The sequence below is a fragment of the Notolepis coatsorum genome (assembly GCF_963971535.1).
Source record: "Notolepis coatsorum genome assembly, chromosome: 7".
Lineage (NCBI taxonomy): Eukaryota > Metazoa > Chordata > Actinopteri > Aulopiformes > Paralepididae > Notolepis > Notolepis coatsorum.
In genome coordinates, this window is record NC_140171.1 from 164,130,881 (window position 1) to 164,275,059 (window position 144,179).

The 144,179-nt window shown below is 44.4% G+C and overlaps 1 long non-coding RNA gene across 1 annotated transcript; it reads left to right on the plus strand.

Moving 5' to 3' along the window:
• Nucleotides 1-63,472: 63,472 nt before the first annotated feature.
• LOC311231282 lies at nt 63,473-106,702 on the plus strand. The gene is made up of 3 exons (XR_014619858.1): nt 63,473-63,584; nt 85,237-85,347; nt 106,502-106,702. It is a non-coding gene; the product is annotated as an uncharacterized lncRNA (long non-coding RNA).
• Nucleotides 106,703-144,179: the final 37,477 nt, after the last annotated feature.

The following is a 144,179-nucleotide window of genomic DNA, read 5'->3' on the forward strand; positions in this document are numbered from 1 at the left end:
TAATCTAAATCGCTATTTGGAATGATGCAATTATCAAATCGCCATGCCTGCAATTAAAAAAAAAAAAAAAAAAGACGTTTTTTTTTTGCCAGGAAGTCCCATTGAAGTCCCATACAAGATCTCCTTTGCAAGGGATACCTGGCCAAGAACACAGCAATAAAATGTGCGATACATCACACAAGAACATAATAACTGTGCATGTATATACAATATACAATACATCACATGTAAACACAAAAACACAAAGCAAAATAGTCTACATGATAGTAAAAGTGTATAATACAGGGTAATACAGTAATTTTGCAGTTGGGACCCGACTACAGAAAGCAGCAACATTCTTCTTGTAGGAAGTTATGTAATACAGATTTAAATTCACCAAGAGAGACCGGGGTGTCTAAGTGGATAATGGTCCTGTAGCCCATTCCATGCCCAAGGTGCGAAGCTTGAGAAAGCTGTTCCTAGCTAACCCTGCTAAAGACAGATAAAACATCTGAGCTGAGTAAGGAAAGGGTGGGGGGGAGCGGGGCATCTCTCTACTGGTTCAATTAATGTAGAAAAGTAGAAAAACGTTGCACTATAAAAACGAACTGGATAGTTGATGATAATAAACATTTAACTTCATTAGCTGAAGTATTCTAAAATCATTTAAGCCATTCTCCTTTTCTGTGTGTGTGTGCACACGTCTCATATCTGGTCTGACATCAGGAGTTTGATAGTATTTACTGAGGATTGCCAGATAATGTTGATATTTAAACACAAAAAAAATACAAAATAAATATACATGATCATGCAACATAAAAAAATTGTTGTAGGAACAGTTTGGGAGAGGGAGGTAAGGGGTTTTAGATTGTGTGTTGTGAAGTTTACTTCAGAGAGGGAGAGTGAAGTACAGAAAAAAAGGTACCGTTGGGTACCGTACCGGTATCGATTCCCAGGTAAAAAGAAACATTTTCAGACTCGGTGTCCCGAACAGACCCACCGCGTAGGCCAGATGCAAGCCACATTTGACAATAAACCTCTGTGGGGCTGCTTCAAAAAAATTATAATCGCAAATGTAATCGCAATATCTGTCCGAAAAATCGCAATTAGATTATTTCCCAAAATCATGCAGCCCTACCCCGGACCCCGGTTCTAAATGGGAACCGGTACAAAATTAGAAAAAAAACTGAGTATTGATAAGCTCCGACGTTATCGGTACTGCTATCGATACTCTAGAAATTATTATGAGGTTTTTTTCGAGGAATTTAAACGTTGCAAACTATCTCTCCTCTCTCTGTCTCTGCACGAGAAGCGAGGCGCAGCAAGCCATTATTACACACACTCGTCGCGAGCCGCTCACACTCACACATACACATACGGGTACTTAAGGGAGGTGCCTGTCCGTGGCTCCGTGCTGCTGAAGCGCGCTGCACACAGACAGATCTGCATGCGCTCGTCATGGCGGAGAGAGCGAAGCGCTTGAAAGTATGGGTATACTTTACGAGAGTCGATGCCGACAACGCACGTTGCCACAAGTGCAACAAAACATTTGGCAGTAAGGGTGGCAATACGAGCAATTTATCAAAACATCTGTTGGCAAAACATAATATTAGTGTGCAGAAATGCACCGTTTTTGACTGCTTTGCTCACAGTGTTCCATCTGCATCCACATCCACTGCAGGTAAGCCAAGATACGGAGTTAGCTAGGCTAATAACGAATTATTACGAATAGGCTAATAAATAAAATATAATTGCTTAGCTAATTGTTTAGCTACAAATATATTTGAAAGATGACAACTTTTTATAGATCGTCAGGCTGAGGCTGCAGCCACCATGTCCCAGCCCACCCCTCCTCCCTCTACCACCACCGGTCTCAGCCAAGCCCAAAGTCCCTTCACCCTAGCAGCTAGAGCAGGGGTGGCCAACCCGCGGCTCGCGAGCTGCATGCGGCTCTTTGCCCGTCAATGTGCGGCTCTGCCATCAAAAGAAAAAACTCATTCCATAAGGACGTAGAATAAACATTCACAATTTTTTTTTAAATGGTCCATTTGCATGTTCTTGGTATCTGAATCTAGGGACATATATGGATCAGTGTCAGAAATAGTGTGTCTGTTACTAGGCTTGAGTAAATTGTAATGAACCAAAGGAGAATATCAATTCTATTTCAATCAATCAATCAAATCCTTTATTTAACCAGATAAGCATCATTGAGATTAAAATCTCTTTTTCAAGAGCGATCTGGCCAAGCAAGGCAGCAGAAAGTTTCAACATAAAAAAGAACATCACAATAAAATACAGATAAAACATTTACATCAAGCTCCAATTTCAGGCAAGTTATCAAACAGGCAAATGATCAAACACAGTTGCACTGACCAAGGGAACTGAGTTCGTAGGATTTTAAAATGGCTTTGAATTCTCCGAGGGTGACCAGTCCTGGTAATTTTAGGTCCTCCTGTATCTTGTTCCAAGATGAAGGAGCAGCATATTTAAAAGCCCTTTTTCCCAATTCAGTTCTCATATGGGGAACTTCCAGTGTTAGAACAGCTTGAGAACGAAGGGCATACTTATATTGCTTTGTGCACAGAAGCACACTTAGGTACGAGGGAACCAGTTTAAGCAGAGCTTTGTGCACCAGAGAGAGCCATCGAGAAAATCGTCGTATTTGTAGAGATGGATAACTTGCAATGGTATATAGGGTGCAATGGTGCACTCGATTTCCACATCCCGTGACAAAGCGTAAGGCAGAATGGTACACAGTATCAAGCTTTCTAAGGTACTGATCAGGTGCATACATATAGAGTAAGTCACCATAATCGAGTAGTGGTAAGAAGGTGGTCGAGATCAGGTGACTTCTCACTTTAAGTGAAAAACAGGACCTGTTTCTGAAAAAGAAGCAGAGTTTAAGCTTCAGCTTTGACACAAGTTTGTCTATGTGAGATTTAAACGTAAGGTTCTCGTCCACTGTAATGCCTAGATATTTGTAGGAAGCAACCCTTTCGATGTCAGTCCCTCCAGCAGTAACCAGTGTGGGAAGATCAGCTGGGAGTCTCTTCCCATTTGAGAAGAGCATAAACTTTGATTTGCCAGCATTTAACACTAGCTTAAGCTGGGTAAGATGTGACTGAACAATGTCAAAGGCAGATTGCAAGAACTCCATCGTTTGCACAACACTGGGAGATGAGCAATAAATTACTGTGTCATCAGCATAGAAATGGTAAGCAGCATTAGACAGGTTGATACAAAGATCATTTACATATATGGAGAAGAGTAGAGGTCCCAGTACAGTTTTTTTTATTTAAAAAAAATTATCTTTGACTGTGAATAACACCATGCTAAAATTGACCAGACCTGAAAAATCTAAGCAAATGAATAAAGGGAAGATGATTAAACAGAAGGTTTTGTAGATACAGTACTGAATTCTGCCATCTTTTTATAATGTAAATTTCTCCACCATTTTTCATCATATTGCAACACTGTTTTTTGCAAGACATTCACAGAAAGGTAGAGAAACTAACTGTGTTCTGTTTTATGGCAATAACGTTCAGGTTTGTGGGAGATAATCCCAAAAAATAAGAGAAATAAAAAAGTAAATCCAGAAGTCAGATGATTGACAGGGGCTGGTGTGAGCTGGGTAGGGTCGTTTTTCGAAATTTGAAAGCCCTGAGTCTCTTCCTTCAAAAGACTACACTCACTTTTGGATGTGCCACTTCCTCCTGTCAATATGCGCCGGTTTCTGACTCAATGCCCTGAGATTTCTATAATCTTATATTTCACTTATAACAGTTAAAATAATTGGTAAACAAACGTAATGCTGAAAATATACACTTTTACTGTATATCTCGGGTTTAAGAGGTTAACCCTGTGAGGCCCAAATTAAAAAGACATTAGCAACTTCAGAGGCCAGAGGGTGGGACATATAAACACATTTACTATCAAATAGCATTGTGAGGCTGAACAACAGGACCAATTGACTATACATGTGCTTAAAGGGGAACTATCTTATAAATGGCCTTTTTCAGTGTTTACCATTGTTTCTTAGCTATGTGGACTTATATTAATAGGATCTATGTCTCTAATTCTCATATTGGCGCATTCTTCCAATTCTCCTCTCACAATATTGGGTTGATGTCGGTTTTGTTTCATCAATAAATGAGGCAGAATACACAGTGAATCCATCCTTTTTTGTTTATTGGAGTTGGTGCTGTCGCAAACAAATCCTGAATGAAATACATCCTTAGCGAGGGAGTAAAGATGGCGGCTTTCTGTTTTTGTTCAGAGACCCCAACGTGTGACGTGTCTCTCTTCTGACCAATCGGTGGTCTGCAATGTTTCACATGACTTTTCTGGTACCACTTCTACCCAATAGGGTCGCTTGGAACCAAGTAGGGTATATCTGCAGAGCCGCAAGCCCAACGTCTGGGCGCTACTTTATTATTTTTATAAAAAATAGTGGTGATGCGGTATTCAGCCCAACTCTGCGGTGGGCATGATGCAACAGCGATACCGCGGTAATGCGGTTATCGCGGCAGCTCTAATCACAACACTCTTCAACACAGACGATATGTTTCGAACAACAGCTTGTTACAATCATTTTCATATAACGCTACATGGGACAGCTCTGCTGTAAACACTGGTGTAGCTGGCTCTGCTCTCTCTACCCCGCGGTCTGCCATGAACATGGGAGATAATTGCGACAGCGCTGCTGTAAACACTGGGAATAACCTCGGTTGCTATGCCCACACGCAACCGCAAAACCGCAAAACTTCACCCTGGCCACCGGTTTTCAAGACCGCGGTTGTAGTGTAGCAAATCCCCGGTTGTGTGTGGCCGAACAGTGCAACTGCGCACATACAATCATGGTTATATTAAATCCAGCGCTCGTGTAGACAGCCCCTGAGTCATCTGAAAATGTGCATATCTGTGATGTCAGAGATTTCTCAGCTGCATAATAATGTGGCAGTTGATGTGGCAGTTGGCACCAGGCCACACAGTGGTTGGAGCCCAGCCTCAAAACGGCTTAAGATCTTGAGGTAGAAAAATGCGGTTTTTGAGTACTTGATTAGAAATACAAAACAATGCATTTTTTTTTGAAAAAAACCTATGTGTTCCATAGACTCACAGGAATTGTGTATAAGTGCCCAAATAGTGAAAGAAATAGTAAAATAGTTCCCCTTTAACATTTTTTAAATAAACATTATTTTTTTAAATGGCTAAAAGTGATTTTGTAATTTTGCAACCGTGGGTCTCACAGGGTACTTTTAACCCTGTGAGGCCCAAATAAAAAAGACATTAGCAACTTCAGAGGCCAGAGGGTGAGACCTATAAACACATGAAGGGTGCCGTGACTGAAAAAAAAGTTGAGAAACGCTGGTATATGGTGTGGCTCTTTGTGGTAGCACAGTAATTTTTGTGGCTCTTAGGGGCCTTTCTCACTCACGTATTGGGATCGAATCAGTGCTCCCGGGAAAGGGGGGGAGTGTTCTCACTCAGACGGACACACCCCTTTTGGGATCGAACCGGCGCTGATTCGTTTTACCCCCGCTGAACCTGGGACACCTGGATTAGGTGGTTTCGGTTGCCGGCCAGTGGGAGCGGGGGGCGTGACACACACAACGTCGTTACTGTCATGCGTGCTTGAAAAACTATATTTATGGGCAATTTGAGAGTTCAGACCTCAACCAAAAACAAGCATTGTGGAGCCTCACAGCTCAGTGGATGAAAACATGAAGCCACGTAACAAAGCACAGCACTTCTGGCTTGTATTAGGCCTGGCTATTTTTGTTTGCCATGCTATTTCTATACATTGGTTTCTTGTTTGAATGCATTTATTTCTATTAGACCAGTGGTGCCCAACCAGTCGGCCGTGGTCGACCAGTAGATCAATGACATGTAATATAATTGCCACGAGCGATGGGATAATGTTAGCTGCTGGACAGGCTAAGCTAACTAGCGTTAGCCGTTAGCTTAGCGTTAGCCATTTGTTGTGAAGGGCCAGATTAAACCAAATATATATATTTATTTATATATATATATTTAATTGTATTTGTATATTCTCTAATATTCCCTGATATCCCTTGTATATTCCTTGTACAATATGCATTGAATATCCATTCTAGCCTACTGAACATCCCATAATAGTCTTGTTTGTGTTGGATCCGTTTCATCTACGTGACAGTGTTCATCATAATATATTTATGCCGTGTACTGGGTGGCCGAATATTAAGTACAAAGGTAGTGGTAGTAAGTATCATATCTAGTAATACAGTCAGGGAATTGTACCCCTCAGTTAAAATTGGTCCTTCGAGCCGGAGGGAACCAGACATGACTTCACACCCCGCCAGTACTGAAGAAGTAGTCCCCGATGAGTCCCGGGAGGAATACAACGCTACCGAGAGAGAACTCGGCACGGAAGAAGACGGGGAGAGCACCGTGGAGATAGAGCTCCAAGGCTCCGCAAGGAGTACCCCGAGGGAAGGCTCCCCTATACAACCGCCTTCTCCCAGCGAGGCAGAGAGGACCCTACAGCAGGCCTTCCTCATCAGCCTGAACGCCGCTGCTGAACGCGACCGACTGCAGATCCAGCAGCGGAGCGAAGAAGAGCATATACGTCTAGAACTAAGACGCATTCAGAGAGAAGAGAATGTGGCCCGAGACCGAGCAGACAGCCAGCGAGCAGCTGCTGGTGCTCTACGGGACGCAGAGCGCGACAGACAGCAAGCGCAACTAATAGAACAGCTGATCAGACGGACAACACCCTCTCCCTCCGCAGAGGCTCCAGGAACTCGTCTAGACACACCTCCAGGGCGGCATCCCCTAGCCGAGTAAACAACCCTGAACTTGACCAACAGACGAGGTCTATACCCCCCACAGACCACCTCCCCCCACCGGTCCAAGCGAGACCTAGCAACCGGGAAGGAGCAGCATATCCTGTGGAGAGGCTAAACCAGAGACTACAAGCACTGGATGACCTAACTGAAGACGAAGAGGAAGAGGAGGAGAACCACGCCCAACGACAGCACAGTACTCTACCGGACCAGGAGGTCCGGTACAGCCCAGGCTATACTCCCGCGGAGCTGCGCTACAGAACCCCGACTCTATACACGGGTGAGCACGACGCACGACCCGCACCGAGGAACAGCACCTGGACAAGCGGGCCATGGTACACTGCCGGTACCAGCCCATACCAAGGAGCGGGAGGAGACTCGCCTAGGAGGCCTCTCCCCCAACGCTCGCCGATGTATCCACAGTCAGCGTCATACATTGGCACGCCTATGGTACCCGACTTCACCCAAGAGAACCGGGCCCAGTATACAGAACTCCGCATGTGTCTGGAGACCATGTTGGTGGATGTATTGGATGAACGCCATAAATACGCCATCCTACTGAAGCACTTAAAGGTACCCCGCGCACATAATATAGCGCTCGCCTACGCGACTTCCACCACCCCATACACAGCAGCGCTGGTAGCATTGGACCAGAGGTATGGGCGCATATGGGATTACGTGATCCAGGAGATCCGACACATCGACCGCTTACCCCCAGCAATAGACAATCGAGCACTGGACGACCTGTCCATCAGAGTGCAGTCCCTGGTAGGGATGTTGGGAGCGCAGAGAGAGAAGGGGAGGCATGAACTTTACGCCAACTCAAATGTGGAAAGGATCTTGGAGAAGCTGCCGCCCGCTCGACAGGAGCGTTTTAGGCGACAGAGGGACCACCGAGACCCGAATGGCCCCGAACCGAACCTCCTCGATCTAGCAGACTTCCTGGCGAGAGAAGTCAGCAGCCTACGGCTAGATACATTCGGACGGAGCACCCCTGGCTCCAGAGAAGGAACCAGACGACTAAATGATGGAAGAAGATCGGTGACTGTGATGCACCAATCGGAGTCAGTACCGAGCAGCAGGAGCCACAGTACCCCCTCCAGAACGGAGAAGTGGAAGATAGTGTGCCCCTACTGTGAGAAAGAACACTGGCTAGCGCAATGTGACTCCTTCCCCAAGCTGAACGCGGAGGAAGCAAGTCAATGGATAAAGTCCAACAAGCGCTGTTTTCGCTGTGCGCGCTCACACATGGCAGCCGAATGCCGCTTAAAGAAAAGGTGCACCAAGTGCGATGGAGCCCATCTGGACATACTTCACGACAGTAACAGACGGCGCCCTTCACCCGCACCATCCAGCAGCAAAGCGAGCGTCATGTACATCGATCCCGCCAGCAGCAGTGGAGCCCGAGTACTCCTAAAAGTAGTGCGTGTGACACTAAGCTACCAGAATAAAGTCCTGGACACTTACGCCGTCCTCGATGACGGGTCAGAGAAGACCCTTCTGCTCGCCTCCGCTGCGGCCCAGCTAGGGCTGCGGGGAAGCGAAACCCAAATGACAATTCGGACAATAAGACGAGATTTGAAGACGATAAAGGGCGAGAATGTCTCATTCTCTATCGCAGCAAGCGGCCAGCCTGAGCGACGGTACCAGATTACAGACGCTTTCACCAGCCAAGAAATAGGACTGTCGCGGTACACATACCCCGTCGCCAAGCTGATGGAGAAATATGCACATCTGCGCAAGTTACCGATCCCGCTCATAGACAATGCTATGCCGACCCTGTTGATAGGCTCCGACCATGCAGACCTCATTGTCCCGATAGACCGGGTTCATACCGGACCCCGAGGCTGTCCTGCAGCAGTGGAGACCCGTTTGGGATGGACTCTCCAAGGCCCGCTCGCCAAATCTCTCAACCGAAGTACAGCCACTAGATGTCTCCACTCCCGAGTCACGGAGGGAGAAACCGCACTCCTGCAACACGTAGAGTGGCACTGGCTATGGACCTTGGAACAAATGCCCTTTAAGAACGGAAAGAAAGACATTCGCTCTAAAGATGACATTTACGCCATTCACCTCCTCGAGACAGGGACCAAGAGAGTCCCGGTCAACGGCGTGTTGAGATACGCCACGCCACTCCTGCGGCGAGAAGGAATGCCTACTTTCCACGCCAAGACAGACGCCACAGAACGGTACCTGCTGAACACGGAGCGGCGCTTAGCCAAGAACCCCGCCCAAGAGAGTGTATACCGCGCTGAGATTGAGAAGCTCATCACAGCGGGACACGTCACAAAGATGGACATTAAAGAGGCTGACCAGACCACTGAATCGTGGTACGTGCCTCACCACAAGGTCCATCACAACGGTAAAGACCGCATAGTATTTAACTGCAGCTACCAGATCGGATCCCAAAATCTGAATAAAGAGTTACTGCCCGGTCCCACACTCGGCCCCTCCCTACTCGGCGTTCTACTCCGCTTCCGCCAGGAAAAGGTGGCCATCAGCGGGGACATTAAAGGAATGTTCCTGCAGGTGAGACTAGTAGAGGCGGACAAGCCCCTGTTACGGTTCCTATGGAGAGGGAAGCCAGGAGATGAGCACCCAGCCATCTACCAATGGGAAGTCCTCCCCTTCGGAACGACGTGCAGCCCCTGCTGTGCTACATTTGCACTACAGAAACATGTAGCAGAGGACCCAGCAGCGGACGAAGAGGTCCGACACAGCGTAAAGAACAGCTTCTACGTAGACAACTGTCTACAAAGCCTTTCAACCCAGGAAGAAGCCGAGGCTCTCCTGATTAAACTCCGCGCCTCATTGATCAAAGGCGGCTTTGATCTCAGGCAGTGGGCCAGCAGCGATCCGCAAGTACTGCGCAGCCTCTCCTCCGAGGACAAGGCAGCCAGCAGCGAGACCTGGATGGCTACAATCCCGGGAGAAGCCCAGGAGATGACCCTGGGATTGGTGTGGCGATTCAAAACAGATTCGCTTCACTACAGACACAAGCCCCTGACTACGGAGCAGGGAAGGCCGGCGGCGGCGCCGACCACCAGACGGAGTGTGTACACAACACTCGCCCGACAATATGACCCGCTAGGATGTATTCTACCGTACACCACCAGGGCAAAAATTATTGTACGAGCATTGTGGGACAAGGACCAGGGCTGGGACGACCCCATTCCCGCACACCTTGCATCCACCTGGAGAGAGTGGGAGATGGAGCTCCACTCACTCCCAGGCGTTAATATGCGCCGAAGCTACTTCCCACCCACGGTGAGGCCAGAGACATGTAAAATGGACTTACACGTCTTCAGTGACGCCTCAGAGGTCGCATACGGATCAGTAGCCTACTTGCGGGCCCAAGAGAAGGGGGGAGAGATCTACACAGCATTTGTCCTCGCCCGCTCGAGAATAGCCCCACGCAAGCAACAATCTATCCCACGTCTAGAGCTCTGCGCAGCCCTAGCCGGAGCGCACCTAGCCACGCTCATCCAACGTGAGCTCACCATACCGGTGTCTAGAACAATCCTGTGGTCAGATTCCACGACGGTACTCGCCTGGATCAAATCGGACTCATGCAAGTACAAAGTCTTCGTGGGAGTCAGAGTCACCGAGATTCAAGACTTAACCGAAGAGTTAACCGGAGAAACCGAGTGGCGCTACGTTGATACAAAACAGAACCCAGCTGAAGCCTGACGTCATCACCCGGGGGATGCCCCTGGATGACCTCACCCGTCGCAATGTCTACAGTGACGGCCCCGCATTCCTAAGACTCCCGGAAGGACAGTGGCCCATGCCTATCCCGAGGGAAGCAAGTCCAGAGGAGGTGGAAAATAAGAAGTCTGTGTTCTGTGGATTGAGCACCGTAGCCTCCACCGACCCTAACATAGACGATTGCACGTCCATAGAGAGTGCACAACAAAGAACATTCCTGCGGTACCACCCGGAGTGCAAGTCCCCCGCTGATATGTCAGCAGCTAACTACGAGGAAGCAGAATTGCTTCTACTGCAGCGAGCCCAGAGAGACAATTTGACAGAAGGAACAGTCGTCATGATTATTGATCAATCACTGCCCAGAGCTATGTGGCCGGCCGGCCGCGTAAGCAAAGTGATCACCGGTGCCGACGGCAAGGTCCGAGCAGCTGAAGTGCTCGTCCAGGGTCGCACTTACACCCGTCCCGTGGCGAGGCTCATAGAACTGCCCCGACTCCCAGACACAATCGATGATGACCATGACCCTATAACCCTATGACTTTGTGAAGTTGACTGACCCCTACAGCAAACCCTTATGTGTAAATAGACAACGCGATTAATCTGTCTCCGTTTAACTGATTAGGTCTGGGACCAATCAGGGGGTGGCTGTTGTGAAGGGCCAGATTAAACCGAATATATATATTTATTTATATATATATATTTAATTGTATTTGTATATTCTCTAATATTCCCTGATATCCCTTGTATATTCCTTGTACAATATGCATTGAATATCCATTCTAGCCTACTGAACATCCCATAATAGTCTCCATTCTACTATTGGTCGAGACCTTGGTGCCAGGCTGCCATACCCCTCAGACCCAGTTCAAACGTACCGCTCCCCATGTACGAACAAGTCCTAGTTCCGCGTAGGAATCTGGCTACCGCACCACTAATGGGACTATTTGTTCATAGTGCGTATATATACTGCGCTACTAAAGTAGGACTTCCTTTTCAGTCTAGTTTCTTACCCTCCAATAGAGTCACAGACGTAAAGCCTCCCCGCGACGCCACGTGTGGGAGTAAGGCCAAATTCGCCTACCATCGGTATTGAGACATCGTGTATATTAATATTTGAATAGTCATATTTGGCACTATATCGTCGAGTTGGACGTAGTCTATTAAGCTAATAATAGTCTGTTAATATATAGTGCTTCGTGCGGTGAGAATACTACCGTAGTCAGTACCCCATCGTTTCGGGCAGAGAACTGGCTGTTTATCCAGGGTGGTTGACCCCACGTGAAGCTGCACCCAAGGAGCCCCAGAGCCGACGAGCGAGTGGACCTGTATACCGGATTATTCTACCGACGACAGCCCGCCTTCCCAGGCACGGATTATGCTTTGTATACTTTGATTATTCCATGGATAAAGACCCCCGACACTGCCGTGTGTTGGAACCCCCCCCCCTGGAGAGGACGCAAGGTGAGGAGACGCTCTGCAAGACGAGGTCGCTTCACGTCTCTCCTCCGTGGACCGGATGACGCCGGCCCACAAAGAGTCCACCTGCTTTCATCTGTGGTCCAAGGATCGCCGGCGCATTGAACGGCACTACAGTGGGTTCACCTGGGATACCCTTGGCCGGATGAGGCAGCCGGATTCTACCCCCCCCCCCTTCCTACTCCTGTCGGCTTACAAGCGACCGGATTAACCCCCCCTAGCGTATCCAGTATATAATCATTAAAGTATCATTGCTGTTATTCCTTAAACTATTCCAGGTCGTATATGTACCACCTGCGCCTTCAGAGATTGGACATTCTCTATTGATATACCGACGAATACTCTTGCCATAAAAGTGCATACTAATTTCCATTCATAAATGTGATTGATTTGATTAAGTGCTTGCTCTACACACCATCGCTGTGTAGAAATAAAGACCTATTTCTAATTCGTACATTTGTGTTGGATCCGTTTCATCTACGTGACAGTGTTCATCATAATATATTTATGCCGTGTACTGGGTGGCCGAATATTAAGTACAAAGGTAGTGGTAGTAAGTATCATATCTAGTAATACAGTCAGGGAATTGTACCCCTCAGTTACACCATTGCTGTATACTATACTTTCTTGTTCGAATGCATTTATTTCTATTAGACCAGTGGTGCCCAACCAGTCGGCCGTGGTCGACCAGTAGATCAATGACATTCAATATAATCGATGCAGCAATGTTACTAGTAAAAGGCTAAGATAACTAGCGTTAGCCGTTAGCTTAGCGTTATAGTTAACCCTGCAAAACGCTCAAAAGCGGACTCTACAACACCATCCATTCGTGATAAAATGGGGTGGGTTACATTGACAAGGCTTGACAACAGAGGTTCAAATATAACTTCATATTTATTGGTTATTTGTTCATTTTATATCAGCATCTCCGCCGTCGTGTTAAGACACTTCCTGTTTACATTTTCGAACGTGACATCATCGCCTACGGCAAGCGTAAACGCTCAAAAGGCAAACCGTAAACAGAACCCGGAGCGAACCAAGACTGCAGTGTGTACAACACAAACTAGAGGGGGGAGAGGGAGGTGGGAAGTTCGCATTAAATCTCGGAACGCGCTAGAACGGAATGGAAACGAATAAAGTGAATGAGAAAGGCCCCTTCTGACTGGTTGGCCACCCCTGAGCTAGAGGAAGGATGACAGAGGATAGGGTGAAATAGTGTCACAGCCTCTACTAATAAAATAGAGTATTGAACTGTTTTTAACAGCTGGGTATTGGGTGGGACATTCTGATTCAAGTACTTTGTAAATAAAATAGAAAGTCCCAAAATAGTTAATTTATCTGACTGCTTGTATTAATTGATCAAAAAGTAGCCATGTGCAGTAATATCTAATATGGTTATATTAAAGAATAATAAAGCAATGTCGATTATGTTCTTAATAATATTTTTGTGTGTGCAAAATACTCAAAAAGAACCGATAAGAGTATCGATAAATTCCCGAACCGTTAAGCAGTATCGATAAGAGTAGTAGTATCGATAAAATCCTAAAGATACCCATCCCTACCACTGTAACAGATAAGACATTGGCCTTGCTGAGTTTGCAATTTGATCCAAAGAGAATGGATTCCGTTTTACCCAGGTGCAATGGAAGTTTGTTATCAGCGACTATGTGTACATGTCAAAATACTTCCCAAAGGTCAGTGAATACCACAAACACAACACAAGAGGTAGCTCCACAAATCATGTTAAACCCAGATTCGGCTCAAACAAGGCACTAAACACGTTTCACAACTATGCAACAACAATGTGGAACGCCCTACCCACAGCTGTGAAGGAATGTGAATCTACCCACCTTCAAAACCTCAACCCCCTCCAATGTACAGTCCCCCCCCCCCCCCCCACCTACCCAACCTCCTCCAATGTACAGTTTCTTCCCCCTCAAATGTATATACTCTTTCTTACTCTTTTTGTATCACAAACAGTACTGTATTTGTAAATCTGGTGTGTCATAATAAATGTATAGATGTAGCAGTACTGTCTATCTGTATGTCATAATATGAATTGAAAATGGGGGACCCTGATGTAAACAAGACGAAAGTCTTTCTCTGGTCTGCATCCCCTTAACAATTGTGTGTATTGAGCCGTACTGTACCCATTCTGCAATCTGTTAATAAAATGTTCAATCAATCAATCAATATATGCTGACATTGATTGATTGATTGATTGAAAACTTTATTAACAGATTGCAGAATGGGTACAATACAGTACAGCTCAATACACACAATTGTTAAGGGGATGCAGACCAGAGAAAGACTTTCGTCTTGTTTCCACCAGGGTCCCCCATTTTCAATTCATCAGGACATATATGACATACATGACATACAGATAGTCAGTACTGCTACATCTATACATTTATGACATACCAGATTTGCAAATACAGTACTGTTTGTGATACAGAAGGAGTCAAGAAAAGGGAGTATATACATTTGACGTAGAAACTGTACATTGGAGGAGGTTGGGTGGGGGGGGTTGGGTACACTGGGATATTGACAACCATACTGGGTAATTTACATTGGAGGTGGTTGGGGGGGGGGGGGGCACACTGTATAAACAAGCAAAACTGTACATTGAGGGGGGGGAGACTCTGTACAAACAAACAAAATTGTACATTGGACTATTGACAAAACCATTCTAGGTAAATGACTGTACATTGGAGGGGGTTGGGTTAGGATATTTACAGGGGCCAGTGTTGAATTGCAGTCTCCCGTAGGTGTCTCTTGAGAGAGGTTTTGAAAGTGGGTAGTGATCCACATTCCTTTACAGCTTTGGGTAGGGCGTTCCACATTGATGTGGCATAATTGCGAAACGTGTTTAGTCCCTTATTTGAGCCGAATCTGGGTTTAACATGATTTGTGGAGCTCCCTCTGGTGTTGTGATCGTGGTATTCACTGACCTTTGGGAAGTATTTTGCCATGTACATGGGTACCTTGGTCGTGTAGTGTATCTTGTAGACCAGGCCCATTGCAAGTTGCTGTACTCTGTCATCTACTCTAAGCCATCCTAGGTTGTCAAAGTGGGCAGGGGTGAGGTGGGTTCTAGGAGTAAGGTCAAGCAGTAGTCTGACCAGTTTGTTTTGAGATGTTTGTAATTTTGTTTTTAGCGCCTTTGAGGTGCTTTGGTACCATGAGGTGCAAGCATAGTCGTAGTACCCCTGAATGAGTGCTCCTGCCAGAGTCTTCAGGGTATTCTTGTTTACCAGAGAGGAGATCCGGTACAAGAATCGAGTTCGTTGGTTGACTTTTTTTATTACATTGGATGCCATTTTGTCACAGGAGAGATTAGCCTCTAGGATGGAACCCAGGTAGGTAATTTCATCTTTCCTTGTGACAATATTGTCACCCACTGTAACTGAGAAGCCGTCGGTCTTGCTGAGTTTGTTATTTGAACCGAAGAGAATGGACTCTGTTTTGCCCATGTGTAATGATAGTTTGTTATCAGCGAGCCATATGCAGATTCTGCCTAGTTCCGAGCTGAGGGTTTTTTCAACCTGTAACTTGTTCTTGTCAGAGACCAGCAGGGCTGAGTCGTCCGCAAACAGGAACAAGTTGCAGTCACAAGCTGACGACATGTCATTTGCATAAATTAGGAACAGTAGCGGTCCTAGTATGCTTCCTTGTGGAACACCACAGCTCACTGTGAGAGGGGGGGATAGGGTACCGTTTACCTCCACCATCTGTTCCCTCCCCTCAAGGTAGGATTGCATCCAGCTCACTGATAGACTATCAAAACCAATTGCTTTTAGCTTGTCAATCAGATTGTCATCTACCTTGTCTGCCTTTTTTACCCATATACCTGTACTAACAGTCAGTAAAAAAAAGTATAATGTTACTGACAACAATTAAAACCGATGTATTGATTCCTGCAGTTATTTTGTTACTATGTCTAAACCCTTACTCCTTAGGCTCTTGTTGATAGGATCAGCCGTTATTGGCTACGGCTCGAGGGTCAGTAATTTATCTCATAAGAGACAGGGTCGCAGGGCAGATGCCCTGATATAAAAAGCCTTGTATCTTTACCCTGGGCACTAACCCTGAGGGTTTATCAAAGCCAGCTGCAGATTCTGCCGAGTTCAAAGCCGAGGGCTTTTACTAGCAAGCTAGTAATATCCAACAGCTAGTAGCAAGCTATACAGGAGCTATGTAAGCTAGCAAGGAGCTAGCAAACAGGAGCTAGCAAACAGGCGGTCTCGTTAGCATTAGCCTACTTTCTCCGAGACTAAACTAATACAAAGGTGGGTTAGTGATCTTGGATCCGAACAGAATGTACACAGGATGAGTGGACTATTTTACGGAACATGTAGCAACAAGTAGATAACGTTTAAAACACGAATTACAACTTTTATAAGCGTTTATCAGACGGAGAGTAACACAACGCAGCTCACCTGGCTCGTAGGCGTCCGGAAATACTGTGCAGCAGCCGCGCGCAAACTCGGTTTCACTGTGCTGGGCGGCGTCTATACTTTTACCAACCGATTTCAAGTTCCGTCTATACTTTCCGTAGCCGCATTTCTGGCAGATTGGCCGACGCCAGTTTCTACACTGGTTAAGCTTAGGCAATCTTCGAAGTTGGTTAAGGTTAGAGTTTGTCTTAGAGCATGGCGATAGAACGCCAGGTAGTTTGCAGGCTGTTTGACGTGGAAATGGGACAAAGACACAGCTCGAGTCGTCACGCTATTGGGCGCACATGTCACATGACCAGAAACGTCTGCCAGAAATGCGGCTACCTTTGGTAATCACGCTGCTGGGCGATTACCGATTTCCAGTTCCGCGTTCGCGACGCTGCTGGGCGTCGGGGCGTGTACCTTGTTTTGCACTACTGCGCATGCGGATGAGGGGGGGGGGGGGCTCTCTCTGAATGAATGAAGAATGTCAACTTTATTTAACAGATTGCAGAATGGGTACAATACAGTACGGCTCAATACACACAATTGTTAAGGGGATGCAGACCAGAGAAAGACGTTTGTCTTGTTTACATCAGGGTCCCCCATTTTCAATTCATATTGACATTTATGACATACACAACATACATGCCATTTATGGCATAGGGACATACAGGTATTTAGTACTGATACATTTGTGGCATAAACGGTATTCAAATATACAGTACTGTTACTCATAGATCCTGACAGAGTATATACATATGATGGGGAGGGGACTGTACATTAGGAGGGGGTGGGTGGGTGGGAGAGAAATATACATACTGTGGGGAGGAGACTGTACATTTGGAGGGGGTGGGTGGGTGGGAGAGAAATATACATACGGCGGGGAGAGTATATATACATGCGGTGGGGAGGAGACTGTCTATTAGGAGGGGGTGGGGGGTTTGGACATTTACGGTGGCCAGTTTCGAATTGCAGCCTCCCGTAGGTGCTCTTTAAGAGCGGTTTTGAATGTGGGTAGGGATTCACATTCCTTTACAGCTTTGGGTAGGGCGTTCCACATTGATGTGGCATAATTGTGAAACATGTTTAGTCCCTTGTTTGAGCCGAATCTGGGTTTAACATGATTTGTGTAGCTCCCTCTGGTGTTGTGGTATTCGTGGTATTCACTGACCTTTGGGAAGTATTTTGACATGTACATGGGTACCTTGGTCGTGTAGTGTATCTTGTAGACCAGGCCCATTGCAAGTTGCTGTACTCTGTCGTCTACTCTAAGCCATCCTAGGTTGTCAAAGTGGGCAGGGGTGAGGTGGGTTCTAGGAGTAAGGTCAAGCAGTAGTCTGACCAGTTTATTTTGAGATGTTTGTAATTTAGTTTTTAGCGCCTTTGAGGTGCTTTGGTACAATGAGGTGCAAGCATAGTCGTAGTACCCTTGTGTGAGTGCTCCTGGACGCGTGTATGCTTTACCCAACGCAGTTGTGTTTCCGGGTTCCTCTGATTGGCCACTGACCTATGCTATTACGCCCCCCTTTACACTCTTGCCTGAGACGCGCTGTGAAGCGCCAGCGGGGCGAGGCGGTGGTTTCTCCCCGGCTCCGTGCGCCGCGCTGCTGCCGGCTTGTCTCACATGACTCGGTCCAGCTCCAGCAGCAGCGGCCGTCTTCCGCCTGCGGTATCCTCCCTCCGAGCGTAGCGTAGGAGAGTGACACCGTTCCTATTGTATTTCGCCTGCATAGAAACTGATGGCAAGAACACTCAGGGTTGCCACCTTTCATGCAGGACAATAAAGGATCCAAGGGGTGGGGTGTTCTGCCAGTGGTAGTAAATCAAGAAAACATTTTGAAGTGCTTTATTAAAGCAGGGTCCACACTTCAGAAATGGTCCTTTCAATTTAAGGTGTTCTATGCAGTTTTAGAAGAGACATATATATATATATATATTCATAACTGGAAAATTGGGTCCCTGCAGCAGGTTTGAAACTAGAATACAATGTCATACAATATCAACCTTGATAGTCTCATTACTTGTGGAGTGTGTTATAAGTCTTGTCCACTAGATGTCGTCCTTTACACATCAAACAATTTATCTGCAGACCATTCCACCTTCGTTCAACTCTCTTCCACAAATACTCATCAGTTAATCAAAGTCTTCTTTCATTTCTGTGTGGAACAGGACTTAATCACTGAGCCTCAATCCAAAGTGCCGGTGGGCAAATCATCCTCAAAAGGGCCCACATGTGCAGGTTAAGTACAAACTCTTGACTGCCTGTCTCTTGAGAGAAGCGCCGCCTCATTGAAATGCATTGAGGATGGATGTGTGTCTTAAGATTTGAATCAATTAAGGCTGGCAGTGAGGTCACACATAAATGAGCCTCTTACACTTTCACTGGGAAAAACACACACACACACAAATAACTGTTTGTCGTAGAGACTTATGGGAGGTGTCAATCAACTCAGTATATAGTTCTACATTAATGGGTCTATATTAACCTCTTAAGCCTTATTTCACATTGCACAAATACATCAATACAGTCCGTATTAAGTGATGTTGTGTTTCTTTTTCAATTGTAGTCAAGAGTAAAGACCCTAACCCTATCAAAACAGCAGTCAAAGTGTATATTTTCAAAAACCAATTCTTTAAAAAAAAATTATTGTTTCAAGTTTCTTTAATAGTTGTCATACAGAAGTACAGAATACTTTCATACAAAATGCTTCTTACTGTTACGCTCCAGAGACTGTGCTAGACAAGATAGTATCAAATAACATAGTATAGCATGTAATTTAGAAGAAGAAAATGAGGTCACAGTGTTCGGTATAGACATATGTACAATGTTCTGAGTTACCATATAATATACAATATACAATACTATGCAGTGTACTAATGTACAGTACTATATAGTGCAAAGCAGAAATGGGATGAGGTACAATTTAGGTACAATTTACAGTAAGGTGTACGAGTTGTAGTGCAATCCTTCATCAATAAATATAAAGTGTGGGGAGTGGGTGCTACAGTGTGTTTGTTTAAAGTGGGTGTGTGCTATAAAGTGTGTGGAGTGGGTGCTACAGTGTGTTTGTTTAAAGTGAGTGTGTGCGTGTGGATGTGTGTGCTATGTGCGTTTGGTGGTTGTTGTTGTGTAGTGTTCATTGTTCGTTTAGCAGCCTGATGGCCTGGGGATAGAAGCTTCTTCTGAGTCTTTCTGTGCTCGCCTTGAGACTCCGGTATCGCTTGCCTGACCGCAGCAGTTCAAAGAGGCAGTTGTTCGGGTGACTGGAGTCTTTAATGATTCTCTTAGCCTTGCCCTTGCAACGCTTGTTGTAAATGTTCTGGAGGGTGGGGAGCCCCCCTCCAATTGTGCGTTCGGCTGAACGTGTCACTCTTTGTAGTCTGCTTCGGTCTTGTGCAGTGCTATTCCCAAACCAGGAGGTGATGTTGCCAGTCAAGATGCTCTCTATTGTACATGAGTAGAAGTTCTTAAGGATCTTCTGACTGACTTGGAACTTCCTTAGGCGCCTGAGGAAGTAGAGGCGTTGTCGTGCCTTCTTCACAACACTGTCAATGTGTGTGGTCCATGTCAAGTCCTCGGATATGTAGGCTCCGAGGTACTTAAATCTGTTGACTCTCTCAACCGGTGCCCCGTCGATGCTGAGGGGGCTGTAGTCCTTGACCCCCGACCTCCTGAAGTCCACAATCATCTCCTTTGTTTTGCTGACGTTCAGGGAGAGGCTGTTTTCCTGGCACCATCCCGCCAGGACCTTGACCTCTTCCAGGTAGGCCCTCTCGTCGTTGGCAGAGATCAGGCCCACCACCACTGTGTCGTCAGCAAATTTGATGATTGTATTGCTACTCCGCTGAGCCACACAGTCGTGTGTGTACAGGGAGTAGAGGAGGGGACTCAGAACACAGCCCTGTGGGGCCCCTATGTTGAGGGTGATGGATGAGGAGGTGCAGTTGCCTGCTCTCACCACCTGGGGTCTGCCAGTCAGGAAGTCCAAGACCCACTGGCAGAGGTCATAGTTCAAGCCCAGGTCCCTGAGCTTGGCTATGAGTATGGAGGGGACTATGGTATTGAATGCCGAGCTGTAGTCCATGAATAGCATTCTCACATAGTTCCCCTGCCTCTTGTCCAGGTGTGATGCTGCTGTGTGCAGCACATGGGCTATGGCGTCCTCCGTGGACCTGTTGGGGCGGTATGCAAATTGCAGGGGGTCCATGTTGATGGGGAGGGAGGAGCAGATGTAGCCCTTTACTAGCTTCTCAAAGCACTTCATGGCTATGGAGGTGAGAGCTACAGGGCGGTAGTCGTTGAGGCAAGCAGGCTTGGATTTTTTGGGTACAGGGATAATAGTGGACTTCTTCAGGCAGGTGGGGATGACAGCCTGTTCTAAGGACAGGTTAAATATGTCAGTGAATACTGGGGCCAGTTGGTCGGCACAGACTTTTAGGACGCGGCTGGGGATGCCATCCGGACCTGCTGCCTTCCTGATATTCACTTTTTTAAAGGTCCGCCTCACCTCATGCTCTGTTACCCTGAACACTGCGTCTCCATCAGCAGCCGACCCCCCCCCCCCCCCCCCATTGCCGTGGCTTGTGGGCTGGTGTTGTTATTACCAGCATCAAACCTTGCATAGAAGGTATTGAGGTCATTTGCTAAGGAGATGTCACTGTTCAGTTTGAGGGAGGCGCCTTTGTAGTCTGTCATCGTTTTGAGCCCCTGCCACATAGCTCTAGAGTCAGCCTGTTCAAACTGGAGTTCAATTTTATCCTTGTAGCGTCGTTTGGCCTCTGTCACTGTCCTCCTTACGTTGTATCGCGCCACCTTGTGGTCATTCATGTTGCCTGCCACTAGGCCGTCGTTGTATGCTTTGGTGCACGCTCTCAGAGCTTCACGGACGGATTTGTCTACCCAGGGTTTTTGATTTGGGTAAACTCTCATTTTGGTAGTGGGGATTGTTTCTTCCACCATAGTACGAACATAGTCCAGCACTGTCTCCGTGTAGACATGAATGTTATCTGTGTCGCGGAACACGCTCCAGTCTGTGCAGTCAAACGCAGCCTGTAGCGTCTCCTCTGACGTCAAATCCCATTTCTGCACCTCTCGCGAGACTACGGGAGTGCTTTTGATTCTTTGTTTGTACTTTGGTGAAAGGAAAATGGACGCGTGATCTGATTTACCAAAGCCACTAGCAGAATGAGCCTTGTATCCACCTTTGAATTGCGTGTAACAGTGATCTAGGATGTTACCGCCTCTGGTGTTACAAGTCACATGCTGATAGAAGTCAGGTAATACCTTTCTCAGATTGGCGCTATTGAAATCACCCACAACTATGATGGCGGCATTAACGTTCGCTGCCTGGAGTTTGTTTACCTCGTCGTGAAGCCTGGAGAGCGCGGCACTATTGCTGGCTTGCGGTGGAATATACACTCCTACAAGGATGATCGCTGTTAACTCCCTCGGGAGGAAGAAAGGACGACACTTGATGGTTATATATTCCAGGTCTGGGCAACAGTGGTTCGATAATTCCTTCACGTTAGCTGGATCGCTCCAATTGTTGTTAAACATGAAGGCAATACCTTCTCCACGTTGTTTGCCGGACAATGCTGATCTGTCCTTGCGGTGGATGAAGAAGTGTTCGGCCGGTTGGATAGCGTGGTCTGGGACGTCCGGCGTCAGCCACGTCTCGGTGAAGCAGAGAACGTTACAGTCTCTGACGTCTCTTTGGTATTGAATCCTTGCTCGGATGTCATCCAGTTTATTGTCAATTGATTGTACATTGGCTAGCAATATACTGGGTAATGGTGTTTGGTGTCGTCTGGATCTCAGCCTGTTACGGATCCCAGCTCTCTTCCCTCGCCGCCTGGTGATTCCTTTGTTCCTGGGATCAGGATCTGGTCCCATTGTTCTGAGAATTTCCACAGGCCATTGCTGCGGTTCGGAAAGCTGATTCAGGGAGTAATCCAATCGGTAAGTTTCCCGTAATCCGATGTCTATAAGTGACTGACGGTCATACACATTAAATGCACCTACTGTTGGTACAGACAAAACTCTTAAAACTATAAATATTAACAAAAGTAAGCACAATCTCGACGGAGCGAACAGACAGGCGACCGGGCATATCGGCGCCATCTTGTGAAAATTGATTGGATACTTTATTGACACAACAGTAAAAAAAAAAACATTTGAAACAACAATGTCAAGTGCTGGTCAAATGGATAGGACAGATCAATTCCGTGCAGATCAGATAATCCAACGCAGTTTTCAAAGCGGTTTATTAGAATGCTATGATCGAGTGTGTCGAATGCAGCGCTCAAGTCCAAAAGAAGAGACTCTGCCGGCATCAGTATTAACCCTGTCACTACCACACTACAGAATGTTAACCCTTTGTCGTGTGGCAGTGAAAGGGTTAACCTTCTGTATTGTCGCAGTGAAAGGGTTAACCCTTTGGTAGTGTGGTAGTGAAAGGGTTAATCCTGAGATAATTTGTTATTTTAACCAGAGCTGTCTCCGTCCTATCTAAAACCAGACTGGAATTTCTCTAATATACCATTTTCATTAAAAAAAAGTATTCAATTGATTAAAAACATTTTTCTCTAGTAATTTACTCATAAAAGGTCATTTGGAAATAGGCCTATAGTTGCTTAGGACATTTGATTTATTCAGTAATGGTTTTACAACAGCAGTTTTGTAAGCATTGGGAAAAACTCCAGTCTCAAGAGATGTATTCATTATTTTTCGAAATTATTCAGAGAGACATCGAAGACATTCTTAAAAAAGGTTGAGGGAACGTTGTCGAGATTGCAGGTTGAAGATTTATTCTGCATTACAATTTTATGAAGTTCCGCCTCAGAGGTGTTGCAAAATGTCTTCAGAGTTGGCGGTTTGTTACCAGGTAAACTGTGTATATCATTGGTGGTATGTCTGCCAATGCCAGCCCTAGTAGTTACTTTATTGGTAAAAAACTGAGCAAAGTCCTCACATCAAAAGACACATGACACAGGTTCAAATTATATAAATTTTAATAGGCATCATATTGATTACTCTTGAAGCAGGTACTGCACAGCACCCTCTCTCACCTTGACCGTCAGAAGGGGGGCTATGTGAGACTGTTGTTCATTGACTACAGCTCAGCGTTCAACACCATAGTCCCCACCAGACTGGTGGACAAGCTGATCGAGCTGGGTCTGAGCTCCGCCCTGAGCGCCTGGGTACTGGACTTTCTGAGTGAAAGACCCCAGGCGGTCAGGGTGGGGGGTCAGACCTCCAACACCATCACCCTGAGCATCGGGTCCCCTCAGGGCTGTGTTCTGAGCCCCCTGCTGTACTCACTCTACACACACGATTGTGTGGCCAAGTTCAGCTCCAACTCCATAGTGAAGTTTGTGATGGGTCTTGTGGCTGACTCCCGGTGCACCCTGTTCACTCTGGGGGCCACTGGCACCTACCTGCACATGTTTTGGGAATGTCCCCCGTGGTTCGATTTTGGAAAACCATAACCACTAAGCTTTTGGATATACTGTATGTGACCTGACAATTCCACTATCCGCAACAACACTACTCCCGAATGATATCTCCCAGCTGCCGGCTCCCATACAACAAAAAATACAAATATTAGCGGGAGCTAACCATAGATAGGCAGTACCGTATCTATGGAGATAATCCTGTTGACCTATCTCAACCGCGCCCTCTTTTCGTGATCCTCCAATCACAACTGTCACTTCCGTTGTCCAAGGGAAAATAAGTCTCCAAGCTCTGATGCTCAAGAGGGCAGGTTTGAGATAGGTCAATAGGTTATCTCCGTAGATACAGTACTGCCCTCTCTATGGTTGGTCATGGGACGGGGTTGCATGCTGTTCCACCAGGTCTGTGAGCAGGAGCACACAGGAGCACGGGCACACAAGAACGCGCTGCACTCGACTCGTGCGCCAACTCGCCAAGTACCCACCTGGCTACTTTGCATAACAATAGGTAAGGTCGTCAGGTATGTTCAAATACGTCCTCAAGAATACATTCACACAAAACTTGTGAATTAAATGTGTTCCATTCCATTCCTAGAGGCAATTAGGCATCGACTTTATTCTGTGCGCATGTGAGGGAACATTTATGTGCATGTGTGGGAGCTTGCGTGCACGTGATGTCATTAAAACATGTCATTGGAGACATCATTTTCTTTAAATGTTCAAATTGATTGACAAGGATTATAATGAAATTGTAAATCTTTCTAAATTGGCATTTGTTTTGAATATTTTGAGTGAAACAGATCTGCATTTTAAGTGGGATAAGAAAGTTGTGAAAAGCACACCATATATTTCAGTGTTTTGTTCAAGAATTTAACATCTGCAAGTAACTTTTTCAGTGTATATATTCTTACATTGACAAAAGGTCATAGTAAAGGGATAGGTAACTCAAGTTTCATTAATATAGAGAATGAAAGTTTTAACAATATCTGGCCACTGAACCCAGTAATATGTACAATAGGCCTATTCAGATGTAAAAACTAAAAGAACAAGATCCTTACATTTTGATGATGTGCAAAACAAATTATTCCCCAGAATTATTAGTCATTCCTTACAGTAGTTTTAAATATATATATACTTGACCATCTCCAGATATTCTGGTGTAACAACATTTCTAGTTTAATTAATTAATCTAATGTACACCAAGTACTCTATTCAGACAAAAGGAAATTCCAGACATTTTAAAGCATAACATTAATCTAAAGTGATAAGAAATATTTATGTAAATTTACAAATAATATCTATTTGGGCCAAATTGCCACTGGTTTCCTTTCAGAAGTATGAAGGAGGCAATTTGTTTTTATAGCCACTGGGTATATTTATATAGTATATAGTATATAGTAGTATATATGCAGGTATGATAGAATGTAGAGTCTTAGCCACTGGGTATATATGCAGGTATGATAGAATAGTCTAGAAAAACAGCCACCATAACTTTTCTTGAAATTTGAATCCAATATTGCCTTTTTCCAAGAACAAATAGTAATGTAATTATTGACTGAAATTACCTCATGGAGTCCCAATACAATATCTTGCTTGCAGGTAGAGTCAAACAGTCATCTTGTTTACGTACAATCACATAGGTAAGTATAGGGTTGTGCTGTTCCAGCAAAGATCTGGTTATGTCCCCGTATTTCTCTGACTAATCATGAAGTACCTGTAGGGAGAACAGAAGTTGAAATGATGACTATTTGACTTGGGGGGGGAGGGGTCGGCCTGGAAGTTAGAGGAACAGACGAGTAACGGGAAGGTTACAGGTTTGATCTCCAGGACAGAGCAGTGCATCGGCCTGTAGAGTCCCGCTGACGATGTCTAGAGACTCTGGACGGATCACTGGAGACACCAGATGACATGGCAGTGTCCGTGTGTAAACTGTTTTCACCCATAAAGATATTACCGGGTTCCCAGACATTGCCAAATGAAATTCAAGGACTTGTAAGTCGTTTTCCAAGCACTATTTTTTTCATTTTCAAGGATGTCACTCGAAGGATACAAGTCACTTTTAAATGCTGTTTTTTAAGCATCTTCTTAGCCTGCTTGCCAGCTAGATCAAGCTAGAGCAGCGGTTCCCAAACTTTTTTTGCCATGCATCCCCCGTCACCTCCCAACCTAGCTGACGCACCCCCCAATGCCCAACATAAAAAAGACAACACAGTCTATTCATAGGCGCACTAAAGGCATCAGGTTTAATCCAATAAGAACACATACCAAAGTGCAGTAGGCCTATGACAAACAAATAAAATACTTCACCACACGAAAGAACAAAATGAGAATTACATGCGTAGACTCAGAAACAGATTGGCCAAAAAACAAAACGCATTTTCATGGATTTATTTTTTTTAAACGATTTCTTGTTTCAGAACAATTTGATCATGGATGAACTAAACGTTCAATGCGAATGGTTGATTTGAATTGCAAGGACTTTTTAAGCACCTTGTAAAAAAAATTGCTGTTTTCAAGGAATTCCAGGCCTTGACTTTTTTTCTCCAAAAAATCAAGCACTTCAAGGACCTTGTGCGAACCCTGATATTACACTATCACCGTGTGCCCATGATTAAGGAATTTAATCCCATGAGCATCAACGTGAGCAGTAGCTGCTGTGTTGTACGCAGACCGTGACAGTGGCTCGGTAGGTAGAGCAGTCATCTGGTTACCCAGAGGTTCCTCGTTCGATTCCCGTGTCGAACCGTTTATACCACAGATGTCATGGTTCCTAATTTCTAGCCTGAAACAAACAATGGTGTGGTGAGTTAACAGGAACCTGATGACCCTGATCTGTCTCTCAACATGCAGACCACTCACAGGGTCATCCATCAGCCAATCAACATGCAGACCACCCACGGGGTCATCCATCAGCCAATCAACATGCAGACCACCCACGGGGTCATCCATCAGCCAATCAACATGCAGACCACTCACGGGGTCATCCATCAGCCAATCAACATGCAGACCACCCACGGGGTCATCCATCAGCCAATCAACATGCAGACCACTCACAGGGTCATCCATCAGCCAATCAACATGCAGACCACCCACGGGGTCATCCATCAGCCAATCAACATGCAGACCACTCACAGGGTCATCCATCAGCCAATCAACATGCAGACCACCCACGGGGTCATCCATCAGCCAATCAACATGCAGACCACCCACGGGGTCATCCATCAGCCAATCAACATGCAGACCACCCACGGGGTCATCCATCAGCCAATCAACATGCAGACCACTCACAGGGTCATCCATCAGCCAATCAACATGCAGACCACCCACGGGGTCATCCATCAGCCAATCAACATGCAGACCACCCACGGGGTCATCCATCAGCCAATCAACATGCAGACCACCCACGGGGTCATCCATCAGCCAATCAACATGCAGACCACTCACAGGGTCATCCATCAGCCAATCAACATGCAGACCACCCACGGGGTCATCCATCAGCCAATCAACATGCAGACCACCCACGGGGTCATCCATCAGCCAATCAACATGCAGACCACCCACGGGGTCATCCATCAGCCAAGTTGTCAACTGGGGAGGTAAATGATTCTTAACTAGGGATGTTCGATATTGGCTTTTTTACCGATATCCGATATACCGATATTGTCCAACTCTTAATTTCCCGATACCGATATCAACCGATACCGATATATGCGGGGTCCCCCCCCCCCCCCCCAAAAAACGGAATAATTTCAGGTAATTAACATTACATATCTCTTGTTGTGGAATTAACACAACATTATGCATACTTTTGACAATAAATAAAATAAGAATTTGTTCTTACTTGCTTGCCTGGGTAAATAAAGGTAAAATAAATGTAAAAAATAAAATAAAAAAATGATTATTATTATTTATTTATTTTAAACGATACCGATATTTTCCGATATTACATTTTAATGCCAATATCGGCCGATAATATCGGTAGACCGATAATATGGGACATCCCTATTTTTGAACCCTTTCACTACCACACAATAGGAGGTTAACCTTTCACTACCACACTACAGACGGTTAACCCTTTGGTAGTGTGGTAGTGATAGGGTTAACTAGGACAGTTTGGCATGGCCACATTCATGTTTTCCCACTGTCTAGCGTCTAAAGCCATAATATGTGTGGTTCCAAAAGAGATTGTTCTTTTCTTTTTCTCTTGGTGGTGAACTAGGCTATCATGTTCAAGAAAATGGGCATGTAGTAGAAAAAGTGGCCAGTCACCAAACACAAAACGTGTTACCAGGGAGGAAGGCAAACAAGTGAGAAAAGAGGTTTGTATGCAACACATTGTGAAAATTACATCCAGAACCGTCCACATGTTCAGCAGATGTTTTCCCCCCTAAAAGGAACCACTTATTTTGCAGCCATGAGGCAATATGTTGACCGAATCTCGTCGTTAAAGAACCCAGGACGCCTATCGTAAAGAGTAGGGGGTTCCCCGACGTTCCTGGCCAAATTCCCAATCAGGTCTCAGACATCAAGGCCACCTAATCATCCCTCCCCCTTAATTGGCTGATATCAATCCCTGTCTCCTGAGCCGTTCAGCCATTGTGTATAGTGTGATGTGTGCCTGGTGCCAGTGTATGGTAGTCATTGTGTAGTGTGATGTGTGTCTGGTGCCAGTGTATGGTAGTCATTGTGTAGTGTGATGTGTGTCTGGTGCCAGTGTATGGCAGCCATTCAGCCTGCGTGGCCCAAGGTTGGGTGCTACCAGTGGTGGTGAAGGAGGCAATTCACACCCTACATTGTGGGGGGAGCTTTGAGTGTCTAGAAAAGCGCTATATAAATGTAATGAATTATTATTATTATGTTGTCCATCAGTGTAATTGCATCGTTGGTCTGCAATCACGATACACAAATTTTTTTCTTCTTCAAATGTATTAATAGAAAAACAAATTAGTGACTCAATGCTGAAAATTGTGAATCACATGTTCTTCCAGCACGTGCACAAGGACGAGGACGCACAAACCAGGGTTCCCACAGACATTGCAAAAGGAAATTCAAGGACTTTCACATACTTTCCCAATCACTGTTTTTCATTTTAAAAGAGCATTTAAAATGATACAATTCACTTTTTTTTTATTGCAAGAAAATCGGATCCAATATTTATGGCTTAAAACCAATTTCCGACAATTAGTTAAATTTTTTCTTTTTAATGTAGTCTCACACCTTACACTTTACACCTACCCTCAGCCACCTGTACAAAATATTATAAATACAAAAAGTGTGAGACATGAACTGAATTGTATTATATTATAATTGCATGTTCTATTCTATATTCTATTCTAAATAGCTTAATCTTCACTAATGATGAATTTATCTTAATATTTAGGTAATGGGTAAGTATATTAAAAACAACACGATGAGTGAAGTCTGGTGTCCTCTTTACTAATTTTAAACCATGCATTCGGAGCGTGCTCTGCTGGACAAACTGATGACAACATTTATAAATGTCCCCAAGCATTTTACTCTGCATCATGTTCTGTAAAAGAAAGTTGTAATATTGGCACCTATCAGCGAACATATTGGCCGATACCGATATGTCTGATTAATCGGTCTTGCTCTACTGTCTGTATAGGTTTCCAATGTAATCAAGCCTGCTTCTTATTTTAAATACACAACTCACATTCATGCACATTATGATGGCACACTAAACACAGAAAACATAATATTATTGATTACGTAAAAGCACCACACAGTCGCCGCATAATGGTTAACACAAGGTCTCTCTACATGTGCCCACTCAGTACTGTTATGGTTTGTAACCGACCCCAATCGCACAACACAAGACAGGTATGAGAGTAAGCCAAGAACTGGGCATTTATTGAAAACAACAGAAAAGCGGTACTGTCCCTTTAAGGGAGAACACAAAATACTGGAAAACAAGAACTAGGGAAAATAGGCACTGTGCCTTTAAGAGGCGAGCAGGCTAAGGGGCTAAGGCTAAAGGACAGGGCCAGGGCAAGGACAGGGCAGGAACAGGGGAAAAACGGAGAGGGGAACAGGGACAGAGGCCCGCGGAGGCGGGCTGGAGACAGGGACAGAGAAAACAGGGTTAAGGCCTAGGACAGGGCGAGGGCTAGAGCTGCTTACAGGGATGGAGTAGGAGCGCGCAGGCTAGACGTCTGGAGTGGGGCGCGTCGGCTTGGAGAACGCGCCGGTTCGGAGAGCGCATCTGGCGCGGGGTCTGGAGTGGTGCGCGTCTGCTTGGAGAACGCGCCGGTTCGGAGAGCGCACCTGGCGCGGGGTCTGGAGTGGTGCGCGTCTGCTTGGAGAACGCGCCGGTTCGGAGAGCGCATCTGGCGCGGGGTCTGGAGTGGTGCGCGTGTGCTTGGAGAACGCGCCGGTTCGGAGAGCGCATCTGGCGCGGGGTCTGGAGTGGTGCGCGTCTGCTTGGAGAACGCGCCGGTTCGGAGAGCGCATCTGGCGCGGGATCTGGAGTGGTGCGCGTCTGCTTGGAGAACGCGCCGGTTCGGAGAGCGCATCTGGCGCGGGGTCTGGAGTGGTGCGCGTCTGCTTGGAGAACGCGCCGGTTCGGAGAGCGCATCTGGCGCGGGGTCAGGAGTGGTGCGCGTCTGCTTGGAGAACGCGCCGGTTCGGAGAGCGCATCTGGCGCGGGGTCTGGAGTGGAACACTGGAATACCTCCCGTAGAGAATTAGAGAGCGCAGTACTGTGTCCCACTCCAGGCAAACGGCGACAGGTGGTGAAGGCTTGCACCTCGTCTCACGCCGGAGATGAAACAGCATACAGACAGATAGGGAATCTCCCGTAGGAGTTTGCAGATAGAGATATGATACGGAACGACCCGACAAGGACTGGGGGGGAGATCGAGGTATTTAAAGCCCACTGGGGCGCTAATTAGAACACACATCAGGTGCGTGATGGTAATTGATACTTGACTAGAAGTGTGTGTTCGGCACGGACCAATCAAACACATAATGACAGGTAGTCCAAGGGTGTGGGCTGCTGAAGAGCAGACGAGAGTAAATGAACGCGAGGGTGGGGGCTGGAGAGGTGAGGAGACAGGGAATTAAAGGTCCAGGGAACAGGAATTAAAGGTCCAGGGAAGAGGCGAACCTCACAAGTACAACGAATTGGATTCACGTTTTCCCGAAAATGATCCTGTTTTTATTCAAATCTACATCTAACAATCGCAGTCAACACTTTTCAAAACGGTGCTCAAAGCGATGGGACAAATCCCTACAAACGGCTTCCAACGCGTGCTCTAAAGAGAAGCACCTCACGCAGATATTCCAGCTGAGAGAGAGAGAGGGGGGTGTGAAAAGACAAAAGGCTAAAAACTGTTTAGACGTGGAGCGAGGAGAGAGAAAAACAGACACGGCAGCTGTGTTCCCGCTGACATACAGACCTGGGCCCTATTCCCCATACCTGGTTCAACTAAGTCGATCAAGAGTCCCATTATCCAGATTCAATTAACCCGATGTTTGAAGCCGGGATTTTCCTGTTCCTCGAAGGTGGATTCAGTCTCGTTAACTCGAACCAGACTTGAGACTCTGGATAATTGCTCGCGGCCGCTTCAGTTGAAAAGACAGCAGGTGTCGATCACAGAAATCCTGATCTTCTAACGGCATTGATTGATTGTTTTAAAACTTTATTAACAGATTGCAGGCGGCTCAATAGCCTCGCCGACAAGTTAAATGCATAATCTATAGGCTAATTTTAAATCCCTCATTACCCCAATCAATCAGATTATATTTCTTTAAACGTTCCTGCTGGCAGTAGGTTTATGGATTGAATAAACCAAATGAGATCTTGCTAGCGAAAATAATTAGTTCAACTGTTTCAGAATAAGGATACGGCTCTCTTATCCATTGATTGATGTATGGTGGATGTTTTACTTATCTGCACTGTGGTGTCCTTTTGCCTTTCACGCAGACAACCCGCGTTCGAATCCCCCTCCTTCTAGTCTTTTTCTTCTTTTTGCAATGTAAATACTTTGGTGCACGTTTAGAGCTATATAAATAATGACATCCTCAATGCATGTAGATTTATAATATTTTAACTTAAAACTAGGCTACTTTTGCGTATAATCATTAATATTATATTAATATATATATATTCATTGTGTATCCATCAATGGACAAGAAACCCGTGTTTCGAATATTTTTCTTTTGAATGAAGTTTTATCTCTTTATTCTCAAATGCATTAATGTGACGTCAACGGCTCATTCAATTTCTCAAATCCGTCAAACAGCGCATCTCATCAGACATTTTAATCCCAGTTACAATATAACACAAAAACCACAATCCATGCATAGACACTTCAATTTTATGCTTGAATGAAACACAATCCGGGCGCTCCGTTAAGCAAATCTACAGCAGAGAATATATGAAACTAATCAGAGCCAAACGGCCGATAGGTTTCATCCATTAAAAAAAATATCCCCGCGGGATTCACATTTGCAATGCGCCGTTATTAAAATAACCACATGCAGTGTGTATCGCGACTCCGAGCGCCGTATATGACGTGCATTATTTTATTTAGGACAAAGTAAATCTATAGGCTCAATATGATTTATTATCAGCATTTAGTTCTATTATTATACATTTCAAAAGCCCCCTCTAGGAAAACGAAGCACAAAAACATAATTCAGAATGGTATAATGGGATCTAGACTGTGAGAAATATTTCAGGAAGCGAGCTGGCATTTCTTTGCGGGGGCGTGGCCATAGTTCATCCAGCTAACTGAACTTAAGCCTGCTCCCGACCAGGCTCAAACTCTTTGATCTGTTGTCATGGTGATTTAGACAATCGAGCATCGGGGAATGGAAAGGTCTGGCTTAAGTCAGGCTATGCTGGAAATTATCCGGCTAACTCAGTTAGCCAGGTACGGGGAACGGGGCCCTGCTGCACTGCCCTGGAAGGTCAGAGTCACATTGAGGCTGTGAGCCACGGCCCCTGTGGGCTGTGGCTAATCTCAAGTTCACCTCCTCAACCATAGCCTTATGTTAGTTATCAAGCTCATGTTTTTTACTTTTCTTCTGTACTATAAATGTATTGCCTATATTTATGTCTTCTACTATTACCCTGCCCATACTTGTACCTGTGCACCCCCCCCATGCTGCTTTGATGCCTGCATTTCCCCTAAGGGGATCAATAAAGGAATATCCTATCATCTCCACACATGACTAGAGTGTGAGTTGTGTGTGTGTGTGTGTGTGTGTGTGTGTGAGTGTGTGTGTGTGTGTGTGTGTGTGTGTGTGTGTGTGTGTGTGTGTGTGTGTGTGTGTGTGTGTGTGTGTGTGTGTGTGTGTGTGTGTGTGTGTGTGTGTGTGTGTGTGTGTGTGTGTGTGTGTGTGTGTGTGTGTGTGTGTGTGTGTGTGTGAGAGTAAACCTTACAAACCTAGAGCCTATAGAAAATGGCATTTCTTCCAGAGATGTTCAGTTCAGAGTTTAGTTCAGTTCAGAGTTTTTATTTGCCACATGGAATCATACAGTCAGAGTTTCTTCATTACACAATCATAAATATCATTCCATGGACAAAAGGAGCAGGAAGAAGAATAAATCTTATAGTTACCTGCCCCTTATTCCTAAACTAAACAAGTATTTACTTAATGGTCGGCGTACAACCTAATTTACACAAATAATAATTTATACCATTATACAAGAAACACATAATCCACAGTTAAACAAGAAAAAATTAAATAATAACAATAAAGAATAAAGAAGAAAAGAAAGAAAAGAAAAAAAAAAAAGATCTCACTATCCAGATCACATTTGATTTTCATACTGACTAAAAAAAAAATTTTTATCATTTTTTTTTATTGATACACACTATTACATCCCTTAAGCTAGCTATGGAGAGAATTCCTCATCATCATGCAGTTCTTCATCTGTGGACCTGTTGGGAGAACAGGTTCTGAAAAGTCATGTGTTATTAAAATACATATTTGTTTTCAGACATATATGGCTGAATAATGGATCAACATGTAAACCTGAACGTCATGCGAGATCAACTGTTAATTAATTCCATACCTTTGTCTGAGATTCCGTGATACACCTGTGGGGACAAAAGCGTTTCAGTGTCTGTAATATCAAAACAGTTTAACAAAGGAGTTTAATGGATGTTATTGGATTGTTTGATTGAAATGAACACGTGAAAAAAAAAAAAAAAAAACTAACAAACAGTAAACTCTAAGAGATACTTACGTACCAACAACGTTATTATGTCAATAAAGAAAAAAATAAATCAAGAAATTGGTTCAGAGGACAAAAGGTGGCAACGTGCCCATCACAAAAGAAACAACAACAACTAAGGATTGTAATGGTCTGTGTTTTATAGACACAATGTATTTGATGGAGTGCTGAGCGCTCACGTCCGTAGACCTCTGTGGAGCACGTGCCTCAGGAAGCAGAGGACGACGCTCAGACACATTTCATTTATTTTTTCATTTCAACCTTTATTTAAAATCGTAAGCATCTGAGGTTTCCCTCATTTACAGAAACGACGATTGTACAGTACATAATAAAAACAATATTCACAGAAATGTAAACACCAGAGTAAAAAAATATAATTTAAAACGTTTCAAAATAATTAAAAAATATCAACTAAAACAGTTACAGGTATAGTCACACAATGGTCTGAAATCATTTAAACATTCCAAGGGAAGGGAGAACCTCCAATTTCAGCGTGAGTTGAAGGACATTCCATGAGTTAGAGGCATCAAAGGAAAAGGCTGATTTCCCTGGCTCAGAACAAATTTGAGGAACCCTATAAGAGCTGTAAACCGCATGTCCATCCGCATGCGCACTAGCCCAAAACGGTGGGAACCGGTTGGAACCGGTTGGAACCAGCGGTGGGTGGGGTTCTCCGGCACTGCAGATACACCCTACCAGAGCCTTATAATGATTATTATAATAATATAATCTTTTAGAAGGCTCTGCACCCTCCTCCTGGGGTTTGGTGTCTGAACGAGTAGGGTATATCTGCAGAGCCGCAAGCCCAACGTCTGGGCGGGGCTTCGGGGCTTGTACTTGGTTTTGTTAGGCGGGGCTTCATAGTGCGCATGCCAAATGTACCTTAATGGTTGACTATAGAAACTGCGCAACTCTCTGTTAAGGGGAGAGACCCTCATTCATTGTTACACATTTATGTTCTGAGTTCCCAGACCACACAGGGGTTCTAATAAAAGAACAGGCGTACAACAGAGGTTTTTGTATTCCCAAGATTTGACACTTTATTAAATAAAAACACTAAAAAGGGATCATACCCAACTGGACCAATCTAGACACTGGCGTAACTCTCTCTCAATGTGTGCGGGGGACAGATTTGGGGGCGTGGCGAGTGACGGCGATGGGGGGGGGTTAGGGGGGGGGGGCCGTCTACCTAGTTTTTTTTTCTTTTAAATACCAGGGGTGCAATACCGCATTTTCCCAAGCGGTGGCGCCATTTCTCCATGTAAACGACACACTGAGTGAATGAATGAATGAAAACTTTATTTAACAGATTGCAGAATGGGTACAATACAGTACGGCTCAATACATACAATTGTTAAGGGGATGCAGACCTGAGAAAGACGTTTGTCTTGTTTCCATCAGGATCCCCCATTTTCAATTCATATAGACATTTATGAAATACACAACATACATGACATTTATGGCATAGGGACATATAGGTATTTAGTACTGATACATTTGTGACATAAACGTTTTAAGCGCCTTTGAGGTGCTTTGGTACCATGAGGTGCAAGCATAGTCATAGTACCCTTGAATGAGTGCTCCTGCCAGAGTCTTCAGGGTATTCTTGTTTACCAGAGAGGAGATCCGGTACAAGAATCTAGTTCGTTGGTTGACTTTTTTTGAGCTCATACAGAAACAAGTATTGTTGTGACAAATAATAAACAAATTTGAAAGGTTTATGGTGAAAGAACATTTATTATATGGTGCTTCAATTAGCAATTATGAACACAGTAATACAAGATATGCATGATAAAAAAAAAATACATGCTAGGTTCCTGAGAAACACTACTATACAATATACAATTTTAGCTCTTAATGTATCTATCACCTTTATCTATCACCAATAACTTTTAATCAAATTTAATTACAGGTACAAAACATTAACATAAATCACTCTTATGCACTGGTACATAAGTTATATAACAAACCTGTTTCTATGTAGACTACTATACAATTTTAACTTTGTCATTATTATACTTAATGTATCTAAACTATATTATACAAGAGCCACATCTGTTCTTTCCTTAAAGTGACTTTATATACCTCATTCCTTTAAAGTGACTTCTCCATTATTTAAATTGACATTTTCACATTTAAACTCATCCAATGCTTCCAAAGACATGTTGTCTCCGATCATGGGCAGAGATGAATTCCTCACAGAGTTCTCTAATGTCAAAGGCATCAACTCTTTCTTGATGTATATGACAAACTGCCACACTGTTCAACCTTTTCTGCTTCATGGAGTTGCGAAGCCAGGTCTTCAACCTCCGGAGTCCGCTGAAACTCCTCTCAGCTTCAGCAGAGGATGAGGGAACAACCAGCAACAGCCTCACAAGGACCTCCACCTGATCAAAAAGACCTCTGACTTCAGGCAACATGCCTCTCAGGATGTCTGCAGCTTCTGTGCTTGATGCATAGGTGTTAGTTGCTTTGAACATGGCTAGCTGAACATCCAGCATCCTCCTGTTCATCTCTGGATACTTGTCCACAATGTCATCACTTTCTCCCCTAATAAGCACACCCTCCAACTTCTGAAGCACTTCAAAGCTTCTTTGATTAAACCGCTCTCGGAATTGCAGATCTGCTGTGTCCAGTATTTTGAAGAACTCCCCTCTGAAGAAGTCCACAGAAGTTGCTGGGACATGTGCTGCAGCGTCACCAGTTAGACGTTTTGGAGGGTTGCGGATACGAGGCATTTCCATCGGATCGATGTTTAGTGAGGTGACCAGCTTTGCGGTGTTGTCAAATATCTGTGAATGAATGAAAACTTTATTTAACAGATTGCAGAATGGGTACAATACAGTACAGCTCAATACACACAATTGTTAAGGGGATGCAGACCAGAGAAATAATTTAGTCTTGTTTACATTAGGGTCCCCCATTTTCAATTCATCATTATTAGTCAGGATTTTCAATTCTTAATGACATTTATGACATAGGATAGGGACATACATATATAGTACTGTTACATTTGTGACATATACATGTTGGAATCTTTCCTCTGTTCGTTTCTTGTGGAGAGCTGTCTTGACACACTCTACTGCAGCCTGCATCCCTGTGATTGTGGTGGTTCGCCTTTGCAAGGATTTGTTGAGGCATTCCATTGCCTCAAGAACCTCCAAAGCAAGATGGAGTCCCAGAACTGTGTTTCCTTTCTGGAATCTGTCAAGCAGACCATTTGCCTTTGTAGCTGATTCAGAGCCAGTTGAAGCCATCTCTTCCAAGCTGAGTAACACTGCCAAACACAAAAAGAGAGAAACCATTAGAACACGGGTATAGGTTTACTAACTTTATTTATTTGAACCATGGGGACAGCGTACATTAATAAAACATTAATGCACCAGTGTTCCATTCCCATTATTGATTGATTGGAAATTGTATTAACAGATTGCAGAATGGGTACAATACAGTACGGCTCAATACACACAATTGTTAAGGGGATGCAGACCAGAGAAAGAATTTAGTCTTGTTTACATCAGGGTCCCCCATTTTCAATTCATCATTATTAGTCAGGATGATTACAATGGGGTTGTATCCTACCCAACCCCCCCCCCCCCCCACCTCCAATGTACAGCCCCACCCCACCTACCCAACCTCCTCCAATGCACAGTTTCTATGTCAAATGTATACTCTTTTTCTGGATTTTTTTAGTATCACAAACAGTACTGTATTTGAAAATCTGGTATGTCATAAATGTATAGATGTAGCAGTACTGTCTATCTGTATGTCGTGTGTGTCATATGATGAATTGAAAATGGGGGACCCTGATGGAAACAAGACGAAAGTCTCTCAGGTCTGCATCCTCTTAACAATTTATGTATTGAGCTGTACTGTACTGTACCCATTCTGCAATCTGTTAATAAACTTTTCAATCAATCAATCAATCATGGACTTATGAACCACGATTATTTTCAAGAGAAACAAACAGGCAAATAGCTATAGCTATATAGTCAATCTGGACAAATACATTAGGCCTATATTAAAAAAAGAAAATCTGCTAAAATGCTGTTACTTGCCTTCCTGTTTCGTGGTGGTGTCGTCACTGCTGCTGGTTTAGCTCCGGGCGACAGCGTAGCAAAACTTAGTTTGCTTTGAAGAAGTAGTGTTATGGTTTGACACCGACCCCAAACGCAACGACACAAGAGAGTAGGATTCAGAGTTGCCAAATACGAGGGCTTGTTTATTTGGTACTAAGAATAAGAGAAACAGGGAAAGCAGGTCAAACAAGACAGGTACAATGATCAAGGGGCAAAGTTCTGCTGCTCTGCAGCTTCTCCCGTGAGGGTAGTCTTGGGAAGCAGGTGTTGACTTCTGAACCGCTCTGCAGAATTCTCTCGGTGGATTCTCAGATGTTGTTGCGAGACCGAGAGAGGGAGAGAGGGAACGAGTCAGTGACAGAGCAGTCTTAAAACGAGCAGGAGAACAGGGTGTACAATTCTTCGTGTTAACAACACAGTGAGCACAGTTCCAAACACAGCCCAAGTGAATCTCTTCGTGTTAACAACACAGAGAGCACAATTCCAAAAACAGCCCAAGTGAAACTCTTCGTGTTAACAACACAGTGAGCTAAATCCTAACACAGTCCCAGTGAATATCTTCATGTAAACACACAGTGAGCAAAATCCAAACACAGTCCAATTGTGAAATAATATCTTCGGTGTGAGCAAACACACAGAGGGAGATGGAAGATCCCAAAAATATTATTCCATAAAGGAATAAGCAAAAATAGATAATGGCTGGGTGAGTGACTGTTTGACAAAAAGGTGGTAGTCTTCAGTGTAAAAGTTACACACGAAAAACGGAATAGGTCAAGACAGTCAAATAGATAACTCACCCAGACGAGATGCGTAAATGGAACTGGAACAACAGTGGAGGCGAGCGCGCGCCACGGGAGCAGGTATCCAAGCGAAGGCTTCTAGGAATTCCTGGAGAACAGCACAGAGAAAAAGGCAGCAGCAGCAGCAACGGGGAAAAACAACCAGAGACAAATCAAGACGATCCAACAACTTAGGGTGGGGAAAAACGGGGTATAAATAATGAGGGATCGATTGATTGAAAAGCAGTGACAGCTGGGGAATGTGATTGAAAAGCGTGGGGAAGTGAGAGAACCAATCAGCGACGTCTCTGATGACGTCAACGGGGAGAAACGTGTGAACGAGGGAATAGAACCAATTGACAGAAAATGAATGAAAACAAAGCGAGGGTGGTTAAAGGAACAGAACGAGTGAGAGAGCAAGGACAGAAACCTCACAGTACCCCCCCCTCCACGGGAGCCACCCGGCGACCAGGCCGACCCGGCTCGTCAGGATGGGCTCGATGGAAGTCGGTGATCAAGCCGGGATCCACGATGAGCTGCCGGGAGACCCAGCTACGCTCCTCAGGGCCGTAACCCTCCCAGTCCACCAGGTATTGGAACCCCCGGCCCCGCCGACGAACGCCCATCAACCGGCGGACCTGCCACTGGGGGTGACCATCCACTAGCACAGGAGGCGGCGGATCAGGAGCTGGAGGCATAAGGGGACTGAGGGAGACGGGCTTAACCCGGGAGACATGGAACACGGGGTGGATGTGCATGGATGCAGGAAGCTTCAGGCGCAGGGCCGCCGGACTGAGTACCTTCAGGACCTCAAAAGGCCCGACGAAGCGGGGGTTGAGCTTCTTGGCCGAGGACCGTAGCGGGAGGTCCTTCGCGGAGAGCCACACCCTCTGCCCAGGGCGGTAAGTCGGCGCGGGAACCCGGCGCCGGTCGGCACCACGACAGGCGCGCTCAGATGTCCGGAGCAGCGCGGTCCTGGTGATCTCCCAAACTCGACGGCAGCGGTCGAGGTGGACCTGCACGGAGGGAACTGCCACTTCCGTCTCCTGTGCGGGAAAAAGAGGGGGCTGGTAGCCCAGGGAGACCTCAAAAGGGGAGAGGCCGGTGGCGGAACTGACCATTGAGTTGATGGAGTATTCAACCCAGGGAAGGAAACGGCTCCAGGATGCCGGCCTCTCGGCTGCCACACACCGAAGAGCAGACTCCACGCTCTGGTTCATCCTCTCCGTCTGCCCGTTTGTCTGGGGATGATAGCCAGAGGAGAGACTGACCGTTGCCCCCAATCCTTTGCAGAAAGCCCGCCATACCTGGGAGGTGAACTGGGGCCCCCGGTCAGAGACGATGTCCTGGGGAAAGCCGTGAAGGCGGAACACGTGGTGCGTCAGGAGGTCCGCCGTCTCGGCTGCTGAGGGAAGCTTGGAGAGGGCCACGAGGTGGACCCCCTTGCTGAATCGATCCACCACGGTCAGAAGGCAGGTGTTCCCCTGGGAGGAGGGTAGACCAGTGACGAAGTCGAGCGCCACATGTGACCACGGACGGCTTGGAACGGGAAGTGGCTGCAAGAGCCCGGAGGGTGCCTGGTGAGAGGCCTTGCTGCGGGCACAGACCGCGCAGGCCAATACGAACTCCTTGACGTCGTTCCGCATGGTGGGCCACCAGAAACGACGAGCCAGGAAGGAGAACGTGCGATGGATGCCTGGGTGGCAGGCGAACCGGCTGGTATGGCCCCACAGCAGTACCTGGGACCGGACAGAGTCGGGGACGAAGAGACGGCTCCTAGGGACGTTGCTTGGAGCACGTTGGAAGCGTAGGGCACGCCTCACCACACCCTCGATGCCCAAGGTGATGGCTCCAACCACTCGGGCCTCCGGGACGATGGGAGATGGGTCCTCAGAGGGTGGAGCCCCCTTGGAGTGCATCCGGGACAGGGAGTCGGCCTTCGTGTTGCGGGAACCGGGGCGGAAGGTCAGCGAGAAGTCGAACCGACTGAGGAAACTGGCCCATCTCGCCTGCCGACCGTTGAGGCGCCTGGAAGCGCGGATGAACGTTAGGTTCTTGTGGTCCGTCCAGATGGTAAAAGGCTCCTCGGCACCCTCTAGCCAATGACGCCACTCCTCCAGCGCAGCCACGACCGCCAGTAGCTCCCGATTGCCGGTGTCGTAGTTCCTCTCGGCGGGGAGGAAGCGACGCGAGTAGAAGGCGCAAGGATGTACCTTCTGGTCGGAAGGAGAACGTTGGGATAGGACAGCGCCCAGGCCAGAATCCGAGGCGTCCACCTCCATGATGAACTGTCTCTTGGGGTCAGGGTGGAGCAGGATAGGGGCGGAAGTGAACCTTCTCTTGAGGGAGCGGAACGCAGCGCATGCTGCTGGGGACCAGTCGAACGGCAGAGCGGGGGAGGTCAGCTTGGTAAGAGGCTCCGCCACTTGACTGTAGTTCCGGATGAACCTTCGGTAGAAGTTGGCGAACCCGAGGAAACTCTGTAACTCCTTCCGAGTGATGGGTTCCGGCCAATCCTCCACAGCCTGGATCTTGCGAGGATCCGCTCGGGTCAAGCCCTTCTCAACGATGAAGCCCAGGTAGTCGACGGAGTTGGAGTGGAAACGGCACTTCTCCGCCTTGACGAAGAGCCGATTGTGGAGGAGGCGCTCCAGCACCCGGCGGACATGCAGGATGTGTTCCTCGAGGGTCCTGGAAAAGATAAGAATGTCGTCCAGGTACACCACCACGAACACCTCCAGCATGTCACGGAGGACATCGTTCATGAGTGCCTGGAATACCGCCGGGGCGTTGGTGAGGCCGAACGGCATCACAAGGTACTCATAGTGGCCCCTGGGGGTCTTGAAGGCGGTCTTCCATTCATCGCCCTCACGGATACGGACAAGATGGTAGGCACTTCGGAGATCCAGCTTGGTGAAGAACGAGGCCTGGGTCAGTGGCTCGAAGGTGGAGCTCATGAGAGGTAGGGGGTATTTGTTCTTGATGGTGATCTCGTTGAGCTGACGATAGTCGATGCAGGGTCGCAGGTCCCCATCATTCTTACCAACAAAGAAGAACCCGGCCGCCACCGGGGAGGAGGAAGGCCGAATGAGTCCTGCTTCCAATGACTCAGAGATGTAGAGATCCATCGCCTTCTTCTCCGGGACAGTCAGACTGTAGAGGCGGCTGCCGGGAAGGGGAGCCCCTTGGCGGAGGTCGATGGCGCAGTCATAGGGGCGGTGAGGTGGAAGGGCCTGAGCCCTGGTCTTACTGAATACCTCCATGAGGTCGTGGTACTCGGGAGGAATGGACGAGGGATCCGGGGGCAACTCACCAGCCGGTCTCCGGGGCGGGGGACAGGACGCCGCCTGCAGACAGCGGGCGTGACAGGAGGAGCTCCAGCCCCTGATGGTACCGGAGGACCAGGCGATGTGGGGCTCGTGCAGCGCGAGCCAGGGCCTACCCAGGACCACCGGGACAAGGGGGGATTGGGTAATGAGGAACTGGATTCTCTCGACGTGGTTCCCAGCGATGGTCAGCACGACTGGGCCGGTGCGTTGAGAGATGTCGGCCAGGCGGTGTTGGTCCAACGAAAAGATCTCCAAGGGCCTCACAAGGGCCTCAAGAGGTATGTTGGCTTGGGTGGCAAACTCGAAGTCGAGGAAGTTCTCGTCTGCCCCAGAGTCGATGAGGGCCTCCACCGTGGCACGTTGGTCCCCCCAGGCCAGGGTGACGCTCATCAGATGGTCAGGTGGTGCGCGGCGCTGGGAATGGGAAAAACGGCTCACCAGGATCTCCCGGGGTCTTGGTGAGCCCGATCTTTTGGCCGGGTAGGGCAGTCGGCGATACGGTGTCCCGCACCTCCGCAGTAGAGGCAGAGACCGGACCTGAGCCTTGCCTGACGCTCCGCCTGGCTCAGATGAGAGCGTCCCAGCTGCATGGGTTCCTCCTCGCGCACCGGACGGGGAAGCCTGTTACCATCAGTAGTGTTGGGGACGGGGCGTCCAGGAGTCCGGGGTGCTTCAGGAGGTGACAGTCGGGTCCTCTCGCGCCTTCTCTCCAGGAGGCGTCCGTCAATACGGATGACAAGGCTAAACAGCTCCTCGAGGGAGTCGGGCACCTCCCTGGTAGCGAGCTGGTCCCGGACTGCGTCACTGAGCCCCCTTATGAAGGTTAGGCGAAGAGCAGGTTCGTTCCATCCACTCTCCACCGCCGCCAGTCGAAACTCCATGACATAGTCCGTCACCCTGCTGCTCCCTTGTCGGAAGGTCCCCAACCGGGTTCCAGGGTCCAGACCTCGGGCTGGATGGTGGAACACTCTGCGGAGCTCCGCCACGAAGTCTGGGTAGGAGAACAAAAAATCTGCTTCCATTGCCCAGGAGGAAGTGACCCACTGGGCAGCATGGCCTGAAAGTAGGTTGGTTATATAAGCCACTCGGGACCCATGAGCAGAAAAACGGCTTGGTTGATGACGGAAAACCAACTCACATTGCATGATGAATGTGGCACACTCCTCGGGATTACCGTCGAACAGCCGTGGGACGGAGAGATGGGGTTCCCGAGGTGCGAGATCTGCTGGGGCTGCGGGGAATGTTCCTGAAGGGTGTGAGAGATGAAAAGTATTAACGGCGTCGCCCAGCGAGTTAAGCTGAGCGAGAATCTCGGACTGTTGTCCCGCCATAGCGGCCATTGAACCCTGCATAGGCAGGACCTGGTCCCTGAGGTCTTGCACCGCAGCCGCAGCCCGCTCTAATTGGAGACCGTGATCCCTGGTCAACTCGACTTGAATAGCAAGTGCGGTTCTGACCCTCTCTGTGTCGGCTGGGGTCGTCATATTGGTTGGATCGTAATGTTATGGTTTGACACCGACCCCAAATGCAACGACACAAGAGAGTAGGATTCAGAGTTGCCAAATACGAGGGCTTGTTTATTTGGTACTAAGAATAAGAGAAACAGGGAAAGCAGGTCAAACAAGACAGGTACAATGATCAAGGGGCAAAGTTCTGCTGCTCTGCAGCTTCTCCCGTGAGGGTAGTCTTGGGAAGCAGGTGTTGACTTCTGAACCGCTCTGCAGAATTCTCTCGGTGGATTCTCAGATGTTGTTGCGAGACCGAGAGAGGGAGAGAGGGAACGAGTCAGTGACAGAGCAGTCTTAAAACGAGCAGGAGAACAGGGTGTACAATTCTTCGTGTTAACAACACAGTGAGCACAGTTCCAAACACAGCCCAAGTGAATCTCTTCGTGTTAACAACACAGAGAGCACAATTCCAAAAACAGCCCAAGTGAAACTCTTCGTGTTAACAACACAGTGAGCTAAATCCTAACACAGTCCCAGTGAATATCTTCATGTAAACACACAGTGAGCAAAATCCAAACACAGTCCAATTGTGAAATAATATCTTCGGTGTGAGCAAACACACAGAGGGAGATGGAAGATCCCAAAAATATTATTCCATAAAGGAATAAGCAAAAATAGATAATGGCTGGGTGAGTGACTGTTTGACAAAAAGGTGGTAGTCTTCAGTGTAAAAGTTACACACGAAAAACGGAATAGGTCAAGACAGTCAAATAGATAACTCACCCAGACGAGATGCGTAAATGGAACTGGAACAACAGTGGAGGCGAGCGCGCGCCACGGGAGCAGGTATCCAAGCGAAGGCTTCTAGGAATTCCTGGAGAACAGCACAGAGAAAAAGGCAGCAGCAGCAGCAACGGGGAAAAACAACCAGAGACAAATCAAGACGATCCAACAACTTAGGGTGGGGAAAAACGGGGTATAAATAATGAGGGATCGATTGATTGAAAAGCAGTGACAGCTGGGGAATGTGATTGAAAAGCGTGGGGAAGTGAGAGAACCAATCAGCGACGTCTCTGATGACGTCAACGGGGAGAAACGTGTGAACGAGGGAATAGAACCAATTGACAGAAAATGAATGAAAACAAAGCGAGGGTGGTTAAAGGAACAGAACGAGTGAGAGAGCAAGGACAGAAACCTCACAAGTAGATTTCTCCTCTTGGGCGACGGTGCCATCTCGTTGTTGCATGCACGCAGGTAGGAGTCGGACATAGCACTGAATGTCTTATCTTATCTCTCTTTATACCGTATGTGATGACGTATTTTAACACACACCTCGGCTGAGGGGACGACCCGAGCTATTATTATGCAAAGACGAGGACTTTAGCAAGTGGGTACTTGGCCCGTGCAAATGCGACCCCCATCTACTACTCTTTGCATACAGGTAGTCAGACGGGGGGGGGACATAACTGCATTCTGGAAAAAATGGGGGGGACCCATTCCAATGTCCCCCGTGCCAAATACGCCCCTGAATCTAGACCACCATTACTAGTAATTAAAAAGAATATTGCAGACAAAATCAGCACTGCACCTCTATAGAGCACACACACAGCACTTCTAATAAATAGGAAACATCACTGCACTGCTGGATAGAATAAACAATAAAATAAAGCGGTCAGATGGCACAGAGGTAAAAAATGGAAACTAATTAAAACTCTAAAAAGGAAATTACTTGACGTACAGAGAAGTTAAAAAGAGGAAAAACACACACAAACGCACCACAGGTCACTTTTCTGTGGTAAAACCACAGAAGAGGTTGCAACAAAATTGTCTAATGTCATGGTGAATGTCACATCCTGGCTTAAGAACAGCTGTTTACAATTGAATGTCTCTAAGACTGTCTGTATGTTCTTCTCCAAGGGCCACAGAGAAGTTGCAGAGCAGGATATCTTCATCTCCAGTCAGAAATTACAGGTAGTATCAGAATATAAGTATTTAGGATTACACATAGACCCAAACCTTAGCTTCAAAAATCACATAAAAAAATTCTGCAATAAGGTAAAGTTCAGCCTATCAAACTTCAGGTACATAAGAAACTTCCTTTCAACAGAGGCAGCAAAGCTATATTTTCATTCAATGGTTCTTTCCCACATCACATACTGTTTGATAACCTGGTCCAATTCACATTCCACCATTCTGAAACCACTTCAATCACTTTACAAACAAGCAATAAAAATTCTAGACAAGAAACCATTCAGGTACCATCATTGTCACATTCTAAATAAATATAATCTACTCAGTTGGGAAAACCTGACCCTATATCAAAACGTCTGTCTAGTTTTTAAAATAAAGTGTGGATTGGCTCCTCCTCCTTTGTCCGGTTTCATCAACCTCAAGTCTGCCTCAACCAGGAACACTAGAGGTGCGGCAAGGGGGGACTGTACAATCCCTTTTAAAAAAAGTGTATTTGGCCAGGCCGTCTTCTCATACAGAGCATCCCACCAATGGAACTCAATTCCTCAAACAATTAGAGTGTCCACATCATACCATTCATTCAAGTGCAGGGTTAGGGAATGGCTCATTGATAACCAGAACTGTCAACACTGAGGTGTCTGTATGTGTATATGTGTGTGTGGATATGGATATGGTGCGTCTGTCTATGTCTGGGTCTCTTAATATGTCATGATGTGCTCTGTCCTTGTGTCCATGACTGTATTGTGACCTGTATCCCTACTATGTCTATGTGCTTTTGTTGTGTTTTTATTCTAATGTATTTATCTTGATTTTATTCTGTTTTTATTGCTAACCCTTTTTTTACACAGGATTTTAGCCTGTACCTTCTGGCAGGGGGACTACCAATGGAAATTAGCCTTTTGGCTAAAATTGGGTGCATTTACATTGTAAAATGTTTTATTAATGTACACTGTCCCCCTTGAACAAATAAAGTAAACCTAACCTAACCTAAACACACAAGAAAAGGACACTTTAAAAGAAGGAAAAGGACAATGGCAATGGTATGACAAGGTTTGGCACATGTTTCCACGAAAGCAGGATTTAATTTTTTTTATAAATCAACTCTGTAGATCATCCTCCATGTGTGTGTGGTTTTACAAAGTAAACAATGGGAAATAGCGGTGTAATGGTATAAAACCACGGTTCGGTACGTACCTCGGTTTTGAAGTTCGGTACGGGTTTTCGGTACAGTGGGGGAAAGTTTGGCTTTCCATGTTCCACTCAGGGGTGATGTAGTGTGCAATAACTAATTGTACTTGTATAGGGCTGTCAACGAATATTCTATATCGAAATGAATAATCGACTTGTAAAAGAGAAAGCATTAAACAGATCATCTGTCTAAACCTCGTAACTCTATTCGCCCTCAAATCTGTGTTCATTTTTTATTTTGCATACTCGTGTTCTGTGTCTTGAGTCGTACTGTATTGTATTCTGCATCTGTTAATAAAGTTTCAATCTGTAAGAGCCTCAAATTTCCATGTACATTTAATAAGTTGTCAGCCAGTTTCTAACCTGTAACATTCCTAAAGTAAAGGCCAAAGGTAGATCAATGTCGTTGAAGTTATGTAGACAATCTTTCCATTCCTGGTAACTGTAATGCATTCTATATTGTTGGCAGTATTTATAGTATGTGGAATCTAGAGATGGAAATATGCAGCATTGCACTTGATATACAGTCATTTCTCACATGGTTGATTATCAAAACAATCGCTTATCAACAGAAGGTAAACATTACTTTGAACTGTACAGTAATCCAGAACTATTTCATTGCACTGTAAATAGACTGATTTTATAGTACTGTATGTCACATCATTCATGTCTTTCACATTCTACTAAAACTGAATCAAACCATAAACAAGGTGGCCTGTTGGGATGTTAGATCCTAATGTGAAAAACTGATTGTATATGTCAGGACAGTGGCGGCCGCTGGCGCTGGTGCCTTGTAGGTCGCAGTTCTCGTTAATAGGTCGAGTTGAAAATGTAATGCTCTGTGTAACTGAGGGGTACAATTCCCTGACTGTATTACTAGATATGATACTTACTACCACTACCTTTGTACTTAATATTCGGCCACCCAGTACTCGGCATAAATATATTATGATAAACACTCTCACGTAGATGAAACGGATCCAACACAAATGTACGAAGTCGAAGTATGCATTTATTACTACACAGCAATGGTGTGTAGAGCAAGCACTTAATCACTTAATTACATTCATGAATTGAAATAGTATGCACTTTTATGGCAAAGAGTATTCGTTGGTATATCAATAGAGAATGTCCAATCTCTGGTGGCGCAGGCGGTAAATATACGACCTGGAATAGTTAAGGAATAATAGCAATGATACTTTAATGATTATAAGACTGGATACACTAAGGGGGGTAATCCGGTCGCTTGTAAGACAACAGGAGTAGGAGGGGGGGGGGGGGGTAGAGTCTGGCTGCCTCGTCCGGCCAAGGGTATCCTGGGTGAACCCACAGTTGTGCAGTTCGGTGCGCCAGCGATCCTTGGACCACAGATGAAAGCAGTTGGACTCTCTGTGAGCCGGCTCTCTCCGGTCCACGGGGGAGAGACGTGAAGCGACCTCGTCTTGCAGAGCGTCTCCTCACCTTGCGTCCTCTCCAGGGGGGGGGGTTCCAACACACGGCAGTGTCGGGGGTCTTTATCCATGGAATAATCACTGTACACAAAGCATAATCCGTGCCTGGGAAGGCGGGCTGTCGTCGGTAGAATAATCCGGTATACAGGTCCACTCGCTCGTCGGCTCTGGGGCTCCTCGGATGCAGTCTCACATGGGGTCGACCATCCTGGATAAGCAGCCAGTTCTCTGCCCGAAACGATGGGGTACTGACTACGGTAGTATTCTCACCGCACGAAGCACTATATATTAACAGACTATTATTAGCTTAATAGACTACGTCCAACTCGACGATATAGTGCCAAATATGACTATTCAAATATTAATATACACGATGTCTCAATACCGATGGTAGGCCGAACTTGGCCTTACTCCCACACGTGGCGTCGCGGGGAGGCTTTACGTCTGTGACTCTATTGGAGGGTAAGAAACTGGACTGAAAAGGAAGTCCTACTTTAGTAGCGCAGTATATATACGCACTATGAACAAATAGTACCGTTAGTGGTGCGGTAGCCAGATTCCTACGCGGAACTAGGACTTGTTCGTACATGTTGAGCGGTACGTTTGAACTGGGTCTGGGGGGTATGGCAGCCTGGCACCAAGGTCTCGACCAATAGTAGAATGGAGACTATTATGGGATGTTCAGTAGGCTAGAATGGATATTCAATGCATATTGTACAAGGAATATACAAGGGATATCAGGGAATATTAGAGAATATACAAATACAATTAAATATATATATATAAATAAATATATATATTCGGTTTAATCTGGCCCTTCACAACAGCCACCCCCTGATTGGTCCCAGACCTAATCAGTTAAGCAGAGACAGATTAATCGCGTTGTCTATTTACACATAAGGGTTTGCTGTAGGGGTCAGTCAACTTCACAAAGTCATAGGGTTATAGGGTCATGGTCATCATCGATTGTGTCTGGGAGTCGGGGCAGTTCTATGAGCCTCGCCACGGGACGGGTGTAAGTGCGACCCTGGACAAGCACTTCAGCTGCTCGGACCTTGCCGTCGGCACCGGTGATCACTTTGCTTACACGGCCGGCCGGCCACATAGCTCTGGGCAGTGATTGATCAATAATCATGACGACTGTTCCTTCTGTCAAATTGTCTCTCTCCTTTACCCACTTCTGGCGGGTCTGTAGAGACGGTAGGTAGTGCAGTAGGAAACTGCTCCAAAACTTGTCGGCTAATACTTGGCTGTACCTCCACATTCGTCGGCCGTTCGCTTCTTCAGGCCGGTACATTGTCTGGGGTAACGCGGGATCTAGCCGCCCCATCAGGAGTGTGTTGGGGTCTGCGGAGATAACAGTGCTCAATCCACAGAAAAAGGCTTCTTGTTCTCAGCCTCCTCCTGACTGGCTTCCCTCGGGATAGGCGTGGGCCACTCTCCTTCCGGGAGCTTTAGGAATGCTGGGCCGTCACTGTAGACATTGCGACGGGTGAGGTCATCTAGGGGCATTCCCCGGGTGATGACGTCAGCTGGGTTCTGTTTTGTATCAATGTAGCGCCACTCTGTTTCTCCGGTTAACTCTTCGGTTAAGTCTTGAATCTCGGTGACTCTGACTCCCACGAAGACTTTGTACTTGCATGAGTCCGATTTGATCCAGGCGAGTACTGTCGTGGAATCTGACCACAGGATTGTTCTAGACACCGGTATGGTGAGCTCACGTTGGATGAGCGTGGCTAGGTGCGCTCCGGCTAGGGCTGCGCAGAGCTCTAGGCGTGGGATAGATTGTTGCTTGCGTGGGGCTATTCTCGAGCGGGCGAGGACAAATGCTGTGTAGATCTCTCCCCCCTCTTCTTGGGCCCGCAAGTAGGCTACTGATCCGTATGCGACCTCTGAGGCGTCACTGAAGACGTGTAAGTCCATTTTACATGTCTCTGGCCTCACCGTGGGTGGGAAGTAGCTTCGGCGCATATTAACGCCTGGGAGTGAGTGGAGCTCTATCTCCCACTCTCTCCAGGTGGATGCAAGGTGTGCGGGAATGGGGTCGTCCCAGCCCTGGTCCTTGTCCCACAATGCTCGTACAATCATTTTTGCCCTGGTGGTGTACGGTAGAATACATCCTAGCGGGTCATATTGTCGGGCGAGTGTTGTGTACACACTCCGTCTGGTGGTCGGCGCCGCCGCCGGCCTTCCCTGCTCCGTAGTCAGGGGCTTGTGTCTGTAGTGAAGCGAATCTGTTTTGAATCGCCACACCAATCCCAGGGTCATCTCCTGGGCTTCTCCCGGGATTGTAGCCATCCAGGTCTCGCTGCTGGCTGCCTTGTCCTCGGAGGAGAGGCTGCGCAGTACTTGCGGATCGCTGCTGGCCCACTGCCTGAGATCAAAGCCGCCTTTGATCAATGAGGCGCGGAGTTTAATCAGGAGAGCCTCGGCTTCTTCCTGGGTTGAAAGGCTTTGTAGACAGTTGTCTACGTAGAAGCTGTTCTTTACGCTGTGTCGGACCTCTTCGTCCGCTGCTGGGTCCTCTGCTACATGTTTCTGTAGTGCAAATGTAGCACAGCAGGGGCTGCACGTCGTTCCGAAGGGGAGGACTTCCCATTGGTAGATGGCTGGGTGCTCATCTCCTGGCTTCTCTCTCCATAGGAACCGTAACAGGGGCTTGTCCTCCTCTACTAATCTCACCTGCAGGAACATTCCTTTAATGTCCCCGCTGATGGCCACCTTTTCCTGGCGGAAGCGGAGTAGAACGCCGAGTAGGGAGGGGCCGAGTGTGGGACCGGGCAGTAACTCTTTATTCAGATTTTGGGATCCGATCTGGTAGCTGCAGTTAAATACTATGCGGTCTTTACCGTTGTGATGGACCTTGTGGTGAGGCACGTACCACGATTCAGTGGTCTGGTCAGCCTCTTTAATGTCCATCTTTGTGACGTGTCCCGCTGTGATGAGCTTCTCAATCTCAGCGCGGTATACACTCTCTTGGGCGGGGTTCTTGGCTAAGCGCCGCTCCGTGTTCAGCAGGTACCGTTCTGTGGCGTCTGTCTTGGCGTGGAAAGTAGGCATTCCTTCTCGCCGCAGGAGTGGCGTGGCGTATCTCAACACGCCGTTGACCGGGACTCTCTTGGTCCCTGTCTCGAGGAGGTGAATGGCGTAAATGTCATCTTTAGAGCGAATGTCTTTCTTTCCGTTCTTAAAGGGCATTTGTTCCAAGGTCCATAGCCGCTCTACGTGTTGCAGGAGTGCGGTTTCTCCCTCTGTGACTCGGGAGTGGAGACATCTAGTGGCTGTACTTCGGTTGAGAGATTTGGCGAGCGGGCCTTGGAGAGTCCATCCCAAACGGGTCTCGACTGCTGCAGGACAGCCTCGGGGTCCGGTATGAACCCGGTCTATCGGGACAATGAGGTCTGCATGGTCGGAGCCTATCAACAGGGTCGGCATAGCATTGTCTATGAGCGGGATCGGTAACTTGCGCAGATGTGCATATTTCTCCATCAGCTTGGCGACGGGGTATGTGTACCGCGACAGTCCTATTTCTTGGCTGGTGAAAGCGTCTGTAATCTGGTACCGTCGCTCAGGCTGGCCGCTTGCTGCGATAGAGAATGAGACCTTCTCGCCCTTTATCGTCTTCAAATCTCGTCTTATTGTCCGAATTGTCATTTGGGTTTCGCTTCCCCGCAGCCCTAGCTGGGCCGCAGCGGAGGCGAGCAGAAGGGTCTTCTCTGACCCGTCATCGAGGACGGCGTAAGTGTCCAGGACTTTATTCTGGTAGCTTAGTGTCACACGCACTACTTTTAGGAGTACTCGGGCTCCACTGCTGCTGGCGGGATCGATGTACATGACGCTCGCTTTGCTGCTGGATGGTGCGGGTGAAGGGCGCCGTCTGTTACTGTCGTGAAGTATGTCCAGATGGGCTCCATCGCACTTGGTGCACCTTTTCTTTAAGCGGCATTCGGCTGCCATGTGTGAGCGCGCACAGCGAAAACAGCGCTTGTTGGACTTTATCCATTGACTTGCTTCCTCCGCGTTCAGTTTGGGGAAGGAGTCACATTGCGCTAGCCAGTGTTCTTTCTCACAGTAGGGGCACACTATCTTCCACTTCTCCGTTCTGGAGGGGGTACTGTGGCTCCTGCTGCTCGGTACTGACTCCGATTGGTGCATCACAGTCACCGATCTTCTTCCATCATTTAGTCGTCTGGTTCCTTCTCTGGAGCCAGGGGTGCTCCGTCCGAATGTATCTAGCCATAGGCTGCTGACTTCTCTCGCCAGGAAGTCTGCTAGATCGAGGAGGTTCGGTTCGGGGCCATTCGGGTCTCGGTGGTCTCTCTGCCGCCTAAAACGCTCCTGTCGAGCGGGCGGCAGCTTCTCCAAGATCCTTTCCACATTTGAGTTGGCGTAAAGTTCATGCCTCCCCTTCTCTCTCTGCGCTCCCAACATCCCTACCAGGGACTGCACTCTGATGGACAGGTCGTCCAGTGCTCGATTGTCTATTGCTGGGGGTAAGCGGTCGATGTGTCGGATCTCCTGGATCACGTAATCCCATATGCGCCCATACCTCTGGTCCAATGCTACCAGCGCTGCTGTGTACGGGGTGGTGGAAACTACCTGGCGTTCTATCGCCATGCTCTAAGACAAACTCTAACCTTAACCAACTTTGAAAGAGTGCCTAAGCTTAACCATCTAAAGAACTTGCAGTCACGGCACGCTCTGCTGCCTGCATTTCACAACAACACAACAACACAACTATCTCTCACCAACGGACCGGAATAAGCAAGAATTGGAACATTAGAAATTGGATTCGGCCAATCAGAGATCGTCTCTGTGAAATTCTGCTACGGAAAAAAATACTGGCGTCGGCCAATCAGAGAGCGTCTCCGCGAAATGCGGCTACAGAAATTCTTGACGCTACTGGCTAGACCGCTTCAAATCGCACTGATTGGCTTCGACAGATACAGCGATCAAACCGTGACGCGCACTCAGAGCGCTATTGCGTCTAGCCCGGACCGAGAAAAAAAAAAAAAAAAAAGTGATGTCACTTCCTGTTCAAGAAAACTAGTATTTTTTTATTTTATATAATAACGTTATATTGTGCATTGGAAACACAAACATACTTAAAATGAGTAAATGTTATTAATTTTAAACATGTTTATATTATTTATAGGGCTATAAAACTAAAAACTAAAAAGTTTTATTTTCTTCTTCTCTCTGATTTAACAGCAGTCAGCAGGTGGGTCTGCGCCCTTGCGCCCCTAGTGGCAGAGCCGCCACTGTGTCAGGAGAAGACTGGTACTCATCAGCAGGTCCACAGACGGGCCTCGCATCTTCGTCTCCACAAAGTACTGGGGGGCAGCGTTGCGTTGTTATTATGGGCTGAGCCGCCACGCAGGATAATGACGCCGCGCGCACACGCACGCGCGGCCCCGCGCGCATGCGCATATGTTCCCTCGCGCACAATAATACACTTTGTTTGTATAGCCTTTCATACAGAAACTGCAGCTCAAAGTGCTTCACAACAGAATTAAGACAGGCATAAAATGAGCACATAAAGTGCAGACATATAAAATCAGTTTTTCACATTAGGATCTAACATCCCAACAGGCAACCTTGTTTATGGTTTGATTCAGTTTTAATATAAATAATAAAAATAAAGAGAAGATTAATTAATTATCTACTCAGTCCCGAAGTTTGTGATGTAGATATGGAATGTCCCGGGTTGCTGCTGTTTGCAGAGTGTGTTGTTGTCCGGGGGTGAGTGGTGGTGGGTGGGGGGGTTGAATCAAAACAGTTGTCAATTCGGAATTGACGGCTGTTTTGATTTGGCCCTTCGTTCGCCGTCGTTCACCTTTGGACGGCGGTGCACTCTGTGGGCAGCGGCAACTTGGGACGTTCCATATTTACATCACAAAGAGTCCCAGACTGGTTGAAGACACCAGCCTATAGCGGCTATTGTTATGATAATGCGAGGTAGCGCCGCAGGTAAACACAACGATCCGAGCCGAGCGCAGCGCGTTCTCGCGAGCGCGTGCATGTGCGTGCACGCGCTTCTGCTCAAATCTTTAATACTCAGTGAGGTACCACTGAGTGGTACCCCGTGCCATGAACAACGCATGCCTGCTGGGGGGGTCTACTGTATGTGAGACATATTTCCTTAGAGTGAAAGAAAAATGATATATGTGAACAAGTATGTTGTGTGCCAGGTTTATGTGCAGTCATGGTAAAGTGAGAGGTGACGGGTGGACCACCACTTATTCTGATGTAACTCTAACCAGTTAACAGTCTCTCCATCTATGTAACTCTAACCATATTTGCATATCTTGTATGTTTGATTTGATTTGATTTTTATTTGTCTCGAACATAGAAACATAAAACAAGTTTAAAAAACCAAAAGGTAAATAGTCAAAGACTATTTCCATACAATAAGTGTTCGAGAAGGAACGTATCGTAAATCAACGTAAATCAACGTATCAAGCCCTGCCCCTTCCTTACAATATTTGACATTATAATTTAATAAAAATAAAAATAATATAACAAATAAAAAATTAAATAAAAGTACAGTTTTTTTATATATCCAAATATCCAAATGAGAAGAAAAAAAATAGGCAGTCACATTACAGCTCAAGCTCCTCTCTCTTATGTGTCCATAAGTGCTTGTTTATAGCTACCTTTAAATGTATTGATATTTTTGCTTAATTTTATATTCGCATCCCGACCATTCCAGAGTGATACCCCACAAACTGCAAAGTACAGTTTTTTTTATATATCCAAATATCCAAATAAGAAAAAAATAATAGGCAGTCACATTACAGCTCAAGCTCCTCTCTCTTATATGTGTCCATAAGTGCTTGTTTATAGCTACCTTTAAATGTATTGATACTTTTGCTTAATTGTATATTCGCATCCCGACCATTCCAGAGTGATACCCCACAAACTGCAATGCACATACTTTTAAGAGTTGTACGTACCGTAGGTTGCTTTAAAGCTAATGTCCCTCTAAAATTATAAACACTCTCTCTAGCCGTGAAATTATTTTTAATGTTGCTTGGTAATTTGTTTTTTATTGCCAGAAACATAATTTGTGCAGATTCGAATTTGATTAAGTCCATGAATTTTAATGTTTGACTCCTTACAAACAGACTATTTGTGTGATCTAAATATCTACCATGATGTACTATCCGTATGGCTCTTTTTTGCAGTTTGCATATCTTTTGTAAGTTGCTTTTATAAGTATTTCCCCAGATTTCAACACAATATGATAGATATGGTACAATGAGTGTGCAATATAATGTATATAGAGTTTTCTGATTCAGGATATATCTAGTCTTGCCCAGTATACCAATACTTCTCGCTAACTTTGAACACAAATATTTTATATGGGGTTTCCAGCAGAGTTTGTGGTCTATTAAGACCCCTAGAAACTTGTTTGTATATACTCTCTCAATTTTTACATTATCAATTTTCAGTTGAGGATCAGTGATTATTTTACAATTTCCAAATATCATGAAGTAGGTTTTTTTCAAATTGAGTGATAACTTATTTGTGTTGAACCAACCTTTTAATTTGTCCATTTCTATGTTTGCCACTTCTAAAAGCTGCTGAAGGTCATCCCCCGAACATAAAATGTTTGTGTCATCCACAAAGACAACAAGTTTCAGTATGTCAGATACTTTACATAATCATTTATGTATAAAATGAACAATTTGGGTCCCAATACTGACCCCTGTGGAACACCACAGGTAATGTTTAAGCATTGTGACTTGTGCTGACCCATCAGAACAAATTGCTGCCTGTTACTAATATAGCTTTTGAGCCAGTCTAGAGCAACCCCTCTGACACCAAACCTGTCCATCTTTTTCAGTAAAATCTCATGATCTATTGTATCAAAAGCTTTTTTTAGGTCAATGAATATTCCTAATACATATTTCTTTCTCTGTATACCGTCCGTTATTTCCTCTACAAGCTCCATTAATGCCATGGAGGTAGATCTAGCTGTTCTAAAACCATGTCTGGCTGTCCATTAGGAGATTATGTTTTTCAATCAAAGTGTCTAATCTTGCAACATATAGTTTTTCGAGTATCTTTGAGAACTGTGATAGCAGGGATACCGGTCTATAATTGGTAAACAAATGCTTGTCTCCAGCTTTAAATAATGGTATAACCTTTGCAATTTTCATTTTTTGAGGGAATGCTCCCATTTTCAACGACAAATTGAATATATGAGATAGTGGCTCCACAACTCCTTGAATAATATATATATATTTTTTACCATTTTATGTCACAAACTTAAATGTCCAAACCCAACCCCCTCCAATGCACAGTCCCCCCCACCCAATCACCTCCAATGTACAGTTTTCCCCACCTACCCCACCTCTTCCAATGTAGGGGGGTAGGAGGGGTGGGTGGGGGACATTGTACAAGCAAAACTGTACATTGGGATATTGACAAGACCATACTTGGTAATTTACTGTACATTGGAGGTGGTTGTGTTAGGACATTTACAGGGGCCAGTTTCGAATTGCAGTCTCCCGTAGGTGTTTTTTGAGAGTGTTTTTGAAAGTGGGTAGTGATTCACATTCCTTTACAGCTTTGGGTAGGGCGTTCCACATTGATGTGGCATAATTGCAAAACGTGTTTAGTCCCTTGTTTGAGCCGAATCTGGGTTTAACATGATTTGTGGAGCTCCCTCTGGTGTTGTGATCGTGGTATTCACTGACCTTTGGGAAGTATTTTGGTCTGCATCCCCTTAACAATTGTGTGTATTGAGCTGTACTGTATTGTACCCATTCTGCAATCTGTTAATAAAATGTCAAATCAATCAATCAGCTAACACGTGTCTGTTGCACTAGTAACACGTAGGGAGAGATAGAGAGAGCGAGAGAGCCTCCCCCCCGGGCCGCGTGTAACTGTTCCGCAACAGTAAGTGACTTCCGGGGTAGGCCTGATTGGCCCCGACAGGCACGTGACGCGGCAAACTCAGGACGCGCAACGAGGCTGCTGAGAGCTGTCGCGCGGAAATAGGCTGTCTATTGCCATTCTCTAACACAAACTCTAACCTTAACCAGCTCCTTAACAGCGCCTAAACTTAACCGTTCTAACCTTAACCAACTCCGAAACAATGCCTAACCTTAACCTTAACCTTAACCATGCCTAACCTTAACCATAGAAAGAATATTGCCATTCTCTAAGACAAACTCTAACCTTAACCAGCTCCTTAACAGCGCCTAAACTTAACCGTTCTAACCTTAACCAACTCCGAAACAATGCCTAACCTTAACCTTAACCTTAACCATGCCTAACCTTAACCATAGAAAGAATATTGCCATTCTCTAAGACAAACTCTAACCTTAACCAGCTCCTTAACAGCGCCTAAACTTAACCGTTCTAACCTTAACCAACTCCGAAACAATGCCTAACCTTAACCTTAACCATAACCATGCCTAACCTTAACCGGCGAAAGAATACACGTTAAAAAAAAAATCACGTTAAAAAAAAAAGATTTGATCGGATTCGAACTCATCAACAACGGACCACAGGATCGCAGGACCGCTGCTCTGCCAGGTGAGCTGAAGCGCCGAATGAAAGTCATGGCGTATTTGGACGGTTACGTAATTACGCAAGCTCTGCCGCTCGGCTCTGCGGAGCGTGCCGCGCGGCAGAGAAAGTTGCGCGTCACGTGCCTATCGGGGCCAATCAGGCCTACCCCGGAAGTAACTTACTGTTGCGGATAAGCTATAAGCCCCCGGGCCCCCCCCCCCTCATCCGCATGCGCAGTAGTGCAAAACTAGGTACAAGCCCCGACGCCCCGCACAGTAAAACCAAGTACTAGCCCCAAAATCCGCCTCAAACCGAGTACAAGCCCCGAAGCCTCGCCCAGACGTTGGACTTGCGGCTCTGCAGATATCCCCTATTGGGCTGAACACTCCCGCCGTGACGTCATTACGTGCGTTTGAGCGCGGCGCGTGATTTCTTTCCGTAGCCGCATTTCTCGGAGACGCTCTCTGATTGGCCGACGCCTGTTTCTACACGCACTCTTTCGAAGTTGGTTATGGTTAGAGTTTGTCTTAGAGCATGGCGATAGAACGCCAGGTAGTTTGCAGGCTGTTTGATGTGGAAATGGACAAAGACACAGCTCGTCACGCGATTGGGCAAACGCGTCAGTGGCCAATCAGAGAGCGTCAGTCAGTGCCAATCAGAGAGCGTCTCCGAGAAATGCGGCTACGGAAAAAAATCACGCGCGCGCGGCCATAGATATCTATGCGCGCAGCTACTGCACTTGTCTTCCGGACTCCTACGAGCCAGGTGAGCTGAGTTGTGTTACTCTCCGCCAGATAAACGCTTAAAAAAGTTGTAATTCGTGTTTTAAACGTTATCTACTTGTTGCTACATGTTCCGTAAAATATTCCACTCATCCTGTGTACATTCTGTTCGGATCCAAGATCACTAACCCACCTTTGTATTAGTTTAGTCTCGGAGAAAGTAGGCTAATGCTAACGAGACCGCCTGTTTGCTAGCTCCTTGCTAGCTTACATAGCTCCTGTATGGCTTGCTACTAGCTGTTGGCTATTACTAGCTAGCTTTCTAGGGACTATACTTGACCTAGTCACTTAGCTTAAGGCACCCTTGCATGTTGTATGAGTCTGTATGTATATAAAAGGTAAATGGTATATGTGATGTGTGTGTTGGAGTGACGGAGAAACCTGGCGGCGCGGCCACAGTTGTTGTTGTTGTTGCGAAATCAATTGAGATTTGTTTGGAGAGGAAAATTGAGTTTGGTTGTTGATGGAGACTCGTAGCTAGATGCCTAAGAAGAAGAAGTCTTTAGTGGAGACAGGCAGAGTCATTTAGAAGTTTGATTGATGGCTCGAAGGGGAGTGATCAGTGGTGGGAGGCGCACAGGTCAGTTTTTGAGACGTGTAGTTTTCGTGGTTGGCCCCGGCCCATGGAAGATTATCCAGGGTTTTGGGTGGATGAAGATTTGAACAAGTTCAGTGAGGACTTGATACACAAATGGAGTTGCGAGGAGTGGGAATTGCTCATGAAGAGATATATCGAGGAGGAGAGGAACGACAGTGATGGGGGTGAGAATAGCGAGTGCAAGGGGTCGGGTGGTGACGGTATGGAGTGTAGTGGGGAGGAGAGTGGGGGAGAAAAGTGGACAAAGGTGGAGAAGAAGAGTGAGGGGAAGGGGAGTAAGAGGAAGAAAGAGGGGCGAGATAGCTCGAGTGAGTCAGAGGATGAGGGTAGAGGAAAGGGTTTTGTAGGGTTGAATGTAGTGGTGCGATTTGAGGGAGAAAACTGAGTTGGGGATATAGAGCCGAGCCAGCTGTCTAAACACATTAAAGCGCAGTTAGGTGAGGTAAGGTACGGAAAGGTGTTGGGGGATGGGAACTTGTTTATAGGGTGTGTACGTGTAGTGCAGGTAGAGAGGGCAAGGGAAATGAAGAGCATTGGCAAAGTGGTTATCTGTAGAGTAGCGATAGTAGGGGAGAAAAGGGGTGGGGGTTGTAAGGGGGTGATTAGTGGAATCCCAATTAAGGTTAGTATGGATCAGCTGTTAGGAGATTTGAGGAGTGACGATCGTAATGGGAAAGTTAAGAGTGTAGAAAGGATGATGAGGGGGGCAGAGAAGGAGGAGACAGGGACGATAGTCATTCAGTTTGAGGGTGAGGTTAGTCCGAAAGTGGTATTTTTAGGGTATTTGGCATATAGGGTTAGGGAGTTTGTGCCGAATCCTTTGAGGTGGTGTTACAGGTGCCAGGAGTTTGGACATATAGCTAAGTTGTGTAGGAAGGGACAGATATGTGGTAGGTGTAGTGGGGAGCATAAGTATGGGGAGTGTGAACAGGGAGTGGAGCCGAAGTGTTGTAGTTGTGGTGGGAAGCATAGTGTGTAGGGTATTGGGGTTGTGAGGCGGTGAAACGAGAGGTAGTGGTCCAGCAGGTGAGAAGGGAAGGTAGGATTTCTTATGCAGAGGCAGCTAGGAAGGTAGGACAGGGACAGCAAGGCAAGGGTCAGGGGTTTATAGAAGGGGAGTTGGCAGTGAGGATAGTGCAGGAGGATCAGGGAAAGCAAGATGGGGATCAGGGTTTTAGAAGAGGGCATCGGACAGTAGAGGAAGTTCAGGAGGAGAAAAGGAGGGTGTGGGGGGAGAAGTTGGATTTAGTGGGCTTTGTGGCAGGAGTAGTGAATACAACAGCGATGGTTAGTAGTAGGACAGTTAGGACCCAGTTGATAGTTCAAGCAGCAGTGGGACACTTGGGTATGAAGGGGTTGACAGTGGAGGACGTTATAAATAAGGGAGTTAAATAGGGTGAGGGATCAAGTAGAGTTGGAGAAGGGGGTGGTGAGTGTTCAAGGAGGCCAGAGTCAGCCCACAGGAGGCAAGGAGGGACTCATAGATTAGGTTTGGATAGGGTGGTGATGTTAGGGATGGGTTTGTTGTTTTGTGTGTTATGGGGTTGAACGGATTGTACAGTAGGTGGCGGTATGCAGCTTTTGTGGTCGCAATTTGCCACTATACCCAGTGAAGAAGAAGGTTATTGTGGAATGGTGTGTGCAGTAGGTGGCTTTTGTGGTCGCGACCCGCCATAATTTTGTTTCTACAGTGATCTCACTGTCATGTGGAGGGCGGCAATACGCCTAGATGCGTAGTCCGCCGGAAATGTACATGAAGAAGAAGAAGAATTTGTGTTTTAAACGTTATCTACTTGTTGCTACATTTTCCGTAAAATATTCCACTCATCCTGTGTACATTCTGTTCGGATCCAAGATCACTAACCCACCTTTGTATTAGTTTAGTCTCGGAGAAAGTAGGCTAATGCTAACGAGACCGCCTGTTTGCTAGCTCCTGTATGGCTTGCTACTAACTGTTGGCTATTACTAGCTAGCTTGCTACTAGCTGTTGGCTATTACTAGCTAGCTTGCTAGGGACTATACTTGACCTAGTCACTTAGCTTAAGGCACCCTTGCATGTTGTATGAGTCTGTATGTATATAAAAGTTAAATGGTATATGTGATGTGTTGTGATGTCACGTTTTGTATGATGCATGTATTAAGCATCACACTCCCCCACCCCCCTACAAGGACCACAATGGAAATAAGCTCTGAGCTTTTTTGTGTTTTATCGTTGGTAGTATATCCTGACTGTGCTCTTCTGTCACATGTTTATTTTTTATATTGTCAAATAAAGTCATTCATTCATTCATGCTACTAGCTGTTGTCTATTACTAGTCTATTTTCCTGATGAATTGTAAATGGGGGACCCTGGTGGAAACAAGACGAAAGTCTTTCTCTGGTCTGCATCCCCTTAACAATTGTGTGTATTGAGCTGTACTGTATTGTACCCATTCTGCAATCTGTTAATAAAGTTTTCAATCAATCAATCAATCAATCTAGATTGCTACTAGCTTTGATTGATTGTTTGATTGAAAAGTTTATTAACAGTTTGCAGAATGGGTACAGTACAATACATACAATTGTTATAGCTGTTGGCCATTACTAGGTAGCTATCAGGAGCTATCTGTAGCTACTGCTAGCCGGCTAGATAACCCTCAGTGACCTATTTAGTTTAATGGGACATTTCGTAGTGAGCTAACTAGCCAACGGAGTTATCATGCACTACTAGACTATTGCTGGAGCATTTGTTGATATCAGGAGCTAACAGTAGCTAGCCGGCTAGATAACGTTAGACAATGCCTCATGTATTAAACTAAAAGTGAATAGTTGACTGGGTCATTTTGTAACAGTAGCTAACGTTAGCTCACGGAGGTCCCACTAGACTAGAGCAGTCAGCAGACTGCCCGATGCAATAGGAGCCTCTGTGTTTACACGGGTTTGGGAGGGGGAGGAGGAGCAGTGCGCTGCAGGTCTGTGTGCTTGAGACAGAAGTCAGCGAGTGAGAACTCCGCTAATAATTGATCATGTTTTTCGATCGGTTTTCACATGACTATTTGGTTGCCCGCCACATGGTGGACAGACCTCTCAGTCTCACTCGCCAAACCTAAAATCTGCCCGCCAATGGCGGGTGGCGGGCTCTAATTTTGTGCCCTGGGCAGGGCTGTACACTGCGATGATATCGTTGCGAATTGCCCCTTTAATTGGCCGTTGCGATTGGTAAATATTATCTGGGGGCGGGCTTGCGAGTAGTGCTTTCAAGCCTTGCATTCGCATTTCACTCCTAAATGATCCAAGGCGTGTGATGACGCGACGTCACTCACGCGAGCTGAGCAGTGAGCACTCAGCAGGTATGATCAGTGGGAACAATCGACTGAGCACTCACTCTGATAGACTGGCTGGCTGACTGATTTAGCTATGAAGAAAAGTAAAGTTAGTATTGCTTCATATTTTCGACGCGTTCGACCTCCTATAGTGAGCCGAACTGAACTCGGACACACGGAGAGAGCTGCGGCGTCTGCTGCTCCTCCTCCCTCCCGCTGCGCACCCGTGGCTGTTGTAAACACTAGTCTCTAGTGGGACACTGGGACCGTGAGCCTGCCAGCCGGCTAGCTACTGATAGCTATCAACAAATGCTCCAGTAAGTCTAGTAGTGCATGATAGCTCGTGTTAGCTTACTGTTTAAAACGAAACGTCCCATTAAACTAAATAGTTCCGATAGCTCCTGATATCAATGTCTTATAACACTGAGTCGATGCGTATTCGAGCTGAGGGCACGCTGAATATAGTCAATAGGGTCCAGCTGCAGCGCCGGATAATCCTGGCCGTAGCTGGAGGCTACAGTATAGGGTCCAGCTGCAGCTCCGGGGAATCCTGGCCGTAGCTGGAGGCTACTCGAGTACACACACAGTGGAGCTGGTTGCATATAGCGAGCATTTAGACTTGTTGCGTGGTAGCGATGTCTCGCAGATAATACAACTACAAGTATGATTATATAATATATATATTTTATTAAAAAAAAATTATATAAAATAATTTTTATTTTTTTTTATTTTTTTTAAATCAAAAACAATCGATCTAAATAATGGTAAAATTGTTATTTAAAAATTAAAAAAATATTTTTTGCCCCTAAATTTCTCATTTGGGGGCAAGTGTGCCCCTAGTGAAAAAGCTTAGCGTACAGCCCTGGCCCTGGGTGCAACCAATGTAAAAAGTTAGTCTGGAGCCCTGATTATTCAACAAATGCTTTGTGTGTTTACAGTGTGAAGTCTCTGTGACGGAACTCTACTGGACCAAGGCTTTCTACTCAAAACATCTGGATCAAAACCTTCTTCTTGTGGAAACAGACAGCAGACTGGACACCAACATCTGTAAGTACAATTATGTTTACTTTGTTCTCCTCTTATTGCTCCTCCTTGCAGCAGCGGCACCCGAAAGGAGCCTTGAAGTTGTACAATCCCACCCTAATTGTAAAAAATGCCAAATGTTTTACATTTATAGTACTTTACCATTTCCATGGTCAACTGCAGCAACGTAATTTTCTTCACAATAAAAGATTACATTTCTCCAGATACATTTACATTTAGTCATTTAGCTGACGCTTTTATCCAAAGCGACTTACAAGTTCTGTACGACAAGTCATCACGAAGGGCACAACTCTATCTGCTGAGTAACAATGTTCATCAAAGTGTTGCGTGTTACAGTGTAGGTTCGTTTATTAGTAATTTTTTTTATTTAAATTAGTAAAAAAAAAAAAAAAAAAAAAAACCAACAACATAATCGACATTGCTTTATTATTCTTTTATATAACTATATTAGATATTACTGCACATGGCTACTTTTTGATCAATTAATACAAGCAGTCAGATAAATTAACTATTTTGGGACTTTCTATTTTATTTAGAAATACTTAAATCAGAATGTCCCACCCAATACCCAGCTGTTAAAAACGGTTCAATACTCTATTTTATTAGTAGAGGCTGTGACACTATTTCACCCTATCCTCTGTCATCCTTCCTCTAGCTGCTAGGGTGAAGGAACTTTGGGCTTGGCTGAGACCGGTGGTGGTAGAGGGAGGAGGGGTGGGCTGGGACATGGTGGCTGCAGCCTCAGCCTGACTATCTATAAAAAGTTGTCATCTTTCAAATATATTTGTAGCTGAACAATTAGCTAAGCAATTATATTTTATTTATTAGCCTATTCGTAATAATTCGTTATTAGCCTAGCTAACTCCGTATCTTGGCTTACCTGCAGTGGACGTGGATGCAGATGGAACACTGCAAGCAAAGCAGTAAAAAACTGCATTTCTGCACACTAATATTATGTTTTGCCAACAGATGTTTTGATAAATTGCTCGTATTGCCACCCTTACTGCCAAATGTTTTGTTGCACTTGTGGCAACGTGCGTTGTCGGCATCGACTCTCGTAAAGTATACCCATACTTTTGAGCGCTTCGCTCTCTCCGCCATGACGAGCGCATGCAGATCTGTCTGTGTGCAGCGCGCTTCAGCAGCATGGAGCCACGGACAGGCACCTCCCTTAACCCTTTCAGTGCCACGGACGACATATCTCGTTTTATCAGCCCCCCGTTGAGTGCCCACGACGACAAATATCGCTTTATTGTTTTATTAGCGATCTGATTTCATATTTCATCAACGAGTCTCCCGTTGGTACACCAGCCCCTACAGGATCTCAGAATGGAAAAAAGCGCCCCCTATCGTCTATCCCTGTGTAACTGCAGGTCAGTCGCTTAGACTGACCTGGGATCTGTAGATATGTAGAGGCGGAGCCAGCTGCTTCCTTGTGCTGGCAAGAAGTCTGATCAACATGGAAGTCATCGCGGGACGGGAATCAGCCTGGAATATATATTCAAAGCAGCCAATACTCAATCAATAAGCGTGATCGATATTTGGAATGGCGATCAGGAATTGGAATGATCTTTTTGCAGAACATCTGATCTGAGGTAAGGAATCTATTTTACCAGTCTTGGGATAATCAGAGTTGTATTTGCTGAGATCTCACATGTGTGATGTGTCTGTGTGCGCGATCGCTGATGAGGAAATAAGAGAATAGATTTTTCAGCTTGCGTCTATAGCGTGCATACGTACACATATACTATCGATAATCTAGCGTTTATTTGAAAACTATTCATAAATAGGCCGAAAAATGACAGTTTTTGTGTATTCTAGAATATTCCAGTAAATGTCTTTATCATGGAATCTTTATATTTTCCTTGAAAACGAGGGCTTTTCAAAATGCTATAAAACGAAAATGAACCGATAAAAAAACAATCCGCTTCGACAATGTTGACTGCAAACGAGTCATTGATAAAGCGACGGGCAGATTAGACACATAGCCATCATTTAAAACATAGATTAGGCATTTTTATAACGCTAACATTGATTTAATAGTTGTCATACAGAAGTACAGAATACTTTTATACAAAATGCTTCTTTCTGTTACGCTCCAGAGACTGTGCTAGACAAAAGATAAGTATGAAATAAAATTAGTATAGCAAGTAAAAGTAAAAAATAGAAGTCACGTACGTAGACACAAGTGTTCAGTATGTACAATGTTCAATGCAGGATAGCAGTAACTGAGTTACCATACAATATACTATGCAATATACTAATATACAATATACTATATAGTGCAGAAATGATATGAGGTACAATTTAGGTACAATTTACAGTAAGGTGTCCTGAGGTATGGGTTGTAGTGCAAATTCTTTGCCAATAAATATAAAGTGTCTAGGTGTTCTAAAGTGTGTAGAGTGGCTGCTGCAGTGGGTCGATTGTTTAAAGTGAGTGTGCGGATGTGTGTGCTGTGAGTGCATTTGATGGTTGTTGCATAGTGTTATTGTTCATTGAGCAACCTGATGGCCTGGGGATAGAAGCTTCTTCTGAGTCTTTCTGTGCTTGCCATGAGACTCCGGTATCGCTTGCCTGACGCAGCAGTTCAAAGAGGCAGTTGTTTGGGTGGCTGGAGTCCTTGATAATTCTCTTAGCCTTACCCCTGCACCGCTTGTTGTAAATGTTCTGGAGAGTGGGAAGCCCCCCTCCAATTGTGCGCTCGGCTGAACGGGCCACTCTCTGTAGTCTGCTACGGTCTTGTGCGGTGCTATTCCCAAACCAGGAGGTGATATTGCCAGTCAGGATGCTCTCTATTGTACATGAGTAGAAGTTCTTAAGGATCTTCTGACTGACTTGGAACTTCCTTAGGCGCCTGAGGAAGTAGAGGCGTTGCCGTGCCTTCTTCACAACACTATGTGTGTGGTCCATGTCAAGTCCTCGGATATGTCGGCTCTGAGGTACTTAAAACTGTTCACTCTCTCAACCGGTGCCCCGTCGATGCTGAGGGGGCTGTAGTCCCTGACCCCCGACCTCCTAAAGTCCACAATCATCTCCTTTGTTTAGCTGACGTTCAGGGAGAGGCAGTTCTCTTGGCACTATCCCGCCAGGACCTTGACCTCTTCCAGGTAGGCCCTCTCGTCGTTTGCAGAGATCAGGCCCACCACTACTGTGTCGTCAGCAAATGTTATGATTGTGTTGTTGTTCCGCTGAGCCACACAGTAACGTGTGTACAGGGAGTAGAGGAGGGGACTCAGAACACAGCCCTGGGGGGCCCCTATGTTGAGGGTGATGGATGAGGAGGTGCAGTTGCCTGCTCTCACCACCTGGGGTCTGCCCGTCATGAAGTCCAAGACCCACTGGCAGAGGTCATAGTTCAAGCCCAGGTCCCTGAGCTTGGCTATGAGTTTGGAGGGGACTATGGTATTGAATGCTGAGCTGTAGTCGATGAATAGCATTCTCACATAGTTCCCCTGCCTTTTGTCCAGGTGTGATGCTGCTGTGTGCAGCACATGGGCTATGGCGTCCTCCGTGGACCTGTTGGGGCGATATGCAAATTGCAGGGGGTCTAGGTTGATGGGGAGGGAGGAGCAGATGTAGCCCTTCACTAGCTTTTCAAAGCACTTCATGGCTATAGAGGTGAGAGCTACAGGGCGGTAGTCGTTGAGGCAAGCAGGCTTGGATTTTTTGGGTACAGGAGAGAGAGAGTTCGCAACGTTTAAATTCCTTGAAAAAAAACTCATAATAATAATAATTTCTATATCTATAGCAGTACCGATAACGTCGGAGCTTATCAATACTCAGTTTTTTTTTTTTTAGTACCGGTTCCCGTTTAGAACTGGGGTCCGGGGGGCATCCCTATACAGTGGGTGACAATATTGTCACAAGGAAAGATGAAATTACCTACCTGGGTTCCATCCTAGAGGCAAATCTTTCCTTTTTTTGATCCACTTTTTCTCCCATTTTCTATTTTTCTCCCATCCCAATTTCGTATCGTCCAATTCAACCCTCCCCTGTCTCGAACGCTGTGCCTCCCACAAGCCGGCTGCAATGTGGACTAAGCCATACATAGCACGAGTCCCCTCCGATACCCGAGGTAGCAGCAGTCGTATCTTTTCACCTGCGCAGCGCGATCTTTCAGCGTCAGGGTTCTGCGCTTTGGAGGGGCGCCGCCCCCATTGCTTCCTGATTCTACTGCGCAGGCGCACCAACCGACCTGTAGGAGTCGCTGTCCACAACTCCCTATCCCCACCCATCAGTTTCCCACCCCCTAATACTGCCAATGTGTATTAGTACGGACGACCAGCTAAACTGAAAGCAATGTGGAGCGCTGGGATCGAACCCAGCGTCTCCAGCATTCGAGGTGAGCGCCTTGCCCACTGCACCACGTAGCTGCCAGAGGCAAATCTTTCCTGTGACAAAATGGCAACCAACGAACACGATTTTTGTACAGGATCTCCTCTCTGGTAAATAAGAATACCTTGAAGACTAACAGGAGCACGCATTCAAGGTTTCTACGACTATGCTTGCACGTCCTCATGGTACCAAAGCACCTCAAAGGCCCTAAAAACAAGGCTCCAAACATCATAAAACAAACTGGTCAGACTACTGCTTGGCCTTACTCCTAAAAACCCACCTTACCCCTGCCCATTTTGACAATCTAGGATGGCTTAGAGTAGACGACAGAGTACAGCAACTTGCAATCGGCCTGGTCTACAAGATACACTACACCACAAAGATACCCATGTACATTTTTACATTTAGTCATTTAGCTGACGCTTTGATCCAAAGCGACTTACAAGTTTTGTACTACAAGACAGCAGGAAGGGTACAACTCTATCAGCTGAGTAACAAGGTCAGTGAAGTTCATGACTACAACACCAGAGGGAGTTCCACAAATCACGTCCAACCCAGATTCGGCTCAAACAAGGGACTAAACACGTTTCGCAACTAGGCCACCACAATAATGTGGAATGCCCTACCCACAGCCGTAAAATAATGTGAATCCCTACCCTCCTTCAAAACCGTTCTCAAAGAGCACCTACGGGTGGCTGCAATTAGAAACGGGCCCTGGTAAATGCCAAAATAAAAAATACCCCACCCAACCAATGTTCCCTCTAAGGTGCGCCTGTGAGCGCGCACATGTCCAAATGCTCCCGCGCACATCTGAAATCTGTCGCGCACAGAAACGTTTGTTTAAAAAAATAAAAAGACGTTTCTTAAAAAAAACAGCAGTCAGCTTGGATGCACGTACATCACGGTCTTCTCTCATACAGCTTCTCTCCTTGTTGACAAACGCGCACACACGCTGCTGGGGCATTGCCCCCCCCCTCCCGGACCTGTCTTGTCAACACAAAATCCTCTCACTCGCTCCCAAGTGCAGAGCCTCGACAGCTCTCCTTTCAACATCACTGAATCATTAAACAAAAATGGCCCAGTAAACGATTGAATTTAGTTTAATACACAAGGCGTTGTCTTGTTATCTAGCTGGCTATCCACGGATGGCTCATTATATCAACAGCTGATATGTTGCAGGCTTGCAGCTGTTGGCTAGCTGTTGGCTAGCTATCTATCGTTCTTAGTTGGCTAACGTTAGCTACTTAGCTACTAGCTAGCTAATACTGGCTGGCGCTACCTATTAATTCGCAATGGAATGGCTAGCTAACTAACTGTACAAATCTATGTGATTTGGCTGAGACCGTATTTCGTACGGTTGGCTGGATTGGGGGTGGCCAGCTGGCTGGCAGTTCGTGGTGCAGTAGCTGGCTGGCTAATGTTGGCCAATATAGCTGTAACTGATCGCCAATGATTAGGGATGCCCCGATCGATCGGCCAGCGATCGGTATCGGCCGATATTCAGTATAAATATGAGATCGGTCTAGTCTAGTGCATGGGACCTCTGTGAGCTAACGTTAGCTACCTAGCTAACGTTACTGTTTAAACAAAATGACCCAGTCAACTATTCACTTTTAGTTTAATACATGAGGCATTGTCTAACGGTATCTAGCTAACGGTAAATGGCGTTTCATTTTTGATGGCTTCATGCTTTCATGTGCTAACACTTCACTGCACACAACATACTGAGGTTTTTGTCCCTCTTTTGTCCTCAATGTAAGAAAACCCATATTTAATGTAGTCTGCGTTAGGGGTGGAACGGTTCACAAAATGGACGGTTCTGTTCGTATCACGGTTTTGGGGTCACAGTTTTCGGATCGGTTCGATATACGTTGTTTTTTATTTAAAAATAAATTTAAGGCGAGACACTACAGGTGAATAGGGTAACAAATTTAACTAATAGATATCACAATGAAACTTCCCCAGTTGATTACTTATATTAAGACAAGACTTTTTTGTATTACAAGTTTTCTGAAATTGTATGTTTAAATATGCAAATGAGGCATGATCTGCTTAAATATGCAATAATTTGCATATAATTCCAGGACAGAAATCTGAACATTGGATAAAGCCATTTTCAAAATTATAGTTTCATTTTGTTGACATATTAGAGCCAAAGGTTATTACAGAGGGGATTTTGGATATCTCTTTTTATCACTCCATAAATCAGAAAATACATTCAGTCCATTTTTATGGTAAAATTCCATATTTCGCCATGTTTTTAGGAATAAAATGTGATATAAATCAGGGCATGAATGCGATATCAACAAACCCTTCTGTAAATACCTTCAGAACATAGATATGAATAGAATTGGAATGTTTGGTGTATGTGAGTGTTACTGAAGTGGAGATTTCTGGCTCAGAGTATGAGGAAAAACTCTTAAAACTCATTTTTGGGAAAACGCCTTCAAAGGTCTGTATTGTAAAATGCCATACTTTTTTTTTTGAAACAGATATTTACAAACACAATACCTAATCAAACCATTAGTAATAGACAACCTAAACACATGCCTGATAACTGAATAATAATAATAATGATGTTATTGAACTTAACAGAACTACACACAGGCTACAAACAGTGTAGTACAGTGTAGTACCCCCTAATAGGCAAAAGATATTTGAATAGATATCACTATGAAACTTTCCCAGTTTGTTATGTACATATAAACTAAGAAAAAATATATTGCAAGTTTCCAGAATTTTATGTTTATATATGCAAATGAGGCACTTCCCCATTAAATATGTGCACATTTATGGATGCAATAAGGCAAAATGAAGTAAAATAAACAACTAAATGTGTGTTATTGACGTTTTATTGTCACTAGTTTCATAGAAGACATGTTTAGGAAGCAAAATATAACAATCTCAAAATCAACAAAAAAAGTACATTTGCCTATTCACCTGCAGTGTCTCCCCTTAACACTCAAAAATCTAAACATGCTTCTCATTTATTAAAAAAAAAAGTTTACAGTGTTTACAGCCTTAAATAATGTTTGGCACACAAAGACCGAACTGACTGAAAAATATAGGCTACATTTGTCAAAGTATTAACTTAGTGCAAACAAACGATATGCTCAGCCAGCACTAGACTTAACACAAAAAAACAATGTTTAAATTCCCTGATTGTCAGTTCTTAATGGAAATATTAGTTTTCTCCTTGAAATTAAAGTGCAGTATTTGAAATACAATGAAAGGAATAGGGCTGGATTTCTTATCAAAGGGAAAAGTGTCACTGTTATTTAAAATAAACAAATTAGAAGGCCATCAATATAAATTGCAGCATACATCAAACTAACACTGCTCTGTTCATTCTATTTTTAAATACGTACATTATCTGTCTACATTTATTTAGACTAACATTATTTAAATATTGAGTGCAACTGTGTTGGAACTATCTATGGGTTGGCGGGTCCCCACTGACATTTTAGTGTCACGGAGGGGTAGGGATGGGAATTGATAGGATTTTATCGATACGATTCCATTATTGATTCTGCTTATCGATTCGATTCTTTATCGATTCCCTTATCGATACCTGATCAATTTATAATTTAAATAAATAAATTGGAAATGCAACGGAACTAAGCTGGTTAGAATAACAACATGCAACTTGAAATTTCTGATTGTCATTTATTGTTGAGCCCCCATGTCAGAAAAATACAAAAACTGTAAAAAATAAAACATTAACTATAGCCTACACTTAAATAAAATAATGTATTTGAGATTCTCTTAAAATGTATTTATTTTTTTATTCTTGAACTAATTTAATCTATTGAATAACGATCTGTTGAATGTAACTACAGTTCAATATCTTAAACTAATTTAATCTATTGAACCGTAGTTGCATTCTACAGGTCGTTATTCCTCTGACTTGTGTCACACACACACACACCAGGGTTTCCGTTAGAATTTTTTTTTGCAGGTCTGAGTGTCCGGTAGATTTCAATCTACCGGACAAATGGGATAAATTCCGGTCAGAGTTTATTGAGCTTAAAAACAATTGATAGGCCTATATAAAGAATGACATCATCAAGGCATTTATAATATTTTAACTTAAAACTAGGCTACTTTTGTGTATACAGTCATTAATATATTCCAAATAAAATAAGTCCCTCGAGACTTCGTGCTGCTGCCGACTTGAGGTGTCGGTGGGCAGTTTGCCCGACATTAAACAGCAGTCTGTTATAATCACATTTTTATGAGCTAACGAATTCCGTTATATTGGACATTTGTATTAATTATATCAAGCGAAGAACTGAGAAATTTGGCAGAGAGAGACGGCAACATTATCGTGGGTTTGCGTGATGACTCCACCTCCCAACGACTTGGTGCTGGTCATAATGTACTGTGAAAATAATTCCCTCTAAGCACAATTTGATTATTTGAATTGTATTAAAATAGACTAAAATTAAATAGCCTATAGCCTATGCGATGAACGAAACAATCATTACATTTGTTTCATCGTTGCTTCACCAAGCAGCCGGTCTAATAATGACACCGCTGTGTCAGCGCGAGCTGGCTGCTGTTAGATTTACGTGAAGCATGGAGCTGCAGACCGACAGAGCAGCAGTGTTTTTAGGTCCGGTCTGGGCTCAGCAGCGCCGCCCACCCAACAGCTGAATTGCCAATGGCTGGATTGGAGTACTGCATTCTGTGGGGCTGCAGATGGATGCTTCTCACAAATCTAGGAGCAGCAAGCTCGCGCTGATACAGCGGTGTCATTATTAGACCGGCTGCTTGGTGAAGCAACGATGAAACAAATGTAATGATTGTTTCGTTCATCGCATAGGCTATTTAATTTTAGTCTATTTTAATACAATTAAAATAATCTAATTGTGCTTAGATGGAATTATTTTCACCGGTCATTATGACCGGAGAGATTAAATATGTCGGACTTCAACAGATTTTGCCGGTCAAATACCGGTAATTACCGGCTAACGGAAACGCTGACACACACACACACACACACACACACACACATACACACACACACAAAGCCCATCCTACAGGCGCAGCATTTTGAAGCAGTAATCCATGCATTTGTGACTACTAGGCTGGATTACTGCAATGCACTTTATATAGGGGTGAGTGGATCCTTAGTGGCTCGCCTTCAGATGGTGCAGAACGCTGCTGCACGTCTTTTAACTGGCACCCGTAAATATGACCACATCTCACCGATTTTATCCTCACTCCACTGGCTCCCCGTGCACTTTAGGATTAATTTTAAAATTCTTTTATTTGCTTTTAAAGCTCTTCATGACCTTGCCCCACCCTACCTCTCTGAGCTGTTGCAGGTCTATACACCTTCTCGCTCTCTCAGGTCAGCTGACCAGCTGCTCCTTGTAGTACCTACAACTAGGCGTAAGCTCAGGGGGGACCGTGCTTTCTCCGTTGTCGCCCCCAAAATGTGGAATGAGCTGCCACTGCAGATTAGGCAGGCCTCATCACTGCCCCGTTTTAAAGGCCTCCTTAAGACCCACCTTTTCTCTCTGGCTTTCGACACCATGTAGCTTGTTGATTTTATGATCTTATTGTCTTACTGTGTTGTTGTTTTATCGTTCTGTTACTGTGTCTTTTGCTAAAAGCAATTTTTTTTTAAGTACTCTGATTTATCAAAATTTTTATTGCTGCCTATGTTTACCTATTTTGTTTTCTTCTCTGTTTTGCTACTCTTGTTTTTTTTTTATCTATTTTTAGTGCTGCTTATAGTTTTTAATATGCTCCCTCTGTACAGCACTTTGTGCCCCTGTGGCTGTTAAAGCGCTCTATAAATAAAGTTGGATTGGATTGGACTGCCTGGCTTACAGACTAGTAAACAAACACTCCGTCTCTTATTATATGTGAACTAAAGAGTACAAGGTTTACACAACAGCCCCCACCCGCTGTTTTATTGTATTTGTACCTATACTACCTGCTGTCAGCTGTTTATCTCTCTCTGTGAGCTTGATTAGCTAGCGTTAGCTCACGTTAGCTAGCGTTAGCTCCGCGGCTAATATTACATTACCCTGAACTAAATCAATGACTAGGTTCTAAAGCATTCAAGTAGTTTTCACTGCACATAGAAGTAGCCAAACAGCGGGAGCATATGACCAAAACCCAGACAATTTCGAGCCCTTAAGGAATCAAATAAGTCTGCCATGGCTACATGCTAACACTAACATTATTGTTTTGAAAACCTGGCAGCGATAAGGGAATCGAAAGTCACGGGAGGCACGCGATTCCAGGCATCGGACAATTAGGAACCGGTTCCCAATGTAGGGGTGGGACGATATATCGATCTATTATCAATTATCAAATAGGATCGATGCAACGTAAAAAGATCGATTCATATTGCGATACTCTTATTTTGAAAATCCCCTCGTGAGCATATCCGCCCGGCAGCAGCAACAACAGTAGCTCAGCGCAGCTCAGCGTGTGTAGACGTTAGACAGCATTGCTTCAGAGTAGTGTTGTCACGATACTGGAATTTCGACTTCGATACGATACCTTGAAAAGTATCGATACTTTCGATACTTTCGATACCAATTTTTTTTTTTTTTTTTTTTAAACAAATTTTGCTTTTGTTGCTGGTTGATTCTCCTCAGCTTCTCTCTGGTACTATACGAGAAGATAAATACACTTTTAAAACCCTTTGTTTATCTTTAGATCAGAGAGAGAGAGAGAGAGAGAAAGAGAGAGTGGCTGCTGGAGATTTTATGTCTACTGAGCGCACCTTTCTAGTTATGACGAGAGTGTGAGAGAGAGAGAGAGAGATTTTTACAGCTAACTGGGCTCGCTGCCTCAGCTCTGTGACAGATCAGACTTGTAAATCTGCTGCAGCAGTGCACGCCTTGCCCCTCCTCCTCCCCGTCACAGTCGAGTGCATGAGCAGCTCCTGTTATCTAGCTGGCTAGCTACTGATAGCTCCTGATATCAACGTCTGATATCATCAGTTTGGCATTCGATTTCGCAGTAGTTGGCTAGTGTTGGCTAAGTAGCTATCGTTCCGTGAGCTAACGTTAGTAGCTACCTAGTGTTGGCTCTATGATCGTTCCGTGAGCTAACGTTAGTAGCTACCTAGTGTTGGCTCTATCATTCCGTGAGCTAACGTTAGTAGCTACCTAGTGTTGGCTCTATCGTTCCGTGAGCTAACGTTAGTAGCTACCTAGTGTTGGCTCTATCGTTCCGTGAGCTAACGTTAGTAACTACCTGGCTCTATGATCGTTCCGTGAGCTAATATTAGTAGCTACCTAGTGTTGGCTCTATGATCGTTCCGTGAGCTAACGTTAGTAGCTACCTAGTGTTGGCTCTATGATCTTTCCGTGAGCTAACGTTAGTAGCTACCTAGTGTTGGCTCTATCGTCTGTCAACAACTTGCGGGAGCAAGCCAGCTGGTACCGATACTGCAGAAAGTATCGGTACTTCGGGAAATGAGTATCGAAGCCGTTTTAAATATTCAGTATCGATACTTCGATATTTTTGACAACACTACTTCAGAGTCCGCCTATTTTGCCTGAAATAAGTGCCTGTTTTTTTCTCCACAAGGGGTCAAATGCATCTAACATGCTTTCCATCCTCGCCATTCCTTTATGCCCACGTCGCGTTAAATACCGAAATTAACGTTGCGTTAGCGTGAGCTAAATAAGCTAAGCTGATAAAGCAGCACAGGTCCACTAGGGACTGGGAAGGAGGGGGGGGTTACTGCATTCTCAAAAATGGATCTGGCCGGTACTGCACCTTCTGACTCCCAATATGCCTTTTCTAGCCAAAATACAGCGCTGTGATAGGATATTAATATCGAAAAAAAAGAAACGAACCAAAAACAGTGAACAGGAGGTCTATTTGTATTAAAAACAATAGATTGTTTTTCATTTAAATGTCTGGAAGAGATCAAAAATGTCAAATGATATTTCCATTGCCTTTTTTGTTGATTTAAATGTTACTGATTGTGTTAAATGGGCATATAATATCGTCTCATATTGATCGCAGGCACCTGAATCGTATCGTATCGTGGCAGACTTTGTGATATCGGAAAATATCGTATCGTTGTCCAAAGAATCGATATCGTATCGTGATGAAACTGGTGATTCCCACCCCTAGTGTCACGGACCTTCAGCTTCAGCAACGTTATCACCTCCGGTCACGTTAGGAGGAGTTTATAACATCAACATGCAGTGGAAAAGCGGCAATAGTCCCGGTTGGAGTTAGTAAAACACAGTTGTATGTTAGCCTTCTTGGATGTTGAATAAACGCTTATCATTGTCTTTAAACACCCCGCCTCTCACTCTCATTTCTCCTCTGCTACCTAGTAGCTACGATAACATTGCATTGACAGCTGGCGGGCTACCATCGTTCAACATGCGTTGTGTTGTATAAACTGCTAACGCTATGGCAAGATGTGTGTAGGCCTATGTAATGTGAATGGCTGTTTTTAAAGTCGTAATGAAGATTGATTTATATTGTGCTTGCCATTTTTACACAAACTGACTAGCACCTCCAGCGCTGCTGCTGCTGCAGCCAGTGCTCACCTCTCCTGGCTGCGTGTATGCTTTCTACAACGCAGTTGCGTTTCCGGGTTCCTCTGATTGGCCGCTGACCTATGCTATTACGCCCCCTTTTACACTCTCGCGCTGTGAAGCGCCAGCGGCGCGATGCGGTGGTTTCTCCCCGGCTTCCGTGCGCCGCCGGCTTGACTCGGTCCAGCTCCAGCGGCCGTCTTCCGCCGCCTGCGGTATCCTCCCTCCGAGGCGGCTCGTTATTATTATCCCCCATTGTTCAGGTCGACATGCTTGCACAAACACCCGTTGGAGGAGTAGTGGGGGAGAAGAAGAGGAATATTTTTAAATAGCAAGAATTATCAACTGGCAACTCTGTGCTCGTCAGACCTGCAGCTGCTGGTACTGTATGGAGAGAGAGGCACACAACAGACAGACAGCCGGTTTCAATCACTGAGCTGTCTGTCTGTTGTTGTGTGCCATAAACAATCCATGAGCTAGTTTTGTATTGTAGTATGACTGGTGTATTATGTCTGTCCGTTCTCTATCGGCTTGGTTGGCCTGCATGTATTTTTTCTGTCTTTTTTGTTTCTCTTTCTTTCCCGGGATGCGCCCCGGGCCGATGTAACTATTGGTTGAGGGGGCGCAATATAAATAAATGTATCATATCAGAAATTCTGTAGACTGCGAAATAAAACCCTTTCCCCCTCAATTTCTTCTCCACGCACACATCCGCGACCCACTCAAAATGGCCACGCGACCCATCAGTTGAGAACCACTGCTCTATAATGCCTCAGCATCGGTGAGGAGTTATTGTCGTATCCAAGTTCTTTTGAACACAACAGACGCATCACCTTTTAAAGTAACATAAATTAGAACAAGGTATACGCTGTGTTGTCACTTTTATTAATATTACTATGTGAATACTTAGGAGACAGATCAGCTCAGTTGGTTATTACTATGTGCATACCTTATTATGAGAAATCGGATCAAAATGTTCCCAGGCAGGGAAAATCTCCTCTAGCTGGTATCGTCACAAAAAAAGAAGCTGGAACAGATAGCAAACAAACACGCAATAAATGCCTAAGTCGACACAATGTGAGGTCATAGGAGACTATTGCGTTTCGTTGCCCCATTATCTCGAATCATGCGCCAAATGTCCTGAATCAGTCACGTGGTACGACCGGCGCGTGAGGTTCAACGTCATCAACACAAGCCTCGATACACTCCACATAAATTCCTGGATTATCAGGGCTCCAGGGTGCGACTGTTTTGGTCGCATTTCTGTGTGTGTGTTTAGCGTCTTTTTCCCCGTGGCCATGTGCGTTCAAAAGAATTAAATCTCTGCCTTTGATTGGCTATAACACGTGCATTATGCAAAGACCAGCCCAGATCTGCCTCTGATTGGCTCTGATCATCACCCTGCCATTATTATTCGCTGAATGACAGGATAAACAAAAAAGCCATGTGAGCATCAACTTTCCGAATTTAAACGATAAAAAAAGCACAGCGTCTCATTTCATAATACAACGTTTCCGAATGGACGTTTGGATTAAACAAAGTGTATGCAGTGATGCTTTCCCAGCGGAACACAAGCTGCTTAACATTACACAGGTATGTTATATACACGTTAATTAAGCTATGTACTAGGGATGCCCCGATCACGTTTTTTGCCACCGATACCGATCGCCGTGAGCCATATCGGCCGATACCGATCCGATACAGATCGTTTTTGATTAAAAAAATATTAAAAATTATTTTGTATACATTTCTTTTTTATAAAATATATATATTATATAATTAGACTTGTACTTGTATTATCTGCGAGACATCGCCACCACGCAACAAGGTCCACTGTCTGTGTGTACTCTAGTAGCCTCCAGCTACGGCCAGGATTCTCCGGAGCTGCAGCTAGACCCTATACTCGAGTAGCCTGCAGCTACGGCCAGGATTCTCCGGAGCTGCAGCTAAACCCTATTGATCATATTCAACAACATGCCCTCAGCTCGAATACGCATCGAATGAGTGTTATAAACCATTGATATCAGGAGCTATCTGTGGCTACTGCTGGCCGGCTATATAACGTTGATACAGCGCCTCTGTGAACTATTTAGTTCAGTGGGACATTTCGTTTTGAACAGTGAGCTGGCGTCAGCTAACATGAGCTAGCTGAGGTATCATACACGTCTCTACTAGACTTGCTGGTAGGCTTGGGCGGTATGACGGTATACCAGGGTATTTAGAAATCCCGACGGTATTGAAAATCAATACCGTCCGTTAGGGCTGGGCGATATGGCCAAAAACGTTATCGCGATAAAATTATAAAATTATTTTCATATAACTCTATATCGATAATTATCGTCGATATAATGTCTGTCAAGTTTAATTAACTTATTATGCCCGGCACCGATACGCGGGCTGACTTGTTTTGCTGCTGTGAATGTCTCGAGAGTCGAGTTGATGTCGTCATCAGTCTGCGCACGTTAGCAGTTAGCCAAAGCAAGCGGAGTATCTCATGACAATGTACTAAAAATGACCCTAAAATACTCTGTTCCGCCCAATTCATTGCAACGATGTCCACCGTATACCCCACACTACTATAACAGTTACCCTCAGAATTCAAAACACACACCAACTCGGCAGGTAAACTGTAAAATAGCGCCGTGCAAGCTAATTAGCCATAGCCAGCCTCGTTTCCGAGCCGAGTATCTCATGACAATGTACAAAAAATGACCCTAAAATACTCTGTTCCGCCCAATTCATTGCAACGACGTCCACCGTATACCCCACACTACTATAACAGTTACCCTCAGAATTCAAAACACACACAACTCGGCAGGTAAACTGTAAAATAGCGCCATGCAAGCTAATTAGCCATAGCCAGCCTTGTTTACTGAGTCCTACCTCCGCGCCTCCTTCCGCTATCGGCCATCTCCTTCACTGATTGGTTGTTAGTGCGTGTGCTCATATCCAAGCTTGGAAAATCGATATATCGAAACTTTGCGACCACGTTTCATGTTTATTTTTCGAGGAAATAATTTATCGCGATAGTTATCGTTATTGTTTTATCGCCCAGCCCTACCGTCCGCTAGGCTTGGGCGGTATCCTTTTTTCACAGTCAAACCTTTATGTCATAATACCCCGGTGCACGGTATTTGACTGTATGACTTTCATTTTCATCAGCGGGGGGGGGGCAACCCGTAAACAAATCATCGTCAGCTCTCAGAATGGTAGTCCCGCACTGGTAGAAGCCCGCAACTGTTTTAGCGTTAGCATCTAGCCATGGCAGACTATTTGATTCCTTAAGGGCTAGAAATTGCCTGGGTTTTGGTAATATGCTCCCGAAATGCTCCCGTTGTTTGGCTACTTCTATGTGCAGTGAAAACTACTCGAATGCTTTATAACCTAGTCATTGATTTAGTTCAGGGTAATCTAAGATTAGCCGCAGAGCTAACGCTAGTTAACGTGAGCTAACGCTAGTTATTCAAGCTCAGTAGCTCACAGAGAGAGATAAACAGCTGACAGCGGATAGTACAGGACGGTACAAATACAATAAAAAGGCGGGTGGGGGCTGTTGTGTAAACCTTGTACTCAAGTTTTAAGTTTCAAGTTTCTTTAATAGTTGTCATACAGAAGTACAGAATACTTTTATACAAAATGCTTCTTACTGTTACGCTCCAGAGACTGTGCAAGACAAGATAAGTATGAAATAAAATAACATAGTATAGCATGTAAATTAGAAGTAAAAAAAATTAGGTCACAGTGTTCAGTATAGACATATGTTCGATGCAGAGTAGACGTAACTGAGTTACCATATAATATACAATACTGTGTAGTGTACTAATATACAATACTATATAGTGCAAGGCAGAAATAGGATGAGGTGCAATTTAGGTACAATTTACAGTAGGTGTACGAGTTGTAGTGCAAATCCTTTATCAATAAATATAAAGTGTGTTTGTGTGATCTAAAGTGTGGGGAGTGGGTGCTGCAGTGTGTTGTTTGTTTAAGTGAGTGTGTGGGTGTGTGTGCTGTGTGCATTTGATGGTTGTTGCATAGTGTTTATTGTTCGTTTAGCAGCCTGATGGCCTGGGGATAGAAGCTTCTTCTGAGTCTTTCTGTGCTCGCCTTAAGACTCCGGTATCGCTTGCCTGACCGCAGCAGTTCAAAGAGGCACACACGCGCCAGCAGAGGGCGAGACCAGTCTAGTGGAGCGAGTGGGTCACAACGGTGTTCACGTTTTACGGTAATGTTGCGACAGTGCTGTGAAAATACCGTAAAGCGTTGTGACGAGAGTTGGTGTGTGTTGTTGTGGAGCAACTGGTGGAGCAAGCAAATAATCTGTCTCTTATTATATGTGAACTAAAGAGTACAATGTTTACACAACAGCCCCCACCCGCCTTTTTATTGTATTTGTACCGTCCTGTACTATCCGCTGTCAGCTGTTTATCTCTCGCTGTGAGCTACTGAGCTTGAATAACTAGCGTTAGCTCACGTTAACTAGCATTAGCTCTGCGGCTAATCTTGGATTACCCTGAACTAAATCAATGACTAGGTTATAAAGCATTCAAGTAGTTTTCACTGCACATATAAGTAGCCAAACAACGGGAGCATTTCGGGAGCATATGACCAAAACCCAGGCAATTTCTAGCCCTTAAGGAATCAAATAGTCTGCCATGGCTAGATGCTAACGCTAAAACGGTGCAGGCTTCTACCGGTGCGGGACTACCATTCTGAGAGCTGACGATGATTTGTTTACTTGGTAACACGGGTTGCCCCCCCCCCCCCCCCCCGCTGATGAAAATGAAAGTCATACCGTACACCGGGGTATTATGTCATAAAGGTTTGACGTGTGAAAAAAAGGATACCGCCCAAGCCTACTTGCTGGAGCGTTTGTTGATGTCAGGAGCTATCGGTAGCTGGCCGGCTAGATACCGTTCGGTTAGACAATGCCTCATCATGTATTGGACTGGAAGTGAATGGTTGACTGGGTCATTTTGTAACGGTAGCTAACGTTAGCTAAGGGAGACGCCGTCCTCCCGTCCCACTAGACTAGACTACTAGACCCGTGTTTACATGTGCGCGGGAGGGGCTGGAGGGAGGAGCAGACGCCGCACAGCTCCCGGTGTCTGAGACAGAACTCAGCGAGACGAGCGAGTGAGATCGGTTTTGACGATCGGCGAAAATAAAGCATGATCACCGATCGCATATTTATACTGATTATCGGCCGATAACGATCGGTGGCCGATCGATCGGGGCATCCCTACTATGTACCGTTAGAGTGTAGCCCTTTAGCTTTAGCTAACGTTAAGATAGTAGGAGCCATCGGCCAATAAAGCTGTTTCAACAAATGTATTCACAAAATGGACTATCATTCAAACGTTATTCAAGCCTCCCGTTACCAGTAAGTCCGTACGTCTACTACTTAACCGCAGCAATGTGCGTTATGTGCCTAAACTTTGCTAGTCAAGACTCGACAGTACGCTGGGTTGAGGCAAATGTCTGTTGTTTAGACACAACATGGTCAGGTGTCAGAGTATCTGACCCATTATCATTCAGCCATGTATCCGCGCTATTTAGAAATAGTTTGAAGCGCAGTAGTTTAGGCTCATACCAGTCCAGATGATCTGACTTGTTCATCATGAGACAGAAGTAATGATTGCACAGACACTTGTAACTTCATAAATTGTTCCAGCAGGGTGTTAAATGTCTTTAAATCCTGCTCGACATTTTCTTTATTTTCTTTAGTACAGACATGATCCATTAATGATTTAATTTTGTTGCTCTTTCTCGTTAGGGCACATAATTTGCCACAGCGAGAGCCGACCAGCCTGAAAAGCTCTCTTTCAGCTGCATATTGTTCATCATGTGCGTATTCATCCTCCGTCGCACCCTGTGGCTGCTTCTCAGACATGTTTCACGCGGTTAGCGATTCATTCACACAATGGAGTGTTTACTCACGTCTGGCAGCGTCGGCAGTGCGGACTCATGAGGCTCGCGTCCAGTTCATTCATAAAGCAATACTGTTGCGCCAGTAAGTCATCAAAGTTTTTCGACTTTTGTATCGGCAAAACGTCATCAGCCGCGATCAGAACAGGTCAAAACTTTCAGACGCACCTTGTCCAGCAAACAAGGTATTAACGTGCTTGTGGTGTGTGTGTGGTCGAAAAACTATATGATTGCCCCGTCTATTCCAAATCAAAAACTGCCCTTGTTCCCGGTAGACATCCATTTTAAACACCTGACAATTACCACCTGATAATTATCAGACAGCGAACCATTAGGCCTACCATTTTCATACCAATAGGGGAGCAATCATTCCAAATAACCAAAAAGATTCTGTTTCATTATAAATATATACACAATATAGAATACGTTTAAATCTAAATATCAACACATGGTCAAAAAGAAAACATTTAAATAATAAGCAATATGGCTACAACACCTCCCGTTACCAGTAAGTCCGTACGTCTACTACTCAACCGCAGCAATGTGCGTTATGTGCCTAAACTTCGCTAGTCGAGACTCGCCAGTACGCTGGGTTGAGGCACGGACGGAAGTGGCCATTTTTCAAAATAAAATACCCTAAAGACTATTAGTATATGGAGGTGTAGTGGTTACATGATTGCTGTTTCCGGCCGGTCCATCTTGAAAACACAATGTATTTGCCCATTTCTAAATCGTCTTGTTTAAAACAAATAAAGCATCAACATTGGCATGGTGTACCTTTCTGTGTATTCATCCACAATCTATAGCTCAACATGAAAATATTCGCAATTAATTGTAAAAATAAATAAAATCGCTGAATTTTATTTCAACCAAAAATGCTTAACAAATAATGTTAGTAGGCCTGCCGCGATAAGCAATAAATCGATTAATCGGCGCGATAATTAAAATGAATGCAATGATTTTGACGGGCGCGATTAATTGCTATTTGCGCGTTTGTTTTAATGAGGCGGTACCCCTTGTCAGTCACTCCGTGTGGGGAGGCGTGCCGCTGGCGTTAGAGCACAGCACAGGAGCTCCTGTGAGCACATAGCTTAACTACATTTCTCAATAGTGTTGCTCCTTTTAGCCAAGTAGCGTTCTTTGTAGTCTAGGCTAGATATTTTTAGACCCAAGTAGTTACTCGCTACTGCCCGGAGAAACTGGACTGCTAAATAAAGATTAAAGATCTAGCGTCGTTGATGCTATTCAATATTAGCTAAATAGCTAACAAACGAAATAAAATGTATAGCATAGCTGCCTACAACACACAATAACGTTAATACAATTGCATGCATCATTGTTTACAATGAACGGGTGGGGCTAGTCAAAGGACTGGACACGGGGACAAGTTAAACATGAATTAATTTATTATAACGGGTAGTTTCGAGTCGTGCCTAAGTACGCACCACAGGGCTATTCTATGCGGCTTTGACGCTTCCTCATCGTTGATTGCCTGTAGTAACTGCATCTAACGTTAGTAGCTAACGTTAAAACTAACCTAAAGTTAGTTGTTCACCAACAATCTCAACATTTGTTTTATCATTAACTCAAAAACACAGAACCGGACGAGACAAGTTGTCCGCTCAATACGTTGTGCTAGGTCAGCTAGGATAATAACAACAATACTTCCGGTGGGTGGGTTTCAAAATAAAAGTCTAAAACACCGGAAAAGACGTTTATTTTATACAGCGTTTTCCTCCACGAGTACTCGAGTACATCATGTGATCAATCGATCTGGATAATTTTTGCCCATCCCTAGTTTATCCTGTGCTGAAGTCTCCATTCCAATAGAGATAGTATATATTTGTGTTTATTTGGAACACTGCCTTTTTATTTATTATGTTTCCACAGTTTTTTCCTCATACTTTATTAACATTTTGTACATGGTACCGCAAGGTACATTAATAATGCATGTACATGTTAAAAGGATGACACAAAAAGCCAGACAGAGGGCTTGTTTCCAGTTTCAGTTTGTTTTATAATAAACAATCAAACTGAGCATTTTTTTATTTAGGATATTTAAAATGTCTTCCAATGTTAAATAAAGGTTTATTGCACTTTGAAACGGTTTCCTTGCATTATTATGCTATTATTAGTAAAAAAAAATTTAATTAATTGAACATTTTTGGGAAATACATTTATCTCTCAAAACCGCAATAATATCGCTTATCGCAATAATTTCTGGGACAATTAATCGCCCAGCAATTTTTTTTATCGTGACAGGCCTAAATGTTAGTGATAGAAGGGAACTCATTTTGTGCAAAAATGGAAAGCGTTCCAAATGTTCATGAGGTAGAATTGTTACAATAGCCGATAATCCATTTTCCCAAAGATAAATCCCTATATGGGTTGACCTCGCAGGCGGTCCAAAGTGACGTCCGACTACACCTCCCTATTTAGGAGCAAATTGTTTGCATGATTAAAAACGATGGTTCGAACATCCGTTCGAAAAACCCTGGCGAATGTTCAAATCCCAAAAACAGGCTTGGGGACAGCTCTAACTGGAGCTGAGCTGAATGTGTTAAAATAGACATAAACATGTGAAGGATTTGACTTTGCGAGCTAACTGTAATACAATGTTATTTTTTACAATAATTTACATAACATCTTAAGAAATTACTAATGTGTATGGAAACTGACAAAAAAGGTAACACTTAAAATGTATTATTGCAGCGGCAAAAGGCGCAGTGGAATTTTTTGGGTGCACCTAAATTATGAGCTGGTGCACCTAAATGAAAAAGTTAGGCGCACTGGTGCAACCAATGTAAAAAGTTAGTCTGGAGCCCTGATTATTCAACAAATGCTTTGTGTGTTTACAGTGTGAAGTCTCTGTGACGGAACTCTACTGGACCAAGGCTTTCTACTCAAAACATCTGGATCAAAACCTTCTTCTTGTGGAAACAGACAGCAGACTGGACACTACAACATCTGTAAGTACAATTATGTTTACTTTGCTTTCCTCTTATTGCTCCTCCTTGCAGCAGCGGCACTCGAAAGGAGCCTTGAAGTTGTACAATCCCACCTTAATTCTAAAAAAATGCCAAATGTTTTACATTTATAGTACTTTACCATCTCCATGGTCAACTGCAGCGACGTAATTTTCTTCACAATAAAAGATTACATTTAGTCATTTAGCTGACACTTTTATCCAAAGCGACTTACAAGTTCTTACAAGTCATCAGGAAGGGCACAACTCTATCAGCTGAGTAACAATGTTCATCAAAGTGTTGCGTGTTACAGTGTAGGTTCGTTTATTAGGACAAGTGCATGACAGTATGGTTAGTTAGGGTTAGTTATTTTTCTTTTATTTCTTTTATTTTTATTTCAAATTTCTTTTATTATTTCAGATAATTGTTGAAGAAGTGCATCTTTAGTCGATGGGTTTCGGCTGTCCTAACTGGGGTGGGTAGTTCATTCCACCATTGTGGGGCAAGGACTGATCTCTTTGATGACCCTCCCGGAGCTCGGATAGGAGTAAGTTTGAGGCAGCCAGAAGATGCAGAGCGTAGGGGTCTTGAGGGTGTGTAGTTAGAGACCATTGACCGGAGGTAGGCGGGAGCGGCTCCCTTTGCCGCACGATGCTAGGTCGAGGGCCTTGAAGCGGATACGTGCAGCAATGGGGAGCCAGTGCAGGTCCCTAAGAAGTGGGGTGACATGGGCCGACTTCGGTAGGTTTGAGATCAGGCGGGCCGCTGCATTCTGAATGAGTTGAAGAGGCTTGGTGGCAGTGGTCGGGAGGCCGGCGAGCAGTGCGTTGCAGTAGTCGAGGCGGGAGATGACTGTTGATTGGACGAGGAGTTGGGTGGCTTCTTTTGTCAGGAAGGGCCGGATCCTTCTGACGTTGCTCAGGAGGAATCTGCAGGTTCTGGTTGTCGCTGCGATGTGAGCAGAGAAGTTCAACTGGTCGTCGAGGACAACACCAAGGTTCTTGGCGGTTGGGGACGCGGTCACAGCTGCATTCTCGACTGTGATGGAAAGGTCGGTCAGGGGGGAGGATTTGGCTGGCAGGTGGAGCAATTCTGTTTAGCTTAGGTTCAGTTTAATGTTGTTGGTCGTCATCCAGGCGCAGATGTCGGACAGACAGGCCGAGATCCGCTCAGAGATGTGGATATCTGAGGGAGGGAAGGAGAGGAAGAGTTGAGTATCATCGGCATAACAATGATACGAGGTACCCGACGCTACCTCTGATAGCTGTATGTAGCTGTAAAGACATTCATTGTCCATAGACCACAGCAACACTTCCGTTATTCTGAAATCATGGGAGAGAGCGTGGGGGGAGAAAATGAATGAATGTGGATGAGAGCCTTGACGTAAGTGGTTGTAGCTATGGCTGTGGGGGTGCTGGAGACATGATCCAATAGACTTTTATACGCCCGAGTCTCCTGGGCCCAGGAGTTCAAAACTTTTAATCACTATCTGAATGGATCAGATTTGTATTTTGGGTAGTTGAAAACCAAAAAACAGGATGAGGATCACTTTGATATCGGATCAGATCAGAAAATCAAATCCAAGCTTTAATCTGGATCAAATCTTCAAAACGGGTAGTTCAAACCGACAACACAGGAGTGGGATCAGTTTGATCCCAAAAAAGATGGATCTTGATCCCACCAGAGGGGTGGATTTCCAGTATATTACCAGAGCAAAATGTACTATACAATCTATAAAAAAACATGTTTCAATATAAATAAGATGGCAAAGTTTGTTAACCTCTTAACTGGCCCCCCCAAAAGTTTTTACTTGAACTTGAGGACTGCATACTACTTTTGCAAACCAAAATACCATACTTTTTCCTTTAGAACATGCATGAGCCTGGTCTCTTTTTAAAGATGACATTCTGAAGTTTCTGATACAATAAAGACAATTCACTTTTAGTGCTAATGAAATGGAGTAACATAGGTCTGAACTTGAGTTGTAGAAAAACGTGTTACTCACGTTTTTCTGTAGTAGTTAGTAGTCTACTATTTCCAAAAAAATTGGTATGGCTAAAAAAACCTGAATTCTTGTGTAGTACATGTCCAAATTTCATAAAAATCTGTTCAGAAATGAGTGTTATTTAGCTGACGCTTTTATCCAAAGCAACTTACAAGTTTTGTACAACAAGTCAGCAGGAAGGGTACAACTCTATCAGCTGAGTAACAATGTTCATCAAAGTGTTGAGTGCTACAGTGTAGGTTAGTATATTAGGACAAGTGCATGACAGTAAGGTTAGTTGAGGTTAGATTTATATATAAAAAGAAAAAAATCATTTCAGACATTGATTAAAGTATGTATTTAGTCGACGGCGAAATATTGGACGGGTTTCGGCTGTCCTAACTGGTGGGAAGTAGGGCTGGGCGATATGGCCAAAATGTTATCACGATAAAATCACTCTATCCATAATTATCTCGATATACATGAAATTAGGGCTGTACCGAATGCTTCGAAGCTTCGATCATAATGTTCACATTCGAATTCTAAAGCAACATTCGAATTTTTAATTTGTAATAATTTTTTTTTTAATTCTTTTTATTCTCTTTTTTTAATGTGTATTCAATCTGTTTAAACCAATGGGGGTTTTCTTTACAGTTGCAGTTAAAGATTAGGCTACACTAATATTATAATATTATACTATAAGTCGTCACCATCACTTTCATACCAACCGTGCCCTTTTTGGATTATTTATGTTGATGAAACTGATGAGTTATATCAGATTAATCACTTTATTCAAATAGAGGATTTAGTTTAAAAAAAATTTATGAAGTAAATTTTTTTATAGACATTCGAAGCTTCGCTCGAATACTTCAATAGAAACTTTGAATGTTAAAAAATGACATTCGGTACAGCCCTACATGAAATCATTATGTCTAGGGATGCCCCGATCGATCGGCCATCGATCGGTATCGGCAGATATTCAGTATAAATATGAGATCGGTGAATTCCGATAATGCTTTATTTTCGCCGATCGTGAAAACCGATCGATGACTCGCACGGAAAACATTATCCAATTCTTAGCGGAGTTCTCACTCGCTCTCCTCTCACAGCTGCTGTTGCTGCACGCCTTGCCCCTCCTCCTGCCCCTCACAGACCCGTCATGTCAACATACCCTTACGGCAAGAGTCGAGTGCATGAGCAGCTCAGAGCTCCTCTTTCAACATAACAAGCATTAAACAAAATGGCCCAGTCGACTATTCACTTTAGTTTAATACATGAGGCGTTGTCTAATGTTATCTAGCTACTGATAGCTTCTGATATCATCAGTTTGGCATTCGTTTTCGCAGGTGCTGGCTAGCGTTGGCTAACTAGCTATCGCTCCGTGAGCTAACGTTAGCTACCTAGCTAACGTTACTGTTTAAACAAAATGACCCAGTCAACTATTCACTTTAGTTTAATACATGAGGCGTTGTCTAACGTTATCTAGCCGGCTAGAAGTAGCTACAGATAGCTCCTGACATCATTAGTTTTTGCAGCTGTTGGCTAATTAGCTATCATGCTCCATAGCTGTAACTGAACACTGAGAACATCTTATAAGTTTCAGTTCATAGGAAAATACTTTGACTATAATGGTCAGAAGTAAATTAACTTTGATACTGTTATGCTTAACACCCAGTACTATTCACTTTACTTAATTTCTAAGATTAGATTAGATAATTTAGACTGGACTTTGAGAATGCCTGTGTTAGACCTACAGTATAATACTGCCAGCTGCTATAAGAAAACCAAAAACGATCGGTATCGGCAGTGTATCGGCCGATATGACTCATAGACTATCAGTGATCGGTATCGGTGGCAAAAAACGTGATCGGGGCATCCCTAATTATTTCTGTCAAGTTTAAAGGCTATTTTTGCTGCTGAATGAAAGCTGAAGAAACCAGAAGGTTAATTGTGGTTCGGAATATTCTTTATTGTCAGAACATGACAAACTAGGCCTACTTGCCAAACCACAAATCTGAGGTAGAACTTGAACACGAACTGTATAACAATAACACTATAACTGGCATTAACAATGAAAATAAATTAATAAAATCTCAAGTCTGATTAGCACACATAGCCTACTGTGTACAGACGGTTTCAAACTGTATTTTAAATTAGAAAGCAAACAAAATAAATGGACAAGAGAAAAAGAAATCTCAATTTGGTCAGTATTGTCATTTGGACAAGCAAAGCCATTACTTTAAGTTGTGGGCAAGAAAGACAAGTCTGTCCACTCTGGTTTTAATGATGCCCTGTTGCAGGCCACAATACAAATTAATTTTATTTAAATATATATATATATTTCTTTTTATTGACCACCTTTCATATTTATATCGAGGGAAAATATATCGCGATAATTATCGTTATCGTTTTATCGCCCGGACCTAGACTGGGAAGTTCGTTCCACCTTTGTGGGGCAAGGTCCGAGAATAGGCGGCTTCTCTTTGATGACTCTCCCAGAGCTCGGATAGGAGTAGGTCTGAGGCGGCCAAAAGATGCAGAGCGTAGGGGTCTTGAGGGTGTGTAGTTAGAGACCATTGACCGGAGGTAGGCGGGAGCGGTTCCCTTCGCCGCATGATATGCCAGGTCGAGGGCCTTGAAGCGGATTCGTGCGGCAATGGGGAGCCAGTGCAGGTCCCTGAGAAGTGGGGTGACGTGGGCTGACTTCGGTAGGTTTGAGATCAGGCGGGCCGCTGCATTCTGAATGAGTTGAAGAGGCTTTGTGCCAGTGGTCGGGTTGGCCAGCAATGCCTGTGTAATGAAAGGCTGTAGGCCTAATAGCCTTATAGCTGATCCACATCAGTTCAGCGATATAAGTTGAGTCTGGCTAGTGTGATTGTTATTATAAGACAAGAGTTACATGTTGTTCTAATCTTACTGAAGCCTTATTTGAATGTTAAGAATGATACTGTCTGATCATAATGTGTTTTATTTTCACATTTGTTATATAAGTGAATATGGGTCATATTTAATATTTTTGTTAAGATTGTTTATGGAATTTAATTTAGTTTTTGCCAAACGGAATATATATAATAGTGTAATTTGTAACAGTATTTTCAGATGCCTATGAAGTGCACACCAAACCTAATGATTGTGCATCTGATGTGTGTCACATATATGCCTTTTACACCGGCCAGGTTCCGTGCTGGAATTCAGACCGGGATTAATTGGTTCAGAACGTGACAAATCGGTGCTCAGCTCGCACCGGAAAATAGTTGGTTTTTCCTTGCGAACCGTGACATCATCAGTGGGCGTGTCATATTCTAGGCTGTGAAGAAGAGTAGTAGCGAGTCAACGCTCGAGCGCACACCCAAAAGAATACACGCACACACACGCTGTATACGTTTGAAATTAATCGTTCCAGCAAAGTAGGCTTCTATTCAGATCACATTTGACTTTCATACTGACAATTTTTTAAATGTATTATTACATCCCTTAAGCTCGCTATGAAGAATTCCAAAACTTTACACCAATAACTGAAGGACACATCTGTTTAAGTTTATTAATTGCTCAGGTGGTATTTGAGACTCGAGGAGCTCCTACAGTACGTCATTTGCGCTTTGCACAAAAGTGCAAATCACCTTGGTCTTGTCGAGGTTTCCATCGGGAAGCTTTTTGAAAATGAAATAGCCCTGAAGCAAACTGTGCTTAACTTTACTGCTCACAGCGTCCGCCATTGTCATGCAGCTCAGCTGATGTTTATATGGTAATTATTTTCACGCATGCCCCGCTCGCACGTGTTCACGCCCCTCCCCCTCCCCCCACACACACACAGAGTAGTTCGACCAGGTTGGTATACATCCGCTAATGTCCCAGACGAGACCCAACGTTGAGAAAAAGGTTAACGGCGTCAATTATATTATCGCGCGACACTAGTCTCACGATAACGCAGCACGTTAGCGCCGTTAACGGCCCAGCTCTAGTTATTATATATGTTCGCTGTTATACTAAATATGTTCTTCAACCCTCGAACTGTAAGTATATATATATATTTAAAAAAAAACAGAAAATAACAACCAAAAAAAAGTAAAATTGTTTTCCTTTTTTTGAAGAACTCAAGACTCCGACTTGTAGGCACGGCCGCTGGTCTCGGTCACATCCATCCCTGAGGAGATCTAGAAGTGTCAAGTTGCTCCTATTGAGTAATTTGTAGATTCTGCTTATAGCTTGTTTCTGGACCAGTTTACAGTTCAAGACTGAGTCTAATGGAGAGGCGGGAGGGCATAATGGGTAGCAATCTGAGTTTGAGGTTACAAAGCTCAGAAGTTGCAGATATTTATAGAAGTGTGACCTAGGAATTTCGTATTTCGGTACCAACTGTTCAAAGGAGGCAAACTCATCGTCTATATAGAGGTCAGACAGCGTAATCACTCCCCTTCCAACCCAGCTATCAAAGGCTCTATCCATCATTGAGGGGGCAAATATGTGGTTTCTTACGATTGGTGCAGCCAGCGATAGTTCCTTAACACTTTGATTACCACTGGTGAACATGGTAAAACGTGGTTAAATGCCAGCACCCACTTCAATGATAGCGTTGTGAACGCATAATCTCCATCTTAAATTATGTGTCTAATCTGCCCGTCGCTTATCAATGACTTGTTTGCAGTCAACATTGTCAAACGGATTGTTTTTTAATCGCTTAATTTCCGTTTTATAGCATTTTGAAAAGCCCTCGTTTTTCAGGAAAATATAAAGATTCCGTGATAAACGGCATTTATGACGGCCTATTTATGAATCGTTTTCAAATAAACGCTAGATTATCGATAGTATATGTGTACTTATGCACGCTATAGAAGCGGGCTGAAATATCGATTCTCTCATTTCCTGATCAGCGAGCACACACACACACACACACACACACATATGGGACACGTTAATATATCTGTGAAAAAAGCTCTGATTATCCCAAGACTGGTAAAATAGATTCCTTACCTCAGATCAGATGTTATCCAAAAAGATTATTCCAATTCCTGATCGCCATTCCAAATATCGATCGCGTTTATTGATTCAGCGTTGGGTGCTGGAAATACATAATCCATGCTGTTCTGGGGCCGTCGATCAACTTGGGTCTCTTCAGTTGGCTTGACGGAAAAGTAAAATGAGGAAACTGGCCCCCCCTCCCTTCATCAGTCTAAACTAATTGGGTGCAGTTACACAGGGAGAGACGATAGGGGGCGGTATCTTCCCAATTGAGCTCAGAGAGACTCTGCAGCACTAACCTGAGGCTCGATTGATGAAATATGAATTCAAATCGCAGATAAAAAAATACGACAAACAAACGCTATATAGCGTTGGTGGCATTCAAAGGTCGGCATGAACTAACGACAAAACGCGTCGGTGGCACTCAAAGTGTTGAGGGAGAAGGATCTTCTAAATTGGTTCCACACTTTAATTGAGTGACAACCGGATTAGAGGTAAAGCTAGACATAGGCTGTGTGAAAGGAAGTTTAGCGCACAATAAGGCTGCTAGGGAGGTGGATTCAACAGACGCCCCTTCCAGAATTGTCCACCAGGGGGCTGTGGCCTCGCTCTTTAGCCAATATAGTAATGACCTTATGTTTGCTGCCCAATAATAGTAAATAAAGTTGGGAAGCGCCATCCCACCCATTGCACGAGGTCTCTGCAGTGTACTTCTTTTCATCCTGCACAGTTTTTTGTTCCAGATAAAGGATGATATCTGGTTGTTTATCTTGGAAAATAATGTTTTAGTTAGGAAGACTGGGAGGCTTTGAAATATTATATAAAGATGTAGGCAGTACGTTCATCTTTATTGTATTGATTCTTCCACCCAGGGAGAGAGGCAGGGGGTCCCAACGTTCAATATCTTTTGTCAGATTAGATAATAAAGGCTGATAGTTAGCTATATAGGTTTTTATGTTCATGTGTGATCCATATCCTGAGATACTTTTAGGGCTAATTTTAAACGTAAATGAGCTTAGAGATATCCGACCAGCCTCAGTTCCAACAGGCATCAGTTTGCTCTTTTGAATGTTAATTTTATAGCCAGACATTTTGCCGAAATCTGCAAGTAGGGTCATTAACTGAGGGAGACTTGTTTGGGGTTGTGATATGGATGGAAAAATTATCTCTTTTTTGCATCTTGACCGGAAGAAACTCAATGTCAAATGACTATAGTATTGTATCCATGGCTATAATATAGAATATAGATTTAGCTCTACAAACAAGGTGACTAACTCCCATCGTTTACAGCATGGCAATACTACCACGGGATAAGGCTAATCCCTGGCTGTCAATGAGGTAAGATCAAATATTCAATGCCCCCCCAACCACCCCCCCAAAAATGTATTTTTTCTTTTTTATAATATTAAAAATATATTGTCTTCTGTTTCAGTTTAAATTCAGTTAAAATGTTCAGTTTCAGTTAAATTCAGTTATTCTTTTTAATAGAATGGATTGTTAAAATCAAAGGGTATTGCACATAAATAGGCACTTCAGAATCTGAAGTTCAGATAATTCTTCAGAACGTTGATCGGCTCAGCTGACCGACAATAAATCAAAATGACACCATTCACCATCGTAGCCTATAATAACTGCATTGGCCCAGGGCCCGAAATTAGAGCCTAACACCCGCCAATGGCGGGCATATTTTAGGTTTGGCGAGTGACACTGAGCGGTCTGTCCGCCACGTGGCGGGTAACGAAATGAAAATAGTCATGTAAAATTATTAAAACTGTGGTGTGTTTTGGTCTTACGACGGTCGCCTTTTAGCAAAGCCTGCGATTTGGGATACGTTATACAGCGAGTTTGATTCAAGGTTTTTTCTTGCGTGCCAGTCATGCTTACCAATCAGAAATGCTGTGCTCTCATTGCTCAGCAATCAGAAGTAGCCCAAGGTAGCTAGTATACGCCCATCAACAACAGCTTGTGAAACGTGACAAACATCCATGTGTGAAGACTTATATCATAGCTCAGCACTGGTAAAGGGAACAACAGAGTCCTCTTCTCCACAGCCACCTACTCCACCCCCCTCAAACCCTCCCTCCAGAAATCTCCACTGAGCAGAGCACTGCATTTCAGCAATTCTTTTATTCCAAAATCAATACCATTCACCTACAGCTGGCCTCACCATCTCTGATCATCTGGCTATCACCATGGACATTCTCATCCCTACTCCCCCAATCAAGCAGATGCGTTCCATAACATTCCGTAATCTCAAATCCATCCACCCCTCCTCTCTCTCCTCCCTACTGACTGACACCATCCCTGATGCCTCCCTCTTACAGCATGGCTCCCCTACAGACCTGGTCAACATCTACAACAACACTCTCTCCTCCTGTCTCAATCAGCTCGCCCCAATCAAAACCAAGTCTGTCTCCTTCACTCACTCCGCCCCCTGCTACACCGATCACCTACACCACCTTAAATCCAAGGGCCGCCAGCTCGAACGGCTATCCAATAAAACCGGTCTCACTGTCCATAAAGAGGCCTACAGACAACATAAACAGCTCTACAAAGACGCCCTCAACTCTGCACGCTCCTCCCACTACTCCGCTATCATACAGTCTGGCAGCAACAACCCCAGGACTCTGTTTTCCACCATCAACACACTTCTTAAACCCTCTGACACAATCTCCTGTTCCTTCACTGTCAGTAAATGTGTCTCCTATCTGTCACATCTCCAAACAAAAATTGACAAAATCCACACCCAACTAACAATTGCCTCCGCCAACACTATCTCCCCTCCGGATTCAACCCCCCCTCCACCGCCCAACCCACCTTTTACATCCTTCACTGAAATCACCGCATCGGACCTATCCTCCATTCTCTCTACAATGAAAACTTCTACCTTCATCCTGGACCCTATCCCCTCCATCCTAGTCAAGGCTCGTCTCCCTGCCCTTTCTCCCCTAATCACCTCCATCGTAAACTCCTCTCTGACCACTGGCCTATTTCCCCCCGCCCTCAAAATTGCTTCTGTCACCCCCTTACTAAAAAAACCCGGTCTCAACCCTGAAACCCTTGATAATTTCCGCCCCATTTCCCGGTCTCAACCCTGAAACCCTTGATAATTTCCGCCCCATTTCCAACCTACCCTTCCTCTCAAAAATAATTGAGCGAGCCATTGCCTCCCAATTAAAATCCTACCTCGACAACAATAACCTTTATGATACATTTCAATCCGGATTCCGCACCAAACACAGCACCGAAACTGCTCTTCTAAAGGTCACCAACGACATACTCCTCTCTGCCGACTCTGGTTCCCTCTCCATCCTCATTCTCCTAGACCTCAGCGCTGCTTTTGACACCATCAGTCACCCCATCCTCATCACTCGTCTCCAGTCCTCCGTTGGCATCTCCGGAATCCCCCTCACCTTGCTCCAATCATACCTCTCACACAGGCACCAATTCATCTCTATCAACAACTGCAAATCCCCCACTGCCCCCATCACTCATGGTGTCCCCCAAGGCTCAGTACTTGGTCCCCTGCTCTTCATCCTCTACATCCTTCCACTTGGTCTGATTCTCCGCCAACATGGCCTGCGTTTTCACTGTTATGCAGACGACACTCAGCTCTACCTCTCCACCAAGACTATCACTCCAGCCACTCTCTCCACCCTCAGCACCTGCCTCACAGACATCAAAACATGGATGCAAAATAACTTTCTCAAATTAAACTGCAATAAATCAGAAATCATCATTATCGGTCCAAAATCCCTCACCAGCCACACCCAGGATTTCACCCTAAATATTGATGGTACCATTGTCACCCCCTCCACTCACGTCCGTAACCTTGGCATCATCCTGGACTCCACCCTTTCTTTCCTCGCCCCTCCCTATCACTCTCCGCTGCTGAAACACTGGTTCATGCATTCATATTATCAAGACTAGATTACTGCAACAGCATCCTCTACGGCTCACCAAACACTATTCTCAATAAACTCCAATATGTCAAACTCTGCTGCCCGCATGCTCACCTCCACCCGTCGCTCTGATCACATCACCCCTGTCCTCCACGACCTCCACTGGCTTCCATCAAATACAGGATACATTTTAAAATACTACTCATCACATTTAAAGCTCTCAACAACCTTGCCCCTCCCTACCTGTCCGACCTCCTCCACCGTCACACGCCCACCCGTCGCCTTAGGTCTGCAGATGCCAACCTCCTAACACCTCCCACGACCAAGCTCCGGACCTGGGGCGACAGGGCCTTTGCTGCTGCTGCCCCCTCCCTCTGGAATGCCCTCCCCAGCCATATCCGTGATGCAAACACCCTGACATCTTTTAAATCAGCCCTCAAATCTTGCTTTTGACCTCTAATTCTGTCGGTTTTATTTTATTTTGTCATGTATTATTTTTGTTCTGTTTTGTTCTGTTTTTTGTTTTGCCATAGCTTGTCTCTCCTGCCCATGTAAAGCGTCTTTGAGCACCTGGAAAAGTGCTATATAAAATAGATGTATTATTATTATTATTATTATTATTATTATTATTATTATTATTATTATTATTATTATTATTATTATTATTTTTTTTTTTTTTTTTTTTTTTTATTATTTTTTAAACAAACACATAAACAAACATGACAACACACGATAAGATATACAAGCATTAGTTGTCAGAGCACATCCAATGAAATCACATTTTAGTTAATTGTCTTATATAAGATATACCCCTAATACCTGTTATCTAAAAACCTACACACATATGCTCCAGCTCGAACCCCCCCCTCCCGGACCCCACCTTGGGTAGTACCTCCATTATCCCTCGCACCTAACGAGACACTACCATTATAAGCTAGCTTTTATTCTCTCCACCACTTCTAACCACATTGACATTTTGGATTCATTGAGACCCAGAATTCTTGCTGTCGATATTTCTTGATAAATCACATCGAGATATGTAAGAAACCAAACTTTCCGGCACATTTTTTCCGGTTGAAACCAGCGTGATGCGATCAGCTTTTTAGCTACTGTGATACCCGATAAAACCAATCTCTTTAGCTGTGGATTTACTGCAAAATCAAACATCATTCAATAGTAATACCGAGTGGTGTACAGGCAATGTTCCCTCTAATTATTTTTTGGTCTGAGCAAACACTCAAACCTCCTGAGCAGACATCAGCAACTACTGAGCAACATATGTCACCTGCCGATTAACCGGTTAGTTGATAAGCGGCGGTTTGTAAAAAATCTGAGAATCTTAATTTCCCTTAATGTCGAACATAAAAATATATACATTTTGCTGATACACAGAGAAATAATACAAAAAGGCATATTATATTCCTTAATCAAATATTTATTTGACTATTGATTGACGATACAGAGCATAGTTCTTACTTTGGCTGGGTTGGCGGCTGCGGTGTGAGTCGTGTCACTAACTTTTGTCTTTTTAGGAGGCTGACTAGTCATTATTTTATTAAGTGAATTATAATGCGACTTCAAGGGTGACCATATTGTGCTTTTTTTTAAAGAGGACACTCTGCCTTCAGCCTCAAGATACTTAATCAAAGTTTACTCAAAGATGCCTTATCATTATAATATATTTAAAGTATACCTCCTCTGTATGGATATAAAATTATTGTTTATATTATGTTATATAACAAAATAATATCTCTCTATAACCAAAGTTACTCAACATGCTGTATTATGCCTAAAGTAATCTATCTGACAAATCTCAAGAAAATAACTAAATCAACCTATGACAAAATAATATATATTTTCAAGTCTTACTGGACAAAATAAATAACAAGAAAAACAATGATGTAATGTTCTAAACAATACCTCTTCTGTATTTAATCCAGCTTTAAAAAATATATCTTTATCTTTTCAATGTAATGTAAATTATAAAACAGTAACCTCACAAAGATACTAATTTAAAAGTGCACTATGCAGTTTGAGATTTGTTGCAATTAGTGTACTAAACTAATTTATTACACACATAATCCTTAGAATGATTGTATCATAAGCATCTTATCAAACCAAAACATCATTTTGAGGCATCAAAATAGTTTTCAATTATTTTCTTTCTCTTTCTGTATAGCTGCATTCTTCAATCAATTCGGTCAACTTTGCCATCAAACTCTCGCCTCGCACTGCTCGCATTACTGTTTGTAATGTTTTGCTGTGTTCATGTGAGCTTTGAGATCGCCAGCACCTTTATTAGACACATAAACATATGGTCAAGCTTTGCACGCGTTGCACTCCGCTTCCAATTAGTCTCGACCGGGATGATAAATTGGAAATTTTCTCTGCAGTTCATCTGTAATGTACATGTTCGCGTTTGCATTGTGAGGAGCCAGAAATGCTGGTCGGATCTGTCCACTTCCTCATCTGTTGTGTGTGTCTGTGTGAGCGTGCAGTAGCGCTGCCCACAAAGCACTGAAAGCGGGGCTTCTCTTGGTAACGTCACACGCAACAGGTTACCGTTAGGGATGTCCCGATCAAATTTTTTTGCTCCCGATCCGATCCCGATCATGTGATTTTGAGTATCTACCAATACCGATCTTTCCCGATCCGATCAAAAATATATATATTATATATTTTTTTTATTTCTTTTTGTATCCCAATTTCTCACATTACATTCACCCTGAATGTTGATGTTATCCAGGTGAAAAGTTAACTTCATTCAAGCAAGGCATTGCAATCCTTGACATAAATCAAAGGAAATGCATTTGTGTCTGAGAGTGTGGCTGGTCTGCCGTTCTGCAGCTGGATACTATTGGTTTGTTTTGGCAAAATTCTTCTGCTCTGTGTGACAATAAATAAATGAATGATGATATGCAATTTAAAACCAAAACTAAGGCCTCAGTATGAGTTTAAGACGTGAACATGGTCATGTTTGTTGAATAAAAAAAAAAGTCGGAGTAGAATTCTTTGAATGTATTGTTTATTTTTACAGGGTCTGTTTCAAGTACTTGTTGTGCTCTAATGGTAGTTATATCTGCAAATTTTGCATTAATTCTTAATTGCATGGCTAATAGGTGACTAGGTTTAGAACCTTGGGAGTACTGCTGTTTTGTGCTGCGTATTTGTATTTCCAATTGTTGTCTGTATATGGCATTGATCTCTATTTTTAGTACGTTAACTTGATTCTCTAGTCGAGTTGAGTTGTTGTATTTTAGAGAATTAAATAACGTTGAGTAAAGCGTTTCCAGCTCAGCCAGTTTTGTGCATTGATTCTTGCGCATTTTGGAGGAAAAGCTATCGGTGAAATCTTTGATCATTCCCTTTACCGACATCCATATTATTCTGGGGTCTTGCACCGAGTTTGCATTCTCCCGTTGGAATACTATAAGAGCTTCTTTGAGTTGTGTAATGAATTCCTTGTTATTAAGCAGCATCGAGTTAAATCGCCATCTTGGGGCTCGGGAGGATAGTATACCAAATGTTCCTTTAAGGAGTAAATAACAGTGATCTGATAGTGCGTTGGGTATCATTTCCACTTCATAATTATCAAATAGTCTCTGTGATGCAAAGACATAATCTATTCTGGATAATGTGTTATGTCTCGCAGATCGACAAGAGTACTTTCGGGTCGTGGGATTAAGTAATCGCCATAAGTCATTTACACCTGTAATCTTCGACCAATCCTTTAATGCCTTAGATGAATTCTTTTGTTCGCTGGAAAAGGCGAGGTAAGATTTGTCCATCCTTGGGTTCCAGATGGCATTAAAATCCGCACCTATTATAAATGAGTAATCGGGAATGTCTAACATTGCATTGGTTAGTGTAGTGAAGAAATCCTCTTCGTACAAATTTGGGGCGTATACCGCTACCAACGCTATTTTCCTGTTATGTACAATCTTAGCTATAGTTATCCGACATTCTACATCAGACCATACTCCCTTTAATACAATATTCAACTTACGCTTAACGACTATGGCTACACCCCGAGTTCTCGTACCAATAGAAGAGTGACTAATATTATGATATGTGTTGTCCGCTAATTTATCTGTCTTTCTCTAGAATGTGCGTTTCGCTTAGCAGAGCAATGTCCACATGTTCTTTTTTCATCAGTGTGAGCACGCTTTTGCGTTTGAGTTGGTTATTTATTCCCCCGGTGTTCCAGATCATTATATTCAAACTAGCCATAATCTATACATGTTGTAGTGTAGTTTTTGGTAATGCTTCTGGAGTGCGAGGCAATAATAGATATACATCCAACTAGTGAGGTCCCGTTGAGAGCCGAGCTTAAAAACATACATATATACAAATAAAAATCCCCTTCCCTCCCCTCCCACCGAGAGTCGTACAGGATTGTGTTCCATGAACACAACCTTTGCGTATGACTCCCTCCCTTACACCACCGGATATCCCAGAATGATCCAATTATCCTTAACATTCCTATGTATACCATAGTCTAACACTCTAAATTCTACCATAAGTAGAATGTCGACTGGCTTGGCCACTTTCCCGTTAAATAAAAATTAAAATAAGATAAAACTAAAAATAAAGACCAAAAATAAGCTTCAATTATCATGCATGTATTGTTGTTATTCCAGAATGTTCCCTATATCAAAGAATGCTTTAGATGTTCTAGATTATTCCAATATGTCGTTTTTACAGTGTTCGAATATTCCAGTATGTTCTGGAGTGTTCCAATTTTGAATCCAATATGTCCGCAATAATAGAAGCCCGACGGGGAAAACATTCAATAACTCTGAGCTCGTAGGTCTCTCTGTCCCAAATCATCGGTTCATTAAAGTTTATACTATATGGTGTCCATGCATAACAGAGATTAAAAGGCAATTTATACACTATCCTGCGTGTTGTGCAGACATGTATTTGGCTGCATCTTCAGGCGAGTTGAGGAAAACCTTTGCTCCTTGTTTATCGACGATGCGAAGTATTGCAGGGTATATTAATAGGGGTCTGTATTTCTCCAGATAGAGTTGAGACATCACCGTCTTGAACTTGGCTCGCAGGTCCACTACCTCACGACAATAATCTTCAAAGCAGTGTATTGATATATCCTTGTATTTCAGATTGCCTTTCATCCTGCGAGTTTCATGAATAATCATTTCTTTTATTCTGACTTGGCGCAGGATAACCAATATCACTCTGGGCTTAACGTTATTGTCATTGGATCGGGTCCCCAATCTGTAGCACTGTTCCACCTCTGGTACTTTAGGAAGGATCTTACGAATATTCAGCTTGCGTTTTTGATATTCCATCTCGAAAATTTTGGCTTTCTGTTCTTCATTGATTCGCTTAAGCTCCATCGTTATATCGTTGAGCTCCGTATTGAGTTCTTTGTAGTTTCCCTTCATCTCAGCAGTTAGGTTAACGTTGATATCATCTACGTCTTTGTAGATTCGAACGAATCTTTTTTGGTGGACTTCCATACCTGTTTCCAGTGCCTCGGTGCGCTTAATATGTTCATCGGCGTCCGCTCTTAGCGCTTCTATTTTGCCTTCGATAGATTCTTTGATAGCATCTACTTTTTGGGTTATTGTATTCTCCATTTTCTCCATTCTCCGGATGATATATTCGGTGTCCGCGGAGGTATTTGAAGGGGTTGAACTTGAAGCGGCCACTGTCACGTCTATATTCTCTTCTATTTGCCGCACGAATCCTGCTTCCTTAGGCGGGTCCTCTGCGACTGGTTTTGGTCTCGTTGTGTCTTTCTTTGGTGACATCTCGATTCTTTTGGTCAATATAGTTAGTTGATAATCTCAGTTGATATATGCGTCAAGTTTTAAACGCATTAATGGTTTATAAATATGTTTTTAAAACGAAAAAAATAAATAACGGGTGAGCAGCTGTGTCACATGCGACTTACTCCATTCTAACGCTAAACCGGAAGCTATTATTATTATTATTATTATTATTATTATTATTATTATGCACCTCCCCATGTGATCCACCCTGGATGATCACCACCGGCCATCATTTTATCAGCTCCCTCTCCAACTTCACCCCAGCATCAGAATACACCATCTCAGAGCTCATCCGTAAAGCCAAAACCACCACCTGTCAGCTCGATCCTCTTCCCACCACCCTCGTCAAAGCCTGCCTGCCATCACTCTCACCCATCACGGACATAATAAATTCATCCCTCGCCTCTGGAATCGTACCCCCCACTCTCAAACTGGCTGCAATCACCCCCATCCTCAAAAAACCTGGTGCTGACCCAGCCGACTTAAATCATTATAGTCCCATCTCCAACCTTCCCTTCATCTCAAAAACCCTTGAGAGGGTGGTTGCCGCACAGCTGCAATCCCACCTCGACACAAACCATCTCCACGAACCCTTTCGATCCGGTTTCCGCCCACAATACCGTACCGAAACAGCCCTCGTCAAAATCACCAACGACCTCCGTACAGCTGACTCTGGACTTCTCACCATCCTCGACCTCAGTGCGGCATTCGACACCATCTCCCATCCAATACTCCTGGACCGCCTGGCTGGCATTGGGATCACGGGTGTCGCACTCCTGGTTTACATCATACCTCACCGACAGACAACAGTTTGTTCAACTCAAGACCCACAAGTCAGGGTGTTCAACTGTTTCACTGGGTGTCCCCCAGGGGTCAGTATTGGATCCCCTCCTATTCACCATCTATCTCCTTCCCCTGGGCACAATCCTCCGTCACCATGGGGTCCACTTCCACTGCTATGCAGACGACACACAGGTCTACATCTCCTCCACACCCACCACTGCCCTTCCCCCCACCTCCCTCACCACCTGCCTTGACGACATTAGGAGCTGGATGAGCAGAAACTTCCTGATTAATTAATTAGGCCCTGCTCATCGGCTCCAAATCCACCCTCACCAAATCACAAAACACCCCAGTTCCAAACATCACCATCGACGGCTTCCCTGTACCCTTCTCCCCCCAAGTCAAAAGCCTCTGTCATTTTGGACGGTTCCCTCTCCTTTACACCACACATCTAATACACCACCCGGTCTGTCTTCTTTCACCTCCGTAATATCTCCAGACTCCACCCATCCCTGTCCCAATCAAATACAGAAACCCTGGTCCATTCATTTGTCACATCCCGGATCGATTACTGTAACGCTCTCCTCACCGGCCTTCCCACCAAACTCATCACCAGACTCCAAATCATCAAACTCTTGCTGCTAGGATTATCACCCGCACAAACTCATCCCACCACATCACCCCCGTCCTCATTCAACTACACTGGCTCTCTGTGCACTACCGGATTGATTAAAAAAAAAAAAAAACTCCTACTCACCTCCAAAGCCCTCCACAATCTAGCCCCCACCTACATCACTGATCTCCTCCAAGATTACACCCCCTCCCGCACCCTCCGCTCATCCTCTACTGGACTCTTATCCATCCCCAGCTCACGCCTCAGTACCATGGGTGCCCGAGCGTTCAGCTGCTCGGCTCCCAGACTCTGGAACTCCCTGCCCCCACACATCCGACAGTCAGACTCACTCATCATTCAGATCACAATTGAAAACCCATCTGTTCAAACTCGCATATTCACTATAACCTCCATCACTGCCCAATACCCCCTGCTGTTTGTTTGTCTGTTATTTTTAACTTCACTGTTTTTTATACTTCTTGTTGTTTATCTTATTCTTTTCTTAACCGTGTCTTTTAACTGCCTTGCTTACTGGGCATACTCACTATAACTGCACCCTGTGTGCCACTGTTTTATATTTCATACGTTTACATTGTTTGTCTTGTTTTTAATTCCACTGACACTTTTCCCAAGATCATTGTTTTAATCTTGATTGTTCTGTTATGCGCTGTAAGGTGACCTTGGGTGTTTTGAAAGGCGCCTCCAAATAAAATGTATTATTATTATTGTAAAAAAAATTGTTGTAGGAACGGTTTGGGAGAGGGAAGTAGGGAGGGGTTTTAGATTATGTGTTGTGAAGTTTAGACTTCAGAGAGTACACATTTTACTCTGGCCTCTTATTTAAGTGTGTATTCTTCAACGTAATACCTTATCTACTTGAAATGTACTGAACATTTTTTATATATGTGACGCAAAAATGCGTATTTTTTTGGCCGGTAAGAAATATGCTTGGTGTTACAAAGGATCAGATTAAACCGAATATATATATTTATTGATTGATATATATTGCATAATATTTGTATATCGTTTGATATCCCTTGTATATTCCTTGTACATATACACGGAATATCCCTTTAGCCTAGTACAGACCATAATATTTCATTCTCCTATTGGACAGCGGTCCACAGGCGCCAAGGCCATGCCTCCAAAGCCACCGTCAAGACATGTCTGTACATGCCCGGCTTTGCCCAAGAATACGAGACAGAAATGAGATTGGCACTAGATTGTTCGCTGTGCATATAAATATGGCGCAGGTGAATACAGAAGCACTTAGTCTTAGAGAAACTTAGTGTTGTTACCCCATAAGTTGAAGCCTCACCCACTATACGACGTGCGGTGAAGTATGGCCTTTTTGGCCCCAAATAGAGCATTGAGACCGCGTGCGAATTAATAACTGAAGTGTCAGAGTTTGGCGCTATACCGTCGAGTGCGACATATTTCTATTAAGTCAGTAATAGTCTATTTGTGTATAGTGTATCGTGCGGCTAAAGTTCTACAGTGACCAGCATCACCAACGCTTCCTCGTATCAGCTAGAGTGCTTATCCAGGCTGGGCTGCTTTCATGGCGCTTTCACCCGAGGAGCCCTAGACGAGGACCGTGTGGACATGTACACTGGATTATCTACCCGACGACTGCATAGCCCTTTACGGCTGGATTATATTTGCTTTTGGTCCTGTAATTAATGGAGCGGAGAATCGCCGACACCCACACGTGTGTGGGATTTACCCTGTGAGGAGCCACGTCGAGTCTGCGCCTCAGAGAGCCTGAGGCAGGCTAGCTTTCTTCCCTGTGGAGCTACAGGCTACGGAGAACAGCTGTATTCGTCTGGATCAAGATCTTATTGCACCGTCTCCCGTACTCGGAGTCTCCTTATCATCGTTGACCCAGACTCTATTACCGACAGATCCTCTACCCTTGCTGGCTTACAACCGGGGGGACCCTTCCAGTATCTCCCGCTATATATTACTAGTGTACCATAGATATAATTCCCTAAGATTCAGGTTGTATAATTACCTCCTGCGTAACCAGAGAATGGACATTCATTATTGATTTGCCTACGCACATTCCTTTGCAATAAATACTTAATTACAACTTTGTGTGGAACCGATTCATTGTGGGAAGTGTTCATCATTATATATATCATGTACTGTATGGCCAGTAATTAAAGTACATAAGACGGTAGTGGTTTAATGATACCATACTTATCAATACAGTCAGGGAATTGTACCCCTCAGTTACACTTGGCGTGTCGATTTTTCCTATCTACCCGCCAAGTAAATTTCCGGCCCTGCATTGGCCTATCAACCGGTTTTACTAAACAAACAGAAACGGTAGCATGTGCATCTTTTAGATCAATTAGGCTATGAAAATTAGGCTGCCTCTAAATATAAAAAGGAATTAAATAAGAATGGTTTGCTTCAATAAAAAAAAAAGTATTTAAAAAAATCTTTTTATTTTATTCTTTTCTTACATGAAAATCCAACGTGGAGACTGGCATCGACTTTGAAAATTCGAATATTCGATCCCGATCCCTAGTGTGTGTATGTGTGTGCGCTGGGCTGCTCCGCAGAATAATGTGGTGTGTGTATGTGTGTGCGCTGTACAGCTGTCCCCGAAGCCTGTTTTTGGGATTCTAACTTAAAGGGGAACTATCTTATAAATGGCCTTTTCCAGTTATTTGCATTGTTTTCTAGCAATGTGGGGTTGTGACTAGGTGTGAAATTCTCATTCAGGCGCATTCCTCCAGTTCAGTTGAGACAAGATCCTCCCCCACTAAACCAAGCCATTCTGAATTTACTGTGCAAGTCTCGGAGCAATCTCTCCTCAGCTCTCTCCCCCTGCTTACACACACACTTGCGACAGCGATCTCTCTGTCACTCGAAGCGCATTGCGAGTATGGGCGGAGCCCAGCCAAAAACAGATTGGAATCTGGCAGGGCAGAAAGTGGTGCACCAAAGTACTTGATTAAAAATACAAAACAATGAATTTTATTGAAAATAACCTTACAGATGTGTTCGATAGACTCACAGGAATAGTGTAAAATTGAACAATAGGGGACCTTTAACACATATATCCCGAATATCTGACCTCTTCATTGTGTACTTCTCTCTTCTCCAGGTACAATCGCTGCATTGCTCCCCAACAACAAGCAGAAATATGAACGAGTCAAGGCCACACCAGCGCATTCATACAGATGAGAAGCCCTACCACTGTGACCAGTGTGGAATGCGATTCAGTAGCTCTGGAACCTTAAAGAGTCACCAGCGCCACTGCTGTGACCAGTGTGGAAAGAGCTTCAGCTACAAGGCAGCTTTTCTAATACACCAGCGCATTCATACAGGAGAGAAGCCCTACCACTGTGACCAGTGTGAGAAGAGCTTCAGATCCTCTGGAGACTTAAAGAGTCACCAGCGCATTCATACAGGAGAGAAGCCTTACCACTGTGACCAGTGTGAGAAGAGCTTCAGCACCTCTGGAAACTTAAAGAATCACCAGCGCAATCATACAGGAGAGAAGCCTTACCACTGTGACCAGTGTGAGAAGAGCTTCAGTCAGGCTGGAACCTTAAAGATTCACCAGCGTATTCATACAGGAGAGAAGCCTTACCACTGTGACCAATGTGAGAAGAGCTTCAGCACCTCTGGAGATTTAAAGATTCACCAGCGCATTCATACAGGAGAGAAGCCTTACCACTGTGACCAGTGTGGCTCACGTTTCAGTACCTCTGGAGAATTAAAGCAACACCAGCACATTCATACAGGAGAGAAGCCTTACCACTGTGACCAGTGTGAGAAGAGCTTCAGTCGGGCTGGAAACTTAAAGATTCACCAGCGCATTCATACAGGAGAGAAGCTTTACCACTGTGACAAGTGTGAGAAGAGCTTCAGTTGGGCTGGACACTTAAAGATTCACCAGCGCATTCATACAGGAGAGAGGCCCTACCACTGTGACAAGTGTGGGAAGAGCGTCAAGTCCTCTGGAGAATTAAAGAGTCACCAGCGCATTCATACAGGAGAGAAGCCTTACCACTGTGACAAGTGTGAGAAGAGCTTCAGTCAGGCTGGACACTTAAAGATTCACCAGCACATTCATACAGGAGAGAAGCCTTACCACTGTGACCAATGTGAGAAGAGCTTCAGCACCTCTGGAGATTTAAAGATTCACCAGCGCATTCATACAGGAGAGAAGCCTTACCACTGTGACCAGTGTGAGAAGAGCTTCAGGCATTCTAACCACTTAAAGACACACCAGCGCATTCATACAGGAGAGAAGCCTTACCACTGTGACCAGTGTGAGAAGAGCTTCAGCACCTCTGGAAACTTAAAGATTCACCATCAGCGCAATCATACAGGAGAGAAGCCTTAACCTCTTGCCCGATGGGTCCGGTACCGGTCCCAAGAGGACATCTCGTCATAAATCAATCTGTCTGACTGTATGACATAATGTTGTGTTTTTTTCCTCAAATGTATCCAAGAGTAAACATCCTAACCATGTCACAACAACAGTCATAGTGTATATTTTCAGAAGTATGCTTGTTTACCAATAGGTTTAAAGTGTTATTAGTGAGATTTTAGTCATTGAAATTTGTTAATATTTTTGCGGAAATCCGCCATTTTCAATTAGCGGCTGTCGCCGAATGATGATGATTTGTAGTCATGAGCACAGGGCATCCAGAGCTCTCAATGAGTGTTGGAATTTCAAAAAACGACAGTACCCAGTGATAGGGGTGGGAATCAACAGTTTCATCACGATACGATACGATATCGATTCTTTGGACAACGATACGATATTTTCCGATATCAGTCTGCCACGATACGATTCGATTCAGGTGCCTGCGATCGATATGAGACGATATTATATGCCCATGAGACGATATTATATGCCCATTTAACACAATCAGTAACATTTAAATAAAAAAAAAAGGCAATGGAAATATCATTTGACATTTTTATTTTTGAGCTCTTCCAGACATTTAAATGAAAAACAATCTATTGTTTATTGTTTTTAATACAAATAGACCTCCTGTTCACTGTTTTTGGTTCGTTTTTCTTTTTTTGTCGATATTAATATCCTATTCACTGTCACAGAGCTGTATTTTGGCTGGAAAAGGCATATTGGGAGTCCGAAGGTGCAGTACCCGCCAGATCCTGGTAGTGGCGCTGTCTCGAGAATGCACCCTCCTTCCCAGTCCCCACTTCTCTGTGCCTATGGCTCTGGGTTAGCTTGTTGTTAGCTTACGCTAACAACGTTAATTTCGATCTTTAACGCGATGTGGGCATAATGGAATGGCGAGGATTGCAAAGCAGGTTAGATGCATTGGACCCGTTGCGGAATAAAACAGCAGGGACATGTTTTGGGTCGCAGAATAGGCACACTAGCCTTGCTCTAGTGACGCTCTAGAGATGCTAGTGCTGTGTGCTCTTGATCCGAGCCGAGCGGATACGACACAACATGGGATTTTCAAAATAAGAGTATCGTAATATGAATCGATCTTTTTACGTTGCATCGATCCTATTTGATTATTGATAATAGATCGAATTCTAGCTTCCTGCAAGCAAAAATATTTTTTCTCTTATTTCTCAGGATACTCTATATCAGGGGTTCCCAAACTTTTCAGGCCGGGGCCCAGAAAATAAGGCGTCAGAGAGCCGCGCCCCAGTGCACATCGTCTGGCTTTTTTTTTTTTTTTTTTTTGCCAGGCGACCGATTTTTTATGCCAAATATCACTTCAATCCTATTAAGTTAGTTCAAGTTAGTTATTCATTTATATGTGCTATTTATGAGAGGGCTAACTTGTTGCAAAATAATAATGATAATAATAATAGCCTCATTAAAATACTATTGTTGCTTCGGTTGTTTTCAGCGTTTTATGTGCATAATATGTTATTTAGTTTGAAATGTTCGTTGAAATAAGTAGATTTTTGTTTTGTTTTTGTTTATTTATTAAGTTAATATAAAACCATATAGTCACATTTTAGAATACAATAGAATAGAATTTTAGAATACAACTAGAAACACTGTCCTGGCCTGCTTCTAAGTTCAGTGACCTGACAAAAAAAAATAAAAAATTAAATCATCTCGCGGCCCACTCGTGGCTGCTCGCGGCCCACCTTTGGGTCGCGACCCCGACTTTGGGAACCACTGCTCTATATGACAAAACGGAGCATTATTGGCATAGAGCGCAGTTAGTGTGTCTACCTTCCGTGAACATTTAGCAACCATCTGTGTTGAAATCCGATCCAAAATGGCGGAGCCATATCCATTCTAAGAATTGAACTGTACATACAGTAGATTTCATTCTCGATGCAGGCCTGGTGATACTAAATCCAAATTGAACTCTGCCATTTGAAAGAGGAGATTTGGCCCGATCCATAGATGTGCGAGTTGGCTATAATAAGGTAATTTATGGGCCTCATATTCTATATTCTATAATAATATTTCAAATTGCATGGGTCCGAATGGCAGAATTCAGTATTGTATCTACAAAACTGTTACACTCCCAGAAAACTGTTACACTCCCAGACCAGCCCAAGTCTGGGACAGTAGAAACAATAAGTGTTACTACCCCACACAAGGAATTGATAGTAGTATCATGGTGCCATCTAGCGCTTACCTGCAGATAATGCAGTCAGTAAAGATATGCTGTTGTTGCAATTAGTTTATTTGTTACAAGTGTTATCTGTTTAGGTTGTTCTTTGTGTTGGTATTATCCTGTGTTTTGTTTTGCCTAGTTCTTCTTCCTGTTGTTTTGATTATTGTTTTGTTCTAAGTGCCTGTCTCTCCCCAGCTGTTTTTGATTATTAATTAGTTTCAGTATTTATTGCTTGTTGGTTGGTTGGGTTATTGTGGCGTCATTGTCTCCGCGTTGTCCCCGTGTCGTGCCCGTGTTCCCTGGTGTTTTGTCAAGTGAGTTCATGCCTGTCTACACCTGTCGTTTTCTTGTTTTCACTTCATTGTTATGTTAGTGCCAGTGCCTTTCGTTTCGTTTGTTTTGTATTTTGGTTATGATTCAGTAAAGTTCCCTTCATTAAGTATCACCCTTCGTCTCTGTCTCGGCTCTCTCATCCTTGTCTGCAAACTGTGTTCTCCTCACCTTCATCGTCACCCCCGATCGTAACTAGAGATGTTCCGATACTATTTTTTCCTTCCCGATCCGATTCCGATACCTAAGCTTTGGGTATCGGCCGATACCGATACTGATCCGATACCAGTGCATACATAATCTTTTTTTTAAATATTATATAAATGATAAAACTTTTTTTTTAATTTGTTTTATACAGCTACTGTTTTATATATACTGTTTTTTAGTAATAACTATAAAGTAATGGTATTTATTCAACAACAGGTGATTGTCTAGATTAGTATTAGTATCAGTAATGGAAAACTATCTCAATGAGTTCACCCACGGAAAGGTTGTTGGCACATTAGTTCCACACGGACATTATTCGTTGCTGCACTTGCTTCCACAAGGCTCAGTTTTTTTGTTGTGATTTTTGCACAATAAATATTCAACATTCTCTTTTGAGACTCCGCCTCAGACTCTTATCATTTGGCACTAAAAGCTAAACATTGTCACCGATATGGCTGTCCGCAACATGTCATTAATTGTGTACGCGAGGTGGTCGATCAGTGACGATGTTAACGTGAGCTAACGTTAGGTTAGCTAGCATGAGCTACCGGTAGATGGAAAGACTAACGTTACTGGTGAAAATGTGATTTAACTTGGAATACTCCTTTGCCAACTTGCTGTACTTTGCTTGCAGGTCTGCAGCCATTATTGCTGGATTATGAATAGCCCCAACTTTAGTCAAGGTAACGTTAAAGCTAGCTTTCAGTTAGCTGTTCAATGCTAATAACACCACCAAGCGAACCCATCAGAGCTCCCCATCAACAGCGCTCTGTCGGGACGATGGCAAAGTATCTGGAAAGTATCTGCTGTTAAAATGACAAATGGCATTGACACTTTAATTCACGGTCGGTTAAAAACGCGTTTGTTTTAGGCGGTTAGGTGGCCGAGCGGAGATTGCGTTCGTCACCAGCCCCGGAGCTGTGAGCTGGATTCGCCTGTTCGAATCCAGCTCACAGCTCCGGGGTTGTCACCAGCTTGGCTGGCCGTCTGCACTAATACAATTGGCTGTATTAGAGGGTGGGAGAAGCTGGCGGGGTGGGTCCGGGTCGTTGTAAACAGCGACTCCTACAGTTCGGTCGGGGCGCCTGCTAAGCGCGGATAGGACTTGAGGGGGATAGTGTGGTCCTCCCACACGCTACGGCTACGCCCTCTCGAGAATCCACACTGCCAGGTGAAAAGAAGCTGTGATTGGCTGGACGTGTGTCGGAGGAAGCACGTGGTAGCCTCCACTCTCCCAGATGATCTGACTGTGGGGGGTAAGTGCGCAGCGACCAGGAAGGGACTGGGAATTGGCATACGACTAACATTGGGATGGGAGAAAATCGGAGGAAAATGGAGGGGGAAAAAGATATAAAAAAAAAAAAAACACTATTGTTTTATAATGCTCACTCAGCAGACCGCAGTGTTATTGATAAATTACGTCATATGGTATCGGAGCGCAGAATTAGAGGGTACTCGCCGATACCAGCATTTTAGGCAGTATCGGCGGCATTTCCGATACTGGTATCGGTATCGGAACAACTCTAATCGTAACACAAAACCTTCTGTTTAATCATATTCCCTTTATTAATTTCCTTCGATTTTTTATACACGTGATCTCAAGAAGGTACTGAACAAACTCAGTTTTTCATGTCTGGTCATTTTTAGCATGGTGTTATTCACTGTCAAAGATGCAAAGAAAAATCATAATTTATATTCTCCTTGTTTCATCACAATTTAAGCAAGCCTAGTAATAGACACAATATTTCTGACACTGGGAATACATTCCATGAGATCCATATATGTCCATAGATACCATGAACATGCAAATGGCATTGTAGAAGTGGAGCAATCTTCCATTTACTTAGGTATGTATTGTAGGCGGATTTTCAGAAAATAGGGCTCAGGCTCAAGACTGGGGGAAACATTTAATTTGATCATTCAATTCAAAGACACACCAGCACATTCATACAGGAGAGAAACTTACACCAGTGAATTCATACAGGAGAGAAGCCTTATCTCTGTGACCAGCATGTGAAAAGCTTCAGACAATCTCAAGACTTAAAAGAAGCACCAATATATTCCAGTATATTCCAGGTTTCAAACCCTAGAATTGTGTAGAAATCGGCTAAAAAACTTAACAGCAGCAGTCCGCTACCGGTACGAGATTGATATCACGCTATAAATGGATGAATACAGAGCGTATTAATTAATGTTGCGTTTCTTTTTTAAATGTAGCCAAGAGTAAAGACCCTAACCCTGTCAGAACAGAGATCAAAGTGTCAGGGTCTCGGCTTCTGTAATGGGAGAGAAAGATGACAGAGTGAAGGATGAGGTTCTCGATTCAGTATTTGGAATGGGTGGGGGTTGGTACTTTTGTTTACCAATTATTTTAAGTGTTATATGAATACATGAGTATAGAAATCGCTTCGTATTGAGATGTAAACCGGCGTATATAGACGCGAGGACATGGGGCAACCTAACTTGAGTGTAGTCTTTCGAATTTAATAAAACTACACTTCCCAGCTCACGCCAGCCCCTGTCAATCATCTGACTTATTTTTCTTTGTTTGTTATTTCGGGATCATATCTCACGGGTCCAACAAACCTGAATGTTATTGCCATAAAATATAACTTAGTTAATTGCTTTACCTTTCTTTTTTTTTATCCACTTTTTCTCCTTTTTCTGTTTTTCTCCCATCCCAATTTAGTCGTGCCAATTCCCCCCTCCCCTGTCTTGATCATTGCTTGCATGTGCCCCCCACTGGTCGGTCGTAGGGAGGGTTGAAGAATCGAATGCATGTCCCCTCCGATACATGCAGAGTCAGCCAGCCACTTCTTTTCACCTGCCAGCGCGGACTCTCATTGGCGAGGTGTAACGTGTGGGAGGCTCACACTACCCTCGACATCTCCTGTCCTTGCTGTGCAGGCACCCTGACTGACCTGTAGGAGTCGCTGTTTACAACAACCAGATTACCACCCATCGACTCCCCTCCCGCTGACTCTGCCAATTGAGTCAGTATGACGGCCGGTCCAAGTCAGAGGCAACGCTGACAGCCGGATTCGATACCGGTGTCTCACACATTGGTGACGAGCGCTTAGACCGCTGCGCCACCCAGCCGCCATTGCTTTACCTTTCTGTGAATGTCTAGCAAATCTGTTGTGTTGCAATCTGATGAACAATGGCGGAGATATTTACATTATAAAAAAGTAACTACTTACAGTAGATTTCATTCACGTTTTTTGCTGCCCTGTCAGGGGTGCCTGGTGGTACTAAATCCAGATTGAACTCTGTCATTGGAAAGAGGAGATTTCTCCCGATCCGTAAATGTGTGACTTGGCCATAATAAGGTAATTTATAGGCCTGATATTCTATATTCATACTTAAAATGGCATGTGTCCGGGTGGCAAAATTCAGTACTGCATCTACAAAAAACCCTGTAAATCATCTGTCCTTTATTCATTTGCTTAGATTTTTTGTACACCTGATCTTAAGAAGAATATTTCACAGCTGGTCAATGTTAGCATGGTGTTATTCACTGTCGAATATGAAAGAAAAGAAGAAAGAAAAAGAAAATGTATATTCTCCTTTGGTTCGTTACAATTTACTCAGCCTAGTAACAGACTCAATAGATGTCCCTAGATACCAAGAACATGCAAATGGACCTTGTAGAAGTGGAGCAATCCTCCATTTAATTAGGTATGTATTTTTAGGCACATTTTCAGGAACATTTTAAAACGAATGTGATCTGCATCAGAATAACCTATAATAATAAAAAATAATCACATAACATACAACAAGACATAACGGAACACAATAATAAATAATGTACTTATTATTGCACATCGCTGCGGGCATGACCCCCCGCATTTCACTGTATGCTTGTATGCCGTGACAAATAAAACTATTGACTTGACTGTAATAATTGATGGAGTAAAATAAATTAAAATATACAATAATAATGAACAGATCCACAGACAATAACTAACATTTGGGGTCACAAGACAAGCGAACAGGAAAAATAATTATTTATATATATAATTATAAAAATACAAAAACATATCAAATGTATAAAAATAATGCTAAAAGACACAATTTCCCCTAAACCCACCCCAGGACCAACCATCTCGCTCTGTTGCTAGATCATTGGCTTAACTCTCTCAGCTGCCGACGCCCACAAGCTAATGTTAGATTCCTTGACTCCAATTACTCGAGCTGTGGAGATCTCTAAATAAATTACATCTAAGAATGTTAGGGCCCAATTACATCAGAAGAACTGACACTCATCTTCAAACACCAGTCTCATGGTTTGAATAGAGGCCTTGCTCTCTAGTCCTCTCTTCCAACACTAGTTGTCTCTCTTCCAACATGGCTGCCTCTAACCAGACACACATAAGGCCCAAGGAGTGCTTGAGCACCTGCCCCTTTCCCTCAGAGTCAAGAAAATGCCATTTTCTGGCTGGTGGTAATTATCAAGTATTTTATTATTTGTTTATTTTCTATTGAATCAAATATGTGCAGCAATGAATTTTTAAGTTTTGAAAGATTGCGTCGCTCCCGACTATTCTTTGACATCTGTAAGCTTTGCAACAGGACTCAGGGTGCTTTCACACCAGAGCCGTTTAGTCCGGTCTATCGAACCAGAGTTCGTTTTCTCCGATAGTCCGCTTTTTTTGGGGTGGTGTGAATGCTCAGTCAAACTCTGGTGCGGACCAAACACGCAAACTCTGGTCCGCCTGAAAACGTAGGTCTCGGTTCGCTTCATCGGACCAAACGCGGACCAAATATAGGAAGTGAGTCACGACTCTCACGAGCAGAGCGCTAAATTACTACCTAACCAATCAGATCTGCGATATGAGGTAGCGTCACGAGCAGAGCAATGTGTGTGGACAAGAGGCGGGTTGCTACGTTTACTGTAGGGAGGGGCTTTTAGACCCATGTTTTTTTTTTTGCTTCGACATCCTCTCAATATTCGGGACGCGGCACATTCGGTCAAATGGTGGGACAGTACAACCAAAAGCGGGACACCTGGTCACCCTACCACCAACTGAAATTTGTGAGCCTCCGCTGATCTGGAGTCAGACAGGGCTCGCAGTCACACACACACACGCATGCGCGCACACACGTTAGGGCTCGCAGTCACACACACATTTCCACTATTGTGTCCAATAGACGAGCGACCTTTTCGACCGCGTGACATTGTTCAGAAAGTTTAGTGCGCTTGATCAATTGCAGTGTGAATGCAGACGAACCAAATGAAGAATGCAACAATGTTGCAACTTCACCCCCCGATCCGCACCGAGTCCGCACTGAGTCCACCAAAACTATATGTGAAAGCGCCCTCAGTAGGAAATACTGCATGTGGTTTAGAGGGGTGGCTCCTAGATAGAGCAGGGCAGGACGCAGAAAGAGACAATATCTCCTCCCGTGTATGAAGATCATCATTTATATATTTATTTAAAATATTTATTGTTATACCTGACATTGCTGCGAATGAAGGCAATCTTAACTTTTTTCTAGTTAAAATAAAGGTTTGAAATTAAATTAATTAGGATCAATGGTATTCAATATAGAGTGAAATAAGCTACCAACAGTGCAAAGAACTGGTTTTTACAGTGTGAAACTGTATATAAATAGTTTACAATCAATCCAAAACGTCTGTATTACTCATAAACTGTTTTGCATGACGAGCAAACAGTGTTTCTCATCCTCAGTCAGACATCAGAGCAAACTGGTCAGCATATCATCTTGACTTGATATTTTAGAAATCTCCTGTTCCAAAGCATTATTGAGCAAAAGCTGAACTATTTCACAAATGATGACCACTTAATAATAGTTTCATACAGGCTAAAACACTGAGAAGCACACATTTAACCGGACCACCTGCTATCAGAAGGCCTTGTTGAGTCATGGTGTCCTACTCAATCAACCCTGCACCACCAGCAGCCAGTCTGTTGTTATTTCATCATTTATTTCTTTGTTGAACCAGACCAGGCTTTAGCTCCACTATTTTCACCTTGGTTAACAACCAGGAAAGGCCCAAGAGAACGTATTGTATTGTTGTTGAAATTTAGTAATCCATGCATGAAATATTTTTTTTATTTTCAGAGAATGTCTTAGTTACATCAAGATTGTGCCATGAAGGCAGTGCTATATTTATATGTGATGTATTTACAATGATGAGAGGTCTCTACATATATAGATTAGTGCTGTCAGGCGATTAAATTTTTTTATCTAATTAATTACAGGATTTGTAATTAATTAATCTAATTAATCACATTTTAATCGCATAACCATTTTATGCCTGATATTCTATATTCTATAATCATATTTCAAATTGCATGTGTCCGGATGGCAGAATTCAGTACTGTATCTACAAAACCTTCTGTTTAATCATCTTCCATCTATTAATTTGCTTAGATTTTTCAGGTCTGGTCAATTTGAGCATGGTGTTATTCACAGTCAAAGATAAAAAAAAATTTAATTGATATTCTCATTTGGTTCATTACAATTTACTCAAGCCTAGTAACAGACATAGTATTTTTTTTTCTTTATTGCAGGAAAAAACATTGAACATTTACAATTGCCAATATAGTACATTTTCCATCTTTTTTCTTTTTTTCCCTCTCATTTGCCCTTCCCCTCCCTCCTTCCCACACCATCCCCCCCACACCGAGGTTGTTGAAAAACACAGCATAGATGCTGCTGGGCAAGAAAAACAAAAAACAACAACAATATCAATCAGACCCATCTGCATTGTACACAAATATTTAGATAAAAAGAGGTAAAGAAAGAACTAAAAACACACAAAAAAACTCTCTAGCACGGATGTGGCTGTGGAAGAAAGTCATCAATGAGATTATTTCATTCTTTCCCCCACCCCTGCTTATAGTATTGTGGTAATTCTTGAGTAGTTTGATCTTCTGCAGCTGTGTCCCCCGTTCCCCTCTCCCTCCCCCAGTTACCCACCTCATTCACATCCATACATACCATGACAGGGAAGGGGGGGGGGGGGATTGGAAAATAGGAATAAAATAATAATAAAAGATATGGAAGTGCATTTAGAGGTGTAAAGCTCTATCCTTTCTAAGTATCTTCATTGATAGTCAGGGTATCGATGTGTTGCAGAAATGGTTGCCAGGTCACATGGAATGTTTCAAGGGAGCCCTTTAGGGAGAATCTGATTCGCTCAAGCTTGATGCAATGTAGTATCTCATGTATCCATCTGTTGTGAGTGGGTGGGGAAGGGTGTATCCACCTAAAGAGAATAAGTCTCCTAGCGAGGAGGGTAGTGAACGCCACAACTCGTTTTGCAGCCCTAGATATTATCGTAGGGGTATTCGGGATACCGAAAAAGGCAGTGAGTGGATCAGGGTCTAACATCACACCCAGGACCCTACTCGGTGTATCAAATATTGCAGTCCAAAACTCTGTGAGTTTGGGGCACGTCCAAAACATGTGCATATAATCGGCTGGAGATTGTTTACATCTATTACACGCATCCGTTCTATCCGGGTATATCTTTGCTAACCTCGCATTGGTGTAATGAACCCTATGCAGGATCCTACACTGCAGCAAACTGTGTCTTGCACATATAGAGGAAGTGTGTACAAGGTCTAATATATGATCCCATTGTTCATCTGTAATGATAATTCCCAGATCTTCGTCCCATTTGGCTTTTAGGGAGTCTAAGCAAGTTGGGTTCATCCAAAATATTTTATCATATATAATTGAGACGAGCCCTTTCCGCCCGGTACCGAGCGATACAGACACAGTATTTCTGACACTGGAAATACATTCCCTGAGATCCATAGATGTCCCTAGAATCAGATACCAAGAACATGCAAATGGACCATATAAAAAAAAAAGTCTGTAAATGTGTATTCTACGTTCTTATGGAATGAATGATATACATTTTTTCTTTTTTTTTTGTAATTAATTTTGAGTTAATTTTCATGACGCGATAATTTGCTGTGTAATTAATCTAATTAATTTGATAAACTGACAGCCCCTCTCGGCTAGAGACATTCACCCTATATTGTGCCATGCAGTGCATGTGTGCACTACCTACTATCTGTTGATACAATTATATAGAAAACGATATATTGTATATAATATATTTTAGGCAGTTTCGTGGCATGAATTGCATTTCGCTGTAGACCGCAGCAGCTGGTGATAGAAATACAGCGAAATGCAATAAATGACACAGCTGTCGGGTCTAGCTACTGGCCTACACAGTGGCTTTGACATATGCAAATCCAATGTCTGCCTGACTTTAGCCCTGCCCCACCCACTCAGTATACCGGGTGAGTGAGAGAGCTCGTATACTGCATTGGACCACTAGCCTAAACTAAAATGTATCAGCAATAGTAGTAATCATGGATTATTGTCATAGTTCTTGTAATCTTCAATCAAGTCAACTGTAAGTAATGCTTGAGAGTAGCTAGCTAACGTTATATATAGCTAATGCTTGCATGGAGGTCTAAGGTAAATGTGTATCTCATGAACGTACTTTTCCACTGCATATTGTAACCCTCTCTGTCTGCTTCTAGATGAAATATTTGTGTTATCTTTAAAAAACGGGTCTATTACCTGCTGTGGTAAATCTGACAATTGAACTTAAGCTCCCCCCGCGGCCTAGCCCCTTTCGTGACTGTGAAGCAAGGCTTGCATCACAGTCAGGAAAGGTGCTACCTGCTGCCATCGTCAACAGTCATTCACGTCGACTTTGTTTGTCCGACTTTTCAAAGGGGGCGTGGCTTAGCGATAGGTCTATTGTTAAGGGGATGCAGACCAGAGAAACATCAGGGTCCCCCATTTTCAATTCATAGTGACATTTATGACATACACAACTGAACATACTGTACGTGATATCATGACATTTATGACATAGGGACATACATGACATACAGGTATATATAGTACTGTTACATTTGTGACATAATCCATATGCAAATATAATATATGCCAATGAGGTGACTTCTGACATGAGAGAGAGACAGAGAGAGAGAGGGTCGGCAGTCTGCCAGTGAGGTGACTTCTGACATGAGAGAGGAAGAGAGATGGAGAGATATTTATGTTTGTCACCCCTTTGTTTCATCCAATCCAGTTACTCCAACCGGCAGATACCCTGCTGTAGGCCGGCTCGCTCAGCTTCAGCTCTGATACGGGAGGCGGATAACCTGGAAGAGCTACTTCCACTTGATCTTGATGATAATCTTGATGGGGTCCTGGCCCCCACACCTGAAGCGCTATCCTCTGGTCTTATTGTAGCTGACGGTCCTTTTCCAGTTTATCTTGAGTCTCAACTCGTCCTTGGACCACAGACGCAGTTTAGCCTGGAGCTAGGGTTCAGATTCTCCTCCATCAACCAAGCATCATTTTCACCATCATCCATTAAATACAATTGTACAGACTAATTTGTGATCTTAAAATCACTGAGTGCATTATTGAATAATGCCAGGTGCGATTTGACTCCTTCTTTATCTTTTAATAGCAGAATTTGTTTGATCTCATTACATTTTCGGGTGCAAGCTGCAAGCTTCCCTTTACGTGTTGCTTTTAATTGCTTCAATTCATTTTCCGCGTCCGCCATATTCATGTTATTCATTTCAGAATCCGACATCTTAGTTTATGTTTATTCGCCAATTTGTAACACAACTTCAAAGAATAACATCCAAATCCGATCCCATTCGGAGTTTAGGGAAACGAATTTCCTTGTAGACTACCGTATAATTACATCCCACAGCGCTGTGTATGTGCGCAACGTAGTTCATTCATAAATCTGTCCCGAGCCTAGACACAAACTTTGATCGATTCCTTCCTTTCCAACGCCGTTGTTTATCGATTCCTTTTTGCAATCACAGCGTTTTCCAACCTTCTTTCTTCACCAAACAAATAGTTTTCTTCAGCGAGTTTTCTGACTTATTGTAGCGGCCTCTGCCTGGGTCCGCTTCTGGTGGCAGTCGGGAAGTATTCCGTACACGCTTTCTATACAATAATAGTCTCCACACTTTCTCTTCCGTTGTCAGATATCAATGGATATCAGATTTTTTTAGAAACTGCACTGTATGCAGCTGTTTGTCTGCATTGCACCCCCCCCCAACTCAGATTTAGGGTTGATACAACCATCATAATAATATTGTTAATAATAACAATAACAATAATGATGTAATAATGTAAAAATGATAATAAAAAAGACCTGATTATGAGAAAAAAAATTACGATGCATGGAATATTGTTGAGGCACACTAGTTACAACTATATTTCAAACAGGCACTCCATGTCAAAAAGGTTGCTGACCCCTGGCCTAGACCGTGCCGTTCAGGCAAGTCAGGTGAACCACAGCCCACAATACAACTGAGGCCAATCCATTTTTCCCAGAATAGGCCAACACTGGGCAAGTATTCCCTTTTTGGCTACACAGATAAATCATAACATTCCATAATAATCCATAACTAAAACACTCATATGGCTCTTACAGTATTAGAGGTGTACATGTACACTTGTTATTTTATAGCCTTATATAATAAAAAGTCCAAACCTTTGTCCAACATCTCATCAAGCAGAATCAGCAGGAACATTGTCCTCCTCCTTCTCCACTATGCACTGCTGCTGGGATGTTAGTGGAGGAGGATGCTTTATGACAACGTGGTAATGGATCAGACCACCTGTAGTCGATACTGATCACATGTAGCTAGTATCAGCCTGATAGTGGTATTGGGTATAGGATCTGTGCATCCCTATATATTGGTTCAGCGTGTTGTTACTTTCCTGTTAAGAGTGTAGTGACCTGTCCCTTTGTTACTTTCAAAAACAATGGTTACAACAAATTACATTTAAATTATTTGCCCTTCTTTCTAGACTCCATGGCCTTACAGCTGTTTATCTGTGAAGAGGAGGTTCCCCCTGAGCAGCAGGAGAGGAGCCCCAGTCTGGTCCAGGAGGAGCCAGAGCCCCTACAGATGAAAGAGGAACAGGAGGAACTCTGGATCAGTCAGGAGGGAGAGGAGCTTCCTGTCTCTGTGAAGAGTGAACATGATGAAGAGAAACCTCAGTCCTCACAGCTCAGCCAAACCCAGGACACAGAGCCCCTCCAGATTAAAGAGGAACAGGAGGAACTGTGTCAAGATCTAGAGGAGGCTGATGGCTCCAAGATGACCTTACAACCTATGAAATGTGAAAATGAAGGTGAGAACACTCTGTCCTCACAACTCAGCCAAAACCGGGACCCAGAGCAGATTAAAGATGAACTAGATCAAGGGCTGGAGGAAGCTGATCTCTCCAAGATCACTGTTCACCCAGTGAAATGTGAAGATGGTCAAGAGAACGCTCTGTCCTTCCAGCCTCTTCAAACCCAAAGGGAGAAAAACAGAGAAGCATACTCTTTACCCAGCACCTCAACTGAACACATGAAAACAGAACCTGATGGAGAGGACTGTGGAGTAGCAGAACTAGCCAGTAACTTAGATTCAGCTGGTGATTTAGAACCAACTAGAGATAGCCAGCCTCTCTCTTCAGACTGTTCTCTAACTGAGACTGATGACAGTGATGATGACAGTTCTGGAGCTGAGACTGATGATAGCGATGAATGGAAGGAGAGTGGATGTCCAGGTTTGATGGCCGTAAAACAAAAGACACAGAAAATACAAACGTTGTCTAACAGGCCTGGGTTCAGCAAGAAGAGAGATCTGAAGATACACATAAAAAATCATACCGGAGTGAAACCATTCAGTTTGTGGGAAAGGGTTCAATCACCAAGGACATCTGAAGACACACATGAGAACACATACTGGAGAGAAATCATTTAGCTGTTCAGTTTGTGGGAAAGGGTTCATTACGAAGGGAAATATGAAGAAACACACTAGAACTCATACAGGAAAGAAACCATTTAGTTCCGTTTAAGCTGAGACTAGACTTGAAAAGAATAAAGAGAACCGGTCCCCAAACACAGTTTGCAGTATATTAAATAGAAACCCCATGTACTTTTTTAGAAGAAGAACACACGCATGCGAGATGGGCGACACAGGAACACTCACACACACATGCACTGAAATTAAATGAAATGTCTCTCTGCACTTTTCCCATCCCGTCGTTCTTCCCCCCCAAGGGCAGCCGGGAGCAGACATGGGCTGTGGTGTGGGCCGCGCCCGGGGACCAATCCAAGTGCTCCTGTCCATCTTCGTCAGGGAAGTGTTAGCGATCTGTTCTGCATGTTTTTCCTTTGGGTTTATCTTATCTGGAGGGGAAACCCTTGCGAGCACAGGGAGAACATGCAAACTCCACACAGAAAGGCCCGGGAGATACCCCACCTGGGTACCTGGCGACCTGGTCCCCAAGCGGGAATCGAACCCAGGACCGTCTAGCTGTGAGGCGACAGTGTTAACCACTACACCACCGTGCTGCCCAAAAATTCAGTTCCCATACTAAGCAGTATACTCAACAGGAACCCCATGTACTTATACTAAGTAGTATACTCAATAGGAACCCCATGTAACACAAACCCGGTGCCATTTAGCTCCATTGTATTGGAGTGACAGCGGACATCTCTACTGCAGATATGTCGTGCCCTAGTGGGCTTCGCTCATAAGTAGTTCAAGGTAGCAGTCAGAAGACTGAGGTGTGACAGCAACAGTGTATTCCTTCAATAACTGGTGGCGCCAGAGAGCATCTGACAAAACCTCAGCCTGTTTCACCACAGAACTGGTGGGTCACGTGCTTGAAGCTCTGATCCCTAGGAAGACTTCAGTGTTCAATGTTGAAAGACGGACACATCACATTGGACCTGGACTTTAATTTAAAAACAGAAATGGACTTCCATAATGTTATTACTGTATATATTATGTTGTATGTATCACTGTTGTAGAATGTGGCTGCAATATTATCATTCATTGATAATTGTTCCACGGTAACAATTAGACTTGGAAATGTAGCAGCCAGAATAGTGATTTTCTGTTCATGAAGTTTTTATATTCATTTACATTATTGAATTGAAATATTTACACTAATCTAATTTGATATAAAGATTTAGTTTGTGTTCATATTACCGATGGTATGGCTATATTATTAATTTGTGAGAAATCTCTTAATGTTGTGGGTTTAACCTATTAGCCCATCCCCCTCTCCCCGTAATATAAGGAACAGGAAGTGATTTCTTTATGTCAGTAAGAGTTTAGAGACGTAACCTAGGTAGAAAAATAATTAAATTAATTCATTTCCATCATTGAAATGCATATTCAGTATGAAGTTACAGCTTTTCACCACAAGAGGGTGATATTATACAGGTTCGCTGGTAATCAGCTCTCTGGCACCTGTTAAATAGACATGCCATAGTGTCATTGATATACATGCATTACAAATATTTATGAATGAATTATTGTCCATTGCAATAAGCCCCGTCCCTTTCATATCTCATGAACCGTTCATCGTACAGACTTGTGGGAAGGGTTAATGAGTGGTGGGGGCTTCCCCTGGAAGGTTGGTGGTACCGTTCAAAATGGCCGTAAAAGCTGTTCAGCTGATCCGGTAGGGAGGCAGCAATGTTAGCGGTGCTGTTGGGTTTCCTGTTAAGGTCCGATATTGTGTGTAGTCCCGGCCACACGCCACGTGGGTCATAGCTGCTTAGCTCCTTTCCAGGTGTTGGCCGTTCCAGGGAAGCCCCAAGCAGATGGGGCTATCTTAGTGGCCCAACCACATGCGACTGTGGCACAGAACCCCAGACCATGGAGCACCTCCTTCCATGTCCTCTGTTAGGTGGACCCTGCACAGCAAAGGACCTAGCACTCTACAACACCAAGGGACAGCCATGTACCAAGCACTGGCTGGACGTTATATAAGCTGAATAGCTTTGTATATGGACAGGAAAAGAAGAAGAGCTCCTTTCTGGGTTTGCACTCGTCCATCGTGTTCTCATGTCTCAGGCTCTCTCCTGCATGACCTCCCAGTCCGTGTTTTACTCAGGGCTGACCAGACGTGTGCACCAATCAAGGGGGGGTGACCTCATCGCCCAGCCGAAGGGCATTGTCTCTGATTAGTACAACGTTGGGGAGAATTAAGAGGAGGGGCGAATGCAAGGGAACAAACAACACACACATACAGTAAACAAAAAGAACAACACATCAACAACATATTTTTCCATACATAAATAAACTCCACATAAACTGATGAAAGTCACCACTACTGAGGTGCATTTATTTTTCCATGTTAGTGAAATGTGGTGACTTTTATGGGTTTGTTAAGACACATTTTAAGATACACTGGAAGCCAATTAGCACCACATTTTCAGTAATGGTTAAAGATTATGAAAACAGAACGGCACAGTGAGTGGGGAGGTAAATAGAATACAAGCGACGAACGTTAACGCCGCCATTTTGGTGCTGGGCGATTTCAACAGCGCCAATCTGAGAAAGGTATTACCTGACTTCTATCAGCATGTGACTTGCAACACCAGAGGCGGTAACATCCTAGATCACTGTTACACGCAATTTAAAGGTGGCTACAAGGCTCATTCTGATAGTGGCTTTGGTAAATCAGATCACGCGTCAATCTTTCTTTCACCAAAGTACAAACAGAGAATCAAAAGTACTCCTGTAGTCTCGCGAGAGGTGCAGAAATGGGATTTGACGTCAGAGGAGACGCTCCGGTCTGTGTTTCACTGCACAGACTGGAATGTGTTCCGCGACACAGATAACATTAATGTCTACACGGAAACAGTGCTGGACTATGTTTGTACTATGGTGGAAGAAACAATCCCCACTACCAAAATGAGAGTTTACCCAAATCAAAAACCCTGGGTAGACAAATCCGTCCGTGAAGCTCTGAGAGAGCGCACCAAAGCATACAACGACGGCCTAGTGGCAGGCAACATGAATGACCACAAGGTGGCGCGATACAACGTAAGGAGGACAGTGTCAGAGGCCAAACGGCGCTACAGGGATAAAATTGAACTCCAGTTTGAACAAGCTGACTCTAGAGCTATGTGGCAGGGGCTCAAAACGATGACAGACTACAAAGGCGCCTCCCTCAAAATGAACAGTGACATCTCCTTAGCAAATGACCTCAATACCTTCTATGCGAGGTTTGATGCTGGTAATAACAACACCAGCTCACAAGCCACGGCAATGGGGGGGGGGGGGGGGTCGGCTGCTGATGGAGGCGCAGTGTTCAGGGTAACAGAGCATGAGGTGAGGCGGACCTTTAAAAAAGTGAATATCAGGAAGGCAGCAGGTCCAGACGGCATCCCCGGCCGCGTCCTAAAAGTCTGTGCCGACCAACTGGCCCCAGTATTCACTGACATATTTAACCTGTCCTTAGAACAGGCTGTCATCCCCACCTGCCTGAAGAAGTCCACTATTATCCCTGTACCCAAAAAATCCAAGCCTGCTTGCCTCAACGACTACCGCCCTGTAGCTCTCACCTCCATAGCCATGAAGTGCTTTGAGAAGCTAGTAAAGGGCTACATCTGCTCCTCCCTCCCCATCAACATGGACCCCCTGCAATTTGCATACCGCCCCAACAGGTCCACGGAGGACGCCATAGCCCATGTGCTGCACACAGCAGCATCACACCTGGACAAGAGGCAGGGGAACTATGTGAGAATGCTATTCATCGACTACAGCTCGGCATTCAATACCATAGTCCCCTCCATACTCATAGCCAAGCTCAGGGACCTGGGCTTGAACTATGACCTCTGCCAGTGGGTCTTGGACTTCCTGACTGGCAGACCCCAGGTGGTGAGAGCAGGCAACTGCACCTCCTCATCCATCACCCTCAACATAGGGGCCCCCCAGGGCTGTGTTCTGAGTCCCCTCCTCTACTCCCTGTACACACACGACTGTGTGGCTCAGCGGAGTAGCAATACAATCATCAAATTTGCTGACGACACAGTGGTGGTGGGCCTGATCTCTGCCAACGACGAGAGGGCCTACCTGGAAGAGGTCAAGGTCCTGGCGGGATGGTGCCAGGAAAACAGCCTCTCCCTGAACGTCAGCAAAACAAAGGAGATGATTGTGGACTTCAGGAGGTCGGGGGTCAAGGACTACAGCCCCCTCAGCATCGACGGGGCACCGGTTGAGAGAGTCAACAGCTTTAAGTACCTCGGAGCCTACATATCCGAGGACTTGACATGGACCACACACATTGACAGTGTTGTGAAGAAGGCACGACAACGCCTCTACTTCCTCAGGCGCCTAAGGAAGTTCCAAGTCAGTCAGAAGATCCTTAAGAACTTCTACTCATGTACAATAGAGAGCATCTTGACCGGCAACATCACCTCCTGGTTTGGGAATAGCACTGCACAAGACCGAAGCAGACTACAAAGAGTGACACGTTCAGCCGAACGCACAATTGGAGGGGGGCTCCCCACCCTCCAGAACATTTACAACAAGCGTTGCAAGGGCAAGGCTAAGAGAATCATTAAAGACTCCAGTCACCCGAACAACTGCCTCTTTGAACTGCTGCGGTCAGGCAAGCGATACCGGAGTCTCAAGGCGAGCACAGAAAGACTCAGAAGAAGCTTCTATCCCCAGGCCATCAGGCTGCTAAACGAACAATGAATGAACACTACACAACAACAACCACCAAACGCACATAGCACACACATCCACACGCACACACTCACTTTAAACAAACACACTGTAGCACCCACTCCACACACTTTATAGCACACACCCACTTTAAACAAACACACTGTAGCACCCACTCCCCACACTTTATATTTATTGATTAAAGATTGCACTACAACTCGTACACCTTACTGTAAATTGTACCTAAATTGTACCTCATCCCATTTCTGCTTTATACTAGATAGTACTGTACATTAGTACACTGCATAGTATTGTATATTATATGGTAACTCAGAACATTGTACATATGTCTATACCGAACACTGTGATCTCATTTTCTTCTTCTAAATTACATGCTATATTATGTTATTTGATACTATCTTGTCTAGCACAGTCTCTGGAGCGTAACAGTAAGAAGCATTTTGTATGAAAGTATTCTGTACTTCTGTATGACAACTATTAAAGAAACTTGAAACTTGAGTGTTCTATCAAGGCAAGCCAATAGTTTGTGGGGTGCCGCAAGGAAGTGTTTTAGGACCATTGCTATTTTATTGTACATAAATGATATGAGAGATGCATGTTCTTGTAATTACAGGTGCTGGGTAAGGTAAATGCCTGCACCAGGTTTTTTGCTAGAAAGGTCAAGCCAACAGCCTGGTGCAGTGTCATTTTGATTATGCTAGTGTAGCCTGGTTTGAGGGACTGTGAGCTTCATTAAAGAAGAAACTACAGGTGTCACAGAATAAGCCAATCAGGGTTGTGATGGGCCTAGGACCTCGTGATCATGTTGGGAGGAGACATCTGCTTACGACCTCTTTAACCCCCTTCCCTCTGGCAGAAGACTCCAAAGTCTCAGGTGCAGGACATCCCGTTTTAAAAACAGTACATATCCCGAGGCTGTCCGTCACCTGAACTCAAGTACAAATGTTCAGGCACTTTGCACAACAAGGGCTAGCACCAGCCGACATGCACTTTAAGGCAATATGCACTTTAAACTGGAACACAGCAATTTATTTTAGGTACTGTTGCATTTTTTCTTTTTAATTGTTTGTGTAAAACTTTTATTGTGGGGATTGTATTGCATGTATTCTTGTGTTTTTTATTGTATGTTTTTATAATGTCTGTACTGTATGTGGCACCAAGACAAATCCCAATCAACCATGGTTGAAATGGCAATAAAGTTTTCTATTCTATTCTATCTTCAGGAGCACAACTGGATACCAGTTGAGGCCAGAGTAGCCCAGCTTAGGCTCAATATGCTACACAAAATAATAAATAACAGGGCCCCCAAATATTTTTGCAACTATTTTCCTAGTGTTGGTGAATCACACAGCCACAGAACGAGATCTAGCATAGCAAACCTGCATCCTCCAAGGTATAGAACAAAGATGGGACAGAGCTCATCCTCCAAGGTGTAGAACAAAGATGGGACAGTGCTCATCCTCCAAGGTGGAGAACAAAGATGGGACAGTGCTCATCCTCCAAGGTGTAGAACAAAGATGGGACAGTGCTCATCCTCCAAGGTGTAGAACAAAGATGGGACAGAGCTCATCCTCCAAGGTGTAGAACAAAGATGGGACAGTGCTCATCCTCCAAGGTGGAGAACAAAGATGGGACAGTGCTCATCCTCCAAGATGGAGAACAAAGATGGGACAGAGCTCATCCTCCAAGGTGGAGAACAAAGATGGGACAGAGCTCATCCTCCAAGGTGGAGAACAAAGATGGGACAGAGCTCATCCTCCAAGGTGTAGAACAAAGATGGGACAGAGCTCATCCTCCAAGGTGGAGAACAAAGATGGGACAGAGCTCATCCTCCAAGGTGGAGAACAAAGATGGGACAGAGCTCATCCTCCAAGGTGTAGAACAAAGATGGGACAGTGCTCATCCTCCAAGGTGTAGAACAAAGATGGGACAGAGCTCATCCTCCAAGGTGTAGAACACAGATGGGACAGAGCTCATCCTCCAAGGTGTAGAACAAAGATGGGACAGTGCTCATCCTCCAAGGTGTAGAACAAAGATGGGACAGAGCTCATCCTCCAAGGTGTAGAACACAGATTGGACAGAGCTCATCTTCCAAGGTGTAGAACACAGATGGGACAGAGCTCATCCTCCAAGGTGGAGAACAAAGATGGGACAGAGCTCATCCTCCAAGGTGGAGAACAAAGATGGGACAGAGCTCATCCTCCAAGGTGTAGAACAAAGATGGGACAGAGCTCATCCTCCAAGGTGGAGAACAAAGATGGGACAGAGCTCATTTGCTCACAAAGGAGCACAGGAGTGGGATGAGTTGCCTTTGACCACCAAACAGATCTTGAACCTGTATAGTTTTCAAGGTGAACGTTAGGAAATGGCTCCTAGAAAATGTCCCAGAGTAACTAAGGAACGTTCTAGTTTTTAATGTAGTGTAGTTTTAGTGTGTCTGTACATTTTGTACATATTTTATTAATAATGTTGTATTTAACTTTTTAATTATATTTTTAGCAATATACTGTAGGCTGACGATAATGTGTAATACATGTTTATGTATGACTTTTTTGTGCTATCCTTGATAATTTTAGGATGCATGACTTGTTGTAACATGTAATGTATTTTAATAATTGTCAAATTAACTAAACTAAACCAATATATGTTTATATTATTCCCAATAAAACATTTGTGAGGCGAGAAATCATGTTTATAAATGAGGGACCAAGTGAGCAGCATTTGTTGATGGAAATTGGGTTGGAGCGGTTTGATTGACAATGTATCCTATTCACCAGACATGTAAATAAAGTATGATTTCAAAATGAAAGTAGACGCATCCTAAATGATCACAATGACCCATGTATGGAGTCTCCAATTCAAAAACACATTTAAATAAATTTTTCGTCTTCTCTCGTAACAAAACCACACAGAATATCCAAATGCAGTTTTTTCCTTTAGCCAAGTTCAAATAGAGAAACAGAACTGTATTAAACATCAAATCTAGGGAGCGACTGGGTATCACAGTGGACTAAACACTCGCCTACCACCGCAGAGACTCTGGGATCGAATCCAGCTGTCAGCGGTACCTCCGCCTTGGTCAGTCGTCCCTACCAGGGGCGTTTTTAGGGTTAGAAAACATTGGGGGCTTCAGCCCGGGGGGGTAACACAGAAATACGCAATTTTAGAGTAATTAGAGATGAATACTGAATAACTAGAATCATTAGAGGTTCTCAAAGTGAGGTCCAGGTCCATGAGAGGGATCTGGGCAGTCCCCATAGAAAATTCAAAGTTAACAGGACCAAATCATCAGTTTCTTATTTATTTAACCTTTATTTAGCCAGATAAAACATTGATCTGGTCCAAGAAGCCCCAACAGGAGTACAAATATACATATATACACATATATATATATAATATATATACATATACTGTACATACATACACACATATACACTGTTGTGAAGGGCCAGATTCAACCGAATATATATATTTATTATATATATTTAATTGTATTTGTATATTCTCTAATATTCCTTGATATCCCTTGTATATTCCTTGTACAATATGCATTGAATATCCATTCTAGCCTACTGAACATCCCATAATAGTCTCCATTCTACTATTGGTCGAGACCTTGGTGCCAGGCTGCCATACCCCCCAGACCCAGTTCAAACGTACCGCTCAACATGTACGAACAAGTCCTAGTTCCGCGTAGGAATCTGGCTACCGCACCACTAACGGTACTATTTGTTCATAGTGCGTATATATACTGCGCTACTAAAGTAGGACTTTCTTTTCAGTCCAGTTTCTTACCCTCCAATAGAGTCACAGACGTAAAGCCTCCCCGCGACGCCACGTGTGGGAGTAAGGCCAAGTTCGGCCTACCATCGGTATTGAGACATCGTGTATATTAATATTTGAATAGTCATATTTGGCACTATATCGTCGAGTTGGACGTAGTCTATTAAGCTAATAATAGTCTGTTAATATATAGTGCTTCGTGCGGTGAGAATACTACCGTAGTCAGTACCCCATCGTTTCGGGCAGAGAACTGGCTGCTTATCCAGGATGGTCGACCCCATGTGAGACTGCATCCGAGGAGCCCCAGAGCCGACGAGCGAGTGGACCTGTATACCGGATTATTCTACCGACGACAGCCCGCCTTCCCAGGCACGGATTATGCTTTGTGTACAGTGATTATTCCATGGATAAAGACCCCCGACACTGCCGTGTGTTGGAACCCCCCCCCCTGGAGAGGACGCAAGGTGAGGAGACGCTCTGCAAGACGAGGTCGCTTCACGTCTCTCCCCCTTGGACCGGAGAGAGCCGGCTCACAGAGAGTCCACCTGCTTTCATCTGTGGTCCAAGGATCGCTGGCGCACCGAGCTGCACAACTGTGGGTTCACCCAGGATACCCTTGGCCGGACGAGGCAGCCAGACTCTACCCCCCCCCCCCCCTCCTACTCCTGTTGTCTTACAAGCGACCGGATTACCCCCCTTAGTGTATCCAGTCTTATAATCATTAAAGTATCATTGCTGTTATTCCTTAACTATTCCAGGTCGTATATTTACCACCTGCGCCATCAGAGATTGGACATTCTCTATTGATATACCAACGAATACTCTTTGCCATAAAAGTGCATACTATTACAATTCATAAATGTAATTAAGTGATTAAGTGCTTGCTCTACACACCATTGCTGTGTAGGAATAAATACATACTTCGACTTCGTACATTTGTGTTGGATCCGTTTCATCTACGTGAGAGTGTTTATCATAATATATTTATGCCGAGTACTGGGTGGCCGAATATAAAGTACAAAGGTAGTGGTAGTAAGTATCATATCTAGTAATACAGTCAGGGAATTGTACCCCTCAGTTACAATTGGTCCTTCGAGCCGGAGGGTAATTAGTGTAATATTAATATAGTGTTATTAATATTGAAACGGCCTATGATGAACACTCCACGAAACGATCCTCCTAACCAACGCCCGCAGCGCGAACGACGGCTCCCTCAGTACTTAGAGGCTTACGCTGTCAGTCAACAACCTAGTCTTCTACTAACAGTAAACGCGGTAAAACTAGAAAGTAAAAGTATGTCTAACCCCAACGCCCAGACTACCCCGACCATAGAGGCCCCTACGGGTTCTAATGTAACTGACCAAGTTCACGGTGGGGACCAGTGGGAACCAGACATGACTTCACACCCCGCCAGTACTGAAGAAGTAGTCCCCGATGAGTCCCGGGAGGAATACAACGCTACCGAGAGAGAACTCGGCACGGAAGAAGACGGGGAGAGCACCGTGGAGATAGAGCTCCAAGGCTCCGCAAGGAGTACCCCGAGGGAAGGCTCCCCTATACAACCGCCTTCTCCCAGCGAGGCAGAGAGGACCCTACAGCAGGCCTTCCTCATCAGCCTGAACGCCGCTGCTGAACGCGACCGACTGCAGATCCAGCAGCGGAGCGAAGAAGAGCATATACGTCTAGAAATAAGACGCATTCAGATGGAAGAGAATGTGGCCCGAGACCGAGCAGACAGCCAGCGAGCAGCTGCTGGTGCTCTACGGGACGCAGAGCGCGACAGACAGCAAGCGCAACTAATAGAACAGCTGATCAGACGGACAACACCCTCTCCCTCCGCCAGAGGCTCCAGGAACTCGTCTAGACACACCTCCAGGGCGGCATCCCCTAGCCGAGTAAACAACCCTGAACTTGACCAACAGACGAGGTCTATACCCCCCACAGACCACCTCCCCCCACCGGTCCAAGCGAGACCTAGCAACCGGGAAGGAGCAGCATATCCTGTGGAGAGGCTAAACCAGAGACTACAAGCACTGGATGACCTAACTGAAGACGAAGAGGAAGAGGAGGAGAACCACGCCCGACGACAGCACAGTACTCTACCGGACCAGGAGGTCCGGTACAGCCCAGGCTATACTCCCGCGGAGCTGCGCTACAGACCCCCGACTCTATACCCGGGTGAGCACGACGCACGACCCGCACCGAGGAACAGCACCTGGACAAGCGGGCCATGGTACACTGCCGGTACCAGCCCATACCAAGGAGCGGGAGGAGACTCGCCTAGGAGGCCTCTCCCCCAACGCTCGCCGATGTATCCACAGTCAGCGTCATACATTGGCACGCCTATGGTACCCGACTTCACCCAAGAGAACCGGGCCCAGTATACAGAACTCTGCATGTGTCTGGAGACCATGTTGGTGGATGTATTGGATGAACGCCATAAATACGCCATCCTACTGAAGCACTTAAAGGTACCCCGCGCACATAATATAGCGCTCGCCTACGCGACTTCCACCACCCCATACACAGCAGCGCTGGTAGCATTGGACCAGAGGTATGGGCGCATATGGGATTACGTGATCCAGGAGATCCGACACATCGACCGCTTACCCCCAGCAATAGACAATCGAGCACTGGACGACCTGTCCATCAGAGTGCAGTCCCTGGTAGGGATGTTGGGAGCGCAGAGAGAGAAGGGGAGGCATGAACTTTACGCCAACTCAAATGTGGAAAGGATCTTGGAGAAGCTGCCGCCCGCTCGACAGGAGCGTTTTAGGCGGCAGAGAGACCACCGAGACCCGAATGGCCCCGAACCGAACCTCCTCGATCTAGCAGACTTCCTGGCGAGAGAAGTCAGCAGCCTACGGCTAGATACATTCGGACGGAGCACCCCTGGCTCCAGAGAAGGAACCAGACGACTAAATGATGGAAGAAGATCGGTGACTGTGATGCACCAATCGGAGTCAGTACCGAGCAGCAGGAGCCACAGTACCCCCTCCAGAACGGAGAAGTGGAAGATAGTGTGCCCCTACTGTGAGAAAGAACACTGGCTAGCGCAATGTGACTCCTTCCCCAAGCTGAACGCGGAGGAAGCAAGTCAATGGATAAAGTCCAACAAGCGCTGTTTTCGCTGTGCGCGCTCACACACCGCTTAAAGAAAAGGTGCACCAAGTGCGATGGAGCCCATCTGGACATACTTCACGACAGTAACAGACGGCGCCCTTCACCCGCACCATCCAGCAGCAAAGCGAGCGTCATGTACATCGATCCCGCCAGCAGCAGTGGAGCCCGAGTACTCCTAAAAGTAGTGCGTGTGACACTAAGCTACCAGAATAAAGTCCTGGACACTTACGCCGTCCTCGATGACGGGTCAGAGAAGACCCTTCTGCTCGCCTCCGCTGCGGCCCAGCTAGGGCTGCAAGGAAGCGAAACCCAAATGACAATTCGGACAATAAGACGAGATTTGAAGACGATAAAGGGCGAGAATGTCTCATGCTCTATCGCAGCAAGCGGCCAGCCTGAGCGACGGTACCAGATTACAGACGCTTTCACCAGCCAAGAAATAGGACTGTCGCGGTACACATACCCCGTCGCCAAGCTGATGGAGAAATATGCACATCTGCGCAAGTTACCGATCCCGCTCATAGACAATGTTATGCCGACCCTGTTGATAGGCTCCGACCATGCAGACCTCATTGTCCCGATAGACCGGGTTCATACCGGACCCCGAGGCTGTCCTGCAGCAGTCGAGACCCGTTTGGGATGGACTCTCCAAGGCCCGCTCGCCAAATCTCTCAACCGAAGTACAGCCACTAGATGTCTCCACTCCCGAGTCACAGAGGGAGAAACCGCACTCCTGCAACACGTAGAGCGGTTATGGACCTTGGAACAAATGCCCTTTAAGAACGGAAAGAAAGACATTCGCTCTAAAGATGACATTTACGCCATTCACCTCCTCGAGACAGGGACCAAGAGAGTCCCGGTCAACGGCGTGTTGAGATACGCCACGCCACTCCTGCGGCGAGAAGGAATGCCTACTTTCCACGCCAAGACAGACGCCACAGAACGGTACCTGCTGAACACGGAGCGGCGCTTAGCCAAGAACCCCGCCCAAGAGAGTGTATACCGCGCTGAGATTGAGAAACTCATCACAGCGGGACACGTCACAAAGATGGACATTAAAGAGGCTGACCAGACCACTGAATCGTGGTACGTGCCTCACCACAAGGTCCAACACAACGGTAAAGACCGCATAGTATTTAACTGCAGCTACCAGATCGGATCCCAAAATCTGAATAAAGAGTTACTGCCCGGTCCCACACTCGGCCCCTCCCTACTCGGCGTTCTACTCCGCTTCCGCCAGGAAAAGGTGGCCATCAGCGGGGACATTAAAGGAATGTTCCTGCAGGTGAGATTAGTAGAGGAGGACAAGCCCCTGTTACGGTTCCTATGGAGAGAGAAGCCAGGAGATAAGCACCCAGCCATCTACCAATGGGAAGTCCTCCCCTTCGGAACGACGTGCAGCCCCTGCTGTGCTACATTTGCACTACAGAAACATGTAGCAGAGGACCCAGCAGCGGACGAAGAGGTCCGACACAGCGTAAAGAACAGCTTCTACGTAGACAACTGTCTACAAAGCCTTTCAACCCAGGAAGAAGCCGAGGCTCTCCTGATTAAACTCCGCGCCTCATTGATCAAAGGCGGCTTTGATCAATGGAGAGAGTGGGAGATGGAGCTCCACTCACTCCCAGGCGTTAATATGCGCCGAAGCTACTTCCCAACCACGGTGAGGCCAGAGACATGTAAAATGGACTTACACGTCTTCAGTGACGCCTCAGAGGTCGCATACGGATCAGTAGCCTACTTGCGGGCCCAAGAAGAGGGGGGAGAGATCTACACAGCATTTGTCCTCGCCCGCTCGAGAATAGCCCCACGCAAGCAACAATCTATCCCACGCCTAGAGCTCTGCGCAGCCCTAGCCGGAGCGCACCTAGCCACGCTCATCCAACGTGAGCTCACCATACCGGTGTCTAGAACAATCCTGTGGTCAGATTCCACGACAGTACTCGCCTGGATCAAATCGGACTCATGCAAGTACAAAGTCTTCGTGGGAGTCAGAGTCACCGAGATTCAAGACTTAACCGAAGAGTTAACCGGAGAAACAGAGTGGCGCTACGTTGATACAAAACAGAACCCAGCTGACGTCATCACCCGGGGAATGCCCCTAGATGACCTCACCCGTCGCAATGTCTACAGTGACGGCCCAGCATTCCTAAAGCTCCCGGAAGGAGAGTGGCCCACGCCTATCCCGAGGGAAGCCAGTCAGGAGGAGGCCGAGAATAAGAAGCCTGTGTTCTGTGGATTGAGCACTGTTATCTCCGCAGACCCCAACATAGATGATTGCACTACCATAGAGAGTGCACAACAGAGGACATTCCTGCGGCACCACCCGGAGTGTAAGTCCCCCGCTGACATGTCAGCAGCTAGCTACGAGGAAGCAGAATTGCTTCTACTGCAGCGAGCCCAGAGAGACTCGTTCCCCGATGAATTGGCCTGTCTACAGGGAGGAAAGCCCGTCCCATCCGACAGCAGATTAATTCATCTGGCCCCCGAGAGCGACGCTCATACCCTCATCAGAGTGGGTGGTCGCCTACGCAGAGCCCCCAATCTACCGGATGACATTAAATACCCGATCGTATTGAACAGCCGACACAAGGTCACAGAGCTGATTATAAAGAAATACGATGAGGATGTACATCACGCAGGAGCAGAAAGAGTCTTCGCGGAAATCAGACGTCGTTACTGGATCCTACAAGGAAGAGAGGCGGTACGACGCTTCCAGCGAACATGTCTAGACTGCCGCAAGTGGCGCGCGCAGCCCAGCATACCAAGGATGGCTGACCTTCCTCCATGTCGCCTCCGAATCGGTGACAAGCCATTCCACTCAACGGGTATGGACTGCTTTGGCCCGCTGCACATAAAGAAAGGAAGAGGAACCGAGAAGCGGTGGGGTATTGTATTCAAATGCATGACCACCAGAGCGATACACATCGAGCTTCTCCCGACCATGAGCACAGACTCATTCCTTATGGCCTTCCGTAGATTCACATCACGGAAAGGAAGACCGTCTACACTATTGTCCGATCATGGGACAAACTTCAAAGGCGGCGAAAGAGAGCTGAGAGAGAGCTTCCAAGCTATGGGCCCAGAACTTAAGACCCACCTCGCTCCAGCACAGATTGACTTCCAATTCAACCCCCCAAACGCACCCCACTTCGGTGGTACTTGGGAACGGGAAGTGCGTTCCATAAAGACAGCCCTGTACGCAGTACTTGGGGCCCAGACTGTGGCGGAAGAAGTCCTAATGACAGTCCTCACGGAGATTGAGGGAGTATTGAACTCTAAGCCCCTCGGCTACGTCTCCAGCGATGTGGCGGATATTGACCCAGTTACCCCCAACACACTCCTGATGGGGCGGCTAGATCCCGCGTTACCCCAGACAATGTACCGGCCTGAAGAAGCGAACGGCCGACGAATGTGGAGGTACAGCCAAGTATTAGCCGACAAGTTTTGGAGCAGTTTCCTACTACACTACCTACCGTCTCTACAGACCCGCCAGAAGTGGGTAAAGGAGAGAGACAATTTGACAGAAGGAACAGTCGTCATGATTATTGATCAATCACTGCCCAGAGCTATGTGGCCGGCCGGCCGCGTAAGCAAAGTGATCACCGGTGCCGACGGCAAGGTCCGAGCAGCTGAAGTGCTTGTCCAGGGTCGCACTTACACCCGTCCCGTGGCGAGGCTCATAGAACTGCCCCGACTCCCAGACACAATCGATGATGACCATGACCCTATGACTTTGTGAAGTTGACTGACCCCTACAGCAAACCCTTATGTGTAAATAGACAACGCGATTAATCTGTCTCTGCTTAACTGATTAGGTCTGGGACCAATCAGGGGGTGGCTGTTGTGAAGGGCCAGATTAAACCGAATATATATATTTATTATATATATTTAATTGTATTTGTATATTCTCTAATATTCCTTGATATCCCTTGTATATTCCTTGTACAATATGCATTGAATATCCATTCTAGCCTACTGAACATCCCATAATAGTCTCCATTCTACTATTGGTCGAGACCTTGGTGCCAGGCTGCCATACCCCCCAGACCCAGTTCAAACGTACCGCTCAACATGTACGAACAAGTCCTAGTTCCGCGTAGGAATCTGGCTACCGCACCACTAACGGTACTATTTGTTCATAGTGCGTATATATACTGCGCTACTAAAGTAGGACTTTCTTTTCAGTCCAGTTTCTTACCCTCCAATAGAGTCACAGACGTAAAGCCTCCCCGCGACGCCACGTGTGGGAGTAAGGCCAAGTTCGGCCTACCATCGGTATTGAGACATCGTGTATATTAATATTTGAATAGTCATATTTGGCACTATATCGTCGAGTTGGACGTAGTCTATTAAGCTAATAATAGTCTGTTAATATATAGTGCTTCGTGCGGTGAGAATACTACCGTAGTCAGTACCCCATCGTTTCGGGCAGAGAACTGGCTGCTTATCCAGGATGGTCGACCCCATGTGAGACTGCATCCGAGGAGCCCCAGAGCCGACGAGCGAGTGGACCTGTATACCGGATTATTCTACCGACGACAGCCCGCCTTCCCAGGCACGGATTATGCTTTGTGTACAGTGATTATTCCATGGATAAAGACCCCCGACACTGCCGTGTGTTGGAACCCCCCCCCCTGGAGAGGACGCAAGGTGAGGAGACGCTCTGCAAGACGAGGTCGCTTCACGTCTCTCCCCCGTGGACCGGAGAGAGCCGGCTCACAGAGAGTCCACCTGCTTTCATCTGTGGTCCAAGGATCGCTGGCGCACCGAGCTGCACAACTGTGGGTTCACCCAGGATACCCTTGGCCGGACGAGGCAGCCAGACTCTACCCCCCCCCCCCCCTCCTACTCCTGTTGTCTTACAAGCGACCGGATTACCCCCCTTAGTGTATCCAGTCTTATAATCATTAAAGTATCATTGCTGTTATTCCTTAACTATTCCAGGTCGTATATTTACCACCTGCGCCATCAGAGATTGGACATTCTCTATTGATATACCAACGAATACTCTTTGCCATAAAAGTGCATACTATTACAATTCATAAATGTAATTAAGTGATTAAGTGCTTGCTCTACACACCATTGCTGTGTAGGAATAAATACATACTTCGACTTTGTACATTTGTGTTGGATCCGTTTCATCTACGTGAGAGTGTTTATCATAATATATTTATGCCGAGTACTGGGTGGCCGAATATAAAGTACAAAGGTAGTGGTAGTAAGTATCATATCTAGTAATACAGTCAGGGAATTGTACCCCTCAGTTACATACACCAATAACAAAATAAAAACACAGTTAAGAATCATACACATAAGCAAATAAACAAACAAACACATATGCACAGCCTATGTACAAAAGAAATAAACAGTTAATCTCTAGTCTTTACAGTTTTCTTCAATTGCATAAACACTCAAATCAAAAGTATTACACAATTATCAAAACCTTACACTCAAGGAGCAAAATATAGGCCCAGATTTGCACCCCTACAATGTCAGCCTCACACTTTTTGCAAAACAATACACACAGTGATTTGCAAAACACTAAACACACTTGTTTTCAATTTTTTTTTGTTTTACTGTCATTTTAACCTGTACTGGATACAGTATTTTATGTTTGTCTGATATTTGCTGAGCTTACAGTGTTATGCACATAGTAGCATGAAAACGGGGACATGTATTGTTGTGATTCTCCCTGTTGAAATGTTGACTGATTTGGTTATATGGAGAGAAAATTTATATTTTCATCAGTCTGCATCATTGATTTGGGTATATGGAGAGAAAATTTAATTTTTTTCTTCAGTCTGCATCATTGATTTGGGTATATGTAGATAAATAAATTATATTTTCATCAGTCTACACTACAGCATTGGTCTTGTGTAGTGTTTGGTGAATTTATTGTATATTTGCACATTCTCTGCGTACTTCACTTACAGTACTCTAATCACTGAGAAGTAGAATTGCTAAATGTGTTTTAGGTTAAGCACAGCAGTGTGTGTAACTGGTTCAAACAGAATTCATTCATATGAAACGTGTGTTTCATATGGTAACACAATGTAGTTTTTATAAATTAGTGTATGGTTTTGACAAGTGTTTAATTTAGCAAAGGATCTGAGGTGTTCTGATAATTGTGTGTGTGGTTGTGCTAATTGTGTGTTTTGAAACACCGGGCCCCGTTTTCAAAATCATGCTTAGGCAATCGAAAAAAAACTGTATTGTGTGTTTCATTATATACATATGTTTCAGTCTTCTCATAAAAAAAATATTAGATTTTTGGGTCTTTTCCTGCCTTTGGTCCACTTTGCATTCACATCTCAAATGAACCGCAGCAGGGTTCACTTGCAAGAGTGAATGAGCTGTCACACCACCCCAAACCAACCGGACTATCCGAGGAAATGAACCAGGGTTTGATTAAAGCTTATTATAGGACACTGGACATGGGTATGGATGGCTCCAGGTGCTGCTGCGTTAAAGTGCACATCTTCAATATCTGTACTATTTAAAAGCACAGTGCAGGACACACTCAAAGGTTATCGCACCTCAGAGATGGCAGTGGACATGTATGACAGGACAAAGGCCATATGTAATGGCCTTTGGATTGAGGAACATACTACCAGCCAAAGGAGGAAGCAGAAAAGGATGGACGAGTATGTAGTTGAGTCATCTTGTGGCACAAGCTCAGACCTCAGCTCAGGAGATCAGCTGAGACAGAGACTGTTCTATCCAGTCGTCAACAGAATGCTGCAAGAGCTTGAGAGCAGGTTCTCATGAGTTGGATAACAACTTATGAGAGGCATACAGGCATGTTATCCAGCCTCAGACCAGTTTCTCTCAGTGGAATTGCTGCAACCCCTCGCCACACATTACAATATCCAACTATTGCCAGAGGAGATCACAGTTGCAAAGTGTTTCCTGGTCAGGACAGGCAGAGATGCAGTCCCTACTATCCAAAGTGTCTTTTCCCTCCTGGATGATGATAATAATAATAATAATAATAATAATAATAATAATAATAATAATAATAATAATAATAATAATAATAATAATAATAATAATAATAATAATAATAATAATAATAATAATAATAATGCATTTGATTTATAAGGCGCTTTCAGGACACTAAAAAGAAAAGTCCACAAATCGGTGAATGAAAAAATTATAGGATCAAATGAAAACTACTTACTAAAAATGGATGTTTAAAAGTCCTAAAAACCAACAAAAAATACCAAATACTAACAAACATTCAGCACAGACAATGGGGATGCTGACATAAAAAAAAAAATGTAAACAATTTTTTTTTTTTTTAGATCCGGGGCTAAAGCCCTGGAAGCCCAGGGCTAAAGCCCCGGAAGCCCAGGGCTAACGACGCCACTGGTCCCTACTAACACAATTGGCAGTGTTAGCGGGTGGGAAGCCGGTGGGGTATGTGTCCTGGACGGTCGTTGTAAACTGCGACACCTACTGGTCGGTCGGGGCGCCTGTTCAGCAGGGAGGGGATCTGGGTGAAATAGCGTGAACCTCTTCCCAGTGAAACTCCTTGCTATCAGGAGAAAAGAAGCGACTGGCGACTCTAAATTGGGATGGGTGAATAATACAGAAACCCCAAAAATAAATAGAAAAAAAACAAAAAACATCCAATCTATTTTTCAATGTTGTTCTCCAATGACAAAGATAAAAACAGCCATTAGGAGTTTTATTTCCGAATGAAACCGAATAAAACAATTGCTCAATGCTATATTCAAATGCAAATGTTATACTTCATAATAATAATAATAATAATACTAATAATAATAAATTGGATTTAAAGAAAGAAGCACCTTTCTCAGACTCAAGGACACTTTACAAAGAGAGAGAAGCTATATAAAAAAAGGGTCAAACATATGTATGTAGTTAAAAAAAAGAAAAAAGGAAGCAAGGTGCAAAATTAACAAAAACAATGGGATCTGTGGCTTAAAAGAAGAGTCAGGGGGAAAAGGGGTGGGCTACTTGGGAGCAGGGCCGTGCTGTTCTGACTGCTACCTTGAACTACTTATGAGCGAAGCCCACTAGAGCACGACATGTCTGCAGTAGAGATGTCCGCTGTCACTCCAATACAATGGAGCTACTGTAAATGGCACCGGGTTTGTGCCAAAATAATACATTTGAAAAACTCAACATTAATGTCTATAGAGCTTTCTATTTCATTTAGCAACTATTTTCTGTAGAGTATTCTACTTTTAACTTAAGTGAAATATCATGTCCTAATAGATACACAGCATTTGAAATTATAACACTCATAATGAAAGAGTCAAAACAAGCATGAGATATATTTAATTGATTAAATCAAAAAAGGAGGTGCAGAATCTTTGTGTTTGATATGAATGAAGATAAACAGAAACCAATCACAAAACAGAAATGAGTCCTAAGGAGTCCTATTGGGTATACTGCTTAGTATAAGTACATGGGGTTTCTATTGGGTATACTACTTAGTATAAGTACATGGGGTTCATATTGGGTATACTGCATAGTATAAGTGCATGGGGTTTCTATTGGGTATACTGCTTAGTATAAGTACATGGGGTTTCTATTGAGTATACTGCTTAGTATAAGTACATGGGGTTCATATTGGGTATACTGCTTAGTATAAGTACATGGGGTTTCTATTGGGTATACTGCTTAGTATAAGTACATGGGGTTTCTATTGAGTATACTGCTTAGTATAAGTACATGGGGTTTCTATTGAGTATACTGCTTAGTATAAGTACATGGGGTTTCTATTGAGTATACTGCTTAGTATAAGTACATGGGGTTTCTATTGAGTATACTGCTTAGTATAAGTACATGGGGTTTCTATTGGGTATACTGCTTAGTATAAGTACATGGGGTTTCTATTGGGTATACTGCTTAGTATAAGTACATGGGGTTTCTATTGGGTATACTGCTTAGTATAAGTACATGGGGTTTCTATTGGGTATACTGCTTAGTATAAGTACATGGGGTTTCTATTGGGTATACTGCTTAGTATAAGTACATGGGGTTTCTATTGGGTATACTACTTAGTATAAGTACATGGGGTTCCTATTGAGTATACTACTTAGTATAAGTACATGGGGTTTCTATTGAGTATACTACTTAGTATAAGTACATGGGGTTCCTATTGAGTATACTACTTAGTATAAGTACATGGGGTTCCTATTGGGTATACTACTTAGTATAAGTACATGGGGTTCCTATTGAGTATACTACTTAGTATAATTACATGGGGTTCCTGTTGAGTATACTACTTAGTATGGGAAGAGAATTTTTGGGCAGCACGGTGGTGTAGTGGTTAACACTGTCGCCTCACAGCTAGAAGGTCCTGGGTTTGATTCCCGCTTGGGGACCAGGTTTGTTGCCAGGTACCCAGGTGGGGTATCTCCCGGGCCATTCTGTGTGGAGTTTGCATGTTCTCCCCGTGCTCACATGGGCTTCCCCTCCAGATAAGATAAACCCAAAGGAAAAACATGCAGAACAGATGGCCAACGCTGTCGCGTCCCTGACGAAGATGGACAGGAGCACTTGGATTGGTCCCCGGGCGCGGCCCACGCCACAGCCCATGTCTGCTCCCAGCTGCCCTTGGGGGGAAGGACGACGGGATGGGAAAAGTGCAGAGAGACATTTCAAGTTTCAAGTTTCTTTAATAGTTGTCATACAGAAGTACAGAATACTTTCATACAAAATGCTTCTTACTGTTACGCTCCAGAGACTGTGCTAGACAAGATAGTATCAAATAACATAGTATAGCATGTAATTTAGAAGTAGAAAATGAGGTCACAGTGTTCAGTATAGACATATGTACAATGTTCGATGCAGAATAGACGTAACTGAGTTACCATATAATATACAATACTATGCAGTGTACTAATGTACAATACTATATAGTGCAAAGCAGAAATGGGATGAGGTACAATTTAGGTACAATTTACAGTAAGGTGTACGAGTTGTAGTGCAATCCTTCATCAATAAATATAAAGTGTGGGGAGTGGGTGCTAGTGTGTTTGTTTAAAGTGAGTGTGTGCTATAAAGTGTGTGGAGTGGGTGCTACAGTGTGTTTGTTTAAAGTGAGTGTGTGCGTGTGGATGTGTGTGCTATGTGCGTTTGATGGTTGTTGTTGTGTAGTGTTCATAGTTCGTTTAGCAGCCTGATGGCCTGGGGATAGAAGCTTCTTCTGAGTCTTTCTGTGCTCGCCTTGAGACTCCGGTATCGCTTGCCTGACCGC